At 42.2% G+C, this 120,411-nt stretch overlaps 3 protein-coding genes across 16 annotated transcripts; 1 reads left to right on the top strand and 2 right to left on the bottom strand.

Annotated features, from left to right (window-relative positions):
* The first annotated feature begins 5,918 nt into the window (after nt 1-5,918).
* tfb1m (transcription factor B1, mitochondrial) lies at nt 5,919-35,340 on the top strand. 2 transcript variants are annotated; one of them, XM_061794296.1, is made up of 8 exons: nt 5,919-5,949; nt 8,038-8,184; nt 8,694-8,845; nt 9,063-9,171; nt 9,570-9,721; nt 11,652-11,771; nt 33,408-33,535; nt 34,571-35,340. In XM_061794296.1, the coding sequence occupies exons 2-8, from the start codon at nt 8,052-8,054 to the stop codon at nt 34,836-34,838; spliced, it is 1,062 nt and encodes a 353-aa protein (XP_061650280.1). In that variant the 5' UTR covers nt 5,919-5,949; nt 8,038-8,051; the 3' UTR covers nt 34,839-35,340. The 2 variants fall into 2 exon arrangements, with proteins under 2 accessions (XP_061650280.1, XP_061650282.1); XM_061794298.1 differs by lacking the exon at nt 34,571-35,340 and adding an exon at nt 33,614-34,561.
* On the bottom strand, nt 22,421-27,251 carry LOC133487551 (claudin-20). The gene is made up of 2 exons (XM_061794299.1): nt 26,788-27,251; nt 22,421-26,241 (listed from the first exon to the last, which is right to left on the bottom strand). The coding sequence occupies exon 2, from the start codon at nt 26,089-26,091 to the stop codon at nt 25,366-25,368; it is 726 nt and encodes a 241-aa protein (XP_061650283.1). The 5' UTR covers nt 26,092-26,241; nt 26,788-27,251; the 3' UTR covers nt 22,421-25,365.
* Nucleotides 35,341-35,515: 175 nt separating the features above from the next.
* Nucleotides 35,516-120,038, bottom strand: tiam2a (TIAM Rac1 associated GEF 2a). Of its 13 annotated transcripts, none has more exons than XM_061794276.1 (30): nt 119,637-120,036; nt 103,169-103,252; nt 94,932-95,020; nt 94,043-94,082; nt 92,626-93,811; nt 90,831-90,920; nt 90,071-90,515; nt 88,090-88,262; nt 87,158-87,382; nt 84,837-85,022; nt 84,460-84,597; nt 79,380-79,436; nt 74,360-74,536; nt 73,783-73,887; nt 73,619-73,697; nt 73,453-73,542; nt 72,283-72,480; nt 69,747-69,838; nt 56,515-56,748; nt 54,709-54,777; nt 51,045-51,170; nt 50,542-50,650; nt 47,633-47,812; nt 47,368-47,486; nt 45,978-46,086; nt 44,410-44,468; nt 44,215-44,317; nt 43,215-43,308; nt 39,480-39,634; nt 35,516-38,580 (listed from the first exon to the last, which is right to left on the bottom strand). In XM_061794276.1, the coding sequence occupies exons 4-30, from the start codon at nt 94,066-94,068 to the stop codon at nt 37,940-37,942; spliced, it is 5,265 nt and encodes a 1,754-aa protein (XP_061650260.1). In that variant the 5' UTR covers nt 94,069-94,082; nt 94,932-95,020; nt 103,169-103,252; nt 119,637-120,036; the 3' UTR covers nt 35,516-37,939. The 13 variants fall into 13 exon arrangements, 10 of the variants coding, with proteins under 10 accessions (XP_061650260.1, XP_061650263.1, XP_061650258.1 ...); XR_009791365.1 differs by lacking the exons at nt 35,516-38,580; nt 39,480-39,634; nt 103,169-103,252 and adding exons at nt 41,689-41,979; nt 42,074-42,094; nt 42,557-42,734 and having other exon boundaries at nt 119,637-120,038; XM_061794279.1 differs by lacking the exon at nt 94,043-94,082.
* Nucleotides 120,039-120,411: the final 373 nt, after the last annotated feature.

Here is a 120,411-nt window from a genome sequence, read left to right as displayed (position 1 = left end):
GGAGTGAGATTGCGGGCCAAACTTTCCAACACTTCTGTGTAGCTACAATGTCAATTTAGACAGTGAAGTCAGTGCATAGTAGTCATTGAGCTCTACAATACACTTTATTAGGTTCACTTGCTCCAATGAAGTCCAATAGAGTGGCAATATTAAAAATTTACTCCGGCACTACAATAGCATAGCACTCAGTATATCGCTGATGTCCATCGAGGCTGGACAATCCAAAACATGTCAGTCTCAGGCGACATTCACAAGTTTCTTCCCGCCTGGCAGCCCTGTTTGCCTAAAACAGTGTGGTGTGAAATTTTGGCCTTTTTTTCCCCTCCCTATTCAAGTCTTGTTACGTTTTCTCATGGTCTATCATGGGATCTGTGATGGGCCATGCGAGGATGGGGCTGCTGAGCCCAGATGCTCAATGGCGCACTACGGATGCCAGAATGTTCCTTCGCGGCCCGACACGTTCTGATCAGGTGTCGTGCAAAAGAGCCTGTTATTCACATACGCGCTGCATCTCTCTCTCTCTCTCTCTCTCTCTCTCGTGAGATTGTTGATTGTTTGGATTCTCACCAAAATGTAATGTACTCTTGCTCAGCACATGTCCCACTCTTCCACAAGCCTAAAACAAACATCTGAAAAGTACTTTTTGTGTACAGTAATCCTAATAACAAGCAATCCTAATAACAAGCAAAAAAAGGCAACGTGGGAAAAGTAATATGACTTGATTGACAATAGCAGAGCTGTATTAATTTAACAATAATAGCTTATAATTTTGCTACGCCTAGTTTTTTTTATGTTTTGCCTCACGTAGCAGAATCAAGGAAACAAAATATTGGCAACACCTCCCAGTATGATCCAGGGCAGTTCTACAATACTGTATTATATTGTTAAATCAATACCTCTCTGACAGGATCAATTAAAATCAAGCATCATTACCTTTGTGAAGGCAACATTTTTCATACATACTGTAGATGGCGCCAATTGTGCAGGTGTACCCAATATTCTGCCTGGTGAATGCACATCATTAGCAAGGGTGGCTGTGGCTCAGTAGGTAAAGCGGGTCATCCAGTGACAGAAGGGGAGCTGGTTCGAATCCCGCCTCCGACTGTCCGCATGTCAAAGTGTCCTTGGGCAAGAACCCTAATTCCCAGTGGGCCTGGCAGCATGCCTTGCATGGCAGCAGTCGCCCATTGGTGGGGGAATGTGAGGCTTTGTCAAGCACTTTGGGCACTGTGGTGGTCTAGATAAAGCACTGTATAAGTGCTGTCCATTTACCAAGGGGGCAAGGTACACATTTAAGAAGACGGCAAACTTCAACACATTATTAACAGTATGTACAGTATGAACTGCAACAATGTCACAGTTTCACAATCATAGCCTTTTGAGACGACACTCACATCATTTCCAAAGTTAGGTGATGGCTTATTTCCCTCATCAGGTACAAGATGTCTGAAAGGAGTGCATCAAAAAGATGGTTTGAAAGCTCAAATGCACTGGCTGTCTTTTAAATGTGTGTTCTCCTATATTATTAGACCTGTGTGAACATTGACTCTTAAACATTTGATGTCAACTATAAGATCATGGGGTCTTTTTTTGTACAGAATTCTTCTTTTTTTTTCTTTTTTTTTTTATTCTTGTCCATCGAAGCTTTTTGGTCCAATGTTTAGATTTTCAACAACAAAAAAATGAATCTCTTTTCTTTTTTCTTTTTTTTTACACTTGACTGCTGCTGCACTTAGATCCACCTGTTTTCAGTAGACACTCCAACTATGACACATGGTTTTGTTCAATGATCTCACTGATCTGCAAAGAAAAGGGCCAAAAGCCAAGAATTATGTATCTGGATATTTCTTTGAGTCTACTAAGAATATGGATCATGATGAATACCATGTGTTGAATATGGACTTGATGTATGCTGTGAAGACACTAGATATATTATGTTAGGTCACTGATAGTGGTGTAGTGGTTCACTTGTCTAACTTCTGTGTAGGCAGTATGGATTCAATTCCAACTCAATGATGGTGTGAATGTGAGTGTGAATGCTTGTCTGTCTCAATATATGCCCCGTGATTAATTGACGACCTGTCCAGGGTGTAGTCCGTCATTTCCCACACAGGGATTGGCTCCAATGCCCTGCGACCCTGAACAGGATAAGCATTGTAGAAAATGGATGGAAGCATGATTCTATGTCATGTCAGACTGCTGATTGTGGACATGCATGGGACATCAACAAATATGAAGTTTTACTGGTCATGCAAGTTGAAAAACAAGTTAACCACAGTGATTAGTCAAACATAAATGTAATAAAACAGTGTCACATTAATTACATAGATGAACAGTTGAACTTCGTTCGTCACAAACGATGAGGACCGAGACCTGCCGTGAATAAAGAAAATCCATGAGTAATACTTTTTTTGCTTTAGCCAGAGCAAATAAACAGTGAATATGTGAGTTTTTTTCGTGAATAACGAACGATGGGTTCCCCCCAAAAAATATGCAAATCGGTGAACTTACGAAGTTGAGTGACACGTCTCACTTTTTACCACTCTTACGTGTCACACAAGGGTGACATGACTGAATCTTTAAGGTTAAAAACATTAATCTATTGACAGGGTTTCATTCTTACAGCAGCGACGGAACGTGAATTTGGACTGAATTTGTGTAAGTCGGAACACAACCTTCTCTATCACTAAAGTACGCTACCGCAGTACTAAAGTCAAAGTTCATTTTATGTGTGCATGCGAAACAATTCTAGGCCATGAATATAAAGCAATCCAATGAAAATACCGCTACTCAAACTAGTTAATTACACACCATTCGTATCCTCGAAGCGATGTAACGGAGGACCCATTCTACCATAGTGACCGCATGTACAGTACGTACGGTGACACTGGAGTCTTACTTCTTTGAATGTTAGCCTGCTTACTTCCTGTCACTTCGTTTATGTTTTTCTTTGAACATTCCTTGGCAAGGCACAGCCTTCTTTTTGAATAAGTTTCACGCACCAAAAAAAAGCCACAAAAAGAAAAAGAAAAGCAAGACAAAATGTCCCACGTGGCAAATACATGATGGCGGTCCCAACTCTTGTTGTGTGACACCCAGAATTAAAGGTTCACTCGGTATGCTCGAATAGATTTTACAAGTAGCTTTTAATTATCATGGGACAAAACTCCTCACTCTAAGATCATAGCTGTACTTATGTACTGGTTTGTACAGAATACTTTGGTATGTGGTTAGAATGTCTACTTCACAGTCAATAGCATGCTGCTGTTTGGAGTTTGTATATTCTCCCGGTGCTTGTCTGGGCCTTCTCTGGGTACTACGGCTTCCTCCCACATTCCCCCAAAAATGCATGGTAGGTTCATTGAAAACTCTAAATTGTCCATGTGAATGTGAATGGTTGCTTGCTTGTTCCCTGTGAATGGCTGAGACAAACGAGTCCACAGGGTGCACCCGGCCTCTTGCCTTTTGTCAGCTGGGATAGGCACGAGCTCACCTGTGACCCTAATGAGGGCAAGTGCTATAGAAAATGGATGGATTGATTTTAATAATTGACTACCCTGACTGAGGTGAACAGGATTTAAGAGAATGCAGGTCCAATGTATTTGTTTTCATCCTGGCACCGGTATCTGTCGCTGGTTAGTCTTCATAGCTCTTTTAGTTGTATGCTCCTGGATGGCTGGCTTATTTTCCTGCTGTTCACTCAAAAGTGTTCTATAGGCCTATGATGCAGCTTGCTCAAGTGTTGTTGACCACTTTGAGGAAAACACCTGGTAAATATAAAGATGTTGGAAACCAAAGCAAACAAAAGACACATGAACTATATCAAGTCACTGAGGAGTTACTTTCGATGATGGCATGACGACTGCATTTACTCCCTCTTCTCTTCTCTCTCAATGTGGATCCGACCCAAGAGCAGTATTGTTTCATGTAGTCATTATCAAACTGGGCGGGTGTTGTGCTGATGTCATGCTGTCGATGAAGTGAAAGCACACTGCACAGGCCATCCGGTTGATAACTCCTGACATTGCCTCAACTATCACTTTCTTCTGTATGCGTGTGCGTGTGCGTGTGTGTGACAGAACACCATGTAATTATGTTGCAGGAGGTTGCTCCACAAGCTTTATCACTAAATCCAATACATTTTTGTGTCACCTAAAGTCAATCGAAGCAAAGAAAAACATTTCCTTGTCATATTCACTATGATGGCATCTTCCTACTTGTGGTATCAAAGAGGAAGTGCTGATCCAAAATGAGGTCATGAAAAATTTATTTTGATGGAACGCCATAATTCCCACACCCTAAAGTGAAGTCATGTGGTGGAAAGCAGCAAGGAAGAGGGTTGTTATGATTTCACTCTTTACACAGCGCATGTAATGCGCACATGACCGTCTGGGCCCATGTGTTATGAATCGCAGAAGAAATTTAGGCAGGTTGAAGAGCACTAGTCCCACACTAACTTGCCCGATATTTATATCTGATACATTAAATAATATTTATAATAAGGCAATGTGGTCATGCAATTGCCTATTTGTGCTTCGTGCAACACTTCAATTCCTTGACTTTTCCTCTGGGGCTCATCAACTGTGTCTGTCGTCAAAACACTGTTGCCGCTTTAGCAACCTACTCGCGAACACTTTTTTTTTTTTTTTTTTTTTTGTCTCATTCAAGGAACATAATGACCCAGGGCCAAGGCCGTAAGGGGATTATAAAGCAAGGCAATAATGTTATCACTGAAAAAGGTCATGTAAATAGAAAGTATCAAACATTCTTTTACTGTGAGTCTTTTGGCTTTTATTAAGGTGGCAGACCATTCTGGGAGATGAGTGTCTGCATGAATACATCAGTTGAAAAAAAATAGATTGCTTTCAGTTAATAGATACAATATATATTGTAGGGCCTGATTTACTAAGATCCTAAATAGTGGGTCCTAAATTGCCTGTTTGCGTTCTCTTAACAGATTGTGTGTGCTGTTAGCAAAAGGTGTAAAAGTGGTGGTGACTGCCATATTTCAAAGGCGGTTTTCCGCTTTCGGTAGCGCTGATGGTTTTTGGAGAGCACAAGCAGAAAGTGAACTTCTGTTTGAAGTGAATGAATTGGAAGCGTTCGTGGATGAGGCGAACAAACATAACTGAGTTACAGAAAATAAATCGATCGCTTTGTTTGATTTAACTCACCCTGAGTGTGTGACAATTGGATGTAGATGTACAGTACGTCCCCATCCTGCATAACATTGCCTTTTTCTTTTGCCTTGTATTCAAATATCTATGCCTGCGAGTCACCGACTACAGTGACAGGCAGAACAAAAAACTACTCTACGGGAGATGTAGAGTCTTCAATTAACCTACCATGTTTTTGGGATGTGGGAGGAAAATAATTTGAAAGAAGGCTGCTGAAAATATCAATATGGAAACAGTCCGTGATAGCAAAAGCATGTGTGTGTGATTGAGAGAAGGTGTGCAAAAAACTTAATTCACTTGTTTTTTTGGAGGCGGATTTTTGTAAATGAGTTCCTGAAACGTCTGGACCCAAAAGATGATAAGCGGGCTTTGGGCCGGCAGTAGCAAGGTGGAGGAAGAAGAGTGGAGAATATGGGAAAGAACATAGTGATGGACGAGAGCAGCAGGAGGTAAGGGTTGTGAAGGTGCCAGGTTATGAAGATACTTTAAGGTGAGGAGAAGGATCTCTTATTGTTAGTATTAATGTCAGCAACGTATTCAGGTGAACGTATCTGTTTGAAAAATACACACAGCAGCGTCCCGTCCTTGACACACCGCCCTCTTCTGGCCATGAATTCTCAATACATCAACAACAAACGACCGTTGAAGGGCAAACCTCAAACCCCGCCTACGCCCATTGATTGGTAGAATTTCCGAAACTCGCAATATCATTGGATATTCTGACGTAATTGCCATGACGAACACGGAAATGTGAGGAAGAAAAGCGGCGCCGGTGAGAAGCATGGCTCATGTGCTACACTTTACTTCGTTTCGTTTCGTTGGTTGTGTAGTTTATTCCGTTTATTCGCACGCTGGCCTCAGTTTGTTGAATCCACGTTCCGCCATAATGTGCAGCCTTTGCTTGCTAATGCGGAACGAGGGAGGAGTAAACGTTAGCTACTTTTGCCAACGCCTGCCCGTCTCACAACTCATAAATCATAATATAGTAATATAGTTATGATAATTATCACAGATATGTATCTAGTTGGCGTCTATATGACCACTTTTTGATTGTTAAATTAACGCAGCTGTGTCATCCAGTTAATGTTAACAGCTGTGGCTAAATCTTTTTTTTTTTTAATACCTGATCATAGAATAGATTCATTAGTGTGTTTAAAATGTCTTAATTAGACATGGCAATAAATACAACCATTTTTGAAAAGTGTGACGGACACTGTGCGCTTATGTGGAAAGAAGTACTGTACTCAAGTCGAAGCTGTATTTTAGTACGCCACGAGATGGTGCACAAGGTCCTTAGGTGTAAATGCGTCATCTTCGATAGGACGACAGTTGGATAAGTATCAAAGTGTCCGCAAAGATGGAAACACGTACAGTCATTTTTGAGCTGGATACTGTATACTGGTAAATGAGCAAATGAATAGATATATCCGTGGGAATTATTGCAAAATGAGGAGTCGATATTAAAGATTTGTATTTGTTTGTGTGGTCGTTTTTTAAAAAAAAAATCACTCCTTTAATTGGCCACCATTGTCCCTATCACCTTGAATTTCTTGTCCAGTGCACAAGATGTCACGGTGGAGTTTTATCCATACTTTATACCAGTGGTTCTTCACCTGGGTTCGACAGAGGACACGACACACACCGCGTGTGCGTGCGTGCGTGCTTTATCCGTAAAAGCCTTTCTCCACTGCATTTTGAATGCATTGTTCATGCCGTTCAAAACGCAAGGGAGCGTCAAAATTGGCGTTTACCATTGCGGCGCTGCGCCTCGAGTTGAAATGTTTTGTTCTTTTTAAAAACTGGCTTTATTTAACAACATTCAACGATACAATTGACTTGAGTAGCATTGCTGTGTAGTCAGACAGCGCATCCAATAATAAAAAAAAAAATGTACTCTTACCAACGAACCCTTTTCGAGGATTGTAGAAATAACACAAAGAAAAAGGAAGAGACTTTGTTGTGAATTTTAACAGCGAAGTCCGGCCCTCTGATATGAGAGTGGCACTTACCAAGGGGAATGGTAACAGCAAAATTCACATTCACAGTCAATTTTCATTCAATTGAATTTTATTTTATTTTATTTATTTTTTTGGTGAAATTCATGTTTTGTTGGTTTTGTTCTTTTAACACAGTGATTTTGTGTGCAACTGATGCGTGGTTCATTTTGTGCATGACATGGATGATTGAGAATCTACACAGACAATAAAATATATACCTGTTTTGAATTTGAAATAAACCACGTTTTATTTTTCAAATTAGGAAGGGTTCCGTGCACTCCGTATGAAAGTTGCGGGGTTCCGTCCCTCCAACAAGGTTAAGAACCATTGCTTTATGCTGTAGTTTTGCTGAATGTGGAAATCTGAGTTTCTTTCAGTAAAGCACAATACAAGTTGGAGTAGGCATTTTTTGGGGGGTTGGTTCAACAAACTATTTCATCAGTGGCGGACCTGTGCTGAAATACATCACCGCAAAGTAAATAAAAACTTTGATGACCACTGACTACATCAAATTTGATTAACAGCAATTGCTTGTGTAAATACATTTCTTAAACTGTAAAGAGATTTTGTGGACACCCTGTATAGCCTGATAAAACTGCTCCACGTGCTCATGCTCAATTTGCCTTTGGTTGCATGCCAATACGCTACCAATTTGACACCAAAATGAACTGTCACAAAAAGGTGCACGTCTTAAATATTAAATAACCATTTAAGACTCATGGCAACATTCCTGTGTCGTGTCGCTATGTGATAATATGAGTGTCCATGTTACCCCTGTTGGCTTTTCCAGACATTTATGGCTCCCCAGGCATTGTAACTCAGATCAGATTTTGGCTAATCTTTTTGTCTTTTTACTTCAATAGTGTATTTAAACGGAATGGCTGCCTCCGGGAAGCTCGCATCTTTCCGCTTGCCTCCCTTGCCCACTGTCAGTGAACTGATCAAGCTGTACAACCTGCGAGCAGAGAAACAGCTATCTCAAAACTTTCTGTTGGATTTGCGGCTCACAGGTTGGTCATAATGCCACACACACTCCCTCTCCTCTTCGCACTCTATCTGCATTGCACCAATACCTGTTACCTCCTATTCCTCATTATTTTGTCTACACCAGTGCACTTGACTGCACAGCTCCACATAGCCTTGTTTCCAGAATGAAAACAGACAGGCTTTCCTGTTTGGGTCAGGTTGAGGAGATCTCCTGCTAAAGTGAATAAATAAATGAAAGCTAGTCGTCAGCTCTCGTGGATCTTAATATAGTTATATGTAATGCACTGCAGGTCAGATGTGCCCTTTTGTTATTGGGCAAGGTAAGATGAATACAGCTCATCTTCATCACACACATATTGCTACATCGCACACTATTCATCTAAATTTGGATACGCAGGACTGATGAAGCCGTATAATTGGAGCCTGTCGTGTAATTTACATGACACAGGACTTCTAGTAGCCTAAATATAATGTTATTCACTGATTGCCTGCAGAAAGGCATTAACTTGATCATCCATCTCCTTCTTTTCAGACAAACTAGTGCGGCAGGCAGGCAATTTGAACAATGCCCATGTGTGTGAAGTGGGTCCGGGTCCTGGGGGCTTGACCCGCTCTATTCTGAACGCCGGGGCAACGGACCTGCTTGTGGTGGAGAAGGATTCGCGCTTCATCCCTGGATTAAAGGTAAATGAGTCTCTTCACTCAAGCTGGCTAAATGTCATAGCACCAGCTTCTCCATGCCATTGGTTCATTGTGCACTTGCATCTGTCCTTTTTAAGCCGTGTTGACTTACCGGTTTTGCATCATTAGCCACCTGGAGAGTGACTGATGAGACTGCGTCGTTTTAATGAACGCGCTTTCATATTTCTAATTGGTGATTGTTCCAACTCTTTTTCCACAGTTGCTGTCTGAGGCTGCGCCTGGCAGGTTGAGGATTGTCCACGGTGACATTCTTACCTATAGAATGGACAGAGGATTCCCAGGAAGTATCTCTCGTCCATGGGAGGAGGGTGAGAATATTTAACTCAACAAATGTATGAGATGCTTTGAATGTCACGCTGTGTGTGTGTCAGAGGTTATTCTATGCCTCCTCCATTAAAATTTTGTGAACTGTGATACAGCAAATATGTTCTCTATGTGCGCCAACCCTACTGCAAAAGGAATGACTATTTACCCATGTTGATGCCATGGTGGGCAAGATGTAGGGTACACCCTTGTCTGGTCACCAACCAATTGCAGGTCATATATAAATATAGCTAGCTGGTATGTCACCATGCTGCGTTTATCAATGGGATAATAGGCAGTTCCAAATTGTACATTCAACTTTAGAGGTTCTGCTGTTTTAGTTTTATTTTTTGACAGCCAATAACGCGATACCAGCTAATGTGTGCGCGTGTGTGTTCCATAGATCCACCAAATCTTCACATCATAGGCAATCTTCCCTTCAGTGTTTCTACTCCTCTCATCATCAGTTGGCTGGAGAACATAGCCAAAAGGACCGGGCCTTTTGCTTATGGACGCACCCGACTCACGCTCACCTTTCAGAAGGAGGTCGCAGAGGTGTGAGACCTACATCTTGTCTGTTTGTGTGTCTGGATTTTCAATTTAATTCAAGGAGGTTGCTAACTTCTCTAGGAGCCATGTTAGAGCCAGTTAGAAACTTGTGACTGAATAAAAGTACAAGTTTCCTATGTTGACATTTGTGCAAAACATACATTTAATTTGTCAATTGTGTAAATGAATAGCTACTATATTAGGGGTCTTAGTCACTCACAATGGGCCTCATTTACTAATACTGTAAATGCGCAGAAATGTTGAGCGTCTACGCAAAGTCAGAATCATGACATGTGCGTGCCGGCCAATTTCCGTCGCACAACTGTGGATATGTTAGTGAATCAGAATTCATTCTACAACCGCAATTCCAATGAAGTTGGGACGTTGTGTTAAACATAAATAAAAACAGAATATAATGATTTGCAAATCATGTACAACCTATATTTAATTGAATACACTACAAATACAAGATATTTAATGTTCAAACTGATAAACTTTATTGTTTATAGCAAATAATCATTAACTTGGAATTTCATGGCTGCAACACGTTCCAAAAAATCTTGGACAGGGTCATGTTATTATGGACCATAGATGATGAACTCCGTCAATTCCTTGCAATTGTACATTGAGGAACATTGTCCTGAAACTGTTCGACTATTTTCTCACGCACTTGTTCACAAAGAGGTGAACCTCGCCCCATCTTTGCTTGTGAATGACTGAGCAATTCAGGGAAGCTCCTTTTATACCCAATCATGGCACCCACCTGTTCCCAATTAGCCTGTTCACCTGTGGTGGTGAACCTGTGGTTCATCTTTTTCCTAGATTCAAAAAGTTGGTATCATCGGAAATCTTGCGAAACAAAGACATTGACAACATATAATAGTCACGTTAATCATTTTTAATTAATTCAGAAGTTAAAGAGAACGTGGCACATAATGGATACAAAAAACAACACTGCATACGTTGTTAATATACATGGTAAGGAATAAATATAACACAGCAAAGAGACATTTGTAGTTGATAAAATTCATGCAATTGGTTTTGGAAGCAAAAGAAAATGTATCCGACTGGAGTATGTCACAATTCAGCCATGCCAGCAGCGATGTGTGTGTACTGTAAATTGATCAATTTACATCACCTTTGCATATGCAGAATCACAGAAAAATATAAAAATCACATTATCGTAGCGACTACAAAGAATACTGAGGCCTTGAAAAACTAAGAAATGCGAGGGCTTTGATTGCACTTCCTCGTTGTCAGCATCGGCCACGCACGTAGACATGTTAGGTGAGGAACACACATAGAATGCACATATCCTACTGTACAAGGCAGCACTTGAACCGGACCGTGGTGAAAGTGATGACGTGTCTTTTTCATGGTTATTTATGACAGTCAACCCATTAGGAAATTCCTGGTTTGAGTTATAATTTCCAAAGTTGTTGCTATTGTTTTTATGATTGACTGTGGTTCCAATACGTTGTGCATCTTGGATAAAAGATGTGCTTGTCATATTTACAATGGCTGATCCCGCATTATTTGCGCGTATGCATGGTCCGAGGATGTTCTAAATTTGTTCTCAGAGTATGAACAAAAACAAGTGGGAACATAGTGATAAATCCCAGGTTTGTGCATCAAATGTTCGTACCCACTATGTAAGCACAAATCTGTGCATGCACGTGGTTAGTAAATGAGTTATAAGTCTAATAACTAACAAAAATCAATGCAGTGCCAAAAACAAAACTATTTAAACACAGATTTTATGACTGAGTAAACATTTAGGATTTTCAGGCATGGAGTATTGTTTACCTTCCTAAATTGATCTGGTTAGTATGCTGACTTGTAAGAAATGTTGAATTAGCTCACCCTGTAACGATGTCTTACCAAAAAAATGTATCAGTGAATGCTAATGTGTTGTGGTGTTGTGTTCTCCAACCAGAGGTTGACAGCCAGCACAAAGAGCAAACAGAGGAGCCGTCTGTCCATCATGGCTCAGTATCTCTGCACCGTCCACCACCGTTTCACCATCCCTGGAAGGGCCTTCGTCCCCAAACCAGAGGTAGGGCTCGAATATTCGGTCTTCTTTGCTTTCAGTGCAGTGTCAAACCAAGCACAGCATAGTTTTATATTTTGTTACCGAGGCAGTCTTTTTAATTTCCATGGAGTCATTTAATTGCTGCCCCTTCAATAATCATCATCTGATGTGTTTGCTTAAGCGTAGAAAATCCTCTCATGCCTCCTCAGGGGGTGTTGCTGAAATAGCATTTCATCTTTCAGAACACATTTGATTTATTTTTCTATTTTCCAAAAGTTTGCTGTTTATTTCAATCTGTTGTAAAATTGTTGCTGCAAGGCCATCACTGCCAGATGGACGTGTTGTTATTATTCCATGCTTCTTCCTGGAGGCCAATTGTGGAACCTCAACATGAAATCTGTGGCCTTCTTCATCTGGACCCATGTTCCCATCACAAGTCCCTTGTCACGTCACCATCACTCATCCCTCCCTCACTCTTCTTGCTTCAAGGCTTCATTATGACTGTGTTGAATCACTTTTGTCTTCGCTCTGTCTTTGGACCATTTCTGGGATGTAATGATGCCTGGTGGGTGTTTGAGATGTGGCACCCTTGCGCTGCGCCTCGTAATGAGGCCTGAGTTCTTTTTTAGGCCCCATTTCTGCCTCTGTCTTTTAGCCTGTGTGTGGATCAGCGGAGGAAGAAAGACATTGGCGCTTACGTAACATGTGAATGCAAGATGTGTTTGCTTTATTTTCGGGGTCGGGATTTATAGTAAGACTAGAGGACGTATTAAAGAAATAAAAACCCTGCTGGAAAGACTTGAACATTCAAAATGTCAGCACTGGAGTATAGACAGTTGCATTGAGATATTTATTTTCAGATAAAAGGCCTTAAAGACTCAGGAGGTTCCTTACAACCTGATACAAATGAAACCATGTTTTTCTTAGTCCCTGAATTAAAGGATAGGTGTTAAGTTGATGTCAGGGATGGACCTTTGGTCCCTTGAAGATACTGTGGTACTTTAGAACGCACTATCGATAAATAATTAATTCCCTGTGAGGAGTAAAACGTGGCAGAGTGAATGGGACCAGGGCTGATTTTTCGTTCTCTTGGAAGAGATGGCTCGCGATGATTATTTCATCACTGTCAGCTGCCACTCGGCACGTTACTTTTACTTTTTGTGTGAATATCTAACTGCGAATTACTGGGTATCAGCATGCTGTGCTGTGTATACACACACACACGATCCATCCAAACATGATTACAGAGGGATCACACTGCACTGCAGATGATTTAGCACCTCCCACATGCCTACACAAGGCCATCTTTCCTCCTCTAAATGTTTTAATGGCCACTTGGTGGAAATGATATCATTAGGAAATATGATGGCGGTTTGATGAGCAGACCCCCTGGTGCTGCTGCCTGATAAAAGTTTGCGGAGCTCAGAGAGTGTTAATGGTGATATGTAAGCCCTGGACATTATATGGACTCCAGGCCATGATACCTACAGGGAGTGAAAATAGAGAGTTTGTCCTCCTTTTGAGCTTTCGCAGCGTCCACTCTTGTAGGGAATTTTAGTATGTTTGTTGGAAATTCTGTCCAGAAGAGCACTGGTGAGGGCAGAGGTCACCGATGGATGACCGGGCCTGGCCGACAATCTCTGTTGTAGTTCAGCTCAGAGGTGTTTGATGAGGATTAGGTTGCGGTTCTGTTCTTTGTTCACATCAAACTCATCCAGGCATGCCGTTTTGTACCCTGCTTGTGCACTGGGGCACAGTAATGCTGGAACACAAAAGTTTCTTCCTCTGTTCACACGGAATTCTCCAAAATGTCCTTGTAAATGAAGAAATAAGATTCCAATTAAACTTAGGGATCTAATTAATTAATTAATTCGTAACGCAGGACCTTTTTCTATTGGTACTGCATTTTTCTTGTAGTCTACTATGGTTAATCTGCATTATTTACCCATTAAGATCAAATTGTGGTAGTACAGTGCAACTGATTAATCCATGTGCAGCCTATCAATGAGATGTTTATTTTGAATCTTCCTATTTGATGCTGTTTTTAAACTCTTATCTATTACCTCAGTAAAGCCTAGAGGTACAGTATTTTTCTGTCAATATTTTTCTCATTTCACTAGTTTTTCTTCCAGTGAAATCTTAAAATGACCTCATCGGTTGCAGTTTGCTGGTTACTTGACTGTAGGTAACCTTTTTCCTTATTAATAAATTGCAAATGTCCGACATTATGTTGAGGGAGGAAAATTATTAAACTAGTGCAATGGCTTGAACACAATGGATATTTTAGGCAATGAAAATCATTTAGTTGGACAAATAACATTTTCTCTCATGAAAATGACTTGTTTTTAAAAGGTTTGGAGCAGGAAATATGTTGCTCCTGGTGTGTGGAGCTTGTAGAGGGAAGCAGTATGCAAAACAGTGGCCCATTGCTTACTAAGCAAAACATTTCAGTTTACTCATGAGGATTATTTTTTCAACAGTTATGGTATATGCACTGTTTAATGCCTTGCAGTTTCAACAAGACTTCAAGCAAAGTAATGTCTTTAAACTGGAATATGCACATGCACTCAAATTACTGTAAAATACGGGCCTTCTTAATTGAACACACATCTAAGACAGTACACTCGCAGAAGCCATGGCTCTGTTGTATGAATGGCAAAAGGCAGATACCCAGGTTTTATTCATTGTACCTTCTGCCATCTAATGGACAAGCATTTCATAATTCTGTCTGCCATTATACGCTATTTGTCATTAACAAATAATAATTTTTGGACAAATTAAGTGAAATTCGATAATGAGAGTTTCTCATGGGTGCCACAGCACTCTTGTTGGGAGTCACTGCTATGAGGGAACCAAGATGTGAAAATAACTATAGTACATACTATATGTTCATATCTCAGCAAGTCCTGCTTGATATAAAATAAAGCAAAACAAATTCATTCCATATAATAAGATTTTTACATGACAAAGTTGGACTTTAAAAAAATTAGACCATTTTGGTTTTTGACTTCTGAAAAATATTTTTGTATATATTTCAATGTTTTTATTGAATATATGATACATATTTAGTGGTAACTGTGGATAAGCCAACAACAACAACAACAAATCACACGTCATGTATGTATAGCCAATTCTACTGTTATAAAATGGTAACATCTACTTCATTGAGTGTGCAAATGTGTTTGTGTGTACCACACACCTATCGCCAGTAAATCGGCTCACTGGTCTAATTGTTAGCATTATCGCTTTGCTTCTGAAGCTGTGGGCTCACCAATTGTGTTAATGAAGAGGGATTTGCTCAAATTGGTACACAAGAGGGATTTCTTTTTGTGTGCTCTTGGCATACCTGAACCTTAGTCTCACGGTTCTGCTGTGAGTTGCCGCTCTCCTTAGCAGGTATGTTGAATAATTTATACTATCTGGAAATAACAGTACTTAATTTACCTTTGCAATCAAACCCAAATAAGATTCAATATGGGAGCTGTATAAAAACTATTTTGGTTCCGTAATTGAAAATAATGGCTTTCAATGCTCACTGTTTCTCTCTGCTCCATTCTGTTGCCAGTGGCAATTCTCAGCCAGTAGCAGGTGTGACACTATACATTTGGCAATTGACATTTTTGGAAGTGGTTTAATGTTGTGCACTTGCACGAAAAAAGCAGTGAACCTTCCTAGCATCCAATAAAAGGTTGGAGGAGGGGCCGTGGCGCTGGACAGTAAACAATGTATAAGGAAGGGTTTGTTGAATCCACTTTGCATGAGTGACTGTTGTTGCCACTACTGACATGGGGGAATGTGTGATAGTCGTCCTATTTGATTTGCCCGCCTTGTTCGCCTTCCTCCAGCTGCTTGTGTCTTATTGAGTGACTGAGATTGTCCTTGAGGGTTTCGGGGAGTCACGATTGGATGCTTTGATGGCGTTGACCCTAGCGGCATACACCCGAGGCACATCACACCTGAGTCCCATACACTCCCCCTTCCTGCTTTTTCTTTTTAGTCACACTCCTTTGGTACATTCCCACACAGCCTTATCTTTGATTCGCCTCAGTTCGCCCTCTGGGTTCTGTGCTGGCCATTTGTGCATTTGTGTCCGCTTCGCTTCTTTTTTGGCAACCATTTTAGCTGTGGTAATGCAAATGTAATGAAGCTTCCGAAGGGTGGGGAATGTCTGATTTTTCAACTTCATCACTTTAAATATATCAATAAAGAACTGTTTACACATAATTGTACCATTTTGCTTTATCATGGCCCATTTTGGCCAAATGAAATCCATCAAAGCTACAATTTTGAATTCCTTGTAATACTAGATTGACTCGTACAATTTGTGTTAAACGGGTTTCATTTCAGACTCAACACTGACTCAATTGTTGCACTTTGGCTCAATTTTTGTTTTTAATGTTTTGTAGCAGTTTGCGTCATTTATCAATTTTTGGGCAAGGGAGCATGTCATATTCTTAGTTTCCGAGGCGTTCGATGGCTTGCTGTACGCTAATGGACCAAATAAATGATGCAATTCTGATCTTCAGAGGTGGAGATACACTCTGCTGACCATGAAGAAGAATCCCATTTTAATTTAAGAAGTGGGAGTTACCGCTGCTGGCTGTAGTAAGACCATATTATTTGATATGTATGAAAAACGGTGGTACTGGGCATATATAAAAATGTCTTTTTTGAGGTTGTTTTCCAACCTGTGCATTGTGCAAACACACTCCAATTTGAAAGGTTAAAAAAAATAAAACAATTGATATTTTATACTCACAACAAGAACTGATGTTAGTTAAAAACCTAATGCAGTCAAAAAAAAAAAAAGCAAAATACATAAATCTTTGAAATTATAGCCTATGGGCCATGATTTACCAAAGGTTTGCACGTGTAAAGACAGGTGCACACATGGATTGTGATTGCTCACACAAACAGATATGAAAGCTGATCCACTAACTGTGTGCACCAAGGATCGCATCTGCCAAATAAGTAATATTGCCGTGCAGTTCATTTTGCGCGTACTGGGACCAGTGTATGCTAATTGATGAATTCAGCACACGCAATGTAATTGATCAAACCTGAGGCGAATTGTGATAGCTGATTTTGTGTCTTTAAATACACACAGCGGTGTCAGCGTAGCTCAGGCAAAATAAGAAGCAGCGAGGATCACTTTTCCACTTGTATAAACTAGGGATGCGCCGGTACCAGTGTTTTCAGACAGCACAGGTACAAGTACTTAGATTTGAGTACACGCTTACCATGTACCAAGTAAAATATAGCCTGTAACACAAGGTAATTCAGTTACAAAACAAAATGGTTAGCAGGACAGCTGAAGTGATACCGTATCACACCGTCGTTAACGTCTCTCGACGTGCCGCACCGCAGCACGTTGCCCAGCCCGTCATGACCTCCTCCATCTCTACTTCACGATGGGAGCGTGACTGGCTCGGGCCAGTGCCGAGCAGCAGGGAGCAGAGCTCGAGAAACTGGATGCTTGCCAGATGGCGCCAAGTTTCTAGAGCTCTAGTGTTGTAATCTGTGTTTAACTTAAAAGTATCGATACACGGCTGACATAGCTCTTACTCTACCTGTCTGGAAGGCAGCATCCCTACTGTAAAAAATTTTTTAAATGCCAGAACAATTTATTGTTTATTGTGACATTTATTGAGCAATGCTGTTTTGGAGTTTCTGATTGATCAAAGGGCCTGGAGCCAGTCACAAGAAGGAGTCATGCCAAAATCACCTATGACAAAACTTCTTTCAACTTTGCTTGCATCAGGGTAATTTCAATCAGTGCCTTGTGGCGATTGGTGCTGGCTGCTCCCAGAGCACTTTTTAAGATGTGCTGTCCCCGCGCATCTATAGGCAATTACCAACTTTTTCATGTGGGCGTCAATTACTAATGTATTTACGCTATTTGCGGCAGGGCTCGGTCCCTATCCCCTGCAAATAGCGAAGGTTCACTGTACTGCCACAGTATATACACAGTACACGCACACAGTGTGCGTGTGTGTGTGTGTCTGCTGCTTTTGTAATCATAGTAATTTCTCATTTATATTCTGGTCATGGGTCAAGGGAGACCCATCAGATCATCATTACCTTCCACATCCAGCCATCCAGATTCATCGCCACGGCATCTTTACATAGAAATGAGCTAATTGGCAAAGAATGCAGCTGTGTTCACGAGCAGAATGTGTTTCAAAGTCCACTTCAGACTGCGACAAGCAGCCCTATAAGTCATGCAGTAGATGCTTCATCACAGGCAACATGCCTCCATAAAGCCCCAGGAGGGCTCCACAGTTCCCCAGCAATTGCATCATTTGCGAACATTTTGAAATGCACACTGGTAAAGGTAGAACAAAAAGATGCAGGAAAAACAGCTTGGTAACTATTAGCTGTCTTTTTCAAAAGCTGCATTTAAAGGTCATTACACTGCAAATGTGGCCTTGTTCTACCATTTTGCGGACGGTGCACTGCCACTGTCATTCACAGCCATCCATAATCCTGAATTCTTTCCACGCCACCCTTCTGTCCTAAAAAAGATATGAATGTGCCGCCACAAAGCAGAGAGCGGATTTCACATTCGTTTACAACTATTAGTTCTTAATCGTTTGAACATTACTGCTTGATATGTTAAACTTTGTGAGACCTTAAATCCTTAAAATTGTTACAGTCTGACATTTGTAACCTGTAGCCTCCTTGCACTGTAACCCCAAGTTGTAGGGTAATTGTGAGAAAACACAACCAGGAAATCTTTCAAAGGCACAGGCATTTTGTGTAATTAGGGTTGACACAGTAATTTGTAGCGTTAAGAACAAATAACAATCGTTGACCCTTTTGAAAAACAAATATTTTTTAATTCATTTGATTACATTTTAGATGAACTAAACATTTGCTCGTTACAAGTGTCTCAGGAAAATGACCCACACAGCTAAGCCTCATTTGCAGAATCAGCCAAAAGGCTGTTTCATTACAAGATGGATCTGATTAGAGAGCGAGGCCGACCTCCAACAGATGGTCGCATGTGTGGGCCGCTCGTCAGCCCGGTCTTGAGTAATGGTTGCATCGCATGGCTCAAGCCAGCTAGCTGAGCCTCGCGGGAGGAAAGCCCTACAGATGTTGGCCTTGTACACAGTCATCAGCTAAGACCGCAGGCCAGATGAGCTGAGCCTAAATTAAATTTGTTAATGCTGCATTGAACATCCATTAGAGCTGGTGACTGTCCAGGGAGGATGCAGATGCATGCAGCTCTGTTATATTTTGGTTCTCCTCCCACCTATGCCCTTAGCTTGTGTTCCAAGTATCAAAGTAGTATCATCTCTCAAATTTGGGATAGTGAACTAATGTAGTGGCAGACACCGTGATGGATACCTTTCCTGTGACCTGAGGTGGCGCAGCCCTGGCTTCAACAGCAAGAGCTCAAATTTATTCAGCGGGGCTGCACGGTTTTCTCACCTCCTACCGTGCACAAGCTCCACGGCCACCGCAATTCATCCCAGCCTCCTCCTGCCTCGTAAAGCGGGTCAAACGCGGTATCAAGAGGATCGGGGAAAGTTATTTTCATGGACCCGTGCCAGCGCATTAAACGCCTGAGGGTTTGCTCTTGCTACAAGGTAAAAAAAATATATATATACTGTTCTCCTCCTCCAACCGTATCACCTTAAACAGAATGCAGCGGTTGGCAAAATTGTGCTTTGATGTTGGATTTAAACAGTCGATGTTCTAAACCACAGTTGTGCTGGTATCGTACGACTTGCTAACTACATACACACTGCACATGTGCGCGGTAAGACAGTGACCTCATATGTACTGTATGTTTGCACGAATGTAGTTGCATAACACCACCTTAATATCGCTATGGGAGAAACCTGATTTGCTAGTTGTTTCAGATTAAGATGGGCTCCTTTCACACCACAGCCAAACTGTGTTTGGAACCAGGGGTTTTCAGTTCGATGTCTGTATTCATCCCTAAACAAAACAAATCCCAACCAGGGGCAAAAGCAAACACATGTTCAATTCAAACAAACTGAGGGGTGCTGGTGAGAGAGAAAACGTCCTACAGTTTGATGACTTTTACCTTACAAATATCTATTCCACTTTTTAGCTTCCTCCTGTTAGTCGACCAACTGCAATGGTACGGTACCTGAAAGGTAAAGCCTGCTGTACACTAATTGGTTGAAAGAGAGAAACACAGACAACACCCACAAGATTTGTACTTAATTATGTGGATAATGTCAACATACAGCATTGTTCTTTTTGTTGAATGAATAACACCAGCAAGCCTACTCTAGGAAAATGTGAAGCTGATCTGGATTTACCATTGCAAACCATACCCTGTTAAACCAAACTGCTTGGTGGAAACATGGCTAAAGTAAAGCAAATTTGACTGCGCTCAATTAGTAGGCCAAGAGGATTTGCTGGTGGGGTTTTGTGCCCACACACAGAAAATGTAGCCAGCTTCACACTGATATGAAGTATTATAACAGCAAAAAAAAAGACATCAATCTATAAGCTATTAACTTGAATGTTCCTATTTAAACTTAATGTACTGTGATTTCATGATTTAGTCTTGGTGGGAACAACTGTGAAAGTGAATGTGTCAATTTTGCATTGTTCAGAAAATGTTCAGCAGCCCGCGTGTGTCGCTACTTGGTCATGTTGCGCTGGTCTCACTACTACAAGTTGTTGTTGTTGTGACTTTCTGCTTGTCCCATCAGGGGTTGCCACAGCGAGTCACTTGCGTGATTTGTGTGGCATAGTGGTCCTTCATAATTCCATTTCATGTCCTGCACTCTAATCATAACACATCTACAGATACTTATTTTTTTATTCATTTAGCCTTGCCTGGCCACCAAATCCTCCCAACCTCGCGTCTCGCCCCGTATTCAAGGGCCTCCTTTTGAACTGTCACAGTGTGTTGTTTTCTTACACGTAGTCCCTTTGTCATCCCCATGGCTTTTACTGCCTTCCTCAGCAGTTTATCGTGCTGCCAAGGTCACTGCCATGGTTCCCCGGCTTTGCATGTGCGCTGGGACCACGAGTAGCTCCAAACAAAGGAAGGTCATTCTCATTCTCCCCCACCTCCACGCCCCTCTCTCTCAGCATCGATAAGAACATTATATCTCGAGTATGATCATTCACAAGCATAACGGCTGTCCAAAACAGTGAGCGGCACATTAAGCTCAGTGACACACAAAGGCCATTTACTGTAGCTTTCTACTGCATTTCGGCCATTGCGCTGACAGGAAATGGACACGCGGATGTCTCAGCCCAGCCAGCATGAATGGTGGTAGTGTGCCGTCTGTGCCTCATTATCCCCTACTCTTTCCGTTTCTCCACATTATCGCAAAGGTTATTTGTAGATCAAGAAGGCAAATAAAGATATGTGCAAATGTGATGTGGGGGGTATGTTCAAAAGAAAGGGCCCATGTAAGATTAACCCCTGCTTGGAAGTGTCGAGCGCTCACCGCCCCCACGTTTAAGTTCATGTTTGGATATGTCATTGTGGCAACTCAAGGTGGGAGTCTTTGATGGAGAATGTAGGTTAAATACACCGAGGAGCAGCTCTGATTAGTGTTTTCCCCATGAGAGGAGCAGCTATTTGAGTTGCACTCTTTTTGCATAACCACGAGGAGTGGGAGAATGTGAGAGAAGCGTGAATATTCCATGTTTGTTTCAGGAATTTCCTCTCAGTTTGATGCTGGTCAAACTGCGATCAGTTGTATTAAAGCGCCAACCCTGAATTTCTGTATGATAAATGCTCCGTGTGAAGTGGAACAGAGACCGATTTCAGTGAAACAACATCTTCACTCTCAGCATTCATACGTGCAAGGTTGCATGTTTTCGTATTCATTTCACATCTCTGCAATGTTTCTGATTTCTATACCATCAATACTTAAGTACATGGCTTACCTCCCGCTTCCCCATTAGGTAAATGATAGCATTCCAACGTCATATTTTGTTCTTTATGAGTCCGAATTTAACCTGTCTACTAAAATAGCAGGACACTACAGTAACAGTCATCTTAAGTTGTAGGGGCACCACTTATTTGGAATTGTTAGTGAGTTGTTGACTTATGTTTTCTTATTTATATTTTATATGGAATGCTGCTGATTGCAGAAACTGACTGTTTGCCCTGTGATTGACTGGCGACCAGTCCAGTGTGTACCTCGCCTCAGCTGGGATAGGCTCCAGCTCATCCGTGACCCCGATAAGGACAAGCGATACAGATCGCGGATGGATGAAAGTCCAAATGTAGTTGAACTTGACCCAAGCATATTTTCTTCCTACCATCTAATTATGGTTTAAAATATATTTTGTCGTAAAAAACACATTTATAAAACACTAATAAAGTGCTTTAAAAATGCGAAATGAATCTCTCTCTACTTCCCTATAACTCCATGGAAGGTTATTATTCATGCTGTCATCTCAGTGCGGAAACGCTTGGGTGCGACATTCTGAGTAGAATTCCTTTTTCAAAACCCATTTGCACATGGCGATGTATTATGGATGCATACAGTCAAACCAATGTCGCTGCTCCCCAGGGTGCTGCGCTGTGTAAGAGCAGCCTGGCCGGCCGGCTGCGCTCGGCACAGTCTGTACCATCCCACAATCTGTACATTTGGCAGGACGGGTGACTGCCGTCTTCATGCTCGTTAGCCACACATGTAACATATACCCAGAAGGCATGACGCTTTCATAAAATAGTTTTATTAGTAGAAAATAGAATTACTTGCACAAGCACATTGAGACGACTGTTTCGGAACTTGTGAGCTGCTCATCATCACAAATATGCTCTGGCAAAGTAAGAAGTGCTAAAGCGTCCACAAAAATAAGCTGCGGTTTATCAAAAAAGATAAATCAATATATTGGTACAGTTTCTATGCACATTTGTAACTCTTTAAATTCTTAGGACCACGTTGCACTCGGGCCATTTCTAAGCTAATGAAATTGCGTGCTGATATCAAGCTGCACAGACACACAAAAAAGAGGAACCTCTAGCTCGTAACTCCCTGCTGGAGCGGTCAGACGTCATTGCCTTTTTTTCTTCCAGAGTGCCACTTGTGTTGTGTTTGTACTGGTGCAGGGAGCTTGAAATGCTCAACCATTTGAAACAAACTACTCTCAAAATAGTAACACAAAAAAGGTGCATTGGAGTACTCTTCTTATAAAGAAGATATGGTATGATCATGGTATTGTATCTTCTATTGGAACAATCTAAGGAAATTCTAAGTCCCTCAGCATAAACAAACACGTTGATACTTGTGTACAGCTGTACAGCTGCCACAGACCCTTGAATACTCCTGAATGAAAATATGTATTTAGAAAATACCACACTCATGTCCTCCCTACACTCATGCTTAGTGAATCTCTCTGTGCTTTGGGAAATCAGGAATAAAGAGGATTTGAAATAACCCTCGAAAGCCGCCCTGGACTGCACACAAGCATCTAGTTGACTTGAAACTGAGTCTGGCAGAATAAATCCATAAAGCATTCGCTAATGTACAATTCACGTACAAACAACACATTATAAAAATAAAGATAAAGGATTCCGGATAGTAATAAAATGTCATCATGAGACTACAGTATTTGGCACATTCTTGAAACGCAAAAACGTCAGTATTAGTTGATGACATGACACATTCTTAGCGCTTTTGTTTATTGCATTGGTTCTGGTGCCTGGGCACGGAGTTATTGTCAGCAGGCCAGTTCTGTTGGAGATGCTGGGGCAAGATGGCGTAGAAACCTGGTCCCGGAGGGCTGCCAGGACTGGAGATGATGCCCACGGTGACGCCTCGCGGTGCGCCGGCATCGACCTGCAGGTGGCGAGCGTGGCTTAGCCATCTGCTCGCTCCACAGAAAGCTGTGTGTTTATGAGAGAGAAGGAGGGATCTGTGCGGTCCTATGCATCGCTGCCAAAGCCTGTCTCAATTATAATTCCAATGTTTCTCCACTCCTGCTTTAGAAAACAGTACACGCACAGTGGGACATGGATGTGTGAAGGCGCAACAGTGCCCCTGACATTTGAGTCGGTGAGCGTATGTATGTATGTATGTGTGTGTGTGTGTGTGTTAGGTCACGCTTTTAACGTATCAGAGTTCTGCTATCACATCCATGTGACGAATGACGGAAGCAGGACAGAGAAAGTGTGTGTATGTGCATGTGTGTTGCTGGGGGGGTTGCAGTCAAGTGGCTCCTATTTAAGACATTGAGACCTTGTGCAGGTGCAGTCTCAATGCTGACAAGCTTGGAAAACAAGTCACATATGGAGAATGACTCAAACCTTTTTTAGCTGCCCGCCACATAGTCAGCCAGTCGAACGAGACTTGAGACTTCACGTTTGCCTCTATACCACTCTTACCACGAAATGTGTCTGAGCAAAAAAATAAATAAATGGCTAAACAATTAAACATGGATGCTGCCTCTTCTTACTGGCTAATAAAGGGGATTAGACTAAGTTGTGTACGCAGAGGCTCTGATCGAAGCTTATGGAACAATGGGACGCAGCAAAAAAAAAAAAGATGTCCTACCACAAACAAATCACTTGGCTGACAAGCACCAGCCCTCAGACAATAATTTGGTTTCCATGGTAGCATGGAGGAGGATGGTAGGGGTGAAAACAGATGCAAAAACCAGCATGTGTGTGTCTCTTTACTGTGTCTGTAAGGACACACACAAGTATGTGAAGGAGTGGGGGAGTGCATGTCTAATGAGGCGCTGGTGTGTGTGTGTGTGTGTGTGTCCCAGCAATGGTTACATTGGCCAGAATTGGCAGTTTAGCGACGGGGTGTTTTCAGGAGGGCAATATGATAACGACCGCACTCCCACATGGTCCGCTCATGCATTCAATCTCTCTTTGGTGTTCGTTTCTCTCCATCTCGCTCACATTTGCACCTGCCGAGAGGAGGAGAGCAGGCATCTGTTTGTCTGCATTTGCTCAAATCCTGCCCAGCAGCCCACGTCTCCACCTCTTTGAACACTTAGCACACGCTAATGTCTCTACAGCTTTTTCAGGCACAGGCATATTGTGTGACTATGTCTCAGACTTCGACCGAACATCCCGCTGTATTAAAACACAAGACAGGCGCCACACAGAGCATGCTTAGCGGCAAGACATCAAAGTCACTGGAACAGCAAACAAAAATATGGCCATTTACGAAAGGACGTCCACCTACTGCGTTTGTTGTCAATTGAGAGAGCTCCAAAAGATTGTAAATAGCAGCTAACTGATTGCTTTTGTGTTTTCTTTTCTTTCGATTCAAACCTTGGGCGAGGGGGGGAAAAAAAAAAATCCTTCCTATTTGCTTAATCCACTCCCCAAGGAACCCTCTCGGTGATTTACTGATGAAGGATGTCTTGCTTTTGGTTAGCGGTTCCCTTCAATTGTGCAGCACCTCATCTGTGCTCCTGACGACTTCAATCTGTTTGTTCCAAGGTGCAGCTCAGGGATTACCCCCGATGCTTGTGCTTGCAAAAACAGAAGAAAGACAGGCGCAAGACACGAAAGCAGGAGATAGTTATTCTCCCTCTCATATTTTCCCACCTGTGTGGAGCACAGCCTTCTCTTCAAGCATAAGCTGTGATCGTCCACTCCTCCCCCTCGCCTGTAAGCTTGCGGATACACAACACTGCCTTCCTACACATAGTCCTGCAGGCTGTAGCCAGTCTTATTGTCTAGCGGGGAGAGAGAACAATACTGGTGCTGGAGCTCCTGTTGTTGGAGCAGCTGTTGCTGCTGTTGCTGCAGTAGCAATTTGTCAGGCGGGGGGAGCAGGACCAGGTCCTGGGGGCCGTGCCTCTTCCCCGAGCAGGACATGCAGAAGATGGAGCCCCCCATTAGGAGGAACCCGGCGGAAACGAAGGCCACGTACACGGCACCCCCGGGCTCGAACTTATTGCTCTCGGGCACAGTGGAGTCCAAGAAGTTGGTGATGACCTCGTTGGTAAACCAGGAAGCAGGCACCAGACACAGAAATCCAGCTGCGACGAAACACCCGCCGCTGGCGATGGCCGCGTGCCGCTTGGAACGCCGGCCCCCTCCCCAGCGTGTGCACTTCAGTCCCAGGGATGCCAGGCAGAGGCCCATGGCTGCCAGTACGCAGCACAACACCATGGTGGTGCGCGCAGTCTGCAGGTACGCGGGGAGTGAAAGCACGGAATATTTCAGTGTGCAGCTGAACATTCCCGTGCTGTACCATGTGCAGTCCATCCACAGTCCCTGCATCTGGGAGATGGCCGTGATGATGTTGGAGCCCACGTCGGCGCTCACCTTCCAGTTGGGCAGCAGAGTGGCCACCATGGCACCCATGATGCCCAACAGCGCCAGCACAAATCCAAATATCTGCATGCCTGTGGACGCCATGCTCCGTTCGCAAGCCTACGTCGACGTCCTCGCCAGGTAACATTCGCTGACCGGCACTCGCCGCGGCCGTGCCTCTCCCCTGCCTTGGACGCCAAGCGGCTGCCAGTCAAACCCTTGCTTCTTCAGCTCCTCGGCTGCAGCTCCACTGGTCTGGAGGAGGGAGACACAAATGAGAGAAGGGACAGAGTGGCTGCCTTGGCACTGCCTCCTCTCTCCCCTCATTCAGCTCGCACAGACGCACTTTACTGGCTGGAAACAAAGGACGAGCAATAAGAGCTGACTGTGCCTGACCCTAGGTAAGCCAAAGGGATGTATTGTGCATGTGTGCATTTTCTATGTCCTCTCCTCTCCTGTGCCTTACACAGTGCTGATACTGGAGAGGGAGACATGACATTGTGCTGTTTGCAATGCTCAGCGGCTATGTAGATGGAAAGCTGCAGTGCCCTTACCTTAATACTCATTCAATGTCTTTAACAGCACTTAGCTTTTCGTACTTTTTACCGACAGTCAGTTTCTAAAAGCAAAAAAAGCATTCCGTTCGCATAAGTAATATAACAATAAATACACAAGTCACTGCTAACTTTCTCAGTCTCCTGATTCCGGCATTACATCTTTTTTTAGTCAAATTAGGTTAATTGTCTTGTGTCCCAAATGGGGAAGTGATCGCTTTCTTTTGCTGAAACGATCGCGTCTTACCCTGGCTGCCGCTGACGCGTCACGTTGTTCGCGATGATTCCGGCAAACACATATACACGCGCTGCACGCTGAATGACGACAGGCTGTCGAGGAGGGGACGACGTGGACAATTCAGCCCGGGCCGCAGCTCCGTTCGAGACGTCCATCTCCTTAGCAACAGCGGAGGAGAGCACACCCCAGCCTGACGGACCACACAGGCTGGACCGGAGCCTGCTGGGGAGGGGGGGGGGAAGAGCCGCGGTGCTCTGGCGCTCTCTCTATTCTCGATCACCCCCACCACCCCACAAACCCGCCCCCTCTCCTCTCTCTCCTTCTTGTGTGTTGTGTGTGCGTCTGTCAGTGTGAAATATGTGTGTGTGTGTGTCCGTGCAGCTTGTCAACAACTCTCAATCAAACGCGCACATGCGCAAGATCTACTAACTTAGTTTGCAAGTTTAACATTTTCCGAAATCTAATCACTCCCTTATAAGTTATTCATATATTTATTGCGCTGGAATATTACAATTAATGCAACATACAGCTTCACCTTGTTTGCTATACCTGAACTATAAAACGATTCTACACCTGTATTGAAGCCCAAATGGCGTGCATTTAAATAAAAGAACTCATGTTTATTTTCATTGTGGCGCATGGAAACTCCAACACAGATAGAAGCAAACCTACTTTAGGGAATCGTCTTCATCAGGGATCAGTTAGTGGGCGACTTGACCTCCCAGCTGCTTCCTGGTACGTCTCTGCTTTTCTCTTCTTTTCAGTAGAGGCATACAACAGGGGAGGGTGTGACAAGAACATTCGGGATTGCTGAGTGACAAAGAGGACAAATTGAGGGTCCACGCAAACATGACCAATAGACTGATGCCATATGGCATGCAGATGTGTTTTCTTGGTATTGTGCTTCATGGCCATATCAGCAAAAGCAGTTCTCCAACTCCTCTCAAGCTGCAGCCTGCAAGCTATTCCTTTCAGATCAGTTCCTAGGAATTGATCTGTTCATCTATCGATTTTTTTTTTTTTTTTTTGGTATGGCCCAATCCTCTCTTCAGTTCCCCTGAAGAGACTAAATATTCAATCTGAATTATGCTTAGATGGTGCAAATCGCATTGCCTCAAATATGTTGTGTTAGTTCTGCGCTACCGCGGCTCCCGGAAAAAGAATCTTTGCGCTTTTCTGCAGGCGCAGACGTACGTGACCTGTCTCCTTGGAACTGATGAGAGCCTAAGTGCTGATACTGGTGTTGCTCTATGGGGAATATGATAAATAAATAAATAGGTTCGAAAAGGAAGGCGGGTGAAGGTGCAAAGAGAGAGAGAGAGAGAGAGAGAGCAAAATGCATTGAACATACAGTGGGGTGGTGCAGATGTGTGAAGATTTCACAGGCTTTTAAAAGTCTTTCTTTATCACCTCACAGCAAAGCTCTCCATCCAGTCTTCCTGCAGCACAGCCTGACCAGTCACGCTATTGCATGACCCGCATGAGGGTCTTTTATCGTTCAATTAGCATTTCCTTGTGTAATTGGTTTCCTCGCTCGTCTCGGAAAGACAGTTCGTTCAGAGCAAAGGAGCAACGGCGTTATGTTATGTGAGCGGAGCCTTGTAGCACGGCCTGGCCAAAAATGTGACTCTGACATTTTGCCAGTTGCAAAAGTTGCACTCCTTAACTGGCAAGAAGGACTCGGAGAGGTTTGAATAGTCCGTGGAAAGTAGTTACCTGTGATGAACAACTTTGGACAGATTTTTTGAGAGATTGTGTGAGGAAAGCAGTTCTCAAAGGAGCTGATTCGGTCTGTTGTCCTCGTGCACGCCGTGGGCCATTCCATGGGAACTACGCCGGGTGCCTGCTCAGGAAGCCGAAGCCCTCAAGCAACATCAGACTTGTATATTAGGCGACTTCGACTGCTGCCTTTTTGTGCTTATGTGTGGGTTGTCTTCTCAAGGTGTCTTCATGATTCATCGAAGTCTTGGTTTTCGGTTGCAACACCTCGGCGAGCTGTTCTCCCACGTATTCTCTCCTGTCTTCCTGTAAATAGCTTCGCAGCTTTTCCTCCCCCTTCCTTTTTCTTAATGCCACTCATTATGTAAGCGCAAGTGTTGGTGGTGCAGGTTCCAAGGTGCCTTGCGCCCCTGGGCCTCTGCCATCCCATTTCCGTTAGACGGATGTGACAAATTACAGCTCGCTCACACACCGCTGAGTGAAATATCATCGTGATATAGGTGGGAATGGGAGAACAAAAGCGCAAAGCAGTAATAGACGTCCCCACTGAACTTTGGGAAGGTCAAACATGAAATGAAAAAGAATGTGTGTTTATGAGGATGTTGGACTTTTCAAATCCTTCAGCTACCGATAAAAACAGACCGATGAGACAGATGGCCACCGTCTTCCATATGTTTGGCCTTTCCAATCACTCTACCGTGGGAATCCTTGCTGTCAGGCTGAGTTTTTACTGTCGCCTTTGGGTGTCAGTTGTTGCTTTTCCAGCAAATCTTTCTATGCACCATATTGCATTAAGAACATGTGATGCACCAGCAAACGTTTAAAGGCTTTTATGCACACATACGGTGTTCTTGCTCTTTTCTCTCTTTTTTTTTTATTTTATATTTTTTTTTTTAGGGTGGTCTTGGTCAGCTAGTTTGGCGCGCGAATGATAACGTTCATGCTTGACCAATCGAACAACACTATCAGAGCAATTGCAACAGTTCATTTTATCTCAACCCAACTTGTTCATTGTAAACGGAGCATTAGAATGCACACACAAATCTTTGCAGCTCTACCAGTCACAATCTTTTCTGCCTTTTTATTATTGTTCTAACAATAGAATTCTACACATTTTCAAAGTACTGTCAAACCAATAGGCGGCACGGTGGCCGACTGGTTAGCACATCTGCCTCACAGTTCTGAGGACCCGGGTTGAAATCTGGCCTGGCCTGTGTGGCGTTTGCATGTTCTTCCAGTGCCTGCGTGGGTTTTCTCGGGTACTCCGGTTTCCTCCCACATCCCCAAAACATGCATGGTAGCTTAATTGAAGACTCTAAATTGCCCGTAGGTGTGAATGTGTACACGAATGATTGTTTGTTTATATGTACCCTGCGATTGGCTGGCGACCGGTTCAGGTTGTACCTCGCCTCTCGCCCGAAGATAGCTGGGACGGGCCCCAGCACGCCCGCGGTACAGAAAATGGATGGATGGAAAACCCCTTTTCATGTGGACGTGAACCCAAAGAATATGTGTTTAGCAACACTGAAAGACCAAATTAGCTCGATGCTAAGAGTCAAGGCTACTGAGAATTTCCTTGAGCTTTAGCATCGATTCCTACAGAACATACTCATTTAGATGAGTCGCTAGTTTTTGCCTGCACAAGCCTACACACAATAATTGCGTTCACACAATTTCTATAGTCTTTGACTGAGGCAAAATGGAGCGTAAGCATGTTCGTAGCACCATACGTTTCAGGGCAGGTGGCGGCATGTGATTTACAGTGGCGTTTCCTTGCATGCTGAGGTTATGAGGGGAGGATTAATGGCGGGGCGCAGTATATATTACACAGAGCTACCTCGTGAAGCTGTGTAGCAAGGCCAGCCATAAATCATAATAGCAAAGTGACATGGACAAGCTGATGGCTGAAATGCCGCCGCGCGTGTCGTCCTGATATCGACTTTTCTCTGCGCTCTTCTCTTAAATCATGGAGGGTAGAATATAAATGGCCCGATTATTCCAGCAGAGGGTGGAATTAAAGGCATGCGTTTTTATTGCTTCCCCTGAACAGATGGTGGTCTGATCTTGCATCGCTGAAGCACTGATAGAAGCATTTTGCAATTCAGATATTCAGTATATGCTCAAGACAAAATCCCTCCTTTGTGCACGACAGGTGGAAAAATTCATTCCGATAAAGCTCGCTGCTGTTCCGAGCCGTGCTCCGGGTCACCGTTATCGACATCTGCTGCTCATCCTTTCGTATTGAAAATGCATTTTCTGAACTGAAAGAGATGTTGACAAACAAAGTTGATTGCGGCATTGGACTTGATGTGGCAGACAAGATGCCGCATTAAAGAAAACCATTTTGGAGCTTACTCCACACATGCATCGCTTTGCTGAGCTGTCAGACAATTCGGCTCCACCACTGTTGTCCTATTATTCCACTTCATGCTGCAGTGAGGCTACACAGGCCTATCTATCGATGTCATAAGAGATAGTACTGTGGTTTACCAGCACAGCTAAATGGAGCCACAATTGTTTGCGTCGAAATCTAAACATCTTAATAGGATTCCTTGGACCACGCTGCTTTTCCTCACCTAATTCTCTCCAGCAACATAAAGGCCAGCTGCGAATGGATGAGTCACCAAATCCAAGAATACAAGCTTCAGGGGTGCGCGAGGTGCTCGTTTGCGTGACGAGTGGAGGACTAAACTCAGCTCTCTGCAAGTTCTTTCCAATCCAGGAACACTAAGTTATAGATGTATTTCTTCTCTAATGGATCTTTGAAAAGCACCCAAAACCGAAAAGCCCTTAAAGGGAATGAAATGTATGATGATGATGATGATGATGATGATGATGATGACTAATACCACTGATGTGTGTGTGCTTAGCCAGAGCGCACCCAGTGGACCGACGAGTGCTAAGCTCCTCTGTGCGCGGCCTTTGCCAGGCCATTGGGTCTCACACACACACACACACGTGCGCGCGCGGATTGTGTGCTCTCGCCATCCCCATTAAGCTATAACATTCATGTCAAATACTGTTTACAAAGGGCCACCAAATGCCCAGATGTGGGATTATGAAATTGTCTTCTGAGGATTCCATTCTGGTGTTGGGAAGATGAAGGAAGATGATCCTCTAGAGGAAAACAAGCGATCAGCGACAGAGAGGGGGAAAGAGGGAGAGCGGCGAGTGTGCGCTTGTTGGTAAAAGAGAGAGCTCCTAAAGCAGCTCTGCCGACCCGAGTCTGTCACGACTTCTTCAACAGCGTGTCATGTCAGCTTAGGGCTGACACGGGAAGGATCGAGAGGCAACACCTCCACAAGTTGTCGTGCTCGAACAGCAGTGAGGACCACGTGCGCAGGGAGCTCCACAAGTAACACCCTTTTGGACAAAATTCTGTCAAGTCAACTTTGAGCAGTCGTACAATTCCGAGTTGTCTCCTGAAGTTCAAATAGTCATCAAACTACCGTTTGGAATTGTGGCTGTCAACTAATTTTGTCACGGGCTGTTTTTGTTGTTGTTGCTAAATTTAGAGATGCATTGATTGGCATTTGACTAAATGTCCCTCATAGACTATGAAGATAATCGACAGTGAGTTAATAGATTAGTTTTAGTGGGTTGGGATAATCTCTCCTACAGTGGATGCCTACAAGACAAAAGCCAGGTTTTTGTAAAAAAGATAAATCACTTGAAAACCTTTTTTTCTGCCATTAATGTGGCCCATAACTAGGTTGCATTAAAAAAAAAAATATATATATATATATATATCTTTTCGAGTGGGAAAGTAAAACCAAATGATTTGAAACAACTTGGGATGTGACTGTGTTCAGAATTAAGACTTGAACCATAACAAAATCTCTGACAACATGTGGGAAAGTGAGCGATGAAACCAAGGTTGAACTTTTTGTCCACAATTCCACAAGGTACGTTTAGTGCAAACCCAGCACTGCTCATCACCAAAAGAACGCCATAGGTACATTGAAGCATGGTGGCGTCAGGATCGTGCTTTGGGGCTGTATTCCTTAGCTGGAACTGAACTTAGTCAAAGGGGAGGGAATTATGAACAGTTCCAAATATCTGTCAGTGTTAGCCCAAAAGACAAAAAAGAGAAAAACATTTCTTTTTGCTAGAAAGAGAGAAATGTCAGGAAAAGCCTACTAGAACTTCTGAAATGTATTTGGGGTTAATCAGAGGCACTTGAAATTGTGTGTAGACTCCCCGTTAACATGAATTTGACCGGTTAATACTAAACGCAGCCATGTCCCATTTATAAAAGGGTGTGCACACTTGTGCAACTGCAATATTTCAGTTGTTTATTTTCACTTTCATCTCTCCATTTGTGTCTCTTTCGACTGAGTCATGATCCGCTGGTGTGAGTCTTTCAGAGAATACATTGAATTGGAAAATGGCATACAAGTCGTATCAGTCTGGTGGTGTGAGTAAAGGTCAGCGGGGTCAAGCTAGGGGGGTGGGGGGGGCAGTCTCAGCAAATGAATTAAGAACATTCAAATGTTGTGTGTTATTTTTTACACTTTGTTCATAAAATGTTAGGGATACAGTGTACGGCTTAGGGGTGAAGTTTCGTAACCTTTACCTTTTTACCTTTCAGTTTTAGTCAGTCGTGTATTTTGTGTCTTTTATTTCAATAAATAACGACATGAAAGAAGAGGCGAGTCAGCCTCGAAAGGTGAACAAAAAAACGATGCCACAGAAAAGACAGCTCAGTGTTTGGTCTGTGGTGTTACTATGACAACTCGGCAGCCAGCCACGCTGTGTCATCCTTTTTCCTCACTTTACACTTATCAGTTTAGTCCGGCAACCTTTCTCCACGATTGTGTGTTTCACACCCCAAAACGCCGACTCCCACTTGCAATTTCTTCTCAAGGTCAACATTATATTCTCCGCTGTATGTATGTGTGTGTGCATAGGTGGACGTTGGAGTTGTTCATTTCACCCCTTTGGTTCAGCCTCTCATCCAGCAGCCCTTCAAACTGGTGGAGAAAGTCGTCAGGAATGTTTTCCAGTTCCGCAGGAAGCACTGCCACCGAGGAATCGGGTGAGTGCTGATTTCATTGTGTTATCTGGCTGCGGTGTTTCACACCTCATCTGTAATTCGTCTCGCACACTTCGGAAGATCCTCTGACCGAACTTGACCAAAAACGCGAGCTTCAAAACCAGAAGGAACACACCAACGCGCTCACGTGCACGGGCCAGCCGCCCCCGTCCGTGCCTGTGAGAAGCCCAGAAATCAACACAGCGCTGGCTATGGGAACGAGAGCAGCACTTATTAGTCACCGACGAGGCAGCAGATTTTATATAATAGTCAACGTGTTGGCGGAAGCGGCACCCGACTGGCGAATATGCGCCCAGGGCTATTGACTACTAGGGATGGACATACTGAATAATTAACTGGATAAACTGTGAGAAAAAAATGAGAATGGGAATGTCTCACGGGTGAGAGTCATTGGATGAATCCGGTTCAGACCATGCAGCGTTACGACCGGCACTGATGAAAACGCACTTCTAGTCCAGGCATTCGCGCAAATCTAGGGACCGTCTATCCAGATGGCTGCACTGAAACTCATCAACAAAAGCTCAATTCAGTGGATGCTTTGGAGAGTGATAAAGCTTTACCCATAGGTACAAATTGTACGATGCGTTGGGGCAGTATGACAGCCGTGAAGTGTCTCAAACTTCTTGCCAGGCAGCAATTTTGCAACGCCGAATGATATGCTTACAAAACTGCAAAGCGTAAGATGTGATGATGGCCTCAAATATGTCCAAATCATACCCAAAATGAAAGGGGGAGGAAAAAAATACAAGGACAACCGTGTCTTTTACGTTTATCTTTGACTGCCTGCGGCATACAGCACACAGAACAGGTTCCACCATTGACTTGATTGATTGAGAATTAATGTGTGCTGCAGGTCGAAAGTGCAAAAGGTGAACAATTAATGAGCTCTTTGTGTGATTTCAAATAAATGTGCAAATTTCTAATAATTGCTGAGTACTCCTTCCTTCTATTTGCGCATTAAACATGTATAGTCATTGAGATATCAAAGCCTCTCCTCTCGATTCTCCCTCCTCCCAGAATGTTGTTCCCTGAGGCGTGTCGCGACGCCCTCACAGAGGAGCTGATGTGCAAGGCAGATGTGGAGCCCACCCTGCGCCCCACCGAACTCAGCATCCCCCACTTTAAGGCACTGGCGGACGTCTACGCTCACATGTGCAGCCGGGAGCCACTTCTGCTCGGCTACGACTTCCGAGAAGAGCTCCGGCTGAAACACCTTGCCAAGCGGAGAGGAATGCAGACGAACACGCCACAGGCAATGCCACCAAGCCCTGAGCAACCAAACTAAACATGAGAAAGAGCAGAAAGAAAAACAAAGCTCTGCTCTTATAGTCTTGCCATTTCCATCTGGCAGTGGCCTGCATTTTTGATGCTTTTTTTCCATGCATCCAAGACCACCAACTGGACGATAAGAGCAGATTAGCAGGAATTGAGCAGTGGTTAAAGGCTTTGCAGATGTTCACTGTAATGAACACTACACACAAAAGTAAGTACACCCCTCACATTTTTGCAAATATCCTTTCATGGGACAACATTGAGGAAATCATGATTTGCTCCGATCTAAAGTAACATAGTGTAAATTTACCTGCCATTCATAATAATGCAACACAGAGCCATTGTCTAAACCACTGGCAACAAAAGTGAGTACACCAGACGCGAAAATGTTCAAAGTGTCAATATGTTTTGGATAAATTCCAGCAGGCTGTGTATTGGAAAAACATAACGAGCAGATTGCGCTAAATGCAACTCATATTTGTATAGTCAATGTTTCAATAAAGTCTTACATTTTCTTTTTGATGGATAACACACTGGTGGTGCAGATGGAGAATTGTGCATGTTATGACATCCAATGATGTTCTCATCAGGGGACTGTCACCAAAGCGACTAAAGCAAAATGAAAGTGATGTTCTCCAAAATGTCAATGCAATTAATGTAGAATATGCACACACTCGGAGGCAAAGACGGCACCGTTCACAGATAAGTTTTATTTTGAAAATAATTCATCAGGAGGAGGAATTCACATTCATTGGTATGCTAGCACTGAAGGCATGATAATAGACTAATAGTCTTTAGTGGTTTGCCTTAGAAAGTACCTCAACTCCATCCAGGTTGCATTACAAAAAAAAAATAGCACTTGAATTTGTTGCAAATATATTTCTGCCTCATTTCTAAGTTGTCCAGTATCAATTAGAAAAAGAATACACAACGTAGAAAACAGTCTGTACAAAAGATGCATATAAACATACAAATCGTTTTACAAAATGTGTCATTCTAAACCATTAAAGCAGCCTTAACGAACAATTCTTCTGCTCACAAAATCAATTCCAAAGGCTATGCAGAAGAACATTAACCTGCCTTTTTTTTTTTTTTTTTTTTTTTTTTGCAAGTGAATTCGATCTTAAACTAAACAGACTATAAACAATCAATCTTCACTAAAGTAATAAATAAAACCTGCATTAATAACATTAAAACCTGTACAGGAAAATATTTCAATCATATAGGCAAACAGTGTACTTTAGTGCACAAAATACAGAAGGAAAAAAGATTTCATTGACTGCAGCAGGTCTTTGGATCTTTGCTCACAGTGTACATGTGACCATGAACTGGAGCACTGAGCGTGTGTGTTCCAAGTATATCAAAGCGCCATCATTTCCCATCATTCAGTCTACTTTTAAATGTGTTTCTGTCAGCTATTTTTAAAGGTGACAAGAAACGAGATGTCATAATAGAAAGTGAAACCAATGTGCCCCAAACTTCTTTCTTTCAAACCACCACATTCATTAAAAATAAACTCAAGTCAGCCTTTATTACAAAAAAAAAATACTCTCCGTATAAATAGTTTGTTCTATTTTTGCATGTGTGGCTGCTGTCATCCGGTGGGGTCATATTATTGATTATCATTGCCCCAGGTGGCCTCCAATTGCCATATGTTCATCGTTGTTGCCAGCATTTTCTTGTTAGTTCTGTTGATGCATAGTTTTAGCCTCTGCAGGGGGGACCGTATGAGCCGCTCGCAAACGAAATGTGTGTTATAACTGTCCCTGTGTCTCTCCCCCCCCCCTTCATCTGTTAGCACTGATGTACTGCTTTCTTGAGCGAAAGGGTCCAACGTTTTGATAAATAAAAAAACCTGCCAATCAGCCGAGAGTTTGAAGGGAGGATGGATGGAACGCATGGCTAAGATGCTTTTATCACCAGTGGGCCACATGATGGGACCCATAACACCAGTCCTCTGAAAACCTTAATAAATGTACATGTATTATACGTTGATCAGCATTTTTTTATTATTAATTTTACATTTGAGGTATTATTAAGGGCTGAACATAATCAAAAAGACATCAAAATTGGTCAACATCTTGTGAAAATGTATGTATTTTAATGGTCCCGATCCCCGAATTCATCCCGCTGCCCAGAGTTGCCAGATCTGGCCCACTAACGCAAACAAAGTATGTCTACTTGATGTTTCTTGCTAAATAGATTACCGAAATTGCAACTTTTTAACTAGCTTTTACAAGTAATCATTTTCACCCAGTTCTTTTTTTTTTTTTTTTTTTTTTTTTTAAATGGACAATAATTGTACAGTTAACTGCCCACCAATCATGTGGTTCAAGCCTTCGCAAATTTGCTTATTAACAGATTCTATTATTCACTGAATAACTCACCAATTAATTGTTTGTAATTAAATATTGCTTTGCCGCCACTTGTGGCATCTTGGTGCCAAGGAATTATGTTGAACTGAGGGCATAAGTTTCATTTAGTCAGGACATAGCCTTGTCTAATAGAAAAAAGTGATTTGCCACCATGTGACCGGCAATTACAAACCTTTTTGGTTTAAATCACCCCTGATTTCTAAGCGCCTGCCACCAGTGTGTCTGATTGACACAAAATAAAGAACCTAAACAGCTGTGAAACAAACGTAGTCGGCCATATTGGTATTATGTGATTTGGTGTCGTTTTTCCTAGGATTTCCAAGGGTCTGAACATCTTCATCTGATCACCACAGAATTTGAAGTGGGTATTCAGGGAACAGCCAAGAGTGAACTTGTGAGAAATTCACCCCCACGCAAAAAATTGTAATTGCCTATAGATGCCACAAGGTTGTGGCAAAGAACTAAAGTCAATGAAACTCCAACTCCACATACTTCCTTGACATCAAGATGCAACTCGATAGCACCAAAGCAATAATTCTAGAGCTTAGTCCATAGAACAAAATCAGCGAATATGAATATTGGTGAAAACTGCACTTGTTTTCAAATGTCACAGCAGACTGGACAAAATGCACTCATGTTTGGAATATGGCCCACAGGCCGTAGGTTACCCACCCCTCCTTGGGAGAGTCTACACACCAATCAACTTGCCTCGAGCTCTCCACCTGACCGTGGCTGAGCGCTAACTGGGGTTGTTGTCCCGCGCTCTCGGGGGTCTCTCCAAGGCTGTGTCATAGAAACAGTCCTCATTCACCACAGAGGTCAGACTCTGGACGCTAAACTCTCTCTCCAGGAGCGCGTTGAGGTCCACAGCGCCTGGCGGCGATGACGACGACGCATCCTTGTGGCCGTCCAGTGAGCTGCTTTGTTCCTTCATGCACACTAGCGCCCCCTGGCTCCTCCGCAGACTGCTGCTTTTCCTCTTTGCCGCACCCGCTTGGTCTCTCGTCAGTCTGGCTCCGGCCTTGGGAGCGTCCCCCTCAGGCAGGACGCGGGGGGCGGGCGTGTAGGTCAGCACGGGCTCCTCTGAGATTTTTAACTGGAAGAACTGAGCGTCGAGAGTCTCCCTCTTGGCGCCCGCAGTCTCGCTAAAGCCGTCGTCGTCCTCGTCGCTGAGAATGTCGGACTCCTTCACGGAGCCGGAAACGGGCTGGGAGTAACTTGCCGGCGGCGACCCAGACCGGCCCTCTTGGACAGGAAGTCGGGGCAGGGGAGCGCCTGACAGACTGTAGGTGCCGCTGCTCAGGCTGCCTTCGTCAGAGTCCGGTCCGGACTTGAGGTCTGCGAGGGGCTGCCGACACAACCAGGAGGCCCTGGAGGAGCCTGGAATGAAGATGGACATGGAAGTCATACATGGTCCTCTTATCTGGGTAAAACACACGCAGCTCACTGCCTTCCAGTCTTTTTATGACCTAAAAAGTAAAGATACGATCTGGTGAAGGTGCGTTTCACACTTCACACATTAAGCCAAATGATCTAAAGGCTAAATAGAAAGCAACCAAGAACATGTTCTTCCTCCAGAATGTTTTTCAATGGAATCTCTCCTTGGAAAATATATTTCTTGCACATTATATATATTTTTCATACATCAATATGTATAGAATGTAAAGTCTAGTATATTTGTATTTATTCACGTGCAGTTGACATGTTCACTGCTGCTCAGTTTCATTGCCTGATGTTGTGCATGCATTATTTTTGGGATTGGTGATTCTTTGGTATACTTCTTGCATGCTGCGCCTTTGCACATTGCTGCTGTAAAATAGAATTTCCTTGTTGCCAGGCTGTTTGTTAGATGTAGATAACTCAACATGCTCCGGATGGGGCCATTTTGATTCTGGGTGGACTTCACCATTTTAGTAGTTTTGCTAATCTCGGCTCAGGTCTTTATGTGTGGACCCTTTGCTTTTGCGCGTTTTCGCTGGGTACTTTAGGTTCCTCCTACATTCCAAAAACATGCTCAATTTAAAACTCTAAATTGTCCATAGGTGTGAATGTGAGCGCAGATCCTTTGTCTAAAAGGACCCTTTGACTGACTGTGATAGGCTCTAGCCCACGATCCTATCGAGGACGTTAAGCTTTATAGAAAATGGATGGATGGATTTTCGGTGGGTCTCAAAGTGGTACAACTTCAAGTTCCTCCAATTTATTCCAATATCCATTGTTTTCCATAAGGGTTTCTTTTGGAGAAACTAACTGCGTCTGTGGCGAATTGTGACACTCACCCATCCTGGCGGAGGAAGGCACAGCATTGCGCATGGCTGCCAGGCGTTCCTTACAGCCACGCTCCAAAGCCGATTCGCCCCTCGTGTTCCTCCTGGCATTCTCCCTGAGGATGGAGCGGATCACCTTGATGACGTTCACCTTGCTCTCGGGCTCGCTGAGGAGGACACAGACGAGGTGGCTTGAGCACATAGCTTGATGACTTCAGAGTCTAAATGTAGATTAAGCGAATTGCTGCCAGAGAGTTCCAGTCTGTCCCCAGAGAGAAGAGCAATGACATTCATTCAGCCAGATCCCAAGTTCTCAGTGCATTATGGGATTTTCCATCTTGATAGCAAGCGTTGCTCTCACCACCGCACAGAGAGAAATTACAGAGAAACTCTGTAATGCTGCGTTCACACCGGATGTGGCGTGATTACATAGAAAGTCAAAGCAGTTCGTGCAAATATACGCGAATCCGTGCCGGGCGGCGCGTATGACTCATTTGACGCGGCGTGAGCGGGGCGGGCACGTGAAAATTCGCCTCCTTCGCTGGTTTGCTCAGAGTTGGGAGAGTTGGAACTAGAAGCGACATTCGCGTGGTGGCAGCCAATCCGCGTCAAAAATGGAGTATGTCACCTGAGCGATTTGATATGAAATGTTATCAAAAAAGGAGTAGGCTTGGAAAATTGTGAAGGAAGAAAGCTGGCATACCTGCTAAGTGAATGTATTCATTTAATCGTTTACAGCTGTGAAACAAGATAGTAAGAGCATTGGCCAAAGCTTTCCCACAACCACCGGCCAATTTATTACACAGATACACACTATTTATTTCCATTTACAGATTAACTTTACCGGCCAGATGAGGGGGAACAGGAGGCTGCTGCTGCCTCTGCCCCACCTCACAGACTGCCTGGGGGTATGTACAGAAATGATGTAGCATCTGTAGAAGCACCTATGGTATGCTTTTCACAATGAGTAGTACTGAATTCTACACTTTTCCTTTTGGGTTATTTATTTATGGATGTCTGTCTAGGCTTTTTTTAGTGTGTCTGGGCTCAAATTTCAATATTTTAGGTTATATTCATTATAACTGGTTTGGGTTGAACTATTCTATTATTGATTCTTGTGTACTACGTTGGTGGCACGGTGCGAGACTGGTTAACACGTCCGCCTCACAGTTCTGAGGACCGGGGTTCAAATCCCGGCCCCGCCTGGGTGGAGTTTGCATGTTCTCCGCGTGCCTGCGTGGGTTTTCTCCGGGCATTCCGGTTTCCTCCCACATCCCCCCAAAAACAAACATGCATTAATTGGAGACTCTAAATTGCCCGGAGGTGTGAATGTGAGTGCGAGTGGTTGTTGGTTTCTATGTGCCCTGCGATTGGCTGGCGACCAGTTCAGGGTGTACCCCGCTTCTCGCCCGAAGATAGCTGGGATAGGCTCCAGCACGCCCGCGACGCGCGTGAGGAGAAGCGGAACGGTTATATGAATGAATGAATGTGTACTATGTTGCTGTATTTTATTGTTAATGTATTGATTTTGTCTTAACCCAGTGTAGGTGACATGAAAGGCGACCAAAATAAAATGCATTGATATAATAAAAAAATATAACCTTTCCATAGCGCTTTGTATCAAGATGTTGTTTCCACTTATGGGAAAATGTAAAAGGAGCTGAGGAATTGAAGAGCATCTTCTCTTTATCTCCTGAAGGAGGGTACAAACGTTACCTTACCACAAGGATACGCTGTTCATGACAAGCATTGATTCCGAAAAGATTACCGCTAGAGTGGAAGGAATATGTACAATTTCAAACTCATGAATTCATGTAGGAACAGAGCATATTTACTCTAAATTTGGACCAATTGGCTCAAATTATGTTTGGGTGGCCATCTTTTCCAGGAAGGTTTCAGGCTTTTATACTTTTTTTAAAATGATTTTTCTCTAGATGGATGTTAATTTTTTTAAAGAATAAAGCCACTTTATTTTACAAATGTTTGTCTTTTACATTTTTCAGACAAAATTCATTATTACATACGTAACAACCTTATCTTATGTCACGATGTCACGTCATCAGGTTTACTTCAGTATTTTACTGTTGTGTGCAATTATACTTTTGTTTGGTTACCTACTAAATGCAGTCCATACATTTTACAGTACATCTACTTCAAAAGTGATGCTTTATTGCCTCACAATATAATACAATCAATTAAATCCAATATATCATGGATCAAATATATAAGCAGACAATGTTTATTATGATATGAAAATGAATTGTTGACACGTATACAAACAGATACATATTGAAACAAATATTGCAGGAATTTTGAAGTACAGTATGTGTGGGTGGCTCTTAAGTTGTAGACTTGGAGGACCAGGTGCTTCCCACCTGGTGCTCCATATCCCACCGCTCCTCAAACCTCTCAGCAATTTTCTTCCACTCCTCTGTGGTGGCCACAGCCATGAAGTCGTCCACGAGGCAGTCCCAAAACACGGAAAATGTTTGCCATGGTCCTGAATGAGTATCTGCAGCACATAATATACCTTTAAATTGAAATCATCATTCTATCATTATTCCAGTATTTAGCAAATAGAAATAATTTTGTAAATCCCAATTGACCTAAAACAGGAACAGGTGACTCTTTTCATGTCAGATTCAGGATCCAGGGGGAAAAAAAGAAAAGTGTTATACAGTCCAAATGATTTAATAATAACTACGGTACATCATGACTATACTTCAGAAATATATTGAATGCAGTACATCAAACAAATATTAAAACGTGTTGTACTATTTTATTAATAGAGCTATATATTGCTGCTTTCCAAAATAATAATCATAAATTCTGGTAACCTTAATGTTAAATTGTACACGGTTCATAAACGTGTACGACTGTTGAGCAGATAATCTAATCGATCCGACCTCATTTATGCCTTTCCTTTCATCAATGCATTGCTATTTGCAATTTGATGTCGTTAGATCAACATCATTTTTGATACATGTATTAGCACTGTAGTAAACCTGCAGTGCGTGACTCAGTAGATATAGTGATTATTACATTAATTGTGACACACCAATTAATAATGACACGAAAATGCCACTCACCAGAGAAAAATGGACAGGTGCTCCGCAGCTGAGATGGAACGCCTGGGACCGATTCGAGCCAACATGTCGTCAAACTGGGCACCGGTTGGGCTCATGTAGCATTGGAAGCAGCTCCTGGAGAAGGCAGTGAAGCTGCGTGCGCCTCTGGATGCTGTTTGGCATTCCAAAGACGTTTGGACTTCCGCGAGTACAGAGCCATAACACGTGTCAAATCGGCCCGCGATCAACCTCAAGCGAGGGACACGAGGCGAAGCGAGTTTTCACATTCAGTGTGAACGCAGTATAAACCATGTATGGCAAAAAATACCACCTGTAAATTCCATTTTAGTTACATTCAGTCGTCTATCAGAGCTAACTACTGGACCTCTCAGTTAAAACTCATTCTTAGTGCACATGAATGAATGAATTGGCCCAAAACTTAATTTACTACAAATAACGTATCTTTGCTCATCTATCTGTGCCAGTGAAGTACAGTGACGGGCAGAACAAATGCAGGTAATGGTCTTCCACAAAATGACAACTACCCACCTTTTGTGAAATGTTTGTTTGGTGGTGTGTGTGCTCTGTGATTTTTCACTAATGTAAAATATGTGCATCAGCTCAATATGGTTTGGGAAACTCTGGTCTAGAACAATAAGGTACCGAGTAAATGTCTGACCTGCTACACAGCTGGAAGACCGTCTCTGGTCTCCCTTCCACTTCAGACCTGGAGTGAATCAGCTCCCAGATACAGCTGCTTTCTGTGCCTGGTCCTGTGAGAAAGCAGAGTAAAAAACTGTTTTAATCCTGCAGTCTTCAAAGGTTTATCATTTTAGAGGAAGCTGAAAAGAAATGAGAATGAGCTTGGGTGTTCTGGGAGAAGATGAGAAGAGAACAAACCGATTTGGTGTATTGTCTTTGTGAGTGATTAGCATTATCGGGCAGGAGCAGTGTTACAAGTAGCAACGTTACTAGTTTAACTACAGTTCTCAGTCGGGTGGTCATAACGTTGCCATTTTAAACTTCAACTTTTCAGTATTGAAGCTACTTTTGTGCAATAGCATCCACAAAAGCTACATTTCCCCACAGAGTTCTAAAGCTTAAATGCATTTCTTCCATTTGACTTCACTTATCTATCCTCCCGCTTATGCCCTCTCAAAGACGGTATATAGAAAGATTCCCACAAATTGTCTGATAATGCAGTGGAGCAGGATGGACAGAGCGCAGCAGGAGACAACAGCAGAGCAGGGGGCAGATGTGTACATTTTGTGAATCCCCATGGCCATACTGTAACGAATTCTTGTTACTTATCGAGTCCCCACAGAACAGCTGTTATACATTCTGGTGTTTACTGTGCAACCGCAAATAGAAAGCTCCTGTCAACATCCAAGATGTCCAACACACACTTTTAGGTATTTCCCAAGGGTAACAACAATCGTCAGCTAAGCTAGTCAGTTAGCAAACTTCAACAGCTAACATACAGTAGCACCAGTTAGTAAACATGTTTTTGGCACGTGCGTGCGTAGCTTAGTTTGCTACATGCTTCTGGTATGCACAGTAGCTTCAGTGTAGGAAAGCTTTATTTTGATGTAGACTTGTAACTTGTAATCTAACTCACTACAGTTCCCATGTAGCCTGCCCAAATCTGGTGATTACTAAGTGTACTGTGTCAATCTTACCTGCTGTATTTCCAAGTCTAACTTGGAGTGCAGACAGAGGGATGAGCCAACGGAACTTGAACGGGTCCGGGTCGCCGTGAGAAAGCGCCGAACGTGGGTTGGTCTGATCCCATCAAAACGAGAGGAGAGATATGTTCTGTTTTATGCCAAGATACCATTTATGCCATGTGAAAGCGCATGAGCGCAGCCCCTCACCATCTTCTTCTTCAGCTTGTTGTTTTCCCTGTAGACCAATATGACTGCTTTCTTGAAGACTGGCATGAAAGAAAAACACATCTCAGCATCTTTACTTCTGCATGTGGATGCCTCATGGGGGAAGTGGAATGAAGGGGTACAACCCACAGAGGCATTTTGATTATTTATTGGTATGTTAATAGCAAAGTTGAACTTTGAGGGGTTATTGCATGTCAGGGTAGCAGCCATGTATATTATTTTCATGTGCTCAAGATAATATGACAAAATATAAATAAAACAAAACAAAACAATAAATAAATAATACAAATAATAGTATTATACACCACAGAGTTGGCCTGGGCCTACTCTTACCCTTATTATTTTCAAAGAGGGGAAACCTCTGCATTATTTCACTTTTTTTTTTTTTTTTTTTTAAACATATTCCCAATTTAATAGTCTATACTTTCACTGTAGTTCAGATTTTTTTCATGTATTTACATGTGTTCTTTGGGGGCGTCAATACATCGCCGATCAGTATATTTCGATGTCGGCAAGCTCACATTAACAGGGTTAATCACATTGGCAGATATCATTGCCATAAGTATTCGCTCACCTGCCTTGTGCAGGACAGTCAAGTTCATCAATACCAAATTCTCTCACCCATGTCTTTATGGACCTTGCTTTGTGCATTGGTGCACAGTCATGTTAGAACAGGAAGGGGCCATCCCCAAACTGTTTCCACAAAGTTGGGAGCAATGAATTGTCGAAAATATCTTGGTATGCTGAATCCTTCAGCGTTCCTTTCACTGGAACTAAGGAGCTATTATTTTTGGACAATTCCATGTTCCCAACTTTGTGGGAACAGTACTTCCATTTCTAACATGGCTGTGTACCAGTACACAAAGTCTACAAAGACATGGATGAGCGTTTGGTGTGGATGAACTTGACTGGCCTGGCCAGAGTCCAGACCTCAACCCTACAGAACACCTTTTGGATGAATTAGAGCTGAGACTGAGAGCCAGGGCTTCTCATCCAACATCAGTGTGTGACCTAAAAAATGTGCTAACCCTTATGGATTAGGAATAGAATGTCACTTAAATTCATATGTGAGTCAAGGCAGGTGAGCGAATACTTTTGCCAATATAGTATATCTGGTATAGACAAAGGCCTGAGGATATCCAATGTCATGCTTTTATATATATATATATATATATATATATATATATATATATATATATATATATATATATATATATATATATGCTGCCATTGCCCATATACGAATTCTGTTACTTGAGAGCAAAAAAAAAAAAAAAAGAAAAATATTTTAAATTTAAAAACGAATTGTGTCACTTGAACCCTGCAGTGTAAATCTAACCCTAACCCTAACCACTGGCCACATCATTAGGTACATTGCCGATTTTATGAGATCCAATACAAGAGAGCTGCATCAAGAAATCAGTTTAATTACACCTGTGACAGTGTCCATCAAAACTTGTTATTACTATTCTTCAGATATGCGTACCTAATGTGGCTGTTGAGTCTATTTTATTTTACCCAGTATGCAAGAGTGGAGGAGGCAGACTTACCAAACACAGTCATTTCGGGGTCTTTCCTCATGCGGCCTAATGACGGATGTGGGTTAAGCCAGACTGCAGTGGAATGCAGAAGGAACTCTCCCATAGAGATTTCAGTGACCTGTGTGACACACAAAATTGTGTGAGATTATTAGTATTTATTTATTTATTTAAATCAGGGGGGGAATGTGATTTTATGGATTAAAAAAAAATAATAATAATAATAATAATAATAATATGGAGACATGCTTTTTGGTGGACAGCGATAATACAGTAAACCATTCTGAATGTGTTTAATATGATCAGAAATCTGCGATTGGTTGGCGACCAGTTCAGGGTGTACCACGCCTCTCGCCCGAAGATATCTTGTATAGGCTCCACCATACCCGCGACCCTCGTGAAAAGCGGTATGGAAGATGAATGAATGATCAGAAAATAATATTACAATTGCAACTGCTAACAGCTCTGAAACCCTCATGTAATTTCTTTAAAAGGAGATATATTATGAATTTCTGTCAGAATGTAAACAGTTCCTAGGTGTCATGATAACATGTCCGTGGCATGCTTCTGTCAAAATTTTATTTTATTTATTTATTTATTTTTTAATCAAGAATAATATTTTAACAGAATGTTCCAGCCATGGTGAGATTAGCTCGTTTTAAGGGCAGATTTGTCTGATCCATCGCGCCAGTCCTTATCCCGTCCCACATATTGTTGGGTCAGTGGTGAGCTTGGCTTTTGTTAAAATGTCTCCTCTTCAGTTAGTGTTCTCAGCAGCCGGCTGCTTGCTTCTATTAGCAAAAGCAGACCACGAGTGTGGAAAAAGAAGGAAGCAACCACCCCAGACAACGAAAACATTTTTGTGGTGGTGGACACCTCGCGAAACAAATGATGCCTCGTAACAGTGGGGCAGAAGAACAGAACGGCTCGCTCACAGACACATTTACAAAAATAGGCACATAAGATTTACTTGGTTGTTTAAATTTCACACAGCAACTTTAGAGACAGACTATTTGAATAAAAATATGAAAAAGTACATTTTAAGTTAACGCACCCACTTTAATTAACAAACCAGAAGTTTGTAGACATAAGTAGAGTGTGTCTCCATTTATCTGATAACTGTTTACGCGTACATTTTACTGCATTATGGACCATATTATTTTACATTCACTTTGACTACTGATACAGCAAAGGATACCAACTAAATATTCTATCAATCTGTAAATGTATTCAGTACCCAAAAGGCAAAAGAACAGAAGATGGCATAAACAGCGAAGTAGCAAACCAGTTTTGTGATGCATGTGTGTGGGAATATTCAACTTGACTTTTAATTTTTATAAAGAGGCATAATCATTCCTACTGGGGCGGCTTATCAAATTTGACTTGTAAAGTATGCGTGTACCTCTCTATCGTGGCTAGCCTGCTCGGTGACAAGTTGATCAAAGACTGCGCCGTAATCCTCGTAGATTTTCTGCATCTCATTGATGTGGCTGGCCACCTTCTCCATGGCCCGCAGCGCCTCTGCACGGGCACCAATAAAACAAAATCTTAGCAGGAATTAACACTTAACACAGGCTGCACAGGACATCTCAATACTGACTGGCAAGAGACAAAATGCCTCAGTGTATTTGTATACAATGTGCATATATTTTAGTCTATAAACCGACCTGTGAGGTGGTAGTGCTCCTCGCTGTTGGCGTCAGTGAGGGAGACCAGCTCCCTGAGCAGCAGGGGGTACTTGAGAACTCTTTGCACTGGTTTAATCAGATAAGACTCCAGGGTGGAGGAATGCTGCTTGGTGGGGTTCCTTGCATCCAAAAATTCCTTGAAGGCCCGATCTGTCTTGGCTGAAAAACAAATATCGACCAAATTGTTACTAATTATGGGAATAATCACTCACAATACAAGATCGTATTCTTAAAAAATTATTATTATTATTTTTTTTAATAATTTAAAAAAAGAACTCATGTATGCACAACTATGTAGATGTGAACAAATATTCCATATAGCTTAAAAGGAATAAGTAATACGTACACTAAAATGCACATTAGCCCTAAAAATACATATTCTAATATTAAAAAATATTCTAATACAAAAGTCTAAAATGAATGTATGAAATGAATTGGTCATGATGCATGTACACTCCATTATAGTGATTTGTTTCTCAAAGACTTTACTTCCTGTCAATAACAGTTGCTCTACGTGCGTGTGCACAGATTTGACGTTTGACAGTTCACAAAGGGGGCCCAACTCTGCATCCTCTCTTCTATAGTTCTACTCTTAAATCTTAGCATTTGAGTATTGTGTGCCTAGATATTTAATAAAAACAAAGTGACAGTATATACATATATTAGTAACGATACAGTGCTATACATTGTTGAACAGATATTGTGGCAAACATCTATTATAAAATGACTGGCACTGGTAACCACAACCAAGACTGCTTGTGGCTCGGTGATTCAATCTCTCCTTATTTGCACTCTCCAAGGCATCCACTGGCGTGTTGTGCGTTGCATCGTGCAGTCACAGTCAGTCAGGTGAAACAAAGCTGTTCAGAGTCCAGTGCAGATTCATAGTGCAATAACATAGCTCCAGCAGGGGGTAGTGTAGCCCTCTCCTTAACCTTAAGGTCTTAATTCATACTGCAGTAGAAATAATGAGGAAACTGTTTTGATACCATCGCCACAGCCATCAGAATAGAGGGAAATATGAGTGATAATAGAGGACATATCTTTTCCTTGAGCTGTTAACATGCTTGCATCAAGAGGTGCCATTGATGTATTCATTATAGCTCTCCCAGCTGCAGACAGGCAGCCCAGTCAACACCTCCCAGAGTAATTGGCAGGCAATTAACGAGTCAACAAATAAACAAGGAAGCTAGCCTGTGGCATAATGTCAGGAGGAGGTGGGTGATGAAGACAGCAGAGCTCGCCATCTATTTATTTGTATAGGCTTGACAAGACTTTCTGGGTGCCCTTGGATCAGCTGGATGTGATCAGGCTGTGGCGTGTTCTGTATGATGCAAGTCACAATTCCACTTTACACAGACACTATATAGTTAGCCAGTAATGCACTGTGCAATTATTTGACGCACGTTATTCCAATATCTGTCACTATTTAAAGCTTTGACTTCAGAATAAGCTGCATGGACGCTCTGGATATTGTTCTTATTACAGGTGGTGCCGCACACTTTCCACTTGTGTATCCAGGTTTACCCCCAATGATTATGTACGCAGAATATACATATTGCTTTGTGTGATTCTTTGTGCATAGCCTTTGTCTTATAAATTTTTGTGGCTTTTCTCTGAACAATAAAAACCTTCACAATTTTAACACAGCAGCTTTTCCTTCAGAAAAAAGTAAGATTGAGAGGTGATAAATGAGTTAATTACTTTTATGAGCACATCATAGCAATCGTTTGAAAATGTATGATGTGGCATGTATACATTTAAAGGTGCCAAAGCAACATTGTGACAACACCACTCTTCTGTTCTTGATTAGTAACAGAGTTGCCAAAAAAATATTACCACCTTCATCATTATTAATAATAATTGACAGGTGGTTCAAGGCTGGAAAAATATCAAGTCCATCAATCCCTAACGTGGTAGACATTTTTTGATTAAGCAATGATGCTGACTAGTGCAATAAAGACGTGCATAGGTACAAAGATTTTTTTTAACAAAGTTTTAATTTAAATAGTTGGATATTATTTAATGAAAAACATTTCCTTCAGTGCATTAAGTGATGCTCCAAATACTCACACAGCATAAACAGCACGTCATTTTTCTCTCAGTAATGCTGACCTATCTGAGACTTGTCCGGGTGTCTCATCCTATTAAATTCCCTGCAGTTTATAAAGAGAAATGTGCCATGCAAATCTGATAAACGGGCAAAATTACCCATCACCCTCCTCCAACCTTGGTGGCAAAGAAGCGCAGCCTCTTATAGCTGTAGACAGCGCTGCCAAATAGTGCTGGAAAGGCCAGCGTGATCACCAGCATAAATCATTTTGAAATGTCTACTACTGCACATTCAGGGGAAGATGCGTGGAGGTATCTTCAGTTGTCTAGGGAATACCGCACATGCTTTAAATTTAGAAGGTAATTTGAAGGTTATCCAAATGATGAGCCCTCATATGTTTGTAAAAGAGGTATCCTTTTTTTTTTTTTGTAACCATGGATCATGAAATGACAGTGGGAAGCCAACTCTCCCTTCTTGCTTCTTGCCCCACCCTCCACCTGAGAGCGCAGGGTGCTCTGAGGTGTGACTGATGCAACACAGTTGGTTTAGCAGGTGGAGATTCAGATTTTTCTTTTGTTTCCTTTTAGGGCCCAAACAGAAAAGGAACACCTCAGTGTATTCTTCAGTGAACCTCCTCAACACTGAAAACCACAACTGTGATAAAATATTGTCTAGATTGTTAAAATAATACTTCTCTGACAAGTGTCAGTCAAAATGTAGCTTTATCAAGGCAGAATTTCTGTTCCTGCTACTTAAATTGCACCTCCTAAGATTGTGCATATGTACCTAATGTTGTGGCCAGTGTGTGTAGATGTCCATAATAAATATGTAGTACCTCTCTCCAGGACCTTCTGGACCTTGATGTGGTTGGCACAGAAGCCACTGTAGAGCTTGAAGTGGTCAGCGTAGTACAGGAAGGAACCCCCGAGAGAAAACAGAAGCTTCTGTGAAAAGACAGATATGAGAGGTGAGTGCACAGACGGCGGAGAGGGGGAACATGGGAAGTCGTGAACGCTCACAACCTCCCTCTCGTGGGAGACGAATCGAGCGCGTAGACCTCCAGTCCTCTCCCTCGCACCTAACCTCTTGAGTAAAGCAGCTTTCAGCACCTCACAATCTAACCAGTGAACCACCACCGCGATCAATGGACCCCCGTGCCTTGCCATGTCAAGCCTATAAATCAGCCGACAACCCTCGTTCCGCTGTGTCTCAATTGTTTATCAACCTCAAGCACTTAGTGTTGACACCTTTGTCTGCAGAGGTGGCTAAATAAAAGTCCAACTGAGTGAGATCTAACAAAATTCTTTGGCCATTTGTTCAACAATAACAGAATCCAACCTTGAACTGGGAGGGCGTTTCAAGCGTGCTGAAGTCAGGGGAGGAAGCAATCCTCTCTTCGAGCGTCTGCAGGAAAACCCTCTGGAAGTCTAACATCTCTGGCAGACTGCCGAACAGACTCTCCATCTGGGGGAAACACGGGAAGGCAAAGAATTGTGGGGGACGAGAAAGGTGGGACAGAGTGAGGGAATGTGAGGTGAGAAGGGGGCCAAGATAGCTTGTAATTCAGAACAGCAAGACAGACAGGCACCCTGGAGTGTAGTAAAACCTCCACTCCGATGCCTTCATCACTTACAAAGGCACTTAAGGAACAAGCAATGGCTCTGCTATAAATGTAACACGTGCACACACACACAGAGAGAGAGACACACACACACACACACAGTCTGTTTCTCTGATACATACATCCAGGGTCAGCACACTCTTCATTAAAAGCCATTCTGGGGCAAACGCGACCTTGTCCATTTTGTGTCTGGACATTTCCGACTGTCCCATAATGCTCTTTTAATTTTCCCACTGCTTGGTGGCCTATCGACCAGTGCATCTTGGAAGAAACCTCATGGGTTTGAGGTCACAACTGACAAAGCACAGTATATATACACTGAAGTAGCAATAATAGGGATATAATGAGCACAGGTGGGTAGAACGCGCTACATTTACTCTAACATTTATTCAAGTACCTTTTTGGATACATTTTACTTGTCAAGAGTAGTTTTAATGCAACATACGTTTTACATTTATGAGCAATTATGTCAAAAAGGTAGTTTTAGTCTGTTAGAATGATCGGCATGCCGCTTGCTACTTTCATTTATTAATGATTGCTTATTTATTAATCGTTGCTAGCACAATCTATTTGTTTAGACTTTGATTTCCCCATCGGGCAGCAATCCAACGTAACCACTTGTGACGTTTGACTCCAGTTCACCAATCAAATGGCACGAGGTAGTCACATGACTGCATACAAAGTCTTCTATTGGGCTTTGTGGGCCTGCCAAATGGAATCATAGGTTAAAAAAAAAAAAAATGTAAAATCATTGGTGCGTGACTTATGTTTACACTTCAGACTACGAAAAACAACAGCTTTATCATGCATGAGTGCCCAAAGTTGGATACTTCAGCTCATTTCTAACTTGAGAAAATAGCTTACGGTAAGTTGCAGATGTTTTTGTTGTTGCTTTGGCTGTGCATATGGCAACATTAATCCTATTTTATGGTCATAGGTAACCGTAAAACATGCATCTTTTGGGTCCTATAATCACACTCTCTCTCTCTCTCTCTCTCACACAGGCGCACTATAAAAGCCGATACTTGATCAATACATCTGGTCAACAAGCAGCTTCTTCATTCAGTCATTTCAGTGAATAAAGCAAATAATGTTTCTGTTAGGCCCTAAGCATATGTTGTTAGCACTTGCAATGGTGTGTGGACTCCCACTTAACTTGAGTTTGAATGTGATTGGTTAATTCTGAACACAGCCACAGGCCAGTTATAAGAGGGTGTGCAACAAGATTATTTCAGTTGTTTATTTTATTATTTTATTTGACTTTCATGCTCTGATTTAAAAAAAAAACCAAAAAAAATAGGTAACAGTTACTAGTAATTCAGTACGAGTAGTTTTTTCATCGAGTACTTTCTCACTCAAGTAATTATTTGGAGTACCTTTTACTTTAACTTGAGTCATATTATTCCAAAGCAACATACTCTTACTCGAGTACAATGTTTGCTACTCTACCCACCTCTAATAATAAGAATTAGTACGTGAAATACTTAAGGTGGTCACAGAACCATCAAATGGGTTTACATGATGAGAAGAACATTTTCACAAAACAATACCATTTTCATTCTGTTCCTGCTCGTAGCTATAGGGCGGCTGTTGGGGCAAGAGAACCGTAATGTGCACAGATATCCGAAAGACCAGCTATCATACAATGTACTGAAATTGGGAATGGTTGCTGGAGAGATGCCTGTTTGCTTCCTGAGCAGTGGTGGTAAACTTAAGCAGGGTATGCCATTCATGATATTTATTGTTTGGTTTATTTATTTTCCACCCATCTTGTAGAGAGCGCAGTAAAATTGTGCTCTCTGCTGTTTGCTACCAAGTGTTGAAATCCATTATTTCTCCATTGCATTCACACATAATTGGAGGAATAACCTTAAATCTTAGTCCATGTGATCGACAATTGAGTGTAAATCTCATTTCTCCTTAAGGGAACAATTAAAGGTTCTTTTTCTTTCTATCCTGCAGTACAAGAGGTTTTGAAAAGCTGGCCTTCACAGGCACATCCCTTTGGGAAGGTCATAGTATAGGGGATGCTAATTTGTCCTGCAGGCATTCACAGTGGTAATAAGATATGGCCTGGCTGGGTTTATCCTCATCACCACTCAATTAATTTCATGTTGCATTTCTCAAACATTCTGGCCAGCTACCACAATTATACTAGTTTTGGATTTTTCATTGTAGTTACGTTATAGTTATAGGTTTGTTAGCTTGAATCAGTTTTTAGTTTTTTCAAAAATGCTTCATTTTAGTTTTTATTACTTTCAGTAGTATGTTTTCTTTGTTGTTATTATTCAGGATATTTGTCAAGTGTGAGATTTAAAAAAAAAAAAAAAAAAAAAAAAAAAAAAAAAAAAAAACAATACATAGTGTAATAAAAACTCCAAAAATACCATTAAAAATGCTTTAACTTTCTAACAGATGAACAACCATCCACAAATCAAATACAGGTACTGTATAACAGTCAACACAATGAAGTGCAATAAGTGCAGTGCACAATACTGCTTCTAAGGTTAGATTAGATGCATCACAACATACAGTAAAACCATTCATGAGACACATGCTCGAGTATGGCCTTTAGAAAAATGTCTGTTTAACTGACACAAAAACAAATCAAGTTCTTATTTGCATATTTTGCTTCCTTTGTTGATAAATTGCAAACTTCTCAAGTGGACTTTCAGATTTCTGACAGATGGAGAGATAGAAAGTTAGCTTGCTTTTACCTCCTATATCTCCAGTGCAAGTGGATCCAGTCTGATTTTCTTTTTTTGCTGAGTCCATGATTATTGTGACAAAGCTTTTCGTGATGTTGCTCAAGTAGTGCTGTGAAAATGTCCTATTGTTGGAGTCGTTCAATCAGCTGAGAAAAACTGCTCAGATGCTTTCACATCTGCGTTTCGTGGCGGCAAACAGCGGCATTTTGAGACTCTCGGCAGGTCTCCGTTTCTCTCAATTTTCCCCAAAAGAGGAATAACCGACGTGCAGGTTCCGTGAAGGCGCTAGCTAGTCTGTAGCCGTCTTAGCTGTTTCCGTTAGCAAAATGTAGAAACAAAAACAGCTTAGGTGTAAAAATTAGCTTCACGGCATAACTTGCGCTTGGTCTGGTGAGCCGTCAATACAACTGCACTGCCCGATGGCCTCACTTCTCGGCGACCTTCCTTCCATATCCAGTCTGTATTTATGCGAAATAAATACATTTAAAATTAACGGCCAACGCTCATGTATAAAATTAATTGACAAAGCTGAAAACGTAAGCCATTTTTCTCTATAATTATAGTGTTAGTTTAAAAAAAAAAAAAATTCATTTTTTGATTATGGAAATGTTTTTTCAATTTTTGTTCCAGTTATTTCGTTTTGTTTTTTTACTATAATAACCATGCCACCTACCTCATCCAGCGTGAGGAAAGTTTCATTCTGTAGAGGTTTCAGGTAGATCTCGAACAAGCAAGCCAGGTCCTGCACAGAAAAGCCAAAAAGAAGGTCAGTGGAAAGAAGGAATATTTCTCCTTGATGTGCCTGCCATTTAAATCTTCACATCAATTCTCATTTTATGAACTCCAAGTCTCCCACAGTCCTGCACCTCAAGCCTCCATCTAACCATCTCTTGCAGGGCCCTTCCCCCAACTGATTTAATGTGGTTGTAGCTTGTCTTGATATCAGTGGAGATATTCTCATTAGGTTAGATTTATGAGCGTCGTCCTCTCTGCCTCTTCCTATAACTACATGAGACAATGCTGCATGCAGCCTACGGTGCACAGATCTGGGCTAACAGGCCTGCACCAATGCACGCTAAAATAATGCAATCACCTCAGCTACCAAATCCGGCTGAAGGGGAGCGACGCACCAGGGACGAGAGTTGATGAAAAGTGAGAAGATGTAGAAGACAGTGCAAAACACAGACATGTAAACACCAAAGGCATGAAAAAGGTCACAAAAAAAAACATTGTAGGAGGTGTCTGGGGGGGGATCCCTGGGCCCCCTGCAGAGAGTTATTTTTTATTTTAACAAATTAAGCAATCTGGAAGACTCTGAAGGGTACAATAAGGCAAAATATATTTTTTTCACCCAGAAAAGCATTTATTTACACTGCTCAAGTACATGATGTACACATTTAAGATTAAAATTAAATTTGCCTAATTTCTTTGCTTTTTTGTTTTGGCCTCCAACTTGAGCCAGGCCCATTCCACCTGCACCTGATGCGTGCTTAAAGCTGTGCCACATGTATAGCATCCTCCTCTTTAAGCACTCTCATTCTGCAAAAGAATTGACTAAAATCATTGTCTTTTTCACTTCCTTCTTCACTATTACCAACTTCAAAGGCTAATCCCAAATGCATCCTCCAGGAAAATAATAAAATAAAATAATGACCTTGTGTGAGGTCATGTGACTGTGTCGTTTGATTGATGAACGAGACTTAAACGATTGGCACAAACACCGCCCAATGCGGAAGTCGAAGTCTCGCGCACGAAATAGTTGATAAATAAGCAATAATTGACCAAAGTAGCGAGAGACATTTCGATCATTGTAACGGCGTAAAAAAGTACCATTACTTCTTGACAAAAGCAGCAGAAGTGTTTTTTTCTGGTCTCGTCAACTCCTGTGACTTATCGAAAGCCGGTTCCGAGCGCAAAGGCGGTATCTCAGGCCAATGCGCTCGCACATATTAGTCCGCCGCGGAGTAATATTCACAAATACATCTGGGTGGATGCGTGGGATGGATCTAGCTGCCAGCGACCCCCCCCCAGGAAAAACTCATCGGATCTATACGATTCACGTAAATGGCCTATTTTGAGTTCAAAATGGCGAATTTTGCCGAAAGCGACTGATTTGCATGCATGAAAACAAAAAATCTGTCAGCCATGATTATCATTGCTGCGACAAGAAGATCATGAATGTTGTTGTTCAATGGGTGTCAGAGACGAAAAGGTCATAGTGGGAAATAAATTATTCGGGGGGGAAGACGCGTAAGACTCGACATGAGGATGGGTTGGAAGTGCTCTATGTAGAGGGTAACTTGTCATGTGCAATATCATAATATATCCAATTAAAGGCCTAAAAATTCCAAAGCCTAAATCTGCTTCTCAATGAAAGCAATATTTTGTTTATTTCAGGGGAATTTACCCTTCATGGTACTTTTTCCTCACTTAATTGGCTGTTGATGGTTTACATCAGGTAAAGCAAATCAATTCTCACCTTCACATAGGACTTCTCAGTGTCCACCAACTCCTGGATGACCTTGCGTAACCGCTCAGTGCCACTCATATGCTTGGGGCAGGGTCGGAGAAGGGCGGCGTCTCCCCTGGAGCCTGGACCTAAATCACCAGCCTGGTTCAGTGGTGGCTCCTTGCGGTCCTCCATCGGGCCGCCAGTGGCTGAACCTTCTGCCTCCTGGAAGGACTGGTAGAGGTTGCACACTGTGTCCACACTCTTTGGGGGGGGGCACATAAAGTAGAATGTAAGAACCAAATGAGACCAACAAGATGGATGAAATGGTAATCAGGTATTTGTACAAGGGCATGCGTGTGCACACAAATACACTCAGCAAACAACATTAAGCATGGTTGCACAATCAAATTCAATACATGGGCTGGATGAAAAATTCAGTGAATATTCTGCAGTACCTCATTCCTCACACGTTACTTAATCCATAGTTATGAAATAAAGATGTCTACAATGTACATGCCAAGTGGAATAAATATGTTTACAATGTACATGCCAAGCGAATTGCCTGGGTCTGCTATAGCATAGTAGGGCGTTAGTTATTCACTGTATTCTAATTGCGTTTGCAACAAAGACATAATGCATATGAAAGATACTACTGGGAAACCCCACAGAGAACATGAGAGTTCAACATGATGCTTTTAACTCCATATTGGTCAGTTATGCAACTTTGTGTCACATCAGTTGATGAGAACTTAACATTGTGGAGGATTTGAACAGTCTTCTACTGTACTATTAGTCAGTGGCCATTTATGTTTTTTGAAACGGAATAGGAGTTGTGCTCTACTCATTCCCATGATGATCATTTACTTCTGTTTACTTTGTTTGATAATTACAGTATGCATGATATAGGACTGTAGTACACATGGAAGCAAAATCCGTCATCAGAAACATACTGGGAGGTAACATACTGCAGAGACTAAAACTTTACTTTGCGAGCAACTAAAGCATAAAATATTTTTTCTTGTTCCCTATTATAAGAAAAATAATTATCTCTAAATTACACTGTGGCTGACATTGCCATTATAGCGCATGCATTTCAAGTGATTTGTCAATTGTGAGTACCCTTTATCAAAATCAACTTCGTAATGTCTTCGGAGAACAGCTGTGTAAGCAAAACACTTCATCATTTGCACCGAGCTTGAATGCAGCGTTGCACACATCAATTATTGTGGGATTTTAAGCTAAAAATAGTGTGAATGCTGACCAGTCAAAATGTACATTCCAAGCACATCCTACTCACACAGAGCATCCAACATTATCGTCATGAAGCTTCCTTGGTCACACCAGAAGTTGACTCCTTCGGTGAAAACGTGTTACCGAAGTCACCTTAGAATTTTAGTCTGCAGCACAGTGACTAAGTGGCAGGGCCACCGTGGCCAGCACTCTGCCTTCCTGTGAGCGCCTGTGTGGGTGGGTAAACATTTTAAATATTGTACATGTAAGCGTTCAGGTGGAGCTCACGGCTCAAGACTGCACAGACAAATGTGTTCCACACTGCAGGCGTGCGTCACTTTTTAAGTGTGTCTGAAAGATTATCAAATTCATTCACTTCAAAGCACATAGAGCAACGTCAGCTTTAAACACCACCACTATGCAAACCATTCCCAGTAAATCCACAGCGAAGCCACTCACTGAGCCAGCACTCATCATCTGGCTCAATGTAACATGGCCTCCCCCAGAGGTGCTCCTAAATGTGGCTGTGACAGTTTGAGAGACACGCTTTAAGGGAAGACAGCAGGGACTAAGTCTGCATCTGCCCACTTCATTTGTCGGCATGTACAATTCTTCTAATGGGAGACCAAAACAACACGTACTGCAGATGGGCATGCTCACTCTCAGTTATTACAATCAACTACACTGTATATTCCTACACTTGGAACAAAGTGCGCTACCAGTGTTTGACTAGTAAAGTAAGTACCATGTACAGTCATACACTTGGAACGCATGTGGAGAGGATCTGAAAGCCACTCATGTTTAGTGATGAGATTTTAAGTATGATACTCCTGCTATGCAGCATCTCTGAATGCATACAGATTATTTTAGGGGCTTCGCCTGTATTTCATGTAACAATGCATAATGTTGTGTTACTGTCTTGAATTTACTTTGGTCTTGTTTTTAAACATTTCTCACACATTACTGTTTTTAATGTTTATATGTTTGGGAGACTCTCTGGCATATAAAATAGAAATAGATATGTGCAGCGTGGGCTGTGCAGGTATCTTCTAGTTAGTGTAGCAGCTGGCAGAGATCTTATATGACATCTGTATCCTGCCACGCATGTGCTCAGAGAATCTTATCCATTGGCAGAAACATTTGACAACGAAGAACACAAAATAATTCATGTCATGGACGATTGCATTTTCTTATGTGCTCCGATATAAGAGTGTAGTTTATCATTTATACTACATTAACATATTTTGACCTCAGAACTGCCTGAAAACTTTGCAGTTCTTTCCCCAAGATTCAGTTTCCATACTGCTGTATGCTGTGTAATGTGCTCATTCCTCATTTGTCGTGAATTCTTCAAAATACATTGGCCCACAGCCACTGACACACAGCATCTTGATTACGATATGTGGGAACAATGCTGCATCCCCACACAGCACCACACACCAACTCAATATTCAATCAGGTAGGAGGACGGGGGAAATTGCTTGAAGGAAATACAGGAGGTTGAAGGATATCAGAGTGACATATTCCTCAAGACGCCCAGTAGCCTAAAACGAGAGAACGCTTGTGGAGACTGATAACAGTCACAGCGACCATTTGTTGAGCCACACGGAAACGGAGGCCCCCAAGCAAGCATGTGTGCATGCCGAGTGGCACACTATCACTAAGGTGCCGACTTGGTTCTCGCAAACACAAAGAAAACACACTCAAATACAAGTCACACACAAATGGATGAGATAATGGACAGCACGCAGAGTTGGAAAAAATGTGTAGTTTGATTGACAGGAATGTTGGGAACATCTCTCTCTCTCTCCACACACACACACGAGGGGGAGTATTGGTTCGAATCCCTGATACGACTGTCCGCATGTCAAAGTGTCCATGGTCAAGACACTGAACCCTAATTTGCTCCCAGTGGGCCTGGCAGCACCTCGCATGGAAGCAGTCGCCCATTGGTTTATGAATGTGTGTGTGTGAATGTGAGGCTTTGTAAAGCGCTTTGGGCACTGTGATGTAGATAAAGTGCTATATAAGTGCATTCCATTCACCATTTATTTTTCCTAATATATCAAATGAACTACATTTTTAAAATGTATCTCAAGATTCAAATTAACTTTGCGGGTTGCATTCCTTAACCGAAGAGCACTGACGTCCGTATTATTGGGAAGCTTTTATTTTGAAGGTGGCTTTCGCCGCGAGTTGGCGACCTATTACCGTAATGCCTAGTATGAACAAAATTAGGGGCGGCTTGCTTGACTGCTACTTTACGAGTGGAGGCTGGCTCGAACGCAGTCGAAAACCGCACCTATGAAGAGACACGCTTACGAAGCACAGTTTAAACTGCAAGCTATCAGTTACGCGGAGGAACATGGGAATCGAGCAGCCGCGAGAGAATTCAAGCTCAACGAATCCATGGTTCGCAAGCAGGAAAACGAGCTGAGTTTCCGCGGAAAAAAAAGAAAAACCACGCGGAAACAAGGCGAGGTGGCCCGGGTTGGAAGACCAACTCGAGCAATGGATTAATGAACTCCAACCGCTGGACATCGGTGTAATCAGGGCATTCAAAGTGAAGTTGCGAGGGGCGTGGGAGCGATGGATGACAGATGGCGAACACAGCTCTACTAAGACTATGTGTGCCTATGATGAAAATGACACAGGTCTTTTATCTTTTTAAGAGGGACAACTTGCACAATCGACAGAAATGTGATTGCCTCACAACAATTCTACCAACACAGCCTGACAGTCAGTCCAAATAAGCCATTAAGTGCAGCGGGCGGGAGGCGGAGGAAAGCCTGGCATGGCAGCACTGCAGAGAATTCCCTTCCAGGTTTTTCTGCCTGACAGCTCAGTCAGGTTTCTGCCTCTTTTTGCCCCTTGTTCAGTTCATTTGGAAAGAACATCACTAACCTTTATAAGTCATAAATAATATAAAGTGTGCATTGGTTTACTTTTTTCCTTTTGAATTGACACATTCACTCACCTGAAACAACACATTTTTAAAAAGTATATATATACAAAGTAATTCAATAAGTACAAGTTCAATAAATAAGTGATTAATGTCCCCTTTTAAACAAAGAAACATTTAGGCTTACTGAATGAATACTTGATGGTATGACACAAACCTGAGTATTACTGCAATTGTAAAGTCAGATTTGATGCAGCTGTTGTGTTGTATCTCTTTTGATTGTGCAAATGTACCTAATGTAGTGGCCTCTGAGTGAAATGTGTTATAACATCCAGTTGTTAGACAAGTCAAAATTGTTAACCATGTGGCTGTTGTTGCTATTCGGCAAAAATGTGCCCTCCTCTCTGCCTGCTCACCATGAAGAGCAACCTGTAGAGTAGCCTCCATGCTGCTGTTGCCTGCCGCTGTGTTCTTCTTGCCAGGGAGCATCCTTTCCTACGCAGCCTGCCTCCCCTGGATGTCGGCATGGTGCTTCCACAGAAAGTGCGTGCAGGCCAACAGACACCCACACCACACCGTGTAATATCTATTTCCTTTCTGTTTCCACTTTTTCAGGTTGGTTTTGCTCACCCTCACGGCTAGGCCAGGTCAAAAGCAAATCTTGTCTTGAGTCCTTGGGACAAAAACTTGCATGTTATCCGACCCGTTGTTCTTGTGCCAGTGATGCACTGGCTGTGAGATTGTCTTGTGCATCGATAAGAAGAAGATTTTCTGGCCACTTGGCTTGTGTACTCTTTCCCAGCATCTCATGCATCCCTCTGCCTATCAGTTTCTCAGGTGTCTCTAATGCTCAGTCCACTCCCCCTCAGGTTCTTCCTCTCATTTAGACATGTGACTCGTATGTATAATTTCCAGAGAGCTGAAAAATGAAGCCGAGTGTAGCATCAGTGCTCTGCCTCAATAGTAGCAGTACAATGTGGACTGTTCTGGCTTGTACCGCCAAACACAGGAATGGCTGACTCAAAAATGGGAGGCTACAAGCTTATTGAGGAAACAGGGCAGGAATGCAAACAACTGCCATGACACCCAAAGTACTTTTATCGGTTAAAAAAATGTAATGCTGTCAGTCTTTGAAAACAGTCGTTAATACAATGAACTGACCATTCCACATCAACAAGTAGTTCTAAGTTTTGTGCAAAGTTGTTGGTGTTTCTTCCCCTGTCCCTCACTATGAAGTCAATCAGGATTGTATATCTATTGAATTAGAAGAACAACAGTCTCAGAATCGCTGCTTTAGTTCATGCAAAGGTGTCTTGGCTCTGTGCAGAAAAGGTAATTTTACATGCAAAGCATCTGCTCCCACAATCCGGGGTCTTAGTAAAATGTTCATAAATTTTGACTGGTATTTCTGTTTTGTCCCAGTGGCTCAGTATAAAAAAAAAAAAAAAAAACGTTGTCATGGGTCTGATTGTTTCTATCAGATATAAGAGTAAATGGGGCTGTGACTAATTTTTCCAAACAAGTCAAGAAAATATTTAAATAATAATAAGACCATACCAAGTATGCCACATGCAAATGCACAGGATTTGTCAGGTTCATTAAACATGATACCAAAAGCTTTATCTTATCGGTTTGATGTCAATACTATGTCGCAAGGGTTTTTTGTTAAACACTAAACAAAACTAACTCAAAGCTGTCAAAGACATCTCTATTGCTGCAAACACTTCAATGAAGGCATATGACACACAGCACAGTTTCTTTGGCAGATGTAACACTTCCATCTAATGAGCAGTCGAGATGCCCCATCTTAGCTGAAGTAAACAAGCAAACATGCGGGGAATTTAAATGGAGGACAAACAACAAACAGTTGAGCTTCGGGATTGCTTTTCTCTTTGTTTGTATGAAACTTGTCAAAAGAGAACTGTTACCTGGTGGTCAGCTCTCGGGCCATGATTCATCTGCCAGAATGGACAACAACAGTGGCGCAACGGTGGTGAATTTTCAAAGCTTAATTACTGAAGACCTGCGCTCACAAATCAAACAGGGTGGAGGGGAGGCGAGAGGAGATGAGAACGGGGACTGGTGCCGTTCTGCTACAATCCAGCCCATTTACTCTTTTATTATTCCTCCTAAGCAAATATTATTCCACAAAGTCTCAGAGGCCTTTGGGAGAAAGAGCATGTTTTCATATTGAAGCCAGTTTCAGATTAAAGCACCCATTCTCCTGAGACCCAAGGCTCTTCACATCCACTCCAATGCACAAACACAGCTAAAAAGGCAAAATAAGGCTGGTCACATAAATTACTATCATTATTAAATTCCTGAATGAAAGCTCAAGAACAGATGCTTGTTGACAACATTGACCAAAGCGTGAAGAATGAAGTTGGTGAATAGAGAAATGGGAAAACCGCTTCCTAAAATATAATCCCCGAGCACTTGTGGATCTGCGGGGTGGCACTTGCCACCCCTACTGTTGGCACTGAATCTATCAATAATAAATTACTCAATTCTAAATTTGATTATAAATGTTTGTATGTAATATTGTCGCCGTATTTCGTATAAACATTTTAATTACCGGTTTAGAATCACTCCCACGCCTTTAAAGAAAAAACTGGTTGGATCCAACTGCTCCACGTACCGCTGAGGAAAAAAGTCAAGTGCATTTTACCTTTACCATCCCAGTCTGACCACAGACAGTCAGGTAAGCTATCATTTATTTGTGGTTGCTCTATGTTTAAAATGTTCAAATGGTCTAAACTGTCAAGTTTGACAACTTATGTGAAATACACCGGTAGTTAGCAGCAGCTATTTGGTGTTAACTGAGGCAGCAGAGGGAACCCTTTACCTAGGTTACATCGAGGCTGTGTTTGCTAGCTAGCTGCCTGGCTACACTAAACATTCTGAAAACAATATATCTACAAATTTTTAAATACAGTAACAACATGAAAAATTGCTATTTAGCAGGACAATGCAATTTCCCCATCACAAGGAGAGAGAGGTCAAAAAGCGTGTCGGAATTCTCTGCCTGCCCGACTGTCATTCCATGACAAATTTAAGATCTCCTCAGTTTATATCATTAAAACATGATTTCGTATCTTCCCATGTTAGATCTTCACATAGTCCGCGTCCCGTCCGACCCGAGCCGCCGAATTTAAGCATACTGTAACACTCTTTAGTGTTATTTAAAGTCAAAGGGTAAAAAGAACATCACACACAGAGGGAATAGCTCCATAGCAAACAACCATAACGATCTAAGTGCTGTTTACACTTGGCCTCATTACAACATATCTCTCCACCAATGCCACTCCATTATTATAGTCCCAAACATAAAATAATAGGTCCACTCCATACAAATACAGACATTAAAGCAAAAATAATCTTACATACTTCTCTCTTCAAATGAAATATACATATTTCTAATTAAAACATATTACAGACTATCACTAAGCAGTCAATAAACTAGTATTCCCATGATTATTTTATTTATTGTTACTTGGATGTGTCTATACCTGCATTCCCTTTAAGAGTGTTCGAGACTTGACTTGAATTTTTGCACTATAGCAAAAGTTTAATATACAAGAACAACATATCTGAAGATGAATTGATGAGACAAAATAACATTAGGAGACTGATAGCTGTGCTCAGCATTGAGAGCAACCAAGCAAAGGCACTGGACCTTGACATTTTCATTAAACATTTTGCTGGCCACCATAATAACCGCAGTCTTAAATCGGCTTAAACATCTTTGTGAATATAACTGATAAATGTTGACAAATGTACCGTGTGAAAGACTGACTGAATGTAGCCTCAAATATTTCTAATTGAAACTTAAAAATTGTAACTGTTGGGAATTGTATTGCCTAGGCTACAAGAACTAGGTTAATGTGCAACATTAACCTATGTTGTGTGGGTGTGTGTGTGTGGGGGGGGGGGGTTTGGTTAACCTCTGCCCCCTCAACAAAACCTCCTGCCACCCCTTTGCCACTCCAGGTAAAACTTTCTAGAACCGCCATTGCTCTTAAGAAAACACTGGTAAACCAATTAAAACTCAAATGCACTAACACACCGTGAGCTTCCACTACATAGCGCCACTGTAACCTCCAAGAGGAAAGTTGTGCTAGAGTGTGGATTATGCTTAATGCACCAGGGCAGTAAGACGACACCAATATATCTGTGCAGAAAGTTACACAAATTCCTCTAAATACGTTCGACCAGGTCCCACAGCCCACAGTTACAGTACCTGTCGTTGGTTGCTTTTTGCGTCACTCTGGCAGGACAAGCAGTTTTCCACATTCTGCATCAAGCAGGCCAGCTTGTCTTTAAGGAAGCGTCCTAGACTAAGCAGCACAGAAGCCAGGAACAGATTCTTCTCAGCTTCAGACCTGGGAGGCCAGAACCAGCACATGGTTAGCAGGGAACACAGGGCCTGAGCCGGGGACTGGTCCTGCATGAAGAGCTCAACTAAGGTGGTGAGGTACAGACTCGGGCCAGGATCCTCAGTGTTCACCACTGGAGCCAAAACGGCTACTCCAACAGCCATGGTGGTGTTGGACACCTCTGGTGTGGTCATTCCAACAAGATCCATGTCATGGTTCTTGTTTCCTGTGGCTCTGTCCGTTTCTTCTTTTTTTGTTTTCAATCTTAAATGCTTGCTTCCAGCAGCGTGGGCTGAGAGGAACAGACAGGCATTAACTGCACTGCTAACAGTAAACCCAGATTATTAGCCTGCTCACAGCCAGATGGCTGGCGGCTGATGGGCTTAGTCATAACACACACCTCCCCAAGTTGCAGCTCCACCAAAAACAGCCCCACTTAAGCACTTAAAGCAGATTCACCAAAGTTAAGAGAGGGGACGACTGTAGCTGCGAGCAAGAGGAGATCGTGTTTTTGGAAAATGGTACCACCTAATATCTAAAGGCATCAACTCGACGAAACCTTTTGAAGTTTAAGACCCAGGAGGAAAACTGAAACTGAATATTTCCACTTTTTCTTTGTCACATAATAAGAGCAGTCCATTTAAATGCTCTTACAGAAATGTCTGTCTGGACAAATGGGCTTAATATGTCTGACCGCTGTTTAATCTTTTAATACAAGACATGGTAGGCAACTATTTTGTGTCAAACATTGCATGGCTATAAACAACAGAATTCAATTCACCCGTTACAATTTAATGGTCCCTTAACATCAAGCAAACACGGTGGCAGTCCACCAGAGAGCCATGACCTCCTCTTATACAATACACAACAGGATTGTTATGTTTTATGAGTTTGTGCAATCCATCCATCTATTATCTATAATTCTTATGTGAGGGATCATGGGGGCCTGGAGCCGATCACACCTGACAGTGGGTGAGTGGTGGTAGGTATACACCCAGGACAGAACACTAGTCCGTGCAATGGATTTTATGACATTCTAGAAAAATACATACCCTTTTCAAAAAAAAAATGTATATCATGGAAACGTTTATTTCCTTAATTCCATTTAACAAGTTCAACTTTCATAGGTGATAGATTCAGGGCCCACAATTTAATCAATTTCAAGTATTTGTTTATTTTTACATAATTTCCTCTTCCAGCTCATAAAACCCACGAAATCAGGAATTCAAAAAATTTGAATTTTGCAGGCCATAAATGTTTTAAACTGAGTGTCTCACACTAATCATCTACTAAACTCAAAGCACCTGCACAGGTTTCCCCAGGTGTCATTAAATTGCTTCAGTTTGGTTCAATTGTCTCAGTTGGGTTCAGTATGGGGAAGAATGTAGACTTGACAACTGGCCAGAAGACCATCATTGATACCCTCCATAGGATGGGTAAGCCACAAAAGTTCATCGCTAAGGAGTCTGGCTGTTCACAGAGTGCTGTGTACAAGCATATCAATGGTAAGTCTAGTGGATGGACAAAATGTGGAAGTTGCATCAGCAAAAGAGATGACCGAGGGTTTCAGGGGATTATCAAACAGAGAATATTCAAGAACCTAGCAGAGATCCAGAAAAAGTGGAATGAGGCGGGAGTCACAGCTTCAAAAACCACCACATTCAGACACATCCGGGAGATGGGCTACAACTGTTGGGTTCCTCGGTTCAAGCCACTTCTCAGCCTGAGCCAACCTAGGAAGAGTCTCAACTGGGCCAAGGAGAAGGAGGACTGGACTGTTGGCCACTGGTCCAAGGTCCTCTTTTTTGATGAAAGTGTGCCTTTCAATCGGGAATCAAGGTCCAAGGGTTTGGAGGAAGATGGGTGAAGAACAGAACCCAAGCTGCTTGAGGTCCAGTCTGAAATATCCACAGTCAGTCATGATTTGGGGTGCAATGTCCAGTGCACGTGTTGGTAAACTCAGCTTTTTTTTTTTTTTTTTTTTTTTTTAAATGCAAGGTCACCACAACAGTCTACCAGAATGTTTTAGAGGACTTCATGATTCCTTCTGCTGAGGATCTCTATCGAGATGTAGATTTCATCTTCCAGCAGGACCTAGCCCCTACCCATACCGCCAGAAGCACCAAAACCTGGTTTGATGCCCATGCCATCACAGTGCTTGACTGGCCAGCCAACTTGCCGGATCTAAACCCCATTGCGAATCGATGGAGTATTATCAAGAGGAAAATGAGGGGTACCAGACCCAAAAACAAAGAAGAACTGACATTAAGCATCAAGGAAATCTGGGCTTCCATGACTCCCAGGCAATGCCACAGGTTGCTGATTGCCGTAATGCCACAGCGCATCCAGTCAGTGATTCAAGCAAAGGGATTCCCAACCAAATATTGAAGATTAACATATCGTTTTGAAAGTACCATATTTTGATTGATTTGTGGCCCTAATTTCTTTTTTTTTGGGTCTGTATTATAAAACTTACAATAATAATCAATTGATATGTTTTTCTTCATGAAACAATTTACGGTATGCTTAACGAGTTAATATATTCAAATTCTATTATTTCATCATTTTCGATAAATGTATTCTTCATGGATTTGACTCGCTTACAGACACTCGGTACCAACTGGTTACACACAAGATTACTACAGTATGTCCCTCCATCTGTCTGTTAGGATCTCTGAGTATGCAACGCATGTGCGTGTTCATGTGAGATGCGCTGTCAGGTTGCCTAATAAACAGCAGCCTCTTTTCAGTTCCTTAACTTGTGGATCATGTGGCGACAATTTAGATTTTGCTGATTCACATCCATGTGACTGCATTACCACTTATTAAAACAACATGCAATGCATGTCAAATACTATTTAAGATGCCTTGTGGCAGTTCAGTTGAGTCCTCCGATCAATTGGTTGAGCTCATAATGGTACCACAAGATTTGCATTAAACAGAGGAATAGGGCCAAATATATCACTAACTCACAGGTACAGTAATGACAGTCGTGAAAGTAAACAACACTGTTAACTCTGCCGAGTAAGCACCAAACACACACAGATCTCTCTAGTGTAATTAGAATAAATTGGAATGCAGTCGTCCAATTAATCAAAAAGTAGCCAGACTAGTGAGGCGGTTGATTTCAAGTTGCGACAAGTGATTTGAAATTGGCCCTTCCTCGTCCATCCATCTTTATTGACTTTCACAACGACATACACACACATCTTTGCTCATACGTGGCAGATTTCTACCCAGTAACATGATTTTCTTCTGCCTAGAAAATAAATGTATCACTTTGTAACACATAATTCTTCTTTACAATATCAATACCTCACTCATTGCAACATCTTCACAGACACTGTATTGTGTGATCGAGGTAACAATCATTTTACTCTGTATAGAATGACAAAAGAAGTGATTCACATTCAGCACATTCATAGACCCCTTTCCATGAACACACACACACACACACACACACTTCCATTCGTTCCTCTGTAAAAGACAAATGCTGAGCCTGGGCAGCAGTGGTGCAGTGCAGAGGGATTGACTCATGTTGCCACTAGAAAGAAATCAAGTGACGATAACAGGAGAGCCAAGTGAAGAAGATGAGGCTGCCCTCTACTATTGTTATATGACCGCAGGTCAACTTTTGGCAAGTCATTGCAGCCACTACAATTTAAAGTGGTTTCCAGACATTGGGACTGAATGTACAGTACAATCAACAATCAGTAAAAATGAGTAGAACCACAAGATCATTCCTTCTTTATGCCTACAACTGGTCAGTAGCGTCATTCATGGTGTGTACAACAGCTAATTTGCAATACAGAACATGAAATTGCTTTGCATGCATTGATGCAAGACAATTAATGAATATGCATGAACACACACATTGCCTTGGATGCTTCCAGACATGTCTATATCATTAACAGATGGCTTTTCATGATGACCATACTCCCTCATTTACCACTCTCAATAAACATCAGCATACTCATTCCCCCCTATTACATTACAGCACTGAGGAATAGCTCTCACAAGGCCCAGGCTCACACACATTTTAATGACTTCATTAAAGTTAGTTTAGCTGCTGAAAAAAACCTAACCAGATATATAACAACCACCAAGACAGAAATAGAAGCGCAATCTGCCATACTTCATCAGGGAGAACCATTGGGCATGTTTATAAAGGCGATATTTTAAAAGAGCTTGAAAAGAGCTGCATGATTGTCTTAAAACCGGAAAGCAAGATTTACAGAGAAGAGGGGAACACTTTGTTACAAAGATGATGCCTGCCACCGCAGCTGATAAGATGATGTTTGAGTGAATGTCAGGCTAACGGGGGTGGAGGGGGTATCTGACAACTGTTTAATTGGCCCTAAGGTGCATATCTCACTATGTGTACATGCAGCAAATAGCTGTGTATGTGTGTTGTTAGCTGTTGAGTTACAGTTAGTTAAGAGGCCGCTCAATGCATGCCAGTGATCCTCCCAGCTATAGAAAGACAGACGTGTGTGAGTGTTATTTCTTCCCTCGCTGATCATCCTACATGACAGTAATAAACTGTGTTTATACCAGTGGCTATGATGGAGCATTCTAATTATGGTAATCTGAGGAATTGGTGCCAGTCTGGTTTCAGACAGCCACACAGCCGCCATTGTGACAGCGCACGTGCACAAGCACACCGCATACATTCTGGAATAAAAGACACACACTGTATGTGAAGTGGGTGTCTGTGTGACAATGGAAACACTCTCTTTAGCACCACCCACCTTGCTGAGCTGAACAGGCCTGTGTGCGCAGCGGGGGTGACTCTCCAGCCTGGCACACATGGAATCGCTACCCTCCGCTGCAGAGCACAAGTCTGGAGAGAGACAGAGAGAGTGGGTTAAGTTGTCGGCGTATGTGTTGCGCACGTCACTGCATCATAGAAATGCAGGCTTATAGAATTTGAGTTACCAATACTAAACACAAATAATCTCATCTGAAAGCCATGAAAGGCACCTAACTGGCACTGTGCAAGGTCTATAAATGACAATGGCATTCAGACATTCCCCCCAAAAAAGACAAACATCTAAATCCAGTCATTGTTATATCTACAGTTTGTCATTGTGTCCCTGAAAATAAAAACAACACATTGGCTGTGTTTTCTTGAAAGCCTTTGTAATGTAAATTTGAAGAGCCACACAGACAAGATATTTTTAAGTGAATTCTGATATGGCCTACAGCTCATTAAATTCAAGGTTCTCATTCCAAACTGTGTAGCAGTTGGCACATGAAAATACTTTATTCCTGATTTTAGACTGGGAGGTAAGCCAATCTGACAGCAAGAAACAAAAGAAAACTTCTAGACCTCCTATGGAGCTAAACGTGTTCTTTCTGAACCGGCAATTGTTGTCAACCAAATTGCAGACTGCTAGAGAAGACATTCAGTCTGAATTTGATTGGTCTGTCTCACACATTAGTGAAAACAGAAGACGGACAGTTTTCTCAAAGGAATTTGTGTTTGACAACTACTAATTCTTCTCCATCAGAGCTTACCTCCCTGTCTCCTGATCAGACAGCCTGGGATCATGTGCCCTCTAGAGATTGACAAGAAAACTGCAGGCTCTTTGATCACACCGTTTACTGTAATGAGGCTTTCAAGTCATTAATCCCTCCGAGTTTAATTAAAGATACACCAAGGAAAGGCTATGTTCATGAATTACTACCATCAAGATAACGTAAAATGTTCTGACTGTTTTGGGGAAATAAAAGCAATAAAAAAAGGCATGACAATACGTGTGCATGCTGAGTGAAAATGTGATCTGCACAGTGTAGTTCATTTCATTTTAATCACGTTGCTTATTACTGTGTCATTTTGTTTATTTTGGAAATTACATTTCTCTTGGAAACAAAAATCACAGGTTCAGGTCTGCTTTTTGAACATTCTGCATAACAAATTATAATTTCAGAGATAACCTTTATCACCGAGTAATGGTGAATTAGATATGTATAAATTGCAGCCTCTCATAGAAAAACAGACTGATCTGTCAACAAGACAAGGTGAGACAATTGGGAGAGGAAGTGTGAGCATGTGCGTACAAAATTCCCTCCCTTATCTACCAATACTTGTGATGAGAAGTCCTGACCAGAGTTCAATTTCCATTTACAGTAAATAACATCAACGACTGTCAAACACACTTATTAGCAAATAAAATTCATCGATTTAGGTTTCCCTTGCCCGGACGCGGGTCACCGGGGGCCCCCTCTGGAGCCAGACCTGGAGGTGGGGCTCAAAGGCCAGCACCCATGGGGCCAGGCCCGGCACAGCCCGAAAGGGTAACGTGGGTCCCCCTTCCCATGGGGCTCACCACCTGTGGGAGGGGCCATAGGGGTCGGTGCAGTGTGAGCTGGGCGGTGGACGAAGGCGGGGACCTTGGCAATCCAGCTGGTGTGTGAGGTTGAGAGGTTTCGACTAGATATAGTCGGGCTCGCCCCCACACACGGCGTGGGCTCTGGTACTAGTCCTCTTGAGAGGGGTTGGACTCTTTTCCACTCTGGAGTTGCCCACTGTGAGAAGCGACGAGCAGGTACTTATTGCCCCCGACTCGGCGCCTGTACGTTGGGGTTCACCCCGCTGGACGAGAGGGTAGCCTCCCTCTGCCTTCGGGTGGGGGGACGGGTCCTGACTGTTGTTTGTGTCTATGCACCAAACAGCAGTTCAGAGTACCCACCCTTTTTGGACTCCTTGGAGGGGGTCCTGGAAAGCGCTCCCGCTAGGGACTCCATTGTTCTGCTGGGGGACTTCAATGCTCATGTGGGCAATGACAGTGAGACCTGGAAGGGCGTGATTGGCAGGATCGGCCCCCCCGATCAGAACCAGAGTGGTGTTCTCTTATTGGGCTTCTTTGCTCACCACGGATTGTCCATAACGAACACCATGTTCAAGGATAAGGGTGTCCACACGTGCACTTGGCACCAGGACACCCTAGGTCGCCGTTCGATGATCGAGTTTGTGGTCGTGTCGTCGGACTTGGGGCCGCATGTCTTGGACACTCTGGTGAAGACAGTGGCAGAGCTGTCAACTGACCACCACCTGGTGGTGAGTTGGCTCCGATGGTGGGGGAAGATGCTGGTCCGACCTGGGTTTTCCAGAATTTTGAGGTCAACTTTGGGAATGCGTATTATACATGGGTGCGCATTATACACGAGAAATTACGGTAAATTAATGTTTAGATTTGATACAGTTGTAGAATTTGCACGTCATGTATACTGTAGGTGTCTTTCATTCAAGCCTGTTTCGTGACCGCATTTGTACTTAAGTACCTGAGGAGGACTTTGCTTTGAGCTTGAATGCCAGAGGAGGAACTGGGTAGTCAGAGGCACCGTTTTGAGGCGGGGGTCCATCCCGCCTCAGGCACAAGTTGAGTGTTTGCTCAGCAAACAGGGTCTGTATCAGCGTCAGATCCAGACCTGATACATAGCGGCCATTCAGCATCAGCACTTCATCACCTGGACGTAAACCTAGAACACAAACAGAACATGTTGAAAGATAAGTACCAGAAGCATGTAACACATTAACTATATTGGCAAAAGTATTCGCTCACCTCCCTTGACTCAGATATGGATTTAAGTGACATCCCATTCTTAATCCAGAGGGTTTATTATGACATCAGTCCACCCTGTGATGCAATGACATCTTAAACTCTACTGGGAAGGTTTTCCACAAGGTTTAGGAGTGTGTTTATGGGAATTTATGACAATTTTTCCAGAAGTACATTTGTGAGGTTACACACTGATGCTGGACAAGGCGGCCTGGCTCTCAGTCTCCGCTCTAATTCATCCAAAAGTGTTCTGTAGGGTTGACGTCAGGATTGTGTAGGCCAGTCAAGTTCATCCACATCATACTCTCTCATCCACGTCTTTATGGCCCTTGAACTGTGCACTGATGCGCAGTGATGTTGGAACAGGAAGAGTCCATCTACCAACTGTTCCCACAAAGTTGTTAATGTCCAAAATATTAGCTCCTGAGCTCCGGTGAAACTCTAAATGCTTCAGCAAACAGTTTGGTGATTACCGCGTCCTGTTCCAACATGTCTGTGCGCCGATGCACAAAGCAAGGTCAACAAAGACCTGGATGAGATCATTTGGAATGGATGAACTTGGCTGGCCTGCACAGAGTCCTCCCCTCAACTCGATAGAACACCTTTGGGTTGATTGAGTGGACAGTGACCCAGGCCTTCTCGTCCAACATCAGTGTGTGACATCACAAATTTGCTCCTGGAAGAATGGGCTAGACCTTGTTGAAAGCCCTAAGAGTTGAAGCTGTTACAGCTGTAAAGGGTAGACCAACATCATTATAAACCATATGGATTTAGAATGGGATATCACTTAAAATCATACGTGAGTCAAAAGAGATGAGCAAATACTTTTGGCAATACAGTGTATGATTATGTTCATGGAGTTTGCTGGCCTTTCTGGCACTGCTGTTGGTACCTTCAGTGAAACCTAGTCCATCTGGGAGCACTTCACTGACAAAGATCCGACTGTTCTTCTGACTGTCAATATGGCCTGTTACTGCAAATCCTGGACAGAGGAAGAGAACCAGAATGATAGGACGAGGATGAAGCTGAAGTGCAAAGGGTTTTCAACACTGACTTACCAAAATCTCCACTGCCACTTACCCTGCTCATTCGCAGGGTAAACACATAAACTGGGACCACCTCCAATTGGCCATAGGCCTACAGGGTAATATCAAACAAATCAAAACAACTACGTAAACAAGTGCATAATGAAGAGCAGGCTGTGTCTGATTGCCCTCCTCACCAATTCGCAGACAAGCTCGCCAGGCGCCACAGATCGAATTTCTGTGTCCTGGCCCGCCTGCCTGTGCAGACGCAGTCTGTGCAGGTCTGGGTCCAGCTGTTTAGCCTGTTTACACAAGAGATTATAATGCTCAGCAGCTTGTGTGCGCAGAGTTATCGGACATATTTTATGCGCCAACGCTTGGTTTGACAGCTGCGGTGCGGTAGAGGCGTGCATTATTCACAGACTTTACACTTTGCGGTAAACAAAATAGCATAAACCCAAGTGATTACAGCCTATCCCTCAGTCTTATGGGACCATGTGAAGTTGACACTGGATGAATAGGTGTGTTGCTTTAACCCCCCATGGGAGTGCAAAATGACAGCATATGCTCCGACAAAGACTGCTTTGACCTTACCGTTTTAACATTAACAAACTAACACATTCAAGAATTTTTTTTTTTGGGAGGGGGGGGGTTTTCTTCCAAATTTCAAGCTAGGATGTAAAGTACAAAAAAAATTATGAGCAGAGAATTTTACAGGGTAACAAATTTGCTACAAACAGGCATATTGTTCTCGATGTGCTTATAATGACTAACCTTGCAGGCCTCAAAGAGGAGGTCAATGGCTTTCTGCTCACTTCGAATGTGAACCTGGGCTGTCAGGCCATCTGGCATATAGACACAGGTCAGCATTCCTGTGGTAGAGCTGATGCTATCCTGCACACCATCCTCAGAGGGCGACATGGAGTAGATACTGGTGAGCACATCCATCCTCTGTAGTATGGGTGATAAAGAAGGGATGTCATAAAAAAGGTTTAATGCAGGGGTCTCAAACTGGCGGCCCGCGGGCCGATATTTTGTGGCCCCCACCTTAATATGAAAGTTTAATGTTAGTGCGGCCCTCGAGTTTCATATGAATGGCACTTTTACAGTGTTGTATGCGGAGCTGACGAACCTACCTATCACGGTGGGGTATATGGCATCGACCGGGCTTGATGCAAGGAGAGAAACATTTTTAAATGAGTGAAAGTTACAGCAGCGTTGCCATGGAGATTTTTCCTCTGTGCCTGGCTAGGCAAACGCGGACATTCGTCCCAGCGCGCTGTGTTCACAACACGTCCGAAAAAAAGTGTTTTAAGTTGCTCTCCAGCGTGACATTATACGACGTATATAGGTTATGTCTCTCTGAATAAATCAAAGTGATGTGTGCGCGACGAGATAAAAGAAGGGTGGGGAACTCGTTGGTGTGGTCTGCGGTCTGAGTCCGGTCGGATCTCTGTGGGGGTGGGCTGCAGTGGGGCTGAGCGCGCCGCGCGTCGTGGCCCCCATCCACTCCCTTGTTAAATGGCAAAAAGAAGAGGCGCTTGGATGGCATGGCAGTGGTTGGGGGTTGTGACGTGTTCGGTCTGGTTGTGGCGTGCCCTCGCGTGGATCTGGTCTGGTCAGCGCCCTTGTTTAAATTATTTTGTGTTAAAAAAATAAAAAAAGATGTTTGAGAAGATTGAATTTTTTTTTTATTCATTTCTAATTTAAATTACTTTAAATTGTGCATGTGCACCGAGGCTGCGGCCAATCCTCAGCCAGACTCTGCCTCCAGCGGCCCCAAGGGAAATTGAGTTTGAGACCCCTGCTTTAAAGGGAGTAAACAAGTGTGGGGGAAAGCAACAGGTTTTGAGTAACAGCACGTAAATCAATTTAACTTCATTACTCTAAATGGTTTGCTGTGGTGAAGTACGTCATAATAATCCACCTTTCAGATTTTCATTTGGTCACTTAGTGTGATAGTCACAGTAATAATTACGCACACAAGGGGTCAAATGGAAGGTTTGGGAGTCAATTTGATAGAGACAATTATTTGATTTCTAAAAATAAAAAGCCACAAAAAAAAAAAAAAAAAAAAATACTACGTAAAATGAATGAACAAATGTATTTTAAAAAAAAAACCAGTCCATTACTACTTGAAATGTTCTCTGGCAACATTATGAGTGAGGTTAGAGTTGCATATTAAGGGGGGAGGTTTTAGCTCTCATCTTAGAGCAGCTGGGGGGGGTTATGCTTCAGACATTGCGTCTCTGGAGGGAAAAGCGCCACTGTGGCATTATGGGCCTGTGGGAGACACCAAATTATAGTTTAGGACCACAATTGTTAAGGCACTAGATCTTGAAGAAACAGTCACATCAAATGAACCAAACCTCATTGAATGAAGCGGTTTAGTGATTCAGCACTTCTGCAAAAGATGACATGACTGTGGTTTTGACGAGAGGAATACCGTATTTTCGCGACCATAAGGCGCACCGTATTAAAAGGCGCAGTCTCAATCACGGGGTCTATTTCTGTATTTAACACATACATAAGGCGCACCGTATTATTGGGCGCAGGCATGGTAAAACATACGTTAGCTTAAAACACTTGGCATGCATGCTAAGTCCTCATTTTCTGTATCTGAAATGAACAGCTGGGCAAGTTCTCCATCAAACATGCCAGGTTCCCTCTCGTAATTGTCGGAGTCAGTCTCGTTGCCGGGAGGCTGTTCAGTAATGATGCCAGTCAAAGCAGATACCTTAGCCCAGGCATCCACTTGCAAACCATGGATTCGTTGATCTTGAATTCTCTCGCGGGTGCTCAATTCCCATGTTCCTCCGCGTAACTGATAGCTTGCAGTTTAAACTGTGCTTCTAAGCGTGTCTCTTCGTAGGTGCCATTTTCGGGGGTCCTTAGCCAAACCGATGTTGTTTTGCACAATGCACATACCGGCACTATATACCTACTGGGGGCGTGCCTTTAGCGTCCTCTTTCACGCACACCCTTCCCCCTTTAACGTCCCCATGCTGTCCTCAGTCACGTCCGCCTTTCCTCTATATAAGCAGCGTGTCAGCAGGAACTGCTCCCAGTCAGTCAAGCGCAGCGCTCATCAAAGTCACACAACAACATTTACAGATTTTGGAACTCGGTGTACACATAAGGTGCGCCGCATTATAAGGCGCCCCGTCCATTTTGGAGAAAATTTAAGACTTTTAAGTGCGCCTTATGGTCGTGAAAATACGGTAAATGCCTTAGCGAATGGAATGATCTGGGCACACGCCAAAGTTTTAAATACACCAAGTTAGTCTTAATGTACAGTGGTGTGTGACTGTGGGTGTCGGGGGCTTTTGAATCTGATATGAGCTTTTTTGTGTTTCACCCGGAAATACACCTTTAGCCTGCTGGCCACAAGGCCAGCACACACTATTAAGAGCTCTTGCTCAGATAAACACAGCATTGGACTTTATTTTCTATGCTCATGACTACTCCTCAAAAATAAAAAGCCAGCATGCAGGGATGGATGAACACAAGGTGCTGCTTCAGCACCCATCTTTACCTATCCATTTAGGGATGTGAGGTCAATGCTTACTCACAGAGGATGAAGTACCAAGCAACACGGCAATTGGTTACATAACCACCCCATTTGTGTCCCAGCATTATGGCATGACTGGAATAAGATTTTCTTGCCTCCACTGACCTTAGCAGCAGCTGATTTAACACTGTACACCCATTCATGGTCACAGAGGGTTAGAACAGGCGGGCGGTTGCCTGGTCAACCTTCCACCACCAAGAGCCAACAAGACTGTGGAGACGGCACGCGCTTCGACATCAACAAGTGCCCTGTGTGGTCGGTGTGTGGGCACTATTCATGTTTGCATTCAGTCAGAAATACATTCAAACTGATAGTTCAGTTTTTCCTCTCTAAAGCGGAAACTACTCCCAAACCAGTCGCCAGAGTTTCTATAAAAAAACATTTTAAAGAGTGAGGACATTTGGTGACTTCTGCATAAATACTACACCCTTTCTTCAAAATGCATCCTTTCGGCTCCCCTTAGCAACCGCTGAACACAAATACTTCAGTTTGGACTCAAATAGATAGACTAGCCTTGAAGAAGAAACAGAACAGTTGTTCAAGACAATTTCAGCCAATTTCGTTCAATTACATCTATTAAAGTAGCATTACTTTTTGTTTTGTTAAAGCTCCACCCAAAGTCCTTTTAACTAAAGAAGACAAGGATAACAGCCCATAAGTGCTAGACTCAGTGCCTCTGTTAGCCAGACGTGGAGAACTAATCATCAATGGCAACTGAAAGACGTTATAACATGTTAGCTTTGTAACAAAGAAAGTGTTTTACTTTAAGTCAACTACAACTGCCTACTACTATATACATGTAAAATGATAGAGACATGTCATTTTCAGTCAGATCCTGGACACTGGTAGCAATAAGTATTGCACACAAAACAACCAAGGTAGTGAGGTACAAATATACCCTTCACTTGACTTCATCTTCCAGGATTAGTATTAAATGGGTCTTTTATACTTTCAAGCAGGGGATATGACTCGTGTTATTTGGACGGGGGGAAAAAAATGCGTCAGCAAAAATAAATAGATCTGTGCTATCCTCGAACCTCACTGCCTTTCCAGCTTTGCTCCCGCCGTCAAATCTTACTCCCCACATCAAAATAACCTGACTGAAGGAAAGATCGAAACACTCGACCCCAGGGAAGCTCCCACATTGGAAGAAACAAAGCATTTACCCAATGAAAGACTGCATTGTTTCCAAAACCACTTCCACTTTAATTCTAAACATTTGATGGGGGGCAGCTTTTGACACTTGTCACATTCTCCACAAACCATGAATCATTGCATCCTGTGGAACGTACAGACACTCATTCAGTCTAAAAATGTTTATTGTGCTCATTTGTTAGCACCAAATGACTAATCACCCAAAAAAGCCATTGAGGACATTTTATTTGAGAAATGTGCCTACATTTTGGCAAATTGAACTATACATAGCTGGACCATAAATTGACAACGCTGGAAAAGTACAAACGAAATGAATTACTTTCATAGTCCAGATTATTGGAATCCTACAATCCACTAGTGACGCGGGTTATAGCCTCCTTTCTTAAAAGGACTTTCCAATAAAACCTGACTATTATCCTCATGACCACAGTATTTATGGCTTGTCTTATGTTATACTGCATCAGTTTCATCTCGACTGGAGATGAGCAGAGATGCATGGGGACAATTCTTGTTTCAGGATAGGAATGTTGAATCGGAACCTCAGAGCACTGAATCACACATCCTTGATCTCGGCATGTAAGAATTCAATTGCCTGAGCGCTAAAGCTGTAACGTCTGGCCACCCAGATGGCTAAAATTCACTCTTCAATCGGTTGACAATTTTACCACACATGCATAAACTTGCACTTTCAGTCAGCGCTTCTGGTCAACACTAACTCAAATCATGCTGTGAATGAGGCTCGATCCCATACTGCAGTTTAACACCTTTTACTACTGTAAAAAGCCAGTAAATATGCTGTTTGTATATCTAACACTATCAGACTGACATGAAAGGGCAGTATGATTTATAATTAGGCAAGAAATGGACAATAAGTCACCTTAAGTCAAAGACCATAATACAATACCCATGATCAAAGCCATGATTGGGCTCCATAGGCTGTGTTTTACCACCACTCCTTTGGTTGAAAATGATAGGTGACATTTATGACAGAGAAAAAATTAGGTTTTAAATCACAAATCTAAGATCCACGAACCATGCTGGACAAAGCAAGGGAAGGCGATGACTCACCTCTGTGTTCTTGGGAGGTGGAACATGAGCTTGACCTCCAGCGTCGCTCTCAAAGATCTGAGATCAAGGGACAGGCATTTAAGAGAGGGAGACTGTGGGGAACCACTGACTCATGAGCAATTATGTGCCCAGCCACTTGAGTGACACAATATTAGATCCCAACAGTGCTATTCAGTAGTTAAGGTAACTATGCATGGTGGGCTCAGGGCTTTTCAAGTGATTTTCAATGTGCTAAAATGGGTATGAGCAAAGAGGTTGTGAGTAGACACTGTAGGGCAAAGAGATTGAGTCCAATAACAGACGAGGACAAATACATTATCCCTATTAAATGTCTAAAATAGCTGGATTCTTGATGCTTTCTCGAGCTGACTTATGATCGCTGTGTGAGCCTGAGGCTACAGACAACTAGACCGCTCAAATACAACATATGAGCAAAATAAATAGATAAACTAAATATAATAATCAAAATACAACATGAGCCTTCACTTAATGTGTGATAACTGCTCACTCAGCAGTCTGTAGAGATTTATTTACAGAAATAATTTATGAAAATTTTGGGAGGTTTTTTTTGTTTTTTGAGTGGTCAGTCAATCTGTGCGGTTCAGTACTAAATGGTCTGTGGCACCACCCGGCCTAGTGGTTGGGGACCCCTAGTCTATGGTATTTACTTATGGTATTTACTTATAAAATAAAAAAAATAATAATAATTAAAATATCACTATATATGCAGCAGTATCAAATCTGATCAAGATTTTTTTTTTTTTTTTTTTTTTTTGGAAGGGGGACAGGACAATCCCCTCAAAGCTATTGTTTTTGTACCCTTGACTTCTACAGCTTGGTTGCATATTTTAAGTTCTGGAAATAGTAGTAGCCCCTGTGAGGTTCAATAATGAGCTCAAATAGAGCAGACCTAAGTGTAGAATTGTACCTCAAGTGTCAGAAATGGACTCCTATTGTCCATGTTATTTCTGACAGTTCAGCTGCCTGATGGTATGGCAGATAGCAGTAAGCATCCGCATCTGACCCCTGATAATACTTCAGTAACTCTCCCGCCCCTTACAGGAGTATAAAGTGGCTGTAAACAGCATTGCTTCGCTGTAAACTGACAAATTTTAGAATGCATTACCAACTCTCCCACAAATCCTTAGACTGTTCTGGCCTACTTCCCACAGCCCAATGCGGGCCAGCTTCTTACTATATACCTATAGCTCTGCTGAAGGGGATGATAGGAGTCGAACAAAAGGGGAGGAGAAGAAAAACAAGCATGACTCGGACAAGATTGTTGGAACGCAGGGTTAAATGAGCTTAAAGGCCTCTTTATACTCCCGCGGCCGACAATGCCCGCATTGCATCACGTGACCAACGCATTGGCCCGCACGGCCCCTCTGCGTCACTTGATGCGCACACGGCAAAAATTGTTGCGTAGAATGCCGCAGACATCATCTCTCGTGATTGGTCTGTTTTAGTCACACGCTGTGACGACGTACTCGGCCTTCCCCTTGGTTCCACATACCACCGCCACCTTCTTGATCGATTTTGCAGCATAATTAAACGTACCATCTGGTCATCTAGGTCCATTTGTTCTAGCAGACACTGTTCCACAGTCACCATTGTTGTTGCTTTGTTCCTTGTTACAGAAAGGAAAGACGGCCAAAAAATGCAGAGGAAATTCCACCCTGTGGTGTCCTAGCCAATACCAGCTGTAGCGACACCACTGTCTTGGAGGGGAACTGCAGTACATTTTCAAAACAGCGGGCGTGGGTTGCGCTCGAGTATAAAAGGCAAACTGCACGCGGGATAGCCGCAGTGACGTCAGCGCGGTCGCCGCCTGTGCGAGTAATAAAGAAGCCTTAAGTCAACACAAATGAGTCGGTGTGGAAGCTGTGCCACCACTGTTGTTTATGCTCTAAGGAGAAGAGGGTTGGATGAAGTTGTAGAAGTAAGACAAATCCAGAGTGAAATTGGGAAAGAAAGTGATAAGCAAGAGCAGGAAAATGGATTAGACCTAAAGACAGTTTAATTTGAAAGCCTGAGAAATGCAGGAAGTGGACAGAGGCTTGTTTGGCTGCTCGGACAGCCCGGCTGTCCATATCCTTCAACGTGTCCTGTCAATTGCATGCGAGAAAACAGTCATTGGGACTGATGATGTCATCGAAGGCAACTTGAGAGCTGGATTTCCCACAATCGGAGCAGATAAGAATAAATGCGGAGTACTACTCTTGTATAAAGCAGTGGATGTCCAGGAACCCCCTCCCACACACAGCATTTACTCTTCCTTATTAGCCTTCATGGCGAATTGACAATAGCGCTAAAAGTGGTTGGACCTTGGGGGGGGGGGAATGGGAGGGCCATCTAATATTTAGCATCCTTGTGCTTGTGTCTGCTGGGCTGAGTGAAGACTGGGGAATGCCTTCTACCACATATGGCTATTCATCATTTATGTTTATGCTGCAGCGCCAACTCTGCCTCCTGCACCGCGTAATGCTAACTGTGTCTCATTAGAGTGGCCGGCTGGAGCTCCTCAACACAAATTACAAAGTACACACACACACCTCATTACTGACAAATAATGGTCAAACACTAATATTACAGAGCAGGTGGTGGGATAAGAGCAGAGCGAAATGGGACGGAGAACGTTTTGTAACAGTCAAGAGGTTACTGTAGACTCGCCCATGTTCCACGGGTCCTGGAGCGGTGGTGGTTTTCATCCCTGCCTGGTCTAGGGGTTTCTTGGGGGCTAGGGTAGGGTCTGGGGGTGTTGGACTTTGAACGCGCCACATACACCCATCTCTGCTGGGCGCTGGGTCTTGGTTGGGGGGTTGGCTGGTAGGCAGCAGTGCCTGGTAGCCCTAACTCCACACGGGGTAGGGCCAATTACTCCCAGTCGGGGACCTGACAGTCATAGTAACGGGGGGGGTGTTGGTTTTCACTAGCGTAATGGCAGTGCCCTGTGTCTGTGTGTGTGTATATATATATATATATATATATATATATATATATATATATATATATATATATATATATGGGTGTTTATTTGATTATGGGCCTTTTTGTGTCCTTAATGTAAAATTTTAAGAATATATTTAAATAGATTTTTTCAATAATCAGCAGTGGGCGTGGCTAATTATAAGTGTTATCTAAAATTCATGTTAATATTAGTATATTTAGATTTTTTTTTTTGAGTGGTTTTATGGTGGTATTTTGCAGTTTTCACCCTGTCCCTAGCACAGGGTTTGGATATATGGAGCTCTATCTTTCTACAAAAACAAAAAAAAATAAAAAAAAAAATGCTAAAATGGTGTAACTTTTACCATCTTCTTCTTCTTCTTTTCCTTTCGGCTTGTCCCGTTAGGGGTCGCCACAGCGCGTCATCCTTTTCCATGAGAGCCTATCTCCTGCATCCTCCTCTCGAACACCAGCTGCCATCATGTCTTCCCTCACGACATCCATCAACCTTCTCTTTGGTCTTCCTCTAGCTCTCTTGCCTGGCAGCTCCATCATCATCATCCTTCTACCAATATACTCACTCTCTCTCCTCTGGACGTGTCCAAACCATTGAAGTCTGCTCTCTCTAACTTTGTCTCCAAAACATCGAACCTTGGCTGTCCCTCTGATGAGCTCATTTCTAATTTTATCCAACCTGGTCACTCCGAGAGCGAACCTCAACATCTTCATTTCCGCCACCTCCAGCTCTGCTTCCTGTTTTCTCTTCAGTGCCACTGTCTCTAATCCATACATCATGGCTGGCCTCACCACTGTTTTATAAACTTTGCCCTTCATCCTAGCAGAGACTCTTCTGTCACATAACACACCTGACACCTTCCTTTTACCATAAACTCCTTAAAATATAATATAATTAATTATTTCTCATCATATATACAAAACATTTATTTTTACTAAAATATGTCTGTCCCTAAAACTTGCTGTCATTACCGCCACATTGACCATTTTCATTTTAAAGTTTAGTTAAAATCTGATTCTTTAATTTTCAGTGTCATTTTGTCTTGTCACTCAAGCACATGCTTGGGCAGAGAGCAGTCAGACATTTTGATAACTGGAAGAGTAGGTTTTCTCCTGATTTGTATCCTTAAGTCACATAATATTTTTATTGCATGTCATTACCAAACAACTTGTAGTGTTAATATGTTTAAAGATTTTCCTGTAAAAACTTAATCATAAAAATGTTGTACAGGACTAGCTAGCTAAAAGAAAACAAATTAGCTAACTCTACCAGCATAGTACGGTTAGCTAAAAACTTGAAAATGTCATTACCATCACGTCATCACACAGTGCAGTGTGGTGGTGATGACAGAAACAAATATAAAAAAATATACGTGAATACTGCATACTGTGCTAAAATCCTGCTATTCTGTGCTTTAGGGGAGATGATTTGAAGTCATTTCAAGGTAGAGTGGGTGCTGTCAGACCGCCAACACACAGCATGAACACAAATATCCACATAATATCTTGACTCAATTCTCGTGGTTTTTTTTTAATCATCTCTTTCTCAAATTGAGTGAGTTCAGAACACTGCCTGGCTAACAACTACTACTACTTTATTTATTTTTTATTTTTATTTTTTTTTTTTTTTTTTAATTTAGGGTGTAACGGCTGCAATGAATTTGACCACAGGGAGACAACATTAACACTGCATTTTTAATCTACCTGCATTATAAATATCACAGAAAATTTAGGGTACTTGATCATCTTTAAAACCCATCTTTTCAGGATAATGAATATTTTAACTGCTCTAATATTAAATGTGTCACTTTCAGTTATCACACTAAAAACATTATCATAAATAAAGAACACTCACTGCATTTTTTAAACTTTTAACAGTTTGATGGACTTTTTAATTAAATTTTGCTACTAAACTTTTAAGGACTGAAAGATGTATTATACAGCAAGTTTAAGAGATGGACGGTGTGCTGGATTCTTTGGTTTAAATGTTCACCATTTTATCATATGCATATACCCTCTTTAATGTCCTACAGCGGGTTATCATTGTCTCACATTAATATCAATGAATGTATTGACCTGACATCTTTTCAAAAAATGCCAATATTTTGTTTAGCCATACCTGTGATGCAGAGACCCTTTTGCTCTTCTTCGTCAAGGTGTCAAGGCCTTTGAGGGAAGAGAAAAGGCCTCGCTTGTGCTTTCGGAAGGTTCGTGACAATGAGCGTCTGCGCAGTGTAGCCTCATCTCTGGAACAAATCTGAACAAAAGACCAATATGAGGACTATAATCATCCAACTCTAAAAATACCTGTAATCACATCCTCTAAAGATTTCAGGTTTCCATAACATCGGCACATTTGCAAGAGGTTCTAAATGATAAAATGGTGTTCATGATTGCTGCTAGACATGATGTTAATTACAATCAAAGGAATGTGAAAAGTATCTAAACAGTCATTCACTATGCCCCCCTCTTGGCCCCCGTCCTTTGCTTTCTCACCAGTGCATGAAAGGATGAAACAGAGAAGATCCCGAGACGGCCCAGGGTAGTTTTGGTAGGGCGGCTAGCGATTGCTAACAGGCTCTTTGGGTTGGGTAGCTCACCGCCCTGAAGACTGGCCAGGTAACACCGCATCCTAAAAAGATCCAAGTTGAACCTCTCCAGATTTTGCTCCCACTGCTGAATCTAAAGGGCGAGAGTGTGGGAACATTTTGTGTAGAAACTAAAGTCCAGTTGTTGTGTGGTGGCTAGGAATGGATATTATGGGGAGGTGAGGACAGAAGGGAAAAGCGGGAAAAGGGATCGTCAGAGGGGGAGTAAGGGTCAGAAAAGTGCCCCTATCAAGCTGCGATTGCTTGCACATGTTGGTGGAGGCTAAGTGCATAAATACGAAGGTCAATATCTAGCAGAGAAGTGCAGACATTTGCAGTAAAAACCCATTTTAATGCCAAGTCTTGAGGAATGGTGATGCTGCATACCGGCCGTTAACCCCCACAATTTACAGTTGCCTCCCCCATTTCTCTTTGCCCCATATAAGAGCGGAGAAGTGCTCGTTTTGTTGGCTTGAAACTCATTTTAATGAGAACACTTCGGCAAAACAACCCACTACAGCAACTGACTTTTAATAGGTCTCGCCTGCACTGTGACTTCATTTACAATAATGGACCCCATGGCATTGTCCCAATCAGGCGCATTCACTCTCATAGCCTTCTTTACGATAGGGGAAGTAGCGGGGTGGGACGCAAGTGTCTTTTATGAACCTGAGACTTTTCAACCAGAAATTCTGCAAAGTCTGTTAGACTTATTGTGAAGCTGATTTGAGTATAGTTTTCTTTAAAAAAAATAAATGGGTTTTTTTAAATATGATTTGTGCCTTGACACATTTGTGCCTTGACACAATCTGGTCTCGGAGGTCTGCAGACAATTCCTTAGACTTCATTGCTTGTTTTCTGCTCTGATGTGAGACCTTATAAAGACAGGTGTGTGCCATTCCAAATGATGTTCAGTCAACTGAATTTACCACAGGTGGACTCCCTTCAAGTTGTAGAAGCATCTCAAGGATGATCAGTGGAAATCAGATGCACCTGATCTTAAGTTTGAGTGTCATAGCAAAGGGTGTGAATACTTATCTACCAATTTTTTACATTTTTTTATAAATTTACACAAATGTCTGAAAATATGTTTTTACTTTGCCATTAATGGGAAATTTTATGTAGTTTTTTTTTTTTTTTTTTTTAAAGAAAATTACTTAAATTAGCATTAGAATAAGTCTAACACAGCAAAATGTGGAAAACGTGAAGGGGTGTGAATACTTTCTGGTGGCACTGAACATTTACATACATACAGTATATGCAGCACACAAGCACTTGAACGGAACAAGAGTAAAAGTGATGAGAAGTGTCCTTTTCACGGTTACGTAGGACAAGACTCATTAGCAATTTCCGGGTTTAGGTTATTATCGTTAAATTTATGATTGTTTTTATAAATTGCTGTAGTTTCAATACTTTGTAGATCTTGGGTGAAAGACGCGTGGTTGACGTTTTTTCAAAAGCTGATTCTTCATTATTTGTGTGTACGCATGGTCTGAGCAGCTAAATTTGCTGGCAGAGTAGTACTGATGAATGACAGATTTGTGCGTCAAACGTGCGTATACACGATTTAAGCACACATTTATGTATACGCACAATTACTGAATGAGGCCCAATAATACAAAAAATATGCTCAAACACCTATCGGTGCTTTACTTTTGAGTACATTATGTGCATCTTTTAAAGTACACGGATAAGAGCAGTTGGCACAGCACAAATCCACTTTAAAATTAAACAAAATAAAATCTAAATGGGTGGACAAACAGGATAACATTGCAGTTATTCAAGGGCCACATAGGGTGCCAGAATGGTATGAGTTGTGCTAAAGAATAGCACACTGCAGCACATCCCTTGGTGCTTGGGATTCGCCCCCTAGCTACGGAATAGCAGTATAATAAATGTTGAGACCATTCCCAGGAAACATCTGGAATCCCATATCTGATGCTGGGGAGAAAGATGTTCCCCTGGGCCCCTCGTGAAGCATTTGGGGATTGATGCATTTCGGTCATTTATCCCACAAAAATAAAAGCATAAGATCGTTACCACAGCCATAAAAATCAGCATAATAAAGTACAGCGCAGCATGTGGTTGGCAAAAAAGCCACATAAATACACGCAAACAGAGTCTAAAATGAATAAACGTTAGTCTCCAGGGAATTGTTCAGTGCTTCTAGCATGATTTCTTCCAAATTTTACAAATATCAATATCAAAAACATCACCCCATCAGCTCACCTGGTTTTCAATGGCCTTGCGGTTTTTGGGGTCACTGACAACAGTCAGCTGAAGCTCAGCCATCTTCTTCATTTTCCCATCCATGTCAATCTTCTGCAACAGGCCACGGACCTGGCTCCGCAGCAGACGTACTGTATCCTCTTTTCCCTGGCGCTTGGCCAGCAGTGAGGCACTGGCCGAGTGGATGGCTGTCACCCAGTTCTCTAGGTCAGTCTGGTTGCTGGCCTGCATAGTGAGGCAAGAATAAGCTCAAGTTGATGAATTCAAAATGATCCCTATTAAATATAGGATTTATCCTAATAAATCTGACAGGATTGCTCTTCTATCATTTTATCTGTCAGAAGAAGAACATCCGATGACAGGCATTGCTTTGCTGGATCAATACATGCAAACATGATTCACTTGACACTTGATTCACATAAAAAAAGCCGTGGTGGTGAACGTCTCCTAAATCAAACCTACTTTTACTTATTTCATTGTCATCAAAGCGCTTACAGTGGGTGAAGTAAGTAAATGGTAACGTGTTAAACACTTATTTCAGGCGCTGGATATTTCGAATAACCCATGTTGAAAGAATAACCTATGTTTAACAGGCCATGTGAAAAATTAAAAGGATATAAACCCATTGGTGTCTTCATGTTCAAGAGGTGATTTCTTTGCCGTTTGCCTTTCGGGGCATGTAAGCTCCTCATTTTATTAAATGCACACTTGGTAGGAGCGCCATAACGCAGTGTGGCAAGCTTTTAATAAGTGGTGGGGGCTACATGTGGCTGCTAATACTAATATGTAGGTCAGTAAGCACAACTGGCAAATATGCTCTTCAGACCTCTTACCTGCCAACTTTGGTCACATTTTATGCACAACTTTATCATTAGACTGGCACTGCTCATAGCATACACAATAATAATAATAATATCCATCATGGACTTCACCTGAAAGAGATAGATATCGCCGTATGAGTTGCTGAGGCAGAAGACATTCTCCTTTTTAGGGTGCTCTGGAACAGCCTGGACGATGCTGTCTTCGGCCAAGAGAGAGTAGCGAGGTGAGAGCTCTTGGTCTGGTGAGCCTTTACTGTATGTCTCATAGAATAGCAATGTACAGCCTAAGAGAGGAGTGCCAATATTGTCAGAGGCTGAGTGATGCAGGTCTGGCTTCTTATCGCACTAATCAAATAAACAAACAATGAAAAGCAGAGAAATAAAAATGGGACAATACTATTCTGTCCTGATACCAAAGGAACAATATTATTGCGACAGCTGGCCATTGCATAGCAACTGATAATAGACAGAAACAGGATTTTGCAGTGTGTTCAGGATTGGTAAGAGGTCACAGGTGTTGGATGAGAGAGTTAGTCCATTCCAAATGTGTCAGATTGGGTTTCAGGTCAGGGCTCAAAGTTTATCCACATCAAACTCATCTAACGATACATCTATGGAACTTGATCTGCATCATGCTGGAACAGAAAAGGCCTTGCGCAAAAAAAAAAAAAAATTCGGGGAGATCAGCTGATTGATTAATCAATTGATGAATAGGTACATCCCATTTGTCCAAAAAGTATGATTTACACATTTACCAGGGTTGGCACTAGGCCATGAAACCTCTTAGCCAATGTGACTTAACAGTATAAAAATCTCATGTTTTTGCTTCTACCCATACAATCAAAACGAAGTATTATCTGTATTTTGTTAGTTTTTTCAAATAATTATTCAGAAGTTAAGCGCTTTATTTGAACACGAAAATCCTCTTTATAATTTACTTGCTCTTATTTTGAAATTCACAGCCCTACTTTTATTTAGTAAATTAGAAAACACAGTTGTGCTCCTATGTTTGATTATCCAGGCAGAATGAAAGATGGGTACAATTCTTTAAAGAAAACATGAAGGACCAGGCGAAACACATTTTATTGTAATGGGATTCAAATTAAACGGTCACGCTTTTCAGAAAAGCATCATCATTAAACAAAACATAACCATAAAGAAATTAATGATGGTTGTTTTTTACCTGTCACATAAAAAAAAAAATAATAATATTTCACAAATTCTGCCAGGATATGTAAACTTATGAGCACAACTGTACATATATGCAGTCATACGTATCCCCCCGCCCCGTCATATTGGAATGAAAGTGTAGGCTACACTTTTTTTTTTATAACCACTAGGTGGCGGTGGCATTTTGGAATGAAAGTGTACAGCTTTTTCATAACTACTAGATTGTGGCATACATTTATAAAATGTTTTTTTCCATTTGCCCCTATACCGATGTATAATGTCTACTATTGACTTTTGACAAAAAAAAAAAAAATCATTATTTTTTTTGGGGGGGGGAAATGCGCATTAAACACGAGAAATTACAGTACTTAAAAACAATTACCTGTGACTTCATATTGTTATTCAGGTAACGTAGTTAGCTAACATTAGCTAATGTCTACATTTACTGATACACTTGCATAATCACACAACATACCCGTGACTAATCAATATTATTTGAAAACTACAATTTCGCCACGTGAGCAGAGAGATGGTGCGTGCATGAGGAGAGAGGTATGGAGATGACTCCACTCTGCATGCGCACCCGTCTCTCACAGCTGGGAAAGCCCGTGAGCATGACTGCTTAGCCAGCAGTGGCTGGATGGCGGATTGAAGCGTTTTACGCAGCAGGGGGAAAAAATTAAACCATTAACAATGTTCCCACGCGGCAGAATGAGCCCGCTAACTTTTGAAAGTCTTTTGATTCGCCAGCGCGGCGAACGTGGGCAATATTTGCTTCGCCACATCCTGTTTTAATTAGCTATTGGCGAGTTGGTGAACGGGCAGCGCGAACCCCGTTTTACACCTTTATTGACATGAACTCCGAACAATCTGTACTGAAAATTACAAATTTAAGACAAATCAGCAAAATGTATATGCACACCTTTTAAGGTGACCCAGTACTGTTTCCATTTGCGACGTGTCACCAGCTCCAGCTTCCTGTCCTTCTGCAGCGTCACTAAAGGTTTGAAAGAAAGCCACCCTGCCCGTCTGACCACCCCTTGCTCCTTTTCAAACAGCAGGTCCAGCTGCTCCAGAGACCCTTCAGCTGACTCACTGCTGCTCTCCCCCTCATCTTCGCCCGTGGATGGGTCTCTTCTCTCGTGTCCTCCCTGGCCACTACCTGTCTCCAGCTCTCTCATGAAGTTCTCATAAATGTTCTGGCGGAGCGCGTCATTAGTTGATTGGTGGATAGCCCCAGATGATTGGGTTCTTGAGGCTCCTGGGAACCACAAGAGGCTTGATGCCTGAGACGGGGAGCTGGTTTCAACAGTCAGGCCATCAACACCGCTGTCAAAGGTGTCGCTCAGGTCCTTGTGCCTGGTCTCCTGATAGGACAAGTAATGTAAAGGTGAGAGGCATGAACTAGACGTGAAATGGGCGTATAAGACAGTGACCACTACCAACGGTTTCTTTAATGCAATTCCATTAGAGAACCAAGTTCACAGGTTCATTTTTCGTTAACTACAATTTTACTAAAATGCCACCTTGTTAGCCCCGAGCATTACACACCTCTGTACGTATGCCAAGCCTTGTGAGTCTAAAACGGAACAACCCAAGCTGTGCACTTTTCATTAGCCAGGAGGCACTGCAAAGTTGAACAGGAACTTTTGAAAACATCTAGTCTAATCACTCAAACCTACTTCAAAGTCTGCAATACAGTGGGTTGATCTTGCGGTCGGCTGGGAAAGTGGGGCAAATTTCCTGTGACAGCACCTGGGGAGGTTAGAACCCTGAGGGCTCAAACAATTTCACATCATTTACAGCCTGGAGTGGCTTCCCAATTCCACAAATGAAGACTTGATGGAATTGCACTCTCCAAATCAAATGAAGCTAACCTATACTTGAACAGATTGCTGCATCTATTGTAGCACAGGCAACTGTTTGGAGTGAGGTGTGTGCCTCTCAACATGAAGGCACGGCTTATGAGCCTCCACGCTTATTCTCTGCCTTTATTGGTTCTTGTGTATCACAGAGTTTAATGGAAAATAATGTCAATGTGATTGCTTTGTTGAGTTAAACAGATTTCACTTATTTCTCTTCCCCAGCCTGACATCAGAAAGGTCAGAGAGCAGATTTAGTAGCATATGTGCACACTACATTTGTAAGGGAAGACAAGAACTTTTCAGCTTCCCATCATGTAGGCTGCGCACACAGCCAAGAGTCAGTCTCACATCTGTTTCTCATTTGAAGCAGGTTCTTTGGTCGCAATGTGACCTTTAAACTCACAGCACAACTCTGGTGGACGATAAGCTGGAAGGGAACCAAAAGCTAGAGATGGCTGGAGCTTTGGAATCCGTTGAATATCTAAATCAAGTTTTTTTTGGTACCTGTACTCAAACCTAATTTAAAAGCAAATAGGATTTCTGAAGGCAAGATAGCAACTTCATAGAAAAAAAAACAGGCTGAAGTAAATCAAGTGTGTGATATCCAGCTCTCATAAAGAGTTAAGTACAACCACATGACAATACATTAGAATGGTTTGGTAAGAAGGGGATTTAGAGGGGGACAGCCTTAATACGGAGTAGAAGTTGCTTATGTCCCTACAGAGTCAAGCAAAAATGCCATGACAAAACATCCAGGGGGAGAAAAAAAACTTTACAATTTTATATTTTAGCAGCAAAGGTCAGCTATATACAATCACAGTTCGATTTTGTTTTAGTTTGCTCTCAGACCTAAATGAATGAACATCAATCCCGATAAGCAGACCTCTCTTCAGGATGCAAAGGAAGACCAGTCTGGTCCAAATAACAGGCAGAACAACCATAAGTCATTCCTTAACAGAGGGATGGGGTTAAATCTTGAGCTAGGATTAGGTTTTGCTGTAGGTGAGCCTCTCAAAGTCTCACACTATACTCTCTGTGCTTCCCAAAAAACCTGTTACAGCCTTTACAAAGCAAGGCCAAACTAAGTAAAAGGAGACACAATTTGTGTCAAAGTCAGTACGATTGAATGTTTTGTATAAATACAATTTGCTTTTGAAAAACTTACAGAAGCCGGGCAGAAGAGTAGTACTTATTTCCAACATCTCCTCTGACATGAAAAAGTATGGAACAAGTTTCATTTTACAGCAGCCATGAATGACGCTCTGGATGCTGTGTTTGCAACACTCAAATATTTATGTCATAAAATTTGAGGTGAACTAATTCAGAAATCATCCCATTAAGCATCTGTCCATTTTATTTAAATAACATATTTTAATCTTTCTCCATCCTCACAATTAAATAAGAATTAATCAGTGCCAGTTACAAAGTCCATCTTGTGCCGAGTATGATTACATCCGGTTTTGTGATCTGATGCTAATGCCAAACCTGCTACCGTTCCCAAAGACAAGACTGCATAGCTGTTATTGATGACCTCTGATAAGCAATAAACCATGATGCTTGTTAAGACACAAACACAGCACACAAGTAAGAAAATAATTAAAGCCGCAATTACCTGGGTCTTTCTCTTCTTACGACTGAGGCTGCCAGTCCAGTCACTGAAACGTCGAATGTGTTTTTTTATGGAAGCCTTCTTGTGGAAGCCAAACTCTGATCCAGCCCCCTCCCGATGCTGTTCATGGTTGGGGTACTGATCCAGACCCTCGCTCATGGTGTGAGCTTTGGGCCTTCGACAGGGCAGGGTGTATGATGAATACTGGCGGGCCTCAAGGCATTCCTCATTCAAGGGAACATCTAAAACTGATGCAAGGGAGGCTGTATGTGGCTGTTGGCCAATTGGAGCCAACTCTAAATGGGAGGACAGGTCCTTGGCTGTGGGGAAGGTAGCAGCTATTGTAGAGTCATTATAGAGGCTGACAATGGACATGGGGGAAGACTGTTCGGTGAAAGGGTCATGTTTGTGGATAGGGGAGTGCACTTGTGTACTGTTTGAAGAGCAGGACTGGTCCTGCTCACAAAGTTCTGTGCTAGCCCCCCAAGGAGAATCATACCAGGAACCATCTGAGCTCAGAGAGCTTCCTTTACTGGTTCTGGCAGTGGAGGACGTAGAGGCTGGTGGAGGACCACTGCGGAGGCCATCGGGCTCGCTGCTGCCAGAGCCCGGCAAACTAGGGGTCGAGGGGGACTCCAAATTAGCAGAGAATTTTAGGAGTTGTACAGGACTTGAAACCTCATCCAGGAGGAAATCGCTGCCTGAGGTGTTGGTGAATTCCACTCTCAGACTGCCATCCTTCTTGATCACCACTCTTGGGCTACTCTGTTTCTCTAAAACCTGCTGTTTGTCTCTCTGACCATTCAAAGTACAGTCATTGAGCTCTGCACCGTACGGATTATCTTCATAGTCATCGGATACATGCCGCTTGCGTATACCACATCCAGTCGACCGATGCCAGCGGTGCTCATTCTGGCTGCCCCTCACTCCTCTGGAGATGTAGTCATTGTGACGGGCAGAGTAAGGTTGTCGGCTCTTTGGAGGGGAAAGACAACCTCGGCTGACACATTTGGCCTTATACCCGGAGCTCACTGGTGCACTTTTCCACCACTCGTGAGGTGACAGAGGGTCATCTGTGGCTGGGCCAAGCTTTAGTGAGCATGGTTTCTGTGTCCCCGAGAAACCAAAGCTGGTGGCTTTAAGGCTCTGGATGCTGTACTGGCTCTCAGAATTTCCCATTGCTCCCTGCCTGGAAATAAATTAACATCAAATCACTGAGATTATGTAAATGGAAAAAGAATTGTGTCCACATTATACTTGTAAGACATAATGCCAGATCATTTGCGCCACAAAATTATTAAAAAAAAAAAAAAAAAAAAAAAAAAAAAACATTTCCGCAAACCTTGAAAATCAATTAAATCTAAATAATCAGTTTCAAAAATTGAGGCAGGTAAATATATTTCAGTCTGCTTGATCTCACCCTCTCATTCTGTGGGTGTTGTTCATCTTATGACATTATCCTAGAGAAAAGTAACAAGAACAGGCTTAAGGCTCATGGCTTTTATGTGTGGCGGAGTCCAAGACAATGAGAAAGACAACTTCCAGGCTACTCCAGAAAACTATTCGTGGCAGTGCACTGTGCCCAAACAGCCTTTATTACTGGTCTAATACAATAAACGCACAACATACTGGTATAATTGGTATGGTCAATCAAAGGCAGTGGTTTGCTTTATGACATAATAGTTTCAGCAAAGATTTTGCCTGTTTGTTTATTGGCTTTGTAAATCTAAGATCAAAGATCTGCCAAATGTTGAACACTTCCCTTTAAAAAAATGCAGGACCCAAAGCCAATGTTACCATGATGTGATAAATATTAAATGAGGATTACAATTATTATTAGCAACAACCCACTTACACTTCTTAATACTTTAGTTAAGAGGTCACCCACCTGTTTAAATAGTGCTACATCTTGGGTGTTGATTAATGCTGAGGGCTACGCACTTCTGAAATTTGCTCAAATTACATGAATTGTGGTGTTATTAATAATTAAGAACATTCATCATGATTTCGCAATAATTAATTATTTAAGGTAGGAAACTGACGATATCAATTTGCAACAATTTACTTCTATAAATCTCTGCAAGTGTTTAGATTTTCAAAGTTGACTACAACATTCCTAGGAAATTGCGATGTCCCATCATTCGTGAGCCGTTTTCGGAACAGACAGGCTACTCATGTGGTCCTGTGTTAGTGACCCCTGCATTAGATACTTCTCACTTTGCACCTTTAACTGGTAGATATGAAAAAGACACTGGAGAAAAGTGCAAAATGCTTAACAAACCCACCCAACATGATGCCCTCAGACTCACCTGTCTCAAAGTCTCAAAATGGAGCTCCTATGTGCTAGATGTCTCCACATCATGTCTCAAAGTAAATCATTTCCTTTGTAGCTTCTCATCTGAAACAGAGAGACATTGTTTTAAATATCATTGATTGACGCTGTAATTGAATGAGTTATAAAAAATATCTGTGCCAATTAAAGAGAAGTGCTAACCCCCAACATTTGGCAGAGTACTTGGTAAATGTGTTTCTACCCATGTTGAATAAAGTTATCAAAAGGGAAATAATGCTCCTCTGGAATTTAAAAGTGTCTTACTTTTGGTGAAAGGGGGTTAACGCTTGTTACTGGCAGGTTTGCAAAAAGTACAGCCACCAAAGTTGCAGAGTTGAAAAAGTTTCATACAAATATAAAAAAATGTGCAATTTATACAGGGTGAATGAGAGCTCATGAAATTCAAATAGATGCCATTGAACCAAGCAGTTAAAGTGTCAGTAGAGTAACATAATGCCGTCGTGTGTGTGCTAAAGCACAGCAAGTTTAAAGTTCTCTCCACCCCAATGCTTCTGAATCAGCCAATCAAACTAAATACTGGAAACATTTCCACCTCCCCAATACAAAATGATGTCTTTGCTCAGAGCTGGAACTGTTTTTGAATGCTGGCTGCAGTTTACTCATCTGTTTATTTTTAAACCTCGGAATCCTGGCTCGTTCGTTTTTTTTTTTCCTTGCCACTGCCAAATTTGTTCAGAAGCAAGAACCAAAACCAGAAATGGCTCACGAGCACTCTGAGGAGTGCTGAAAGCATCTTTGGTCAAGCATTGTGACTGTTGTATGTCTAATACAACAACTTACCTCATGCTTCTAAGAAGTGTTTCAAGTAGTGCTAACTCTCTAACCCTTCACAGCACCGTACCACACCTATAGGGTTACCAAGCAGGCTCACCACTGTCAAAAGTCTTAACCTTCGGGATTAAGTGATGTGCAGTATAAAGAGTTTTATGTGCTCCTGCTAAAATACACCTTGACCACAAGGTCAGATTTAATAGTGTGGCTGAGTAAATTGAATATTTCTATACATGAATCTGCAGAAAAATTACCAGGGGATTTAAGCAATTTCAGTACAAAGCAAATCGAGCTCAAGGTTCAAATAATATAAAGAATAAACAAGAAGACTATGCAGTCCTTGTTTAATTTTGAAACAAGCCCTCGGAAGTAACGTGCTGCAGAATGGAACCCACTAAACCTAATATAAACTTGGGCCATTATTCTAGCCAGATCAGATGATTAATTAAGGCAACATGATTTCATGAGAATTCTGTAGGAAAAAATATGGATGGGCTCACAGGCAAACGTTTCTAGCCCATTTTTGGAGGTGCTGAAGCACCTAAAATAAATCCCAGCACCCCTACAATTTGAGAGACCAGACATAAATCTCAACTGTGTCTTTTTTAAACAAACCTAGAAAAGTGTAAAACCATACAGTACCTGGTTGGAATATAATATTTAAACAAAAATACAGCACCCCACACTTGACTCAAAAATAGTTTGCACCTCCCAATCCCTTCCATCTCTCCCCAACTGGGCTCTGAACACTCTACCTGCACAAAACAATACACTGCTTTCCAGTGTATGTACCCTGCTTTAACCAGGAGATATGGCACATTTCTTTACTTCAACCACTCTATACCAACACACTACAATTACCATTCCTCATTTAATCGTCCCTCTAACTTTATGTTGTCAGGTAGGAAAGAGCTGATGTTTTTTTTTTTCTAGCTAGGAAACAATTCAGGTGGTCAGAAAGTACCACTGCGCTCTGTTTGAATTGTAAGAAGAGTAGTTGTCTCATACATTTGATAATATTAAAGCCAAAGTGCGACTGAATAGTTTACCGACTGGAAATCCATTCAAGTTATTAGCTTACTCCATTTAGAACACAGAGCAAGTGAGGAGCAAAAAAGAGTAGTTCACAAAGTATTTACAAAACTCAATTTTTATTATTGTGTTTTACATGTTTCGCATTGCATTAGTAAATAGGGGGGGGGGGGGGGGTCCCAAATAATACATCCTTGGTCCATTTTGCTCATTACATGGGGCTGGTTTACTTACTGTTAATGTGTTCAATACCTGCTCGTATTAAGCTAAACGCTTCAGAACGCAGAACGGCGTTTCACAGTGCAGATGGACAATGACCCGAAGGATACTGTGAAAGGCAAAGCAGCGGAATGTTATGCAATGGCCAAGTCAATCACCTGACCTGAATCTGATCGAGCATCCATTTTACTTGCTGAAGACAAAACTGCCCCAAGAATAAGCATGAACTGAAGAGAGTTGCAATAGAGGTCTGGCAAAGCATCACCAGGGATTAAATCCAGCATCTGATATCTATGCCTTCCAGACTTCAGGCTGTATTGAATGCAAAGGATTTTGCAACCAAGTATTAAAATTTGAAAGTTTGATTTATGATTGTGAATTTGTCCCATTACTTTTACTACCTTAAAACGTGGGAGGCACATATACAAACTGTTGTAATTACTACACTGCTCATCTGATGATTTGGATGTAAGTACGCTCAAATGAAAACAAACTCTGCAGTTAAAGCACATCTTGTTTGTTTCATTTCAAATTGTTTAGAGCCAAAAAGATGAGAACTGTGTCAATGTCCCAATATTTATGGACCTGACTGCATAAGAGCAGTAAGAACACCGATTTTTTTTTTTGTCATGCATAGGGTCTCTCACATTTTAAATAGGCTAAATTAAAAATGTGCGTGCGCACCGAGCTACCATACCCAGTGAAATAATACTTTAATAGTTCATCGAGACAAGTGATTTTTAAATAACAACTAATTTGTAACAAAGTGATTTGGGGGAGTAAATGATGCAGAAAGCAGCTGCCAACAACAAGGAGAGGTTTCTTTCGTTTGCCACTGACACTTTCTTTGCAAACTTTATTCAGGCAGAGCAGAGCGAAAGGCAGTTTAAGGCGTGCCAACAGAGAAACCTTCTCCTATGACTTCAACTATTGTGCAACTTTTTGGGCATACAAGACAAGTCTGCCTTTAAGCTGCAACCATGGCATTGAGTCTGAATCCTCCCTCCTTCCTTCTTCCCCTTCATCCCCCTGCTCTCCTCACTGGAGTGCCTACAGGCCATCTGCTCAGGGGTCAAGGAACCCCGACGCTCCTCGACACACCCTGTGACCTGGCATTCTTCTCCCGCTGCCCTTGAATAACTACCACGCAAGCTTCATGTTTAGTCTGGCACTGTGTGTTGGGTCTGGAGTTGGGGATAATAGTGAGGAGTGGGCCACACCTCCAAATGGTACAAACACTGGGTTTAGGAAGTGATTTTTCCTTAAAAGAAGCCTCTGTGCAACTGGAAAGACAACACACACGCACACAAAATTCTGATCGTTTTTGTCATTGAATCTAACCTTGAAGAAAAGTGAACCAGCAAGCTAGTGGCACAACAGCTTGCCAAACAGGGCAATCCCCTCGCCCCCAGAGCACCACATAGCGATATGGGAAGGCAACACACACACAAACACACAGACACACAAAATTCTGATCGTTTTTGTCTTTGAATCTAACCCTGAAGAAAAGTGAACCAGCAAAGCTAGTGGCACAGCAGCTTGGCAAGCAGGGCAATCCCCTTGACCCCAGAGCGCCACATAGCGATGTCATCATGCAGTTTTCAGAATCGACATCAGTGCAGTGCCTTGGGGGGAAAAAGAAGCTTGCAATACTTTATTGGGCTCCAAGAGAGATCATGAAGGCAGAAATTATAATATTGTATAAATCGTTTATTTATGGTGCAAAAGAAGAGTTTTGTTGTTTTTTGTCATTTTTTAAAACCATTTAGTGTTTGTTGTCCCTCGTGTGGACCCATGGTGGGCTGTTTACAGCGGCAGAGGGACATTCATTGGAGGAGAATGCCGACGCTTGCACCCTCTCGGCAGTAGGCTTGCAGCAGTACCATTTCTGGGGAGGGGAATGCCGGAAGTGATCGACTGTCGCCGCTTGTTGTTTTAGTGCCTTGATAGGCAGCACGTTTGCAACAGCCGCACAAATGTCGGAGCTGGTGAGCTACAATGGTCCCCTACGACTGGTTGCTTGGCGGGGGGCTGAACGAGCTGAACTGAGCTGAACGGGGAGCGTTACCAAAAGGCTAGGTAGAGTTGAGTAATGCAGAGCTGGATGGGACTGAAGAATGGAGGCATTCTGTATTTATGTATATTGTGTATGCGTTTCATTCGACTTTGGACGCCACAGTTGCTAGTTTACTTTGAACGGGAGTGACTTTGACCGCATCATCTATGATCGACTGGTAGAGGGACCGCCTATATAACCGCTTAATACAACAAAGAGCATGTATGTCTGATATCTTTTTGTTTTATGGTTTGTTTTTTGTATTGTTTTTGTGACAGTGGCCTCTTAAAAGGCTATTTTGGCCCTGTGTGTGTTACACATATATTGGGGACTGACAAACTGATACCATACCATACCAGAGACTGACTTAAGTACTCACACAGTAAACAACGACCAGCTGAGGCCTTGTGCCGTTTGAGTCAACGATGCTGCGAACGTGAAACACTGAGGTCATTTGTTATTACTAGTGCCTGTTTACACAGTCGCACTGGTTTCTTCCTGTCAAATCGCAGACTGCCAGAACAGCCTCTTACCGCTTTCTCTCATGTGAGTTCACACAGCAGTAACGTGCTTTAGAGCTTTTGGCAGTTTAAAATCAAACTTACGCAAAACAGCATCCATTCTTTTTGTACAACAAAACAACAATGTGAATAAGAAGGAAAGTGCCAATCAGTAGGCCTGCTCTTTTCCGTAATTTAAACCGCATCATGGTGACAACTGCCATTGTATGAATCACTCGAAAAATATTTTGCGGTGGATACAGTCGGACCACTCGAAAGTCCAAAGTGCTAAGTATCCTTTATTATAAATTTGACTCAGCGCAAGGCTCATGTCCAGTGCAAAAGTGAAATAGCATCTATCTAAAAAAATGTCTAAGTACTGATTGAGAGGGGAAAAGAAAGTTATTTAAAAAAATAAATCAATAAACTTTCAAATAAAAGCACAGCCGCTTAGCTACGACTGCATAAGTTTGTTTCTCTTATAACTGAAGGTGAGCAGGCCACAGAGAGCACGACAACGTGAGCATGCGCATCAACAAAATTGATAACATTAAAAAAAATTGTGAAAGGCCATTCATTATCTTTGCTTGCAAGACAACTCAGTGAAGGCTTCGCATCCGTACAAAAAAACACACTAGAGATATACAATTACACTAAAGTACAAGTGGTGTTCTTATCGTTTTATTTGGACTCAGTGCAGTAACTCGCACATGCAAACACCTGTACATATCAATAAGAGGATCCTAAAAGGCAACCTGTCAACCCCTGCCACCTCTTCATCCAGGAGAACCAAAAGGGAGAGGGAGATAAAACAAGAGCCCATAAGATGCCTTACCTCTGCTGCACCGGCCTTTAATCTAAAAGCTCTTTGTAGAGATTGCAAAGACGAAATCTCTCTGCTGTTCTGTCACCTCAAAGTGGATTCTCCCCATGAAGGCTTGTTGAGTCTTAAAGCAACAGACACACGCTGCATCTGACACACACACACACACACACACACAACCACATGCACACTGGAAGACACGTGGAAACCCCCTCCCTGCTTCAAGGCAGAGGCGAATCACAGTCCTCCTGGGTTAACCCTTGGTAACGGCGCACAGGCAAGGAAAGCAGGCGAACAGAAGCACTTTCTCAGAAAAAGAAGGAATAATTTTTTATAGCTTCCATCAATTAAGAGCCTCCACTCCTGCCAGTTGTTTTTCCTATAAATGGTACAGAAACCCTGCTTTTCCATTGGCTCGAATTGGAGAAGGATGCATGACTTGCTGCCGCCAAGACAGTTTTCCATAGCCGTCTGAGATGACTGGGCGAGACAAGCAGGCGTGGAGTGGCTGCAGCGCTGCCTTACAGGCACTGGGGAGGGCGTGATGACTGGAGCCCTTGTCTGATCCGAAATAGCACAATGACCCAAGTAGGAGGGCAAGGTGGCCATCTACTAGGGAGGCACAGTCTGTGTGAGGTTAGTCTACACTGACAGGAAACAGCTTAGCTACTTGTTTCTTGGGGCCAAAAGCACCAAATTGTCCAAGAAAAGGACTCTAAACATCGCCTGGTAGTGGAATTTGGGAGATGCTTTTGAAATGTGACTAAGCCGTACCCTGGTGAAGATGCGTTCAAGACTGCCAGTGGTTTAAAACGCCACACATGCTTCGATTTGTCTATGGCTCACATAACTGTGGTCACATAATTGAGTTGGGCCGATTTAGAGGGCCACAGCAGAGCTCAGCACAGGACCAGCGGTGGTTGATGTTTTTTTTTTAACCAAATGCCGAGTGCTAGAGCAGCTAACAGCACTCTTGCACGAGTCAGCTGGTTGAACATTACAGTTCATCTCATTATGGCTGTATTGCTTTTTGCATTGTAGTTGGTCTGTACCAACTACTTTAGTACTGAATGGTTCGCTAGTGGAGGGTGGGCCCATACACATTGCTGTTAAATAGGAGGACATTAATACTAAAAGGTGACAGAGGATTTGGAAGCACTTTCGTTTATTGTCACATTCCTCTTCTTAGATTTATTGGCAGGTTACACTATGTAGTGTTGGTATAATGTCACGCCAAGAAATGCAAGAAAGATTCGTGTTTACTGTTCCAAACCATGCCAAGATAAATAGTACTGTATATGTTGGTGGAAACATGGCATTATTTAGCAAAGTCTGACGATAACCCCTGAGCTCTAATGACACATTATCCTCCCTTTAAATTTCTTCTTTTTTTAAACACTTTTTCAAAGTCATCCTTGAACCACACTATATGAGCAGCTGTGCAATAGGCATCCATCAACCTGCTGCCTGACATGACAACATCAGGCCCAGCAGGACTCATCAGACCGAAACAATATTGTTCGCCATACAATAGACGTTGCGGATGAGTCTGGGCTGCTCTCAAAGCCCTTTGTCTGCTCAAAGGTTAGTGAGTGGGACACATGAAAAGAGAGAAAGAAAGCAAGGCGCGCCACTGTGATGCATATTCATAGAGAGCAGGTGCTCAAGCCATAAATTGAGACCCTTGATTAAGATCAATTACAAAATTCTGCAAAGACAAAACCAATCCCTCAGTAGCCAAAGACAAAAGTTATCAATTCTAAATGAAAAGCAATTGCTTTGTTACAGACTATAAATGTGAATCATGTCCTTTTTCTATTAACCAGACAGACATATTATATCATTTGTAAATCGAAATATAGGGAATTAGTTATAATTTTGATTGAGAAGTGAAACCTGGAATATAAAATTAATCTGCCTATAACTAAGAAAATACACTCCTGTAGCCTGATAATCTATACTACAAAATCACAAAGCTAATTGGTTCAATTAGACTTATCAAAACACAACAAGTCTGCCGTTTTTTTTTTTTGCTGGCTTAGTGTGTTAAACTGTGACATCATGTAAATGTCCATGTTAAATTATGTCACAGATTACTTTCAATAATCTATTTAATGAAAACAAAATCCCAGCGGGGATGATGCTCGTGGAACATGGGCTGACAAATGGAGGAGAGCTGGGGGACGAAATATAGGAATTCATTCAGCATGCTAATACTTCTCCCCCTGAAACAACATTGCTTGGGGCGGTTTATGATCTGCCAAGTGGGACTGCAGTCAGACTTAATTCGTAAAAGACACATGAGTATGAAGGCCATAAATTGATTCCGATTGGTCATGTTAGTAAAGAGAAGTACTCTGCTACACCCACAAACAAGGATAAAAATCTCTGGAGTCTCCAGATGCTTTAGTGAATTATAGTGTGTCAGTGAGAACTGAGGGGTGAGAATTGAAGGAATTCACAAACCAGGGTGGTTTAAATCAGGGTCAGAGGTCAAGTCTTTTAGTGGTTGGGTGAAACCCACTTAGCTTTTCTTTTTTTTCCTTTTTAACCAATTAAGCTCCAGCGGCCGAGTGGTTAGCACATCTGCCTCACAGTTCTGAGGACATGGGGTATCAAATCCCGGCTCCGCCTGTGTGGAGTTTGCATGTTCTCCCCGTGCCTGCGTGGGTTTTCTCCGGGCACTCCGGTTTCCTCCCACATCCCAAAAACATGCATGGTAGGTTGATTGAAGACTCTAAATTGCCCTTAGGTGTGAACGTGCGTGCGAATAGTTGTTTGTTTCAATGTACCCTGCGATTGGCTGGTGACCGGATCAGGGTGTAGCCCGCCCTCGCCCGAAAATTGCTGGGATAGGCTCCAGCACGTCCACGACCCTGGTGAGGATAAGCGGAACAGAAGATGACTGAATGAATTAAGCTCCATGGTACATCCTAAAAATAGTCTCAAAATACATCATGACAGCAAACTACATTATTAAATGTGTGATATTCAATGATCCATTCCAATACGCATCTCTTTCTGCATATATGTAGCGTATGTGAGTATTAGAGCCTGACACGGGAGTAGATTTTGATTCCCGCTCCCCCCCACACACAGATTTTGATCCCATTTTCCTCCCAATCCCGAGACAAAATGTAACAGAATCCCATGAAAACCATGGTTTCCACTCCAATCATGGTTTCCACACCTGGTGACTATGTTGTAATAGTTCCCACTCCACCCTACCCCTGGTGACTTTTGTTCCTGCTCTCACCACTCCTGTTGACGTTTGCTCCCGCTCCTGCCCAAACTCATGAATTATAGGGAAATTCACTCCCATTTCGCGGGAATCCCGAAAAAATGTCCGCCTCTAGTGTGTATATCAGGAGAGACTATAGGGTTTGCTCCAAGTTGACTGTTGTTTAAATGTAGAAAGGAGAAAAGTGCTGCAAACGGGACTGATGCTTTGCTTAGAGGAGACCAAATTGCCCTCAGGTGCAGTGAGCATCCATCCGGCTACTGCTTCAGGGGGTCACGTGTGCATTTAAAACTGGCATGACATGTTTGGATGGACAAAAGGAGGGATAGGTTAACACTCCTAAAGCGATGCAGTGTGATGTCTCAAACAGCCGGAAGGCGTGAAGGTTCAAATAGGCTAATTTAAGTTTATTGGACAGCATAAGTAATGTTTAAGGTTAAACACAGAGTATTCTTGAACCTACTCCAGAGCTACTGAACACACAATTTTCAGCCTGACAAGTTTTGGAGCATATTTTAAGTTAATTAAACACCTGTCCTAAGAAAATAATGCTATTGACAACAGCACCAGTGGGATACTTGTACTCATAAATTTAATCACGAAAACATCTGTGTAGTGTGTAGTTTTCTGTGTACATTCAGCATTTGAAAAACATGCCAATTGGCTGGGGGGGAAAACAAAAAACAAAAAAAACTAACCCAACCCGTTCAGGGTCACAGGTGCTGGAGTACACGTGACCAAAACTGGAAAACAGGTCAGCTGACTTCACGTGTATGCTACACGAATGAGCATGACTATGGTTTGATAACATGATGTTATGAACCCGAACTTGATAATAAAAAAAAATTCAAAAATATGGCTTGTGTATTCGGACAATACTTACAGTGCCCTCCAAAAGTATTAGAAAGGCAAGGTCAATTCCTTTGTTTTTGTTGTGTTGTATACTAAAGGGTTTCAGATCAAAAGATGAATATGAGACAAAAGTTCAGAATTCCAGCTTTTATTTCATGGTATTTACATCTAGATGTGTTGAACAACTCAGGACAGAGCACCTTTTGTTTGAAACCACCCACTTTACAAGTGAGCAAAAGTATTGGAACATGTGACTGATGGGTATTTCTAGTTGCTCAGGTGTTGCCTTTTAGATTGATTGCTTAAACATTAGATAATGCTTGGTTTTGGCTTTCACCTGTGAAAACTGCATTTGCTGTTAAGCAAGACCAGAGAGCTGTCTAGGGGAGAAAAGCAAACCATTTGGAAGCTGAGCGAAGAGGGAAAATCGATCAGAGCTATTGCAAAAAATTGGGCGTAGCCAATACAACAATTTGGAATGTCCTGAAAAAGAAATAAACTACTGGTGTACTGAGAAACAGACATCGAACAGGTGGGCCAAGGGTACCAACAGCAGTTGCTGACAGAACCATCGTGAGAGCTGTGAAGAAACACCCAAAGACAACAGTCAGTGACATCACTGCCAACCTCCACGGGGCAGGGGTGAAGGCATCACAATCCACTACTCGAAGAAGACTTTGAGAGAAGAAATATACAGGCCATACCACAAGATGCAAACCAATCATCAGCAAAAAGAATGAGAAAGCCAGATTGGATTTTGCAAAGTACAGAGGTGAGCCACAAAGGTTTTGGAACAAAAGTTTTATGGACTGATGAGACCAAGATGAACTTCTACCCAAGTGATGGAAAGCCCAAAGTATGGAGAAAGAAAGGATCGGCTTATGATCCAAAACACACAAGCTCACCTGTGAAGCATGGTGGAGTTAATGCCATAGCTTGGGGTTGCATGGCTGCTTCTGGAACGGGCTCACTCGTCTTTATTGATGATGTAACTCATGATGGTAACAGCAGGATGTATTCTGAAGTCTACAAAACCATTTTGTCTGGCAATTTACAGAAAAATGCATCCAAACTAATCAGGAGACACTTCATCATGCAACAAGACAATGACTCAAAACACACTGCCAACACAACAAAGGACTTCAACAGGGGGAAAACGTGGAAGGTCTTAGACTAGCCAAGTCAATCACCGGACCTTAACCCAATAGAGCATGCATTTTACCTACAGAAGAAGAGACTGAAGGGCGAAACCCCCAGAAACAAACAAGAACTGAAAGAGACTGCAGTCAAGGCCTGTAAAAGCATTTAAAATGAAGAATGCAACAGTCTGGTGAAGTCAATGGGTTGCAGGCTTGATGCAGTTATTGCAAGTAAGGGTTATGCCACTAAATATGAAACGTTATTGACTTTATGAAATAATGTCCGTTCCAATACGTTTTGTACTTTAAAAGTGGGTGGCTTCAAACATATGGTGCTCTGTCCTGAGTTGTTTAACACATCTAGATGTAAATACCATGAAATAAAAGATGGGATTCTGAACTTTTGTCTCATTCATCTTTTGATATGAAACTCGAATGTCTTCAGTATACAACAAAAACAAAGGAACTGATCTTGGCCTTCCAATACTTTTGGAGGGAACTGTATATACAGTGCATGTATATCATTTATTTATATAAATATGATACATGTAAACAAACAAACCCTAAACATTGAATATTTTAAAAATATACACACGCATGCATACATACACACATATATATACACACATACATATATATATACATACATATATATATACACACACATACATATATATATACACACATACATATATATATATATATACACACACATACATATATATATACACACATACATATATATATATATATATACACACATACATATATATATATATATATATATATATACACACATACATATATATATATATATATACATATATACATATATATATACATATACACATATATACATATACACACACACACACACACACACACACACACAGACACATATACCTACACACACACATATATATATATATATATACACACACACACACATACCTACACACACACATATATACGTGTGTGTGTATATATATAGCCCGTCCCAGCTCAAATTATTCTCTAGCATTTTAGACAAAAGTTAAAACATCAATGACCTCTAGGGGGCATTCAAGGATTGGCCATTGACATACGTTTAGGTCAAATCAACATTACAACTGACAAAAAATGGGTGGTAACTTGCTGTGATTAAATTACTTTATTGCAATTAAATTACTTTAATAAATACTATTAATGACATGCTTACTCCAACTTTCTCACTGTCCCAGCTATATGGACGGGTGTTGTCCAGAGTTTGAGTCCGGTTGAGTCTTTTCTCCACCCAGCACCCCCCCAGCACCTGCTGCGTTGCTATAATTTCCCACAATTCTCTAGTCAGAGATGAGCAGCACATCTGAGCTCAGTTGTTTCACACTACTGTCACATTGTTCACGCTAGAGTGGAACCAAAGCAAGAGCATGGGGCTACTTTGAAAAAGACAGGGAGAAAATCCTAGGAATGAAGGTGGTAGATAATGTAATTGACAGAGTGAATGACAGGCCATGAATATGAAACATGGAAGCACAAGGTCAGATAAGAAACGGTGAGGTAGAAAGGAAAAAATGCAAACACAGCTTCTGTAGCACAGATATCTACATATCTCCTCACTGATAAAGCGATAGAAAAAAGTATGTTTCAGATGGAGTGAAGTGAAAATAATATTAGCTGTTAACCTTCAGAGAGGATAATTTGCATCCTCCACCAATACAGTAACAAAATTTCACATTTCATCTTCCTGATGTTGTGACTATTCGGATCACGTGGGTTCCTCTACTGGAATTGACTGTGTCAGTGCTTTGTGAGTATCATCTATCACACTGTAGTGTGAGCTAGAGTGAGTAATAAGATTCACTTACTCATTAGCAAAGCCACTGTAGTATGCTACGGTGAGACTCGCGCCCAGCTCTTAAAGGATGATCCATCAAAGATCATTGACCAGTTCTGCACAATGAGATTCACCTGCTGGGGGTCCAACACTATCGCCACAGGTTTCAGAGCAACAATGGAGTCGTGGGGATTAGGTTGCAGGAAAGGCACGTGCATAAATGGTAATCAATATTCACAAACATGAATGAAAAAGTCATAAGACATACACTCAAAATGCATTGAGGCATTGATAACCTATTTTGGGTCTCAGTTCACTATGCACCACAAACTTAGTGCAGTCCATTGATGGGTCGACATATCAAATTCAAAAGGACAATGGAAAAACTGAAAGGTGAAATTCACTGCTTAGTGGAAATATGGCAAAGCATGGGCTTTAATGAAAAGCATATAATAATAATAATAAAAGACAAAAGACAAGGGAGTGTGCAAGAATTCTGGACACTATCATTCATTTAAAGTGTCCCAGAGAGGAAGTAATGAGCTAAACGGTATGTCTTTCCAGCCCAAATGACACGTGGCTGTTGCATACCGCACTATCTGGGCTAGTAGGCCAAACCCTGTGTGGCTTTGTCCCAAAACAAACACCTGCTTTGCTACCAGATATTGCACTTGCAAGGACCATACATCTGCATCCAGATGCTTAGAATGTATGAAAGTATAGTGTGTTGGGGGGAGTCTCATCCATCATGTGTTCCAGACAGGAATGAATCTCCCTCTGCATTCTTGAGGAATTGTGACGCCAGCAGGAGTTTGCCCTTGTGCTCACACACCAAGGTCCCTAGAAGCAATTTTGCTTGCAGCCCAGCTAAAACCTTATCCCGAAATGCAGGCAGGAACTGGTGAATCACTGGAACATGACAAAGAAATTGAAGACCGGAGGGCAGGTTATTGATGTGGTCAAGGCAAGACATACATTCATGGCGCTCCTTTTATGAACTATTTGGACCAATGTGCAGATCAAAGCCAGGCCAAACGTAACAGGAATTAATCTCTGAGGATCTGACGAGGGCCACAGGCAAATGACCTGGAAAAACAAAGCCATGAAAATCAAGAGCTAAGTAACATCAGCAAAGGCAACTGACACGTCGAAGTGATTGTTGCTAGCTCACCACTATCATCAGTCACTTGTGCCACAGTCTTACACAGTGAGAGAGTGAAAGGTAAGATGACGCTGTGAAGCTATTATGGGAAGTTAAATAGTCTGGGCCTGCCTGCTTGCGTTGCTCATCATTGTCAAGGTCACAATAGCAAAAGGCTGCAGCTCACTGGCCTTGAAGGGCCATTACCACACTGGCAGGTCTAAATGTGTGTACAGTATCTGTCAAGTGACTGCATTGACATTATCGAAGCCTTTTGAGACCAATACTAATGTCAAAAGCCTTTTCATCAAATCATAAACACTTCACAGAATGGATACTTTATTATAGATAGACAATCAGTGCTTGAGAAAAAGCATTTTGTACAGAGGTGACAGTTCAATGGTTGATCGACCAATCAACTACAGTGGTCTGATTACTTGCACCCCGTCTGTTACTGCAGACTTACTTGGAGTCGTCCTCAACTTTCTGAAAATTGTTGCAGAAAGTAGCATGGACTAGTTCACATTTTCTTCTATTTAACACAGTTCAATATGTGCACCAAAATTTATAAGTTTAGGACATTTCTGTAGAGTAGCAATCCAATTCCAAACCTTATCGAAGACATAGACAACATGTTTTTTACATTAAAATTATAATTTTAAATGACTCATCTTTTGCGAGGCTTCCACTCACTTGTGGGACAACTCTACATGGAGCAGGAGCAATATGTCAGAGCTGAATGCAGCCAGATAGGCAACTGGCAGTAGATGGCGTGATAAGCAGCAGGCTCCCAGCATAATGACGTGGACCTATACCAGAGTCTTATAGATACAGGACCACAGTCTGGACTGTTTCATAAACATCCATCAGGTGAGAAAACATCTTGACCTGGTAACATATTTAATGCAACCTCCAATAAGGAAGCACCCCACTTAAAAACTGCAGCTCCCAGCCATGATCTGAAAATCCTCACAAAGTAGCATCCTCTCACATCAACAGCTACCTACTGGAAGAGAGGAACTGACAATCTAAGCACAGTGTTGCTGAAAGCAGTAGATGCTTTTATGAAATCATCACTCCTGTGATCAAACAATGTGGCTTTATTGTGACTTCAATCTGAACTCAACATATACGGTATGACTTATCAAGCCTGTCAATAGGTTTACAACTCAGATAAGGCAGAAATGTGAGCATCCTGGAGCAGCGGCGATTGGCGAGACAGCTGGTTACGAGACACACACAAACTCGCACTGTAATTTCATTCCACTTGGGGCCACGCTGAACTTATGAGTCAACATGTTGCAATAGGTCTGAATCAAAGGTCTCTCCAAATAAAACCCAATTTGAGTCATCTCTGTTTTGCCTGCTTTGATTTACAGTAATTTATGTTCAATGGGATTACACAGGAGGTTGCTTGATAAAATATGGAGAACTTTAATTGCCGAGACTTGGGTAATAGGTTCTAATAATGCTGCTTGGTCTGCACTAGCCTGGCGATGCATGTGCACCAGTGTATTGGTAGTGTGAACATGTGGTGTTTGTCCAAGAGTCGATTAATCCTTCTTTCCGACAAGAGGAAACTGAATCGAATCTCAGCATTTTACAGCTCAGTCTGAAAACAGTCAAAGCAGCCAGAGTAAAGATTGGGTTTGACTGCAGGAATTATCACAAGAAATTTGCTGGGACACGCTATCACCTCTAATCCGTAGCAGGTGCTCCACAAAGCTGTGTTGTGTTTAACTAGCAGCGTTAAAATAAATGGAACAACAAAGGGTGCAGTTTTCTCACCAAAACCAGTTTTTCGACTCACGTGAGAGACGTGACATGAAAAGATAACTCTTTGCAAAACAATCTCATTTACTCACTTCAACTGGGGTTTGTCAGAGGATTGTGGACAATACATACAGTACTGATAACACAACAACAAGCTTTTTCGTGTGTGACATGACTTAGATCAGCACCGGAGACTGGGGCATATGTGCGGCACTTTTACGGATGTGGTTAAATGAAGGTCTATGCCAAACTCATTATAATCCCATCCATACAGAGAGGGACCAGAATGTCAATAAGAGTCCTGGTCATTATGCAGTCATCATTCACACCAGACAGACAGAAACAAGAATGCAGTCTAAATTTACAGCTTTTGTGACACCTCCCAAAAATGTACCAGCCCTTAATTTTTAATCAGTGAAATAAATTTCAGAAATGATTGAATTAGCAGTCGGGGGCCAGATGTGGCAGCCTGGTGATGTCCCACAGGACCCCGTTGGTGGGATTTGACAGGCAGATGCACTACCGGCAGGGGTCATGAGAGGTCAAGCTGTTCCATTATGAGAGGACAAGGGTGGTATTTATTCACTGCCGTCCCCCCCTAAAAAGGGGTGGGCTTAGAAGGGAATAGAGATGGATACTTAACCCTTAAAGCGAACGGCTGATTACAAACCATCCCCTGTCCTTCTAATCTGCTGGTGGACATGCTGCACACCCAGAGAGGTTCAAGGAGGAAAAGACAAGCTAGAATGTTGCTGGAGAAAGTCAGACATTTCGCACATTATCTGACTCCACAATGATCCAAAGTGCTCGAAAAAAAATGGTCCCATGAGGCGAGAAGGGCCAACAGATACACACAGCACTTGAACAACAATGATGATCATGGCAAAAAATAGCAATTGAAACAGTGTGAGGCTGCGTCAAATTGGTTGTGATACACCACTGCATTACAGACAACTTCTGGTATTTTTCATGCTGTGTATGTATATTTTGGCCCTGGGCCCCAGTGGCAGGCCAAAGCATAAAGCATGGTTTGCCAAAAGCCACAGAGTAAAGCATGACGGTAAAAAAGATCACTGGTTTAAGTTTTTTTTTTTTTTTTTTTTTTAAAGAAGGATTTTAAAAAAAAGCAGGCAGCAAACATTTTAAGACAAAACATTTCTCCTTGTTGGCACTGACTAATGCCACTTGGGTGCACATGAGGGAGAATGGAAACTAAAAGATTATTCATCAGACTTTCATTTTTAAACTAGAACTCTCTTCAGTAAGCGAGCATATGAATCAGAGAAAGGGAAAATCCAGCGAGAGTCATGATACGAAAGTCCATTAATATAACATGACTGCATAAATACAGCTTTCACTGGGGCCCTTGAACCCTAACAACCGTCTCGACTGACAGGAAAACCCAGATCCCGGCATGTCTCTACATTGTTGTTATTAGTCCAAGACTAGGCACACCAGCGTGGATGTGTGCGCCATAAAACATTGCTATTAGTGCACAAGAAGGCAACCACAAGTTTCCAAGTGGAGGTGAGGCACAGACCACAGGGCTTGCCACTGGAGCCCCGCAGTAACACAAAATTATTCCTGAGGAGCTCTAAGACATGACAATAAACTCAAAAGAAAACATCAGTTACCGTAATTTATTGTGTATAATACGCATTTCCCCCCCCCCCAAAATTTTGACAAATTGGCACCAGGACACCCTAGGTCGCAGTTCGATAATCAACTTTGTGGTCGTGTCATCGGACTTGCGGCTGCATGTCTTGGACACTCGGGTGGCGTGAGGGGCGGAGCCGTCAACTGATCAACACCTGGTGGTGAGTTGGCTCCGATGGTGGGGAAAGATGCCGGTCCGACGTGGCAGGCCCAAACATATTGTGAGGGTATGCTGGGAACGTCTGGAAGAATCCCCTGTCAGAAGGAGTTTCAACTCTCACCTCAGACAGAACTTGGCTCATATTTCCGGAGAGGCGGGGGACATCGAGTCCGAATGGACCATGTTCCGCGCCTCCATTGCTGAGGAGGCCGACCAGAGCTGTGGCCGTAAAGGTGGTCGGTGCCTGTCGTGGCGTCAAGCGGGGTTTGACGGGGAGTTAATATTTTAAGAACTTTACATGAACGCCACTAGTGACTGTAATTCTGCAAACTTGAATGTCTGATGTCGAATCTGTTGTCAACTGAACCAGATGAAATGTTTCACGCCACACCACACAAATGCCACATTGAAAATAGTAGCGTTCTCAACAATCACATAACATTTGAAAGATTCGTTACAGGTATTAAAGAGGATGGGCATAGGACAATGAAAAGCGGGAAAATGGTCTCGTTATCTTAAATCCAATAATTTATATTTTATTCCACTAGTTTTAAACCACGAAATAATCCCAAAATGGAAAATTAACATTGGTCCTGAAGGACGTGGGAAATGACGGAGGGTGGAGGGTAAAAAAAAAAAAAAAAAACTTTTGGCTCACTTCGGCCATAAAAAGGCCAGAGCTATGCTCTCTGAGTCAGCTCGTCTCACCCGACCAACTTGCCGACGACTGGCCCAGGCAGGACGCCCATCTCACCACGAATTGACGAGGACACATCGGACCATCCCCGACTTCCCAGCATCCTGCATGCGCTCGGAGCTACCCTTTTTGGGGGTCTGAGCTCACCCCGGTGGGACGGAAGCGGGCACGACGTGCCCGTTCCGAACGTCTTGCAAGCCGAGACGCCTGGGAACTTTTTGGGCTCTTTTTTTTTTTTTTTAACTTTTTCTTCTTCCTTTCCGCCAAATTATATGTTCCAGGTGCGGACTGGGCCGGCCGAACACTCGGAAGCTAGACCTGCCTGCCTCAAAGTCCAACATTGCGCTCATTCTACCAATCTCACATCACAAGTCAGTTTCCTTTGCCAATGTTGGTCTGTACTTTCTTTGTTTTGTGTTTTTCTGTGTTCTTTACCTTAATTTCGATAAGATTCACTACCTGCATTGTTGTACGTGTTTGGGTTCGAAGAAAGAAACCTCTGGCCTTCTACAACTCTTATCAAAAATTCATAAATTGTAGCAACCTTAAGATTACGACACTGATAAGGTCTCACGTCGCTTTTCCTAAATTTTATCCACATAAAAAGTGACGTGGTGCCCCTTTTAATAGCTACAAATAGCTTGATTTATAACGCTATAATTTCAAATTACGCTGAACCGGAAGTAACGCAGGCGTCGCTTTCAGCCCATTCTTCTCTACAAAATTTATTACATTTTTATTTAACCCATTTACGCTACACTGGTGTGGGGTCATTTCCTTCTCCGAGAGATGGAAGGCTGCACAAGTGAGCCACAGCAGTCGTTATTTATCCACACACAGTTATTTCCCCAAATATACACACACACGCACACACGCGCACACACACACACACACACACACACACACACACACACACACACACAGAGTTGTTAGACTGATTTTGCACATCCCTTGTAGTTGTGAGTCATGTGTTCCACTCTTACCACACAGTCAGTCTCAGCTGTAGACACTTAGAAACATCTGGAAAAGCCACCAAATATTTTCCATCCTTTAGCTCATGTCGTCTATACTAAACAGGCAGATAGACAAATCGGGGATCTTATTGAATTATTGCAAATTATCTCTGTAAAAAAGACCAACGGAGCTGTGACCGGAAAGAAGCAACAGGACCAGATCAGCCTGGAAACAAAGCAGTCCACTCCCTGGGCTACAGGACCTTTAATAACATTAGCACAGAGCTGCTGACAAATTAGAAGTCAGCTTCTCCAATGACCGTTGAATGTCAAATGCCATAAATAGCCTAGGTGTCGCCTGCAAAGACAGCATACCTGCATGTGTGTTTGATACTTTCAATCGCTTGAAGAAATGGCTGTTGTCCATCCACTTAATCACAACCTGAGCTATGACCTAGAGGTCTGAATCCAATTGAATAAGTTTTTATGCAGCATAATGTTTTTCTCAGGGAATTTGTACAAGAATTGCTGCATAAACATTGCAAATGGAAATTTCATGAATTCCATCTTCTAGCGCTTTTTATCCATGCAGGTGCAGTGTGTAAGTGAGGCACTGAGGGAGATGGGTCCCCCCACTTGGCCAGACGAAGCCCACCTATGGTTCTAAGAGCTCGTATGCAATAGCAGAGGAGAGATTATGTCTTGGCACTGCCTGCAAAACAGTGGAGCTGGATGTTTGTGTTAGATAAGAAGCCTCGTGTACCGTTTGGGCACTATGTAAGGCTGGAGCGGGGAGCCTACGGCCCATGGGCCATACACAGCCTGAAAGAATTTCATCAGGGCCGCCATGCAATTCAAAAAACAAATAAAACCTCAGAGGAACTGTTATAAAAAGCCTAAAAAAAACATTCAACCCTCAATGCTAAATATATTAAAATAAAGCTTTCATAATTGCATCATATTTTTTCATACATTTAGTATAGCTGTCAAGATGACTTTAGGGAAAAGGTTCCCACCCCCTGATATAAGGCAAGGTGCCCATGTGATGCACACTGCAGCCGTTTTCTCCCTGGTGACTGGAAAAACAGATGAAAGATGAGCGTTATCGTAACATTCTTTGCAATGAGCTAACATCCTCTTCCGTCTGACAGCTGAGGCCTGACAGCCAAACAAGGCCTGATGATTGCATCGCTCCAGGAAACACGATCTTTGATTACATTTACCTCTTTTTTTTTTTTTTTTTTTTTTTAAAAGGAAAGAGACTTAATTGAGCATGTTCAGAGTCAATACAGGATAGCCAGGGACCTAACGCAACCAGAATGTGTTGACATTGGCCGGATGCCAAACGACTAAACCAACATGACAAAGCTTGGGGAGTGAGAAATCAAGAAAAGAGATTATCTGGCTAGGAGATCAAGCCACCTACTGCTCAAGTGGAGAGTGGCCTGGACTGCGAGAGGAGTGCTAATGAGGCTCCTCAATATTGTACTGAAAGAACCGCTGCCAAAGGGCCTCCAAAAAAACTTTGGATCCGTCAAAAATAAGAACATGATATCCTCTGCTGTTGAACAGGTAGAATTACCACAGATAGCAATTAATGTTCTTAGTGACCACTAACAATTACAACAACCATTAACAAAGGTTAAGGAAATATCACACAATGTATTCATACATAAACAGACTTTATTTCCACAAAAACATATGGTAGTATTTTTCCTTTCAACATTTTCTATTTCTTTGAAAATAATTCATGAATTATTAATTTCAACTGAGCCATGTGCATGAGGAGGTCATCAAGGAAATTGTACAATTTGGTGGTAATCAAGAAAAAGACTATTCGGCCTGGCCGGAGGTCTGCATGTTACTGAGCAACGCTGTAAATTGTTTGTTGTTAGCCTTTTAGCTCCACCAAAGCCAAACTCAACAACAATAGGAAAATAAATACTTCATCTGGATACACACCTAAATTGAATGATTTAATCCTTGCCCCAAGGTCCACCCCTCCACAAATTTGTATTTTTTTATGTAATTATGCACACAAACAGATAATATGAAGATAGTAACTGCTTGCTCTTGGTGGAAATAATTCAACCGTGTTGGATGTAAGGTATTGGCTGACTTTCAACTAGCGGGGGGTGGGTCACTTCCCACTTAATGCTCCCTTCACAATCACCCTACGACCATTCCAGGGTGTAGTCCGCCATCCACATTATGTCAGCTGAGACAAGCTACACAACAGTCTCTGCTGTGACCCTGAAAATAGATAGATGGAAAACAGATGGCCAAAACACCATCATTCATGCCAAGAGGTTATGCAAATACATTTGAGGTGAACGTGTTACACAGATAAAGTGCACACTTCCTATTTTTTATCTTCAAGATGGAAAGTTAATCTATCCAATCTCCACCCAGTGATGAGCAGGTGGGACGTAGTGGTGTAAATGTGAATTTGCACCATCCATCACATAGGAACAATACAAGACACACAGCGCCAAGTGGAACCCTCGCAGTGAGCACTTTAGCCGTCGCACCATCTGTGTTTGCCTTTCCAATAAGGATAGTTAGTGACACCTGATGGCGACTGAACCAAGGAGGCATGGATCAATCATGATTTCTATTGTCACTGTGATCGACATTTGAGCTAGCTTTAAGCCACCAAATGGATGCTTAGAAGGGGCATTTCCATATAAACAAGATTTCTGGTTTACCATAAAGAATGAATAAACATGTTTTAAAGGAAAAGCTATCAGAAACACAAATAATTCACTTAAGCAATGTTCTCCATCAACGTCAAGCAAGATATCAACTTCCCATATGCGAGTCATTAAAACAGCATTTGTTCCCATTTCCATATAGTTGTTCATTTCCATTAATCATAGCCATAATTGTTCCTTCAGGTACTTGGTTTTCTTGCAACTGACATGAGCACCTTTTAAAAAAAGAACAGTAAAGGCTTGTTGTGTAGCAGTACACTTACTGGACACAATATTAGGTACAAATGCACAATCAAACAGATGCAATAAAGAGTAGTATAAAATGCCTTCACCAAGAGAGTAGTGCAAATTTTAATTGACACTGAGAGATTTGATAATTTAATGTTTATTCTATATTTCCCCACATACAGCAACTCCAATTGTCCACCTGGAACCTTTTAATCTTGCACCAAGTGACAAATGGATGAAGCAGCCACCCTCGTTCAGTCTTCATTTTCTTTGCACAGCTTACAGACTCTCCTTTTTTTGCAGGTGACCCTGAAGGGTGCTTTAATCTGCCCCAAAGGCTTAAGGCTGTTAAGAGAGCACGACTGGGCGGTGCACCTTGTTCTGCTGGATCAGACCTCGCTGTTCCGCTGAGCTTGGACAGAAGGTTGCTGTTTGTTCAGCAGCGGATACACAAAGCGCATCTTGACTGAGTAAATCCTCTCAAAGTGGACGCATGCGTGAGTGTGGGCCCAAAAACACAGCTGCAACAAAAAAAATTTAAATAAAGTTTGAATTATGCTTCAAGTAAAATGTGAATATTACTTTACTGCCACTAAAAGCCATGACAGTATTATCAGGGTTGTGTTGGTTGTGTACAAACTAAGGTCAAAGCCAGTCATGTGTCTTTTAGGTGACCTTCACTTACTAAATGACAAGTCTTGGGCCAAGATGCTGTCAGCACCAGCCTCTAGTTAAGCTTCTTTTTATAGCAACCTCTCCAGATGCTGGTGCATGAACACAAGACAAATAGAATCCAAACCACAGTAGCAGAAAATAGAAACACACGAGTCACAATCACACCAGCCTCACTCAACCGTCTACACTGCAAATTTGCAAAAAGAACCTGGGAGCCATAAAAGCACAATGCATTAGAACCATTTAGTCCTACTGAATTAATGTTAATTCAGTCTGGAAAATGTGTGCACCACCTCCACCTTAGAGGACGCCACCATGTGACAGCGAGCACAGATGTTAGCCATGCCTGATAAGTCACATGCACACCTAGCCATATATGGAGAAAAATGCAGAGGGGAGAAGACATGAAACATTGCCGACTTCAGAATTAACGGCAGCTCAAACTTCCTAATAGGCTGCAGAAGCGTTGGAACAATCCCAAAAAAAATCTTGCTGGCCACACAGACCATCAAAAGAGAAGAAAAGTTATTTTCCATCATCCATTAGCCTGCACCACTATGCATAATTCACAGTAAATGAACTGACATAAAAAACGAAGAAACGTTTATGTGGTAATGATGTCATTGTTTCAAATTTCCATGACCACCAACGAAGGAAGATGGCTTATAGTACATCCCTCTTTTTTTGTCACGAGTCAACATATTTGTCAGCAGACCTCCTCCTCCTGCTGTCACAAAAACAGAACCAGAAGCATCACATGCTTTCCACTAGGAAGAAATTACAGGTCACACTCAATCGCTGTCACAAGGAAAAATGAAATAATACAAACATCGTGTTCTGTGTGGTGGATAACATTTCCTCACCTCAAAAATGTGAACCGCATAGACAAAAATAAGAACACGGTGCCACAACTTCTGACCCACCAAGTATAGTTTCCACAGTTAAAACGGGGAGCGCACACACACACAAGAAATACAACAATTATGGAAGTCGATTACCATTTCTCTGTCATCCATTAAACAAGGAGAACCAATGAGGCTTGTCCCTCCTCTCAGACATTGTTTAGTATCTTACTCTGGTTCGGCTCAGTCTAATTCCAGTGCAAATGATGTAAACGGTATTTCCACCACTTCAATGCCTCATAAAGTGATTGCTAATGATGCTAATTAGGACATAAATATCCCAAAAGAGTGACTCAGCACACACTACTGGCGTCCGAGCAGAACCTTTGAAGAGATTACTCCCCAACCATTAGCCAGTGCTTTTATTTTTGCATCCTGCTTGCCATGAATGGTTCAAAAAGGTATGACTGTCACAGTTGTGGGTTGCCATGGTGAGAAGGGGCAAAATGCCATAAGGCAGCTCTTCCTGGCTCTGTTTGCTGTGGTCAGGCAGCTCACTCGGGAGGGAGCAGTGCCCTTTTGTTGGCTCAGTATGGGGCTTGAGGGCCCTTTGCAAGCAGCACACTGCCTAACAACAATGGAGACCGACTAAATCACATTCGAATACAACTTGTGGCCATGTAATATGACTGGGCCAATGCTCCCATAAATCAGAAAGAGAAGGACACCACTGTGGGCTACATGTTAGTTATCTTTACAGCTAAACATTTCAATGGAATAACATCCATCCATCGGCTTTCTATAGGGATTTTCCTTATCAGCTTAAATAGGGTCCTGGACAAATCATAAGACACTCGCAGGACAACCATTTACAATCACATACACCCATGGGCAACTTAGTCTTTAACACCTAACAATCTGATAATGTTTTTGGTTTTTTTTGGGGGGGGGGGGTGGGGGGGCACCATATTGCAGTACACACTACAATGACTTAATTTTATAAACCCTTTTCAACTACTACGTTTCCCCCCCCCCCAAAAAAAAAAATGCTACGTATAGTCCAAAGATCCGAGTGTGGACAAAGTGAAAGCACAGGCACAGAGTTATGAGACTATAAATAAGTTTATAGTAGCCGTGTGGAACGATTCAAACTGAATCTGCGCTGGGACACTTGTTGGTCAAACGTCGTTGATTATCATGTTTTACTACAGCAATGCAGTAGTTCTAATTTAAACAAATAAAATCAATAAATAACACTTTCTATTGGATAACATTTTGAATACTCCTCCATATTATTATTTTGTCGACGTGAAACGCTACGTTTATTAGATGGCACCGGACAATGGTGATGTGAAAATAAGTTGCACACTCACCGGTTAGTGTTTGCTCCGCTCGAACATTCTGTAAACCTCCTCGCAGTGTCGAAACACAACTTTGTTGGATTTAGAAAGAACAAATAAAAGAAAACAACAGCCCGTTAGCTCGGTATGTTACTTCCACGGTTGTTGTTGCTTCCAGACGGGACTGAGAGAGTGGAGACTAGTTAGGCGACTCCTCCCAGACTTTGTGGGGTTGAACTCCTCCTCCTTGCCGTGGACAGCATGAAGGGGGAAGAAGGAAGCCAGAGGGCCCAGCTACTCGCTGGGTTTCTACCTTTTCACATTCATCGAGACACGCGTGAACGTATTCACGAATTACGTGTGTTCACGTTCATATTCATGACACTTCCTGATGTGCACCACTTATTTTCCACAGCAGTCGTGAAAACAGTCAATAGAATCTTTCTAAGGTGTTAGTAATTGCGTTAATTACGGCTCCATTCCATTTCAGTTTGAGAGGGGCAGCTTCCTGCTTGTGTCACATTAAAAATTTGAACAATATATATATATATATTTTTTTTTAGTATATAAATCGTAATAGTATGTGAATAGTAAGTAAATAAATAGTAAGTTGTAATAGTAGGTGAAGTAGTCGGTTCAAGTTTTCGTATTTGTTTTTTTAGCCATATACATTGAGTCTAGGCAGTGTCCAGGACCTGTTAATTTGTTTAATCTTGTAATTAGGGATTATGTAGAGATCGGGAGGATAAACTAGGTTTGAAACAGAAGGACTAGTACACCGACTTGAGTACATTTTTGTTACTTCATT

Source organism: Phyllopteryx taeniolatus, chromosome 13 (genome assembly GCF_024500385.1).
Source record: "Phyllopteryx taeniolatus isolate TA_2022b chromosome 13, UOR_Ptae_1.2, whole genome shotgun sequence".
Classification (NCBI taxonomy): domain Eukaryota; kingdom Metazoa; phylum Chordata; class Actinopteri; order Syngnathiformes; family Syngnathidae; genus Phyllopteryx; species Phyllopteryx taeniolatus.
Note: the sequence above shows the minus strand (reverse complement) of the source record. Positions and strands in the feature narration are given on the sequence as shown.

Coding starts and splice junctions, on each gene's coding strand:
- tfb1m (XM_061794296.1), top strand. CDS start 8,052: ATGGCTGCCTCCGGGAAGCTCGCATCTTTCCGCTTGCCTCCCTTGCCC. Junction 9,722..11,651: donor TTCAGAAGGAGGTCGCAGAG/GTGTGAGACCTA, acceptor TTCTCCAACCAG/AGGTTGACAGCCAGCACAAA. Junction 11,772..33,407: donor CCTTCGTCCCCAAACCAGAG/GTAGGGCTCGAA, acceptor GTGTGTGCATAG/GTGGACGTTGGAGTTGTTCA.
- LOC133487551 (XM_061794299.1), bottom strand. CDS start 26,091: ATGGCGTCCACAGGCATGCAGATATTTGGATTTGTGCTGGCGCTGTTG.
- tiam2a (XM_061794276.1), bottom strand. CDS start 94,068: ATGAACAACACCCACAGAATGAGAGG. Junction 73,888..74,359: donor TCCTCTTTGAGGCCTGCAAG/GTTAGTCATTAT, acceptor TTGTGTAAACAG/GCTAAACAGCTGGACCCAGA. Junction 38,581..39,479: donor GCCTTCCTCCGCCAGGATGG/GTGAGTGTCACA, acceptor TCTTCATTCCAG/GCTCCTCCAGGGCCTCCTGG.